Here is a 142,516-nt window from a genome sequence, read left to right on the forward strand (position 1 = left end):
AAAAGGTATATTTCATGGTTTTGGAGGTTCTGGTCCATGATCAAGTGGCCCCCCTGTTTGGGGTGGCACTGCATCATGGTGAGAGTACATGGGGGAAGAAAATCACCCAAGAAGCCAGGAAGGAAAGAAGGGAAGACTGGGGTCCCACGGTTCTCTCCAAGGACACGCCCCCAACAACCTAAGGACCTCTCATGAGGCCCCACCTCCTAAAGGTCCACATTGCCTTCCCATAGGGCCATTTGGGGACCCCAACCTTTAACACAGGAGCCTTTGGGGGACAATCAACATCCAAGCTGTAATAGGTATATTTGTAATTTCTCAAGAAATAAATATAAACACAAAGGGGGGACAATGAGAGAATGTTGGGGGACCATTGCCTGAGGAAATGAAAGGTTTTTATCTCACCTACCAAGGGCTCCTGAGCTGTGGCTCCAGAGTCCCTGGATGCTGCAGTCCCATGCTGCCTCCGGAGACCAGGTTCCAGCTGTCACATGGCTTTTCCTTTAGTCATCTCTCATGGTCACAGCATGGCCACCCTCTGTGGGGGGCAGAAACATGGCTGCTTAGGGGGAAGGAGAGCGGTCACTGCTCCCTGTGGGTCTTAACTCAGCGATGAGGAAACCTTTACCCAAATCAGGCTTCTGCCAGCAAGAGGAGTGGGTGGCTTGGGGTGATGGTCACCTACAATGGCCACCCAACCACAGTCCTTGCCTTAAAAGACACCTGAATTTGGGGTCAGCCAGACCCTGATCTGTCCCTGTTCCCAGCCTGGTGGTCTTGGCAAACTTCTCTGTCACTCAGTTTCTCAATCTGGGATGCGGTGACGTCACCGGCTTGTGTTGTAAACCGCGACTGTGAACCTTGTCGTCCCCAGGTGCAACCCGCGACCCCGGAACACCAGCAGGATGGCGATGGACCCCTCACCAAGCAGGAGTGAGCAGAGAGGGGAGTGGGAGGGGGCCGTTGAGGGGCTGAGGCTCAGAGATGTTTAGCAGGAAATCCACGGTCACACGGCAAGAGGTGGAGGCAGAGGGGCAGGGAGCTCACTCCGAGCCCTGAGTGCCCCCCAGGTCTCTACCAGGCCACGTCTCAAAGGCAGTGACCTGACCGCCCATCGCTCCCTGCAGATGACAGCTTCCCGTTGCCTGCCCGCATCAACGCCCCGGCCATCAGCCTGACTCAGTTCCTCCTGGGATATCTGTGTGCGTATGGTCTGCAGGGTCCCCTCGGCCACCCCCAGGGCCCGGGAGGGTCCGGCCCCGCTAAGCTGGGGAGGGGGAGGCCGTGAGGTTTACAGGGAACCTCGGGTTGAGCCCCGCCGGGGTGATCCCAGCCAGGACCCCTCTGGTGGATGGAAGTGGAGGTCGGCAGGACACTGGCCGGTGAAGGGCTGCCCGCCAGCTCTCCTCTGCTGGGGCCCAGCCTCCCCCCCCCCCCCCCCCCCCCCCCGCTCGCGCGGACTCACCCCTCCAGCCGGCAGCCTCTCTCACCTTCCAGTCCACTCATTTCCCAAGTCCAGCGGCCGTTCCCTCTTCCATTCTCCCATCCGCCTGTGTGTCCCCCACCCTTTTGCACCCCTGTTTCTGCCGGTCCCACACTGAGCTTCCCCGGAGGAACCCAGCAATGCCCCTCCAGTCCCAAGCTCCCATTTCTGGACCTGGCATCAGCCCATCCCAGCCCTTAGGGCCACAGCTGCGCTCACCTGCAGGACCCAGCGGGCGCCAGCCTGGCACGTCCCATCGGCCTGTCCTGGGCTTGACCAGGAGTCCAGGGGGCCTCCCAGGGCTGGGGCTGGGCTCAGCCGGGGCCTTGCCTCCCATGCATGAGGCCCTGAGCTCGAGCCTCAGCACCACAGAAAAAAATAAATAAATAAGAAGAAGGCCGCCCAGCTCCGAGGTGCCCCCACAGCCCCCGGACCCGCCGTAGGACAGGGATGAGGCCCCAGGACTCACACTCCATCCGTGTCCCCTGCAGCCTGGATCGCCTGCCTGGCCTACTTCCTGAGGACCCAGGCGCAGCAGGTCCTCTTCAACACCTGCCGGTGAGCGGCAGGGCAGCCGGGGCAGGCAGCCCGTCTTTGGCTTAGGCGTCCCCCTGGTAGCAGTGTAGACCAGGGACCCCAAGCTGGCCCCAGGGCCCCCAGGGCTCCTCAGCCTCCCTCCTCAGCGGCTGCCCCTGGACCCCTGCCCCTTCTTTTCTAAGCTCCCCTCATTGTCACCCAGCTTGGGGACAGCAGGGCTGGGTCCTGGGCTTGACGAGGCCTCCTCCATTCATTTGAAGTCTGATGCCTGCCCTGGTCCCAGCCTCGGCCCACCCCTCGTGAGCTCCAGGACAGACACAGCCAGCGCTCTGCGGGGAGTGTGGGGGACCCTGGAGGTCCCAGCAGAGGCCATGTTCATCAGGGAGGGGAGGGGGCAACCGTGCTGGTGGCCGGGGGGAGGGGAGGCCCCTTGACTCTGGCTCCCCTGGCCTCCAGGTGCAGGCTGTTGTTCCAGAAGCTCATGGAGAAGACGGGCGTGCTGGTCCTCTGCGTATTCGGTGGGTCTGCACACCCCGGGCAGGTGGTGTCCCCGGGTCTGGCCCCCACTGGGAGAGGAGAGCAGGGATCGTCTAGCACTGCTCTGTGACACCTGGCCACACGTGTCCCTTGCACGCGACTCGGTGTCCCTACCTAATGAGGGTTCAGTGAAATGATGTCCAAGAAAAAATTTTGAAAGCCAAGAAGAGCTCTGGAAACCACATTCATGCTTCTGAGTACGGATACGTGGTTGTTCCAGAACCATTTATTGAAAAGACTATTTTAGTCTTACTGAAAGTCTTGACGCCCTTGTGAAAATCAATTGACCGCCACTGTGAGGGCTTTATGTCTCGATTTCAGTGGGAAAGCTTCCATCCAGCGCCACTAGTAGGATGTTAGCTGTGGGTTTCTGATACACTGAGGAGGTTCTCTTCCGTTCCTAGTTTGTTAAGTGGTGTATCAAGCTGGGTGTGGTGGCCCACGCCTCGAATCCCTGCCTCTTGGGAGACAGAGTCAGGGAAATCACAAGTTTAAAACCAACCCCAGCAATTTAGCGAGGTCCTGTCTCAAATTTTTAAAAAATGTCAAAAGGACTGGGGATACGGCTCAGTGGTTAAGCACCCCTGCGTTTGATCCCTCACTCCAAAAAAAAAAACAACAAAAGTATTTTGTCAATAATAACAAATAGGTTTTAAAGGCTTTTAAACAACTGCTGAAATGGTGAGGTTTCAGCCAGTTGGAGATCATGAAATGCAGAAGAAACCACCTGCCTTCTTCTCTGTACTAATCCTCCCCAGCAAGGCTGGGACAGGAGTGTGGGAGGAGACAGGTACCAGGTAATTTATGTAACGTATATTGCATGTGATTTCATTTGCACATGAAGTGGATTTTATGCTATTGCCATTTGGCAGAGGAGGAAACTGAGGCATAGAGGGATTAAGTCATTTCTCCCAAAGTTGTGCAATGCTAGCAAGTGGCAGGGCTGGGCTCTGACTCCAGGCTCTTACTTGACCTTCTATGTTAAGCAGCTGATTCTTGTTCTCATGGCCCCACAGGATTCTGGATGTTTTCTATGCATCTACCATCAAAAATGGAAGTCTGGCAGGTGAGTGTGCCCTCGTCCAGCCCACAGCTGACTAGTCTCACTTCGGGCAGCTAATTGTCCCTCCGTAGCTCCTCTTGCTCTCACCAAATCTGGACCCTGTCAAGTTCCTGATTTATTCCAAACCAAATCTCTGCCTTGATCATGCCACCCATCTAGGACCCTTCTCTCCTGCTACCTGTGACTTTCAAAGACCACATGCAATAGTCCCTCCACCAGGATGGCTCTCCTGTCACCCCCGAGATGACTCATCTCTCCTTTCTCAAGGCTCCCAATAAAGCAAGGCAGTGGGAAGGGGGAAGACCCTCTTTCTACTCAACAGTTGGTTCTTTTCTGCTTAAATGAGACAACGATACCCCTTTGCTTTGTGGTTTCTGGGGAGGAAAGAAGAGGGGAAGGTGACTGGAGCTCCCTGTTCAAGGATGTCTCACAACACCTGCAGGGACCGGGTATCCCAGGGGCCTCTCTCTTCTCCTCTCCCTTATGAACCCTTCACATTCTTCAAGATTTCACAACATGTCGCTCCCTCCAGGAACAACCAGGCAGAGGTGGTCCCAGCCCCTTCCTTTCTCCCACAATGTCCTACACTCCTGACTGTCTCCCCAGCTCTACTATAGCAACTTGGAGGAAGGAGAGAGGGCGGATACCTCTGAGCAGTTCCAGCTCAGTGCAGGAAAAAGGGCTGCCACGCTCAATGCTGAATGACTGGACGGTCAGATGGGAGTCTGAATAGAGGGAGAACGGATAGGAAGGTGGATGGATGGATGGATGGATGGATGGACGGATGGACGGATGGACAGACGTTGGATGTAATGGAGGTAGGGATGGGAGAAACAGCAGAGGAACATATAAAGGGAGAATGGGCAGTCTGGAGGGCAGGTGGGATAGATAGGTAAGTGGGGAGATGGATGGATGAGAGGAGGATATATGGGGTAGGGTGGACGGATGGGAGGGGGATGGACAGGGAGCTTGGGGAGATGGAAGGGTTGATGGGTGAGGAAAGGTGATGGAGGAGAATGGATGGATAAAACTAAGAGTAAACTGGAGTTTCGAGTTTGGAGAGATGGTAGGTGGGTGAATGGATGGAAGCCTACGTGGGAAGGTGGATGAGTGGATGGACTTGTGGTTTTGGAGAATGGATGGAGGGACTCTCTCAGGCCAGCTGAAGGGGATTTCTGCTTTCTTCAACACTCCTCCAGGATGACAGCATAAATAGTCCGTTGCAGAGTTTGAGGTAAGAGGAATCTGCGGGTAAGTCCTATCATGTAAAAAAAAAATACAGGTATAGGAAGACTCTGGGGTATATTGGCTAGGAACATGAGCTCACAGACAAACCTGGACTTCAGTCCTAGCTCCCCTGAGTTTTACCTGTCTGGCCTGATGCCAAAGAAACTTCCTCTCGCTGAGCTTTTAACCAACGCCTCATATGTGTGATGAGGCAGAGTACTCCACCTTGCCCTGGGGAATTATGGGTATTAAAGAAACTCTGCACAGTTCCTGGTCCACAGTCAGTGATCAGTAAATGGTAGTTAAGAGATTTTAATGAACAAGTCACCACCTGGTAGCAGCATTCTTAATTGCAAACAAAATTCTCAGAAATATTTGGAAAGAATGAACTGGTCTTAAGCATATTCCAAGAAGAAAGAAGAGAATGGATAGTGTTTGAGAGACAATTACCTCTGGGTGAACCAGGAATGGGCCCAAGAGAGGAGAAGAAGATGAAGCTAGTTCTCTGAGATCTGACTAGCAAAGAGAGAACTTGAGGCCACAATAGCAGCATTACAGGACAGCCACTTCTTGCTTCACTCCTTCCTGTTAAGGATGTACCAGGAAAAGGTGCGACATCACACTGGGGAAATCCAGGACCTCCGAGGCAGCATGAACCAGCTCATTGCCAGACTCCAAGAGATGGAGGCCATGTCAGACGAGGTGAGATGCCACTCATTCTGCCCCCAGACACCTAACTTCTTTGATGCCCTCTTTCTATATCCTGAGTTTTCTCCTTTCTTGGTTTTATCCCTCATTTTAATGGAGCACATCCCCAAGTAACTACTGAGAAAAGAGCAAAAGAACTTAGAACTTACATGTTTAAAAACATCTTTATATTCTACCCTTGCACTTGATTGGTAGTTTGGCTGAGTATAGAATTCTAGAAAGGAAATTTTCTCCTGAGAACTCTGAAGGAGGTCTACCACTGTATTCTCATTTGTATTGTTGCTGTTGAGAATTATTATGCCACTCTGATTACTGACCCTTTGGGTTTAATCCATTTGTTACTCCTGGGAGTTTATAGGATATCCTTTTTGTGTCTAACATCCTTTTTTAAAAATGTTTTAGTTGTTGATGAACTCAATACCTTTATTTTATTTTTATGTGGTACTGAGGATCCAGTGCCTCCCATGTGCAAGACAAGTGCTTCACCACTGAGCCACAATCCCAGTCCCTCATAGTCTATATATAACCAGCTTGGGGGTTTCCTATTTTTTTAAAATCTATATATTGATATTTTTCAATAGTTTTAAAAAATGCTTAGCCTTTCTCTCTTAAAATATTGATCCTCCCCATCATCACTCCTCTCTTGAATTCTGATTACTATGCTAGACCTTTAGAGTGTGTTTCATGTAATTCCTATGCTATCACCTGATTCACTTTTTTAAAAAAATTCTTTTTCTCCATGTTTTGATATTTTTTTAAATTTCTTCAGGTTCACTAATAATTCTGTATTCTACCTGAGAAATCTACTATTATTTCATATATTGCATTATTTAGTTATAGCATGCACATTTAACTCTTTTTCATAGACTCTACGGTAAAATTCTCCATCATTTCATTTATGTTGCTCATCTTTTCCTTTATTTTATTTAACTCATCAGTCATGGTTATCTTTCAAATCTTGTCTGCTGACTCCAACATCTGGATTATCTTTGGCCTCCTTCTGTTTTCTGTTTTTTCTCTTGGGTATCAGCCATACAATCTTGACTCTTAGTGTCTATTTTTGTGTATGAAAATTTTTATACATTTTTATATTTTTAGTGTTTTCTGGACATGGGATATAAAAGAACTCTATTGCTTCAAGTACTTTATGACTTCTACCAGTACAGCTCCCTTTTCTTTGGAAGGAGGATCTGATCCCTTCTTTCTAGACACACATTGAGCTGGTTCAGACAGACCCAGATTGCAAATTTATGAGATTTATTCAGATATTTTCAGGTTAGCTCTTTGGAAAGCTGCCCAGGAAGTTTCAAATATTTGGCAAGTATTTTCATGGGGAAGACTGACCATGGATCTGAGGGCTCTCTATTCTCCTTTTTCCTTCTAGCCCTGAATCAGTATAAAATCTCTGGCCCCAATGGCACCTCCTCTTCCAGGGGCATACTTGAATTCCCACCTTCTAATGGTGCCCAGAATAGTTCAGCGCCGAGAAGGGCAGCTAGGGTACTCTGGGCTGACTCACCGCTCCTTCTAGGGCAGTGGGTCTCAGAGGAGGACACCCACGCCCGCCCGCAGCATCCCCTGGGGAAATGTCAGACATTCCAATGAATGGGCCCCACGCAGATGGGCTGGGGCTGCAGTCAGGATGGGAATCAAGCCAGGGGACTCTGATGCCAACCCCAGAGAACCACGGTCCTACGGCTTTAGTCTCTTGTTTCATTTTGTGCCTCCCCCCCCCCCATTTTATTTCCTAAGCTTTAGAAGTCAGGAAGTTTAATTCTGCCTTCCAGAGCCTTGGAAGCAGCTCCTGGTCTCCTGTAGTCTTGAGTCCAGGGAACACTTTGTGGAGGAGACTGGCCTGATTTGAATCCCCTTAGCCCCCGGGGGGCCACTATAACTTCACTACTCCTCCTTCTCCAGGAGCAGTTCAGAGTCTGGCCCAAGCCCTGATCCTTAGTCCATGATCCAAAACATCAAATGACCCCAGGGGTCAAAATAAAATTGTCAGCAGAACTGGGCCTGGTTCTCCCCCTCTCTGGAATTTTAGTCCCTAGCCCACATTGGCCTTAAAATACGATTTATTCAACTCTCTGACTTCTTCTAGTAGTTGCTGTGGTAGGCACTGGCCCTCCACGCCGGGCCAGGTCTTACCTTCCATCCAAAACTTCAAGAGAAAACGCCCATGGGCCGGACACCCTGAGGAAGCTTTCAGTCCACAAACTCACGTCCTTCCATCCTAAGAAATGTTCTTTAATCATGTGATCAAACTGGTGACCTCTTCCCTGGTCCTGTTTGCTCTATTCTTTTTTATTTTTAATTGGGTTTGAACCCAGGGGTCCCCAACCACTGAGCCACACCCCCAGCCCTTTTTTATATTTCATTCGGAGGCAGGGTCTCACTGAGTTGCTCAGGGCCTTGCTAAGTTGCTGAGGCTGGGTTTGAACTTGCTAAGTTGCTGAGGCTGGGTTTGAACTCACGATCCTCCTGCCTCAGCCTCCTGAGCGCTGAGATTACAGGTGTGCGCCACCGCGCCTGGCTCTATTCTCACTTTTAAGCTTTTGTTATTTGGATGTCAGCTCCTGAACAAGTCCTCTACTGTCTTTTCTATTCTCGCCTCCTGGGCCTCTTTGTTCTACAGTTAAGAAGATAGCTTCAGCCTTATCTACCAAAACATCTGGTGAGTTTTCACTATACCACCACCTTTGCCTAGAAGCCAAATTTCTAAGAATTTACAGATGGGGGTTTTGTCATGTGAGATCAAGCAAAGCTGCCTGAAGCTTGACTGTACTTTTTGTTGTTTCAAAGTCCCAGGTTTCTGGCCAGGGCTATAGCTCAGTTGGTAGAGTGCTTGCAGCTTGAAGGGTCTGGAGAGTGGTGCTGGCCATGCACAAGGCCCTGGGTTCAATCCCCAGTACCCCCTCCCCCCAAAAATTCCAGGTTTCCAGGGCTCCTTCCTCTCCCCCAAGCCTCTCAGGAATCAGAGGAGAGAGTGTGTGTCACTCTTCCTCACTCAGGAATGAGGCCCTCTGCAGGTGTTTCCTCTCTGCATTGGGGAGGGAGGCAGGGATGGGCCATGTGGGGGGTCATAGAAGACGGACCACTGACTCAGAGAGATAGTAAGCATGGTGGTTATGAGCACTGGCTCTCGAGTCAAGTACTTGGATTTGAATCCCAGGTTTACCATCTATAAGTTGTGTGACTGCTCTCCTCCCTTAGCTTCTCTGCTCCTCAGTTTCCTCATCTACAAAATGGGTTGTATATGGATTAAACATGGTAATTCATGTAATCCTTAGAATAATGTCTGTCATAGGGTAAGTGTTCCTCAAACGCTTGTTTCCTTGGAACAAAGGTAGAAGCCCAAGGCATACACTAATCAATACATAATCATTAAGCACCTACTGTATGCCTGGTCCCATTCTGGGGTTCAAGGATAGTGATAAACTAAATTCCATCCTTCCCTTTAAGGCAGTCCCAGGACCTGTGGACCCCTAACCAGACTTGGAGCCCCAAAAGGGCAGGGACCATCAGGGAAATTTCTTGGAGTTGGTGACCCAGTTTTGAGAAGAAATAAATGAGCATTTGCCCAGCAAACAAAGCAAGAGTTAGGGATACTTTATCTTTTGGAGCTGTGCAACCTAAGGCAGGCCATCAACCTATCTGAGCATCAGTTTCCAAATCAACAAGACAGAATTGTAACCACCACCCTATAACAGCCTGGCTCTTGTTTAGTCACTATGGCTGCATCCCAAGGCATCCCAAGAATTAGTGTAGAACAACCACTGTATCATGGTCAGAGAGTCTGCAGGTCAAGACAGGTCAAAGATGGTTGGTTTCTGCTCCACAACACCTGGGGCCTCAGCTGGGAAACCTCAACACAGGGGGCTTTGATGAAGGGTCTGGAGAGTGGTGCTGGCCATCAGCTAGGAACCGAGTTAGGCTGTTGACCAAAGCACCTCCTCATGTGGCCTGGGCTTCCTCACAACATGGAGGCAGCTTCCAAGAGTGGAGGTTTTAGAAAACCAGTCAGTGTTCTAGTGACTTTTAGGACTGAGCATCACTTCTGCCATAGTCACCAGCCCAGACTAATGGGGAGGGAGTTTATCTGCCTCTCAAGGGAAGAAGTCAGCATCACATTGAAAAAGAGTGTGGAATGGGAGACCTGGTTGCAGCCATGGTTGGAAAATAGAATGGGCCACATGTGAAAGTCCTTTTGCCTCTACGCTCTCACCTTTAAAATGGGAGGAAGACTGTCCACACTTCCTAGGAGTGCTGCAGGAGGCTGAGGCCAGTCCTGGCACACACCGGGGGCTTTCTAGACCTCTCTAATCCTCTCTGAGAGTGGCCATTACCGCCCCATCTTACGGGTGGAAAATCAAGTCTCAGAGCAAAATATTGCCCAAGGCCCCACAGCACTCAGGTCCTGCTGATTCCAGAGCCCCTGCCCTCGCCCTCAGTGAGCCCCTCGGCCCCTCCGTGACATAGTCATGGTGAACTCAGACACTCAAAGTGGACCTCGTGGGAGGGGGCAGGGCTCTGTGTCACTGGGCCGTCCTCACAGTACAGGGACTGGGCAGTCCTGTGCTGGGCCATCGGAGGTTACCCAAGAGGGTCTCCTGGTGCACCTGTCACCTGTGGAGGACACACCCCTGGGGCTTGTGATCTGTAAGGACACATCAAGGCACAGCCTGTGTTTTCTGCCTTCTCAGCAAAGAATGACCCAGAAAATAATGAAGATGATACAAGGCGATTACATTGAAAAGCCGGACTTTGCCCTTAAGTCTATAGGTAAGTGGCCTCCCCTGCCCGCTTCCACCCCCCTCAGCGTCTGCAGAAACCCTTCCATGCCTGGATTTTGGTTCTGGTGTGATACACCCTCTGCTTGAGGACAGTCCTCCTCAGAGCTAACCTCTGTTCTCAGCTGGTTTTCTTGCTAGAATTTATTTTGTCTAATGGAGCCAGAAGCAGGGATGGGGCTAGGAATCCAGATGCTCCCCACTGCCTGACCCCTCCACTGCCCCTCCCTCCCTCAGCCTGGGGCTGCCACACAGTGGTCAACAGGACAAAGAGATCCCTGGGGGGTGGGGACACACTGATATTAGAAATAAACCAATGTGGGCCAACAGCGAGTCAGGACTCAGGACTTCAGGGGCAATGAAGCAGGGAGTAGGGATACAGGGGACCCCCGCGGGCAGAGTGACACTGGGTCCAGACCTGTGAGGAGAGAAAAGCCTTCCAGATGCCCCAGGGGAGGAGGTTAGCATGAGTGAGCAAGGGTCTCCTGGTGAGGGGACAGAGGCCAAAGAGGGGCCCGGGAGGGCACCCTAACATCAGTGAAACATGGGGGTCACAGGGCGTCTGCCCCGACCCCTGAGCGACCCTGGGTCCCACGCACCCTCTCAGAGCCAGAACTTCCCCTCTCTACTCTGTACAATGGGTGTAAAACCAGCCACAATAGCACAACAGGGCTGCCAGACATAGTGCGCACGTCTCCCCCAGGCTGGTGGAGAAAGCCCTGGCTCAGTACCGCTGCCAGTGGACCTGGGGTGGGCGCTCTTTGGCGGCCTTTATGGTTACTGTCAGACCCACTGCCCAGAAGAGAGCACTGAGGTCCAGAGAGGGCGCGGTGAGGCCTCCCAGGGGCTCCAGCACCCGGCGAGTGCCCTCCCCAGGCCGAATCTGATCCGCGACGTCCGTCAGCACAGGGGCCAGCATAGACTTCGAGCACACCTCAGCCACCTACAACTACGAAAAGGCTCGCTCCTGCTGGAACTGGATCCGGCTGTGGAACTACGCGCAGCCCCCAGACGTGATTCTCGAGGCAGGCGACAAGGGGCGAGGGACGGGTTTTGTCAGAGGCAGGGTCCTGGGATAGAGGCTGGCAGCAGAGGCTGGGCGGTGGAAGGAAGGGCAGTGGGACCTGGGGCGGGGCTAGGGGTGGGCGGGGCTAGAGTTGGGGCGGGATAGAGTTGGGGGCGGGGTTAGGGGTGGGGCGGGGGAGGCAGGCAGCAAGAACAGAAAACAGGGCCCCAGGGGCTGCTGTAGGAGCAGGGCACGGGACAGCTTGCTATGGCACTGGAAAGTCCCCCACCCCGCCCTTGAGACTTCAGGGTCTGAGAACCCTCAAGGCCACCAAGGCTCAAAGAGCCAGCTCGTCGCTGCAGGCCCACAGCTGGCCTCTAGTGAAGGGCAGAGCCAGAGTCCACCCAGCTTCAGCCCCTTCGCGGCAGCCCCTGGATGAGGAGACTCCCCCGGAGAGGGCAGGGGCTTGCTGGCTCACAGAGCACGCACAGCTCCATTAGCAACCCCCGGCTGAGCATCCCGTCCCCGTGGCCAGCCTTGGGTGGTGCTAAGGCCACAGTGACTTTTCCATGGGTCCCTCAAGGAGCCCAGAGATGTCAGTGCTTGAGACCAGGCTGGGGCAATGGTCTTGCAGGGACAGCGGGCCTTCTGGAGGAGGTAGCCACAGGTGAGCAGGGTTCCTTAGGCAGAACAGGTGTAAGGACCCTCCAGAGAGGAAGCAAGGTGCCCCCCCCCCCAGGCTGGAGAGATCCTGCCCTCAGGCCTTCTGCCCTCTCCAGCTTAAGCTGCCGCTCCCTGCAGCTAGTTCCTGTGGCCCTCAGGGCTGTGGCTGTCCCTCAACTCACTTTCCCCGATTGCTCCTGACCCCCCTTGGTTCCAGCTCCTCAAGAGGAGCTGTCCCATCCCGGTCTCAGCATCTACTGTTCCACTTCAGAGCTGGCCACACTGAAAAGCTGCTGAATGAATGCCTTCCTGTATTTCAGCTGAAATGCTCTCCCTCTCTGAGCCTGTTTCCTCTTCATAGGGTAGGAGATGGTAGTGGTTAAAAGCAAGTGGTCCAGGGTCAAATTGCCCAGGCTGCACTCCCAGCTCTGCATGGTTCTGGCCAGTCATTTCCCTGCTCTGCTGCGCGGTTTCCTCATCTGTCAAACAGGGATAGTAACTGTGCCTAGTTGTAGAGTGAGGAAGCCCCTGCCGCCCACTCAGCGTAACCCCCGTTACCTGCCTCTTCTAGCCCAACATGACACCTGGCAACTGCTGGGCCTTCACAGGTGACCGTGGCCAGGTGACCATCCGGCTGGCCCAGAAGATCTACCTGTTCAACATCACCCTGCAGCACATCCCCAAATCCATCTCGCTGTCCGGCAGCGTGGACACGGCCCCCAAGGACTTCGTCATCTATGTGAGCAAGCCCCTTCGAGGGGCGAGGCCGAGCTGAAGGGACAGCCTGGCGAGGTGGGGGTGCCCCAGGCCTGCACATCTGGAGGCGCGGGGGGCTGGGGAGGCTCAGGGGGGCTGGGGAGGCTCAGGGGGCCTGGGGGTCAGAGCTCGCCTCCGAAGGCAGACGTCCCAGCGCCTCGATTTCCACTGGCTTTTCAGAGCCACCAGAGCCTTCAGAGACCACTGTGCCCCCATTTTGTTGAGAAGGTCCAGAGAATTATCAGGAACTGCTCATCCAAATGGGGTCCAGAGAAGGGTCGGGAAACGCCCCAGGCCTTGGGGTCAGTGGCACGGGCAGCAGCTGGCCCTCAGCCTCTGCCTCCCAGGCCCTGGCTCTCTCCTGCTGTCACCTGTGCTGCCCTGGAAAGCTCCGGTCCGGGAGGGGCGCATGCCCAGGCTGGAGGGGAGGCCCCCCAAGGCCCCCGTCTGACAGCTCTGGGTTCTGCCCCAGGGCATGGAGAGCTCCCCCAGGGAGGAGGTGTTCCTGGGAGCCTTCCAGTTCCAGCCAGAAAATACCATCCAGATGTTCGACCTCCAGGTACCTGAGCAAAGCCCTGCCATGGGGATCGCCCAGGGGCCACACGTCATTCCCCCCCCCCCCCGCGTCCCTGTGAGGTGCTCAGCCACTACTGACCCACTGGACAGGCTGGGCAGCTGAGGCTCAGGGAGCGGCAGCAGGACCTGGAGTGGAACAGGGCACCCACCCGGCCACTGGCCTGACCCCCCAGGGGTGGCTGGCTGCATCAACCCCAGGCTCCTCAGAACCCAGTAGGTGGGGTTTGCTGGCTGCAGAGTGGAGAGCCCTCGCACCAGGAGCCAGGCCCCCATCAGCACCTGTTCCCAGCCCAGGGAGGGAATGGAGGCTGGGGGGAGGGAATGGAGGCTGGGGGGAGGGAATGGAGGCTGGGGGGAAGGGCTGGGAACAGAAGCAGACAGGCGCCTCTGGAATCACCAGGGGGCAGGACAGGGCGAGTGTCCAGGCTTGGAAACCAGCCAACACCGGCCCAGATACAAATGCTGTGTGGTCCTGGGATTTCCCTGCTTTCCTGGGCCTCGGTGTCCCCGACCCCGGTAATTCCCTGAGAGACTGAAACCCAACAGCGAGAGCCTGAAGGCTGAGCCTCTCCAGCTTTGTGCCCTGGGCAGGAAGCAGGATAAACACAGGCCTCGCCCTCCGTGAAAGCAGCGTGTGGGGTGCTGCTCAGTGCCCTCGTCCCAAGAGCTCAGTTCCCCACAATCCTGGCTCCAATCCTGGGGCACAGCCACTACCACTCCCATCCTTCAGAAGGGGAAACGGGCTTGCCCAGTCCTACCGCAAACAAGCTGCCAGGGGCCCGCTGCTGGGGCATTTCCCAGCCACTCTAGGTTGGTTCTGCTGGTCTCAGCACCTTCTATCCTGGCCCCTAAGTACTGACTTGCTGTGTGGCCTTGGGATACACCATTTCCCTCTCTGAGTCTCAGTCTCTCACCTGAGATATGGGAGGCTCTCTTTCCATTCTGCCAGGGAGGCTGAGGGCCTGTGGTGAGCTGCCCATGTCTGATTCTGTTTTCCAGAACCATCCACCTCGAGCTTTTGGTGCTGTCAAGGTGAAGATCTCAAGCAACTGGGGGAACCCTCGCTTCACCTGCCTGTACCGAGTGCGCGTGCATGGCTCTGTGACCCTGCCCAAAGAGACTCCTAACTAGGACTCCTGCCCTGAGAGAGAGTAAAGTTTATTCTGTAGCCCGCGCCCCAGTCTGCATGTCTTTGGGCCCTGAAGAGGGAGAGGGGTCCAGCACTTGAGGTCTGAGGCCATGGTGTGCAATTCCTGATCCCGCGGGCTGGGCGCCCGCACATTACAACATCCCCAGCAGGACACAGAAGCCTCTGAGCAGCCAAGTGACTGGTGGAGGTCTCCGCCAGCAAGTGGTAGCACCTGGATCCAAACCCAGGCAGTCTGGTTTTCTCTCTCTGGTTTCAAATTGATCCCACCCCTGGTCTCCCCATCTCTGCAACAAAGACAGGATGACATCTGTTAAGTAAGGTGGCAGAGGAGAGTGTTTCAACATCCTCTGAACAATTTTCTGTGTGATATCAAAAGGACGTACACCCTCTCTGAGCCTTAGTTCTTCGTTCCTCCTATTCCCCAGACCTCAGCCACTCATATTTGTCTGTAATCTTCGCCGGAGCTGAGGCCACCTGTTCTAGTGGTTGTTTCCTCGAGAGCATGGGTGCTAGACACGGTGTCCACCGCCGTGAAATTCCCAGCACATAACATGATGCAGAGTAGGTGTTAGGTAAGTGATCACCGAGGGAACAACTGACCTCTGGCCCAGGCAGGCGACCGGAGGTCCAGTCCCAAGGAGGGAATGACACTTCCCTAAGCAGGGCCTGGGAGTAGAGCAAGCTAGCCAAAGTGGAACGGGATCAAGTAGTGGAGCCGGGAAGAGAGGGGATGGATTCCAGGCAGCAGGGGCCCAGCTGGGCGTTAAAGAGGCAGAGATATCAGAAAGACCCAGGGAGGGCACCCTGGACAGGCTCTGCCCTGCCGCAGAAGCCGGCCCTCTGGCCATCTGCCATGCCTCCACTCCCGCCCCTGGGGGCCCTCCTAGACCAGCTCTCCAAGTCTCCACGGTGCAAGGAGCTCAGAGGTCACCTCACATTCCTGCCCCCTCCAGCAGCCAGTGGACCTGGAAGCCACACATGTCCAGCCTGGCATCATGTTGATAGTGGTTAACGTGAACCATTCTTGTTATGAAAAAGCCAAATCATACTGAGATTCGATAAAAAAAGAAAAACAACTGTAGACACCCACTTCCTCCCCCAAATCTCTCCCAGCTTCCCTCGGCCAGCTGTTCTGTGTTTTAACTTTGTTTAGAATATCTTTTGTTCAACAGATGTTTTTTTCTTTGTAAAACATTATCCAGTCAATCAGGAAAGACATCAAGTTCAAGTTCATAAAAATATACCTCTGTTTTCTTCCACTAATTTTATTACACACAAACACACACACACACACACACACACACACAAGCACACATTTGTTCTTTCATGCATAAACCTACAAGGTACATGTGCATTGAAGCTCCTCAGTGCATCTGGAATATATCTTAGTGTATGGTGTGAGGTAGGGATTGATTAATTTTTGCTTGATTACTAAGTCACCACTATACCCCACCGCTTGGGGACAGTGTGAGGTCGCCTCCAGTTTCCCTACTTGGCTGAGTCCCGTTTCATCCTGTGTCAACACCATCCTTTTTCACACATTTTGGCCTGGGACGCTCTCTAGCAAGCACCCCATTTCCAACACTTGCTTGGTGATTCTCATACACTTTCTTTCCCAGGCAAGATGTAAAATCAACTGGTCAGGTTGTTGTTTTTATGGTACTAAGGATTTAACCCCAAGGGTGTGAGCTACATCCCCAGCCCTTCTTTTTTTTTATTTTGAGACAGGGTCTCGCTGAGTTGCTTAGGGCCTCCCTAAGGTTGCTGAGGCTGGCCTCAAACTTGCGATCCTGCCTCAGCCTCCAGAGTCACTGGGATTACAGGTGTGCATCACTGCGTCTGGCTCAGGTGGTATTTTTGAAACCCTGCTACTTAACGCTGGTTTTTTGGGCTCGGGTATGGAGGGTGAGTCTCTAAGCCCCCAGCACTCCTTTTCCTGAAACTAGAATCTTCTGTATCTTCCGGTTTCCGTGTTCTTCAGCAGAGTGGCGTTGCTTATTTCATATGAATTCCACACTTTTCTTACCAGACTGAAGCCTGGATGTTTTAGCAGTTTTAGGGAGATTGTAAATGGGGTCTTTACCCTTGGTGCCATTTTCTGTGAAGGGAATTCCAGGTGTTTGTCACACGGCTCACCCTTCCATGCCCCTGCCCTCCCGAGGACTCACACCGTTCCACGCTGCGTGCTCCAGCCCCGGCTGCCCTTCCTCTCCCTGTAGAGAGAGGGCTTCCCCACAGACGCGGGGCGTGGGGAGGCGCAGCAGGTTCCCAAGGTCCCAGTAGTGCAGCTGGGACCCAGCCTCGATCCTCCAGGCCTCCCACAGCCAGGACAGATTCCGGCAGGTCCCAGTGACCTGGAGTGGCTAGCGGAGGGCAGGACGGGGACTGACAGCTGCACCCTGGAGAACAGGTGCCACCCCTCCCCAGGAGGGCCGAGGCAGCTGCAGGGAGCCCGGTAGGTGCTCCGTGAACAGGAGTTCTGTTCTTCACCTGAGGGGAGCCGCTGGGTGCAGCCAGGTCCTGCCCAGACGTCAGGTCCCTCTCTTCACAATCGGTTCCCCTCTGCCTGCTCCCCTCAGGCCCTCCCATCCCCCAGGGCCATGGTCCCCGGGGAAGCAAGTGCCCTTGAAAAGCCCTCTGCACAGGCAAGGTGGCAAGGCTGAGGGACAGCCCTACCCGAGTCCCACAGAGAGCCCTGCCCAACCCTGCAGGGAGCCAGGGCCTGGGCCAGCCAAGAGGGGCTTTGATTCCAACACAGACAGACATGGACCTGGGCCCCCCTCTGCCACCCCATCCCAGGTCCACAGGGAACAGGCTGGCCACTTGTCTGCCACCCAGGACACCCCCGACCCGGCCCACAGCAGGAGTGGGCAGCCGGCCAGGGGGGAGCCGGCTCGCCCTGGCAGCCCAGACAGAACCGGAGGTGCAGAGCGCCAAGCCACCCGCAAGGCCCCGGAGTGGCGCCTCTGATAAACCCAGCTCCAGCCCAGGATGTGGCTAATCCCGTTAATCTCTGGAGCCAGGTCAGCTCAGCGGGAGCAGGTGGACAGGGCTCTGCTTCTGCAAGACCCAGAAACCCCTGGGCCAAGGGCAGGTGATGGCCCAGTGATGACCCCGTGTGTCCTTGCCTGTGCTGCTTCACGGTGTCACCTTGAGGGGTCACCCTCGGTGCCTCAGTTTCCCCAGCGGCATCAGGAGGTGCCAGCTATCACCTCTCCCTGCCCAATGCGGACCGAGGCCCAAGACCCCCAGCACGAAAGGCCTTGAGCCGTGGCCTTCAGTGTGACCAGCTTCATGCCCCAGGTGAGGAAGCACTGCGCGCTCATTTCTCCAAGTCTCAGCCTGAGCCCCTGAGCCCCTGAGTCAGTGGAAACCCCAGCCATGGTTTTCCAGGCCTCTGTCCCCCAAAGCGCTCAGGATGCCAACCCTGGTGGGGGGAGGTGGCTGAGGCTGCTGGTCACTGTTATGGACGCCACCAGGGAGTCTAGACCCAGGGACCCCCACCACCCCTCTTCTTGACCGTGGGATCCCAGGGCTGTGGGGAGCTCAGGTGGCCTAGACTCCGCGCCCCAGGTCCCATGGCTGTCCTGGTCTGCAGACACCTGGGTGCTGCTGCCCCCTACAGGCACAAGGCCCTCCCGCTGCCTTCACTGCCCAGCCCTAGCAGCTGCCAGGGGCTCCAGGGCCAGTGTGACCAGGGAAGCAGGGTGAGGCAGGCTCCAGTCTCCCGTGGGGGTGAGGTTCTGTCCCCGCAGGCCTTTGAGCTCCTCAGAGGGGTCTGAAGTCGGAAGGGAAGGCAGGGTGACCCGTCCACCCAAGCTGGGGACAGTAGAGCTCCCCAGGGACCTCCTCACCCCACCCGCCTTCCCACTGCCAATGACGCCAGCCAGCTATGTGGCCACAGTGTGCGCTGCCCCCCGAGGGCCATGCCGGACGGGGGGGGGGGGGAGTTCCTGACGGCCTCCACCAGGGACCGCCCCAGGGGCTCGGAGACCCCAAGCTTTGCAAGGGAGACGGACAATAAAAATCAGATGAGATGCAGCCCGTCTCTTCCCCACACAGGGCCTGGGCTCCTGCAGGAAGGACTGGGGTTAAGGTCTCCACTTCCACATGGCACCCGGGTGGCCCGCCGGGCACCGTGTGGGAATCCTAGCACTGGTGGAGCTACTGGCAAGGGTGGGTGGCAGGGCGCAGAGCGGCTGAGAGCCAGGCCTGAGCTCGTCAATGCTGGGGCCAGGAGGTGTCTCGGGGGCTTGGGAATCCACAGGCCTGTGGTGGCAGAGGGCACAGCAGGGGCGTCTGCTTCCCCCCAGAGAGAACGCACCGGATCCCAGCCAGGGCCTCGCACACCCATGGAAGGCGAGGATCAGGTAAGGGAGGTGCTGCTGAGAAGCCACCTCTGAGGCCACAGACCCTGTCGGGGTGCCCCCTAGAGGCGCTGGCACTGAGCAGCCTGAGGCATCATCCAACACCCAGCTCTGCTCAGGCGCAACTCTGTGACCAAGGGCAAGCCTCAACCTCGCTGAGCCTCGGTTCCCACCAACAGGAACAGACACTCTAGGAGCAAGGAGGGGTCAGGCCCTGCAAAGCTTGAAGCCTGTCCTCCAGGTCTCTGGGGAACAGGACAGAGAGACAGCAGTCCCCAGTAGCAAGAATGATCAGAGAGCACTACCAGGACGACGGGGTGTGCGAGCCCAGCCCTGCCTGATCTCCTCTCTCCCACGGCTCCCAAGGCCACGAGGCCTAGAGGACAGTCACTTGCCCATCACACAGCAACCCAGATTGGCCAGGCTTTCAAGCCACAGAATGACCCAGAGCTGCTCCAGCCCCGAGTGACATCAGGACATGACTCTCTTTCCTTGAGAAGTCTGTGCCCTGCAATGTGGAAGGCTCAGTGCTCAAGAGGGGTGGGGGGCATGTGGTGGCGAGAAGGCCGGTCACAGGTGGATCTAGAGACCGACAGGCCAGGGGCTGCCCCACTCACCTCCCCAAGGCCTCAGGGACTGTGAGTTTGCTCTGTAAGCCTCAAAAGTGGCTCTGAGGAGCAGGTCCTAGCAATGCCACTGCCTGCCAGCCCTGAGTGCCACTGTTCCAACCTTACCACCAAGTCCCCGAGGCCTAGAGCACTGCCCCTGGTCTTCACGTCTACACAAGCTGCTGGGCCCCTCTAGCAAGCCAAGGGGAGCCCCGGGGTCAGCATGAGGCACACCACAGGGGTCAAGTGCAGGCAAAGTCCCTGGGAGAAGCCAGAGGTCCCATGAAGGAATTCAACCACCGCTACTTCTCCCCATTCTATGGATGAGGAAACTGAAGGTCTGAGAGATTTAAGCCCCCGCCCAGGGTCACATCGGGCGTGAGCAGAGAAGCCAACTCCAGAGAGCACGCTCTGAGCATCAATTCAACTTGAGACATTACCAATTCCAGAGTCCTGCCTGGGCTCCCCCAACCTGATACCTCCAACACCCAAGAGAGCCAGACAAAACCTGTAACTCCCCTGAATTCCTTCACCTGAAAAACGGGGAGCCACAAGTCCCACATAATGTGCTCGATGAAGATAATAGCCGGGCTTTCCTCCCCAACAATGTCCCTGCCTAAGAACCCCCTCCCGGCTTAGCACAGCCTCTCTCCCCTCCAGAACCTGGAGACCCTTCACCCCTCACCCACCTCTGCAGAGCCCCAGGTCAGGAAGCACCAGGCCAAGAAGGTAGGGCGCCTCGCTGCGGTGGGGCCAACTGAGAGCGCACAGGTCCCTGAGGCAGTCGCGGCAGTGGTCAGTGGTCAGAGAAGATGAGAACCAGCAGCAGAACCGGTCCAGGAGCAGCGCCGTGGGAGTGCAGATGTGTGGCGCGAGTGACCAAATCACAAGTCAGTCTAGAAGCAGGGCGTGGAACCAAGTCGACTCTGCACCCTTGGATCCTTTGCAGAAGTTAGAGTGCATCTTTTATAGCCAAAACCCACCAGCTACCAGTAAATCAAAACCATAGCAACATGGAAGTGAGTCAGAATGATCCAGTTCAGGGTGCAGTCAGGGTACATTGCCCAAGAAAAATAGGAACTGAAAAGAGAACATCTTACAAAAGCATTTCTTAATAATATATTGTATAAGAATAAAAGAAACGTTTTTCAGCAGCTTGGCCTTGGCCAAATAGGACATGGATAGCCGGAGGTGGGCTACAGAGGTGGAGTTTTCACAAGGGAGAAATTTCTTATATGAAATGGAGTCTGGGGTAAATGGAGTCCGTCTGGTCAAGGCACATACACTCAGGCCCACAACACAGGAACTTACTCTAGGTCACGGTCCAGAAGGAGTGCGTGTGGTTCAGAGAGTGCTTGGAGTAAGCTCATGGTTGTGACCGGCAGGAGAAACCCAGCTACCCTGAAGCCTGAAGATACAGATTCTTTTTTTTTTAATACTTTTTAGTTATACATGGACACAATATCTTTGTTTATGTATTTTTATGTGGGCTGAGGCTCAAACCCAGGGCCTTACATGTGTGAGGCGAGCGCTCTGCCACTGAGCCGCAACCCCAGCGATTCCTTTTATGGCCTGATTAGGGGAGTCGCCCCATGACATGGCCTGGTGAGTCTGATGAGCTCGTGGGCCTGGTTTTTCCGATATGAGTTTGGCACACCTGTGCATCCGTGTGCTTCTGATTAATTCGGTAAGTCCACAGGTGTCACTTTTGTTAGCATGACTACCTTATTAGTCTGTGCCTTATGGCTGTGCTAGACAGGTGGTGGCTGTTTACTTGTAGAGACATTTCATCTCGGAACTTAAACTCAAAATGTAGTAGTAGTTTACGGCAAGCCGCGGTCTCACAGAAGGGTCACTCAGGCTTAGGTGTCCCCCAACAACTGCTGTTCTCAGCATCGTGGGGTAACTCAGAACAGAGCATAGCTTGTTTTCCAGTTACACATGGAGAACATGGCCACAGGACAATGGAGGCAGAGTTTGAGGTGACGTCTCTATAGGTGGAGGGTTGCTGGTCAACAGCAGAAAAAATCCTCCAAGATGAAGAAAATTCCCCAGTGCCTCATAATGACATGGTTCTAGAAAGTTCAGAAGAGGCGAGGAAGAACCCTCCCCTCAGGATAACAGGCCCCCAACCTCCACCACGAGAAGACAATACATTTCCACCTTTGAGGCCAGAGAGCGACAGGCTCTGGGTGCCAGCAGGACACCTTTTCAGATCCACCATGGGGAAGAGTTTTCTAGATTGGAAGGTGCTTAATGGATGTTTGTTGCACAAGTGAAAAACAAGGGCTGAGAGGGTGGCCTTACCAAGAAACCAGTGGAGCTTAAGACAGCGCCCTGGTGAGCCATCTCCCCGGCCCACAGCCTGATTCGTGTCTGTCTCTGAGGACTCGCCTCCTAAGGAGAAGTCGGCTGTGTGAGCTTCAAGCCCATGGAAACCCAGATGTGCCTCTAAGGGCTCTGCACCCTGGGACAGCTGCCAGATGGTGTTCAAAATAAAGCCGGAAACCCTTGTTTTTGTTTTTAATATTTATTTTTTAGTTGTAGTTGACCCAATACCTTTATTTTATTTATTTATTTTTATGTGGTGCTGAGGATCGAACCCAGGGCCTTGCATGTGCTAGGCAAGTGCTCTACTGCTGAGCCACAACCCTAGCCCCCCACCCGACCCCTTTTTTCTTCGGTGGGAGGGGTAGATTGAACCAGGGGCGCTCTACCCCTGAGTTACACCCCCAGCCTTGCTTTTTTTTTAATTTTAATATTTATTTATTTTTTTAGTTTTCAGCGGACACAACATCTTTGTTGGTATGTGTTGCTGAGGATCGAACCCGGGCCGCACGCATGCCAGGCGAGCGCGCTACCGCTTGAGCCACATCCCCAGCCCTGCTTTCTTTTTTTTTTTTTTTTAATCTTCCAACAGGATCTTGATAAATTGCCCAGGATGGCCTCTAACTTTCAATCCTCCTGCCTCAGTCTCCAGAGATGCTGGGATTACAGAGATGCTTCCAGGGGTGGGTTCCATTCGTCTCAGTGAGGCGGGATAAAGGAATAAAGGTAGGTAGAAAGAAGATGAGAGGAAGGACAAGGAGATTATAGCTTTAATCTAAAAGCTAAAGTTCCTCCCACCTGTCCTTCCCAGGCCAGTTCTTCCCCAGGCCTGTCACTCCCAAGTTTCTGGGCAATCTACAAATCTTCGCTCACGATCTTAAAGTTACTGGAATTTGCCCACTTATGAAATCCTGTGCACAGTTAATCAGCCCATGAATACCTGTATTTTTTAGAGTACACTAAGCAAAGAGAGATACAAAATCTATAATCCAGTATATTTTCCCAAAGTTATATAATGTCTAGATAACAGATAACATCGATCTAAGGACTCTGGGAACAACCAGACAACCATAAGCCATCTGTGACCACCAGACTAATGTCATCCCCCCATACCTTCCCATGCCCACCTCTCAGTTTCCTTTAAAAAGAAGTGCCTGAGTCCTCCAAAGTATGTCTCACCCTTAAGATGGCCCGTGTCCTCCACTAAATGTGCACTGCTTGCTTTCCTGAACAAATCTGATGGTGCCTCTCTCTGACATGTCTTGAAATTCCTTTCTGTGATGTTTTTCAGGGACCCTGTCATCTTGAGTTAAGGTCCCTCTCTAGAGGACCTCCTCAGATGCCCTCCAGTGATATGAGAACCCTCCCTCAAAGCACATCTGACACAGGACTCAATACACCCCGCATGTAAGAGATACACCTGTAGGGACTGCTCTGCGGGAGACAGGGGCCTCGAACCTGCTGCCCTGGAGACTCAGACAGGTTCCCCTGGCCTCTCCACCCCCTGAGCAGCCGATTCAGGAGTGCATTGCCCTCGAGCTCAGCTCTGCTAGCCTGAGGACAGCTGTCTTGGGGTACCTGGGAGGAGTAGCATGGTGCCACACCCATGGCAAGGGTGGGCCTAGGAGCTCTGTCTGTGCAGTGGTCACCAAAGCTAAAAAGGGCATGAGTTGATTTGGGGTGAGAGCCTGGCCGATAGGCCTGTGCCTCATGACCTCTAAGTGCTATCTTCTGCGTCCAAAACCCCCCACATGCCTCAAGATGGCTGGTGGCCCAGCAGAGGCCTAGATGGTACTTCTGGGTCAGAGGGAGGCTCCAGAGCCAGGTGGGTACCATCTGTCTCCCCATACAGGGGTGTAGCTGGAGTACCTGTGGGTGAGGGGGGCTGGACAGACAGCAGAGGAGGGGAAAAACAGCCACTGGCACCACCCGATGGGCTCTGGGCCTCATGTTCCATGAGACAGAACCAAAACTCTGGGCCATGCAGCTCCCTAGGGTGTGACCCACCCGCCACAGCACCAGGGGCCCACCAACGGCCCCACCCTCAGGTGTCACCTGTCGCCTGCCAGTCAACTGTGTCCAGGTTCCTAGGGCCGGGACTCTCTGTCTTCCCTGGGGCCTCGCCAGGGTGTGGCTGACCGAAGCAGGGACTAAGGGTGTGAGCCCAGCCCAGCCTCATCACCTGCAGGACTCTGACAAATGAGAACATTTATTTTCTTCTCCAAGACTTTGTGCAGATCCAGAGAGAAGACAACTGGACTTCTCCAGAGAGGCAGAATGGGAGCCACCGGGGAAAGCCCACAGTCCCCAGGACTGGCAAGGTGTGAGCCAGGGACAGCGGGACCCCACAAGCCGGTGCCTTGCTGGAGGGCTGGAGACAGGGGTGGACACTTCAGAACCTGACATGGAAGCTCCTCCTTGGGGAGGACACGACGGGGGCTTCCAGAGGCTTTGAGGGGCGCAGAAGGGAAGAGGCGACAGCCATGGTGATCTCTGGCCTCTGCAGGATGGACTGGGACCCCTCGGGCAGGGCTGAGGGGGAGGTCATGGAGGCTGACCTGGGCCACGAGGTGGAGGACTGAGGCCGCAGGGAGGAGCTGGAGTCCAGCAGCCTGAAGGTCGAGGCTGCTGGGGACAGGGAGGAGGAGTGGGAGGAGGTGGCAATGGGCGTGATGTCCACAAACACCTGGTCCCTGGGAGGCTCGAGATCATGCGCCACCCAGCGGATGTGCCGGCCCTGCTGGTCAAGGACCCTGTGTATCAGGGAGTCGGGCGGCTGGACAGGAGTCAGCTCGTCGAAGAACAGGTTCTGGTAGATCTGTGGAGAGATCTGCAGGGGATAGAGCAGTGAGGTGGGGCACTGTGGGGGCTGAGGGCACCCAGGACCAAGAGCAGGACCTCTCACGGAAAAGAAGTCTCCAAGTACCAAGGCTATCACCAATGCCCACAGCCCGAGGGCCATGCACCCTCTGCAGAAGGCCCGGTCCCGGCCCCCAGCTCCTCACACTTGTTAGGTGTTCACCACAAGCTGTGAGGTGGGCACCAGCACCCGAGCTGTACCCTTCTGACAATGAGGCCACTAACCAGGCCCACAGTGGGCCCAGGGGCAGAGAGCTCCTCAGGTGTACCCCACCTCTCCGATTTGCTCTCACAATGCCATGAGGACCCGCCCAGGATGGGGCAGGGGTGCAAAGTGAGCCCTCTGGTGCCAACCTGCCCCACGCCCAAGAGAGGCCCTACAGAGAGAGGCCAGTTGTGTTCTCATTCATTCCTCCCCACAGAGAAGGAGGGGCTCTCAGAATGCCCCGAGGCAGACAAGGAGGGGGTCTGCCCTGGGCTGCCCTGGCCAGGGACCTGTGCGTGCTGCCACTGAGCCACCTCTCCCCCCCGGGGCTCTTTTCTCTCCCACTCCCTTCCATGGACCCCATCTTCCTGTGTCCCTGAGACCATGACACCCTGTGCCCGTTCTCGAGTGCCCACATCCCGAGGACATGGGCAATGGACACGTGCAAAAGCAAATGAGCAACCACAGACTGTGGGAGCACTTGGGAGGCTCCAGATGTGCCAGACCCCAGAGACCCCCCTAACACAGACCTAATGACATTTGTCCTCAAGGATGAAACCTGTGCCAACAGCCTCAACCAGGGCCAGACCAGGGCCGTGACAGCAGTCTGCGGCTTAGAATCCTGATAAAGGACAAATGTGCCCATCACTCCCACTGGAAGCCACACGGGCACCACGGCGGCCACCACAGGAGATGGGATCCCCTGACCTCCATCAGCCCACATCTCAGGGGCAGGCCCCACACACTCGTACCTGCTGCCTCATCCAGGTGTACTGCACGCCACTGAACAGGACTTTAGGGTTCTGCAACCGTTCCTTGGGCTTAAACGCTGCCCCCACCACTTTGCTCACCTGCAAGAGTCTCAGGTGAGAGTGAAGGCCAAGTGCTGGGCTGCACCTGCCCGACCTCCCCCAGCCTACCCTGCAGGAGTCTCAGGAGAGAGTGAAGGCTGAATGCTGGGCCTGCACCTGCCCCACCTCCCCAGCCTCACCTGCTTGCCCTTGGACTCCCACTCACTCCAGCTGGCTTCGATGTCTTGCAGGGGGTGCTCGCCAGCCCACGGGGACATTGGGGCCATCCTGTGCAGCTTGGCCCAAGCCTCCGCCTCTGTATCCGCTCTGCCACTCAACAGTGACATCAGCGCCTCCTGCTCCCGCCGTTGGTACACCAGCGCCTCAGCCAGATCCCTGCTGTTAGGGGCTCACCTTCACAAGATGCCCCTCCTGCTTCCAGGAGCTAAGAGAGGAGCTCCCGGTCCTGGGCCTGTCCTCCCCAGCCTTTCCCCCTCCCCCGTCCCCAGGCCATGCTCCCAGGGCCCACCACTGAGAAAGCCTTCAATGGCACTGCAAAGCCCAGAGGCAGTGGCCTCTGCAAGTCCTGCCATTCCCTCCACCACCCTGTGCTGTCCTCCATGGAGGCTGTACCCCATTCTAGCCTCACCTGGACCTCCCCTGTGGAATATTCAAACACCCTCCCACCCCAGGGAAACCCTGCCTTCGCCTTGTTTCATATGTCCCCACAGGACTGCCTTGATGGGAGCACAGGATCACACAGATTCCATGGATTTTGGCAAACTCCTACTTAAATGTCAAAACCCAACTCTACAATCTCCCTTCCTAAGAAGCCTTCCTTATCTGTTCCACCCAATCAGGTAGTTTGACCTCTAAACCCTCCCTGTTCCTAAATCATCACATGGCGTTGCAGACATGGGCTTGTACGTCCGCCTCCCTAAGTGGACTGTGAGTCCTCTTGAAGGGACCTGTTGCCTGGATGTCTTGGATTTCTGGAAACTTAGATTAAGGTCTGGAAGTCAGACCTCCATGAATTTTTTAAGCAACCAAGATTATATGAGACTTGGTCAGGAATAAGGGTCGAGCAGATGGAGTGAGTGGGAAAAAGAACAGAGCCCCTCTTGCCTACAAAGCAGGGAAATAACACAAATGTCTGCTCGGGACCAGGGACTTGGATGTGGGCCTCGGCACCCTCCTGCCAGGGACCTCTGACCATGTGGAAATGACCTCTGCTAGCCTGGCAAATCCAAGTCTGGCTCAGGGGGGCCCCATCTAGGCGCTTGGGGCTCTGATTTTCTCCCTTTACTGTTCAATCTTCCTGCCAAGCTGCACTAGAACGAGGCTTGGGCTCCCAGCCACAGCTGCCACCTATAGAGTAAAGTTGCCTGCAGGCCCCAAGCCCCTGGCCTTCCAAGGGCCCTCCCCAACCATGCCCAGCACTGCCCAACTCAGGGAGAGGTTCCTGGGACCTGGGGAGGCCTGCGGCACCCCTGCTCTAGCCAGGAAGACTCGGGGGCTGGCCAACTCACTGCAGCTCCTGGTGGGAGGCCTTGAGGAGGGTGCCTATGGAGTCGGACTTTTCCTCCACGCTTTCTCTCTGTTCATGAATACCATCCATTTTGGCATCCTGTAGTCTTTTCCAAACACTCAGGCCAAATGTCCCTGTGATTTGATCCAGACCAAAGGCTGAAACACCCTCCCTGAAACCTTTGCCCCTAACGTCTACCCTCAAGTCAGCCAGTGATCCCTTAACCCTGCCCCATGCAAATACTGGTGCCCCTCATGTGCCGGGTATTGTGCTGGGTACCCAATAAGCATCTCGATGACCAGACACCAGTGTCTGGATAGGCTCAGTGCTCAGGCCTTGATCATCTTTCCACATGTGCAGATTGAGATGGAGGGGGACCAGGGCAATGGCACATGGCCCTCAGCTGGGCTCCAAGTGGGCATCTATCCTGCAAGACTCGGGGTGGACTAAAAAGAAGGCAGTGAAAATACAGCAATAGGGCAACAGTGCTGGCTCGGATTCCCCCTGGCCCCCGGGGCTTGGGCCCAGCCCTGGTTTCTTGTGTGCACGCCAAAGAGGCCAGCTCACAAGGCCTTGAAAGATTTGTGGTTTCTGTTTTCATATTCAGCCTATAACGGTCATGTGGGAACGTCCTGACCTGCTTGGGTCTGATAAGGTTCCTGGTTGAAGGCTTAGTATGAGTCGACAAGAACCACTTGTCCCCCTCCGTCCTTGCTCCCGCCTACCAGTAACTTTCCATTCTGTCTGCAAGAAATATATAAGTATGAGCTGAGATAATAAAGTCAGTCTCCCCCTGGATGAAGAACCTTGGTGTCCTGTGAACTCTTTTAACCCCGACGTCTCCCGCCGGACTCGGTCCATTTTGCCGGACGCGGCACAACAGGAGTCCTATTTCTGGGCAGGGTGCAGTTAGTAGTGGCCATTCTCCTGCTGCCGATTTTTTTTTGGGGGGTGGGGGGTACTAAAGCTTGAACCCAGGGCCTTGAGCATGCTTGGTAAGCATTCTACCACAGAGCTGCACCCCCAGACCCAGAACTTTTTAAATTAATAAAAATACAGCAGACGGCTGGGGCTGGGCTCAGCGGCAGAGCACTTGCCTAGCATGCATGAGACACTGGGTTAGAGCCTCAGCACCACGTAAAGGTGGACAAATAAGATAAAGGCATGTTGTCCATCTACAGCTACAAGAAAATAATTAAAAAACAATGCAGCAGATGTGTTACAAAGTCATACTTTAAAAAAAAATCAGAGAGCTATAGAAGCAAGGAAAACTAAATGCACAAAAATTACTGAACGGAGCCTTTCCATGTCAAATGGGGATGGGAGCTGCTTCCTTGAGGCTTTTCTAGATCTGGGAATAGGCTGAGAGAGAGAGCTGGACTGGGTTTAGCAGAAGTAAACTACTGGAGGGGAGAGTCCAGCAGGGCTTCCACCAGCCATTGAGGTTAGCATGATGGAGTGAGTCCAGTGGACTGTAAAGGTGCCTCTCATCCCATAGGATATCTGCTAAACAGTAGAGTGGCTGGGATGCGGGAAGGAATGAGGTCAGCAAGAGACAGAAGGCGACGGGTAGGGAAGAATGAAGGAACTTTGGATTGTGCAGCGGGGAGTCGGGGAGAGGGGGAAGGACGGTGGAATGAGATGGACATTACTACCCTATACACACGGATGATAACACTACCTGCGTGACTCTGCACCATGTTCAGGGAAAGGAAGGAGAAGCTGTGCTCCATTTTGTACAATGTGTCAAAGTGCATTCTACTGGGGCTGGGGTTGCGGCTCAGTGGTACAGCGCTTGCCTGAGCATGTGTGAGGCACTGAGTTCGATTCTCAGCACCACATGTAAATAAATAAAAAATAAAGGTCCAACAACAACTAAAAAAAATTTTTTTTAATTAAAAAAACAAAATGCATTCTACTATCATGTGTAACAAATTCAAACAAATTAAAAAATTAAAAAGAAGGATCTAAAGAAAAAAGAAGAGAGACAGAGTCCCACAGAAGAAAGAATCCTGCCACAAATAGAACTGACTTCATTCTGAGGCCACAGAAGGCAAAGTAAACCAAGTCTACCTAAAGCCACAGTGCAGCCCCAACCCAGCTCAATCCCCGCCTGATGAAGGTGTTCCACCCCACACAGAAGAAAGAACAAATGCCCTGGGGGAAAGTAATGTCATCTCCAGTCTCCATAGTTCATTTGTACAAAGTCCACAAAAGTTTTATTTGTTTTATTGACATGAAGAGGCAGAAAAATATAATCAGTCATCAAAAGAAAAAAAATAGACATTAGAAGCAGACCCTTCAGATGATTCAGACATCGGGGTTTGCAAATAAAGCCTTTAAAATGACTATTGCAAGCAGTGTTCAATAAAATAAAAGCAAGTGTAAGGAAAATACTTGTTGGAAAGAAGGAGAATTTCAACAGAAAGTTGTGACCTATAGAAAAGAATCAAGGGAAGTGCTCTAGAGCCCGATCTGCCTACAGGGGTCCTGTGTGCCCAGGTCTCAGGACTGAGTGGAAGAAGATTGACCAACAGCATAATGAAGAAAAGTTGGCCAGACTTGAGGCTTAGGTCTGGGGCAAGGGCACAGCCTAAAAAACTGGCTATGAATAACATAGCTGGTATGGAAGAGGTGAACATGGTTAAAGATGATGGGACAGTTATTCATTTCAACAATCCCAAATCCCAAGCTTCCTTGTCTGCTAATACCTCCACAATTACTAGTCATGCAGAAGCCAAACCAATCACAGAAATGCTTCCTGGAATCTTAAGTCACCTTGGTGCTGACAGCTCAGCAAGCCTGGGAACAGTTCCCATGGTAAATACTGGACAGTAAAGCACCAAACCCAGAAGAACACATTGATGAATGTGTGAAGAGGATAAAGATTTCCTAGATCTTGTAGAAAATTTTAATGAAGCATCAAAGAATAAAGCTAATTAAAATTTTTTTTTGGTATTTTGAAGCTGGACTAGATTAACAAATAAGCTTGTGGTTCCAAAGTTTTACAGACCCAGAGAATATTACCTGCTACTAGTTCGATGATAAAAATATTTTGAATATTAATAATGCTATTTGTTCAGCATTTTTTGGTCATTTGAATTTGCATTTTGTACTTTTTCCCAGGACCTATTCTTTTGGTCAAAATATGAAGTATTGGTGCAGTTTGGAAAAAAAGAACAAATAGGTCTGTGGATGTTGCACAGTGGTAGAGCACTTGCCTAGCACATGTGAGGCCCTAAGTTCAATCCCCAGCACCACAAATAAATTAATTAAATTAAATTAAAATAATAAAATGATATCTCCAATAACTCACTCGGGCTGTTCACCATGGCCCATGCCTATAATCCTTACTTCTTGGGAGGCTGAGGTGAGAGGATCACAAGTTCAAGGGCAGTCTAGGCAATTTAATTTAGCAAGATTCTGTCTCAAAATTGAAAAAAAAAATTAAGACTGGGGATGAAGCTCAGAGGTAGAATAAAAAAGAAAGAAAGAAGAGAAAATAGCTAGTTGGCTGGATTTAATAGCAGAACTGCAACCAGAAAAAATTATTCATAAACTGGAAAGTAGTTCAGTAAAAAATATCCAGTCTGGAATATAGAAATTAGAAAAAAAAAAAGATAAAAAGAACAGAACAGAGCATGAAAACATAGAAGACAAGATAAATGGTCCAGCATATACACAGCTAGGAACCTACAAAGAGGGATAGGAGGGAAGAGGGCAGAAGCGACTAAAGGCATATAATATCTAAGAATTTTTCAAAACTGACGATGTCAGCCCATATATTTAAAAAACAATCAGTGTACTCCAAACAGGATAAATACAAATAAAACACACTTAGGCCTGTAATGGTGAAATTGCTAAAAAAAAATAAAAAATAAAAAATAAAAAGAACCTTCAAAGAAACAACATACAATTAAGTTTTCAAAAAAACACATGGAAACCAGAAGACAAGTGAAAAGAACTTTTTTTAAGTGTTAACAGAAAAGAAACTGCCAGATGAGGACTTAACACGTAGTAAAATAGTCTTCAATGTTTAGGACAGAATAAAGATGTTTTGCCAAGTATGATGGCACATGCCTGTAATCACAGTGACTCTGGAGGCTGAGGTAGGAAGGTCACAAGTTCAAGGCCAGCCTGGGTAACTTAGACTCTATCTTGAGATAAAAAATTAAAATGGCTGGTACGTATCTCAGTGGTAGAGCATCCCAAGTATGTAAAGTTAGTTAGTTAGTTAAAAAATAAAAATGAAATAAAGATGCTTTAAGATAAATAAATATTTAGAGAATTTATTAGTGGCGCATAACACAATAAGAAATAAAGAGGTCTAGGGATGAAGCTCAGTAGTACAGCACTTACCCAACATGGGCAAAGCCATGGTTGGGTTCGATCGCCATTATTGGCGTGAAAGAAAAAGAAGAAAGTTCTTCACGCTGAAGGTAAATGATTACGAACATCCTAGAACCAGAACTTCAAGAATGAAAAGTACCAAATATGGCAAATATCTGGGTAAATGTGAAAGAAAACTGCCAAACCCAACATCAGGACAAATGTCTTAAAGGAAGACAGAACATAGGTACAAGTACAATATATGATCATAGCCTAACAGCTGGAGAGGGGAAGGTAATATCTTCCATAGACATAGTACTAAGAGTGTATATAATAATCTCTAGCCATAGATTATTAATAAAAAAGATAAAACAATATTTTTCTTAATAGATAATATAAAATAAAATTTAAATAATAGAGGAAATTATAGAAAAGATCAACAAAATAATTTTAAAATATTTGATTAATCTAAAAGAAGAAAAGAGGATCAAAAACCAGATGTGATAAACAGGAAATAAATTAAACTGATTGTGGAGAACGAAAGAGCCCCTAATCCTGCGGTAAAGGTGTTGGTGCTGCATGGGTCTCGGCCAATGATAGACCCAGCTACAGAAGTAATTAATATTTTAATGGACTAAATATCAAGAAGCATAGATTGCCAAACAAGATGAAAAAAAAAATAAGACTCAACTATACAGTGTTTAAAAGAGGCACAATTAGGGGGTTGTAGATGTAGCTCAGTGGTAGAGTGAACCCTTAGCCTGCATGGGGTCCTGGGTTCAAACCCCAGCACTCCCCAAAAAATAAGTAAATAAATACAACAAAATAGGCACACTTAAATACAAAGATAGACTGAAAGTTTCTTTTTAAATGATAAAATAGGGCTGGGGTTCTGGCTCAGTGGTAGAGCACCTGCCTAGCACGTGTGAGGCCCTGGGTTCCATCCTCAGCACCACATAAAAATAAACAAAGTTATGTCCATCTACAACTAATAAAATATTAAAAAATAAATAGATAAATGATAAAATATGTAGTGACATTAAAGGTGGTGGGACCTTTAACAGATGAGATCTCATGAAAGGTGGTTATGTTACTGGGAGCATTACCCTCAGAAGGGATTCATGCTGGTCTCCTGGGTCAATTAGTTCTCTGAAAGTGGTCTTATAAAAAATGAGAGCTGGCCTCTCCCTGGTCTCTGGCTTCCTGCCTCACGATGCAATCTCTCTCTCATCTGCACTCCCACCATGATGACATCCACCATGTTGTGAAATAGCCAAGGAGCGCTCACCAGAGTGAAGAGATGAATTTTCAACTTCTAACATGGTGAGCTAAGTAAATCTTCTTTCCTTATAAAATCTCTACTTTTGGATATTTTGTTATAGCCATTGAAAATGTGCCCCTTTGAGGGCACACTCCCCAGTGACTAGAAGACCTCCCACTAAGCTCCACCTCTTAAAATTTCCATCACCTCCCAATAGCACCTTTAACCCAAGGGCTTTTCAGGGACATTCCAGATCCAAATTATAGCAAAGACTCAAATACATACAATGAGAAATGAGAGTGAAGACATTAACTAATGCCAGAGAAATATAAAGGATCACAAGAGATTACTATGGGACTGGGAGTACAGCTTAGTGGTCAAGTGTTGGCCTAGCATGCATGAGGTTCTGGATTCAATCCTCAGCACGAGAGAGAGAGAGAGAGAGAGAGAGAGAGAGAGAGAGAGAGAGAGAGAGAGAGATTACTATGCATAATTATATACCAACAAATTAAGTAACCTAGGAAAAAATGGATAAATTCCTAGAAGCAAACAATCTATCAGACTGAATGATAAAAAATAAAAATAAAAAAAACCCCAGAAAATCAGAACAGACCTAGAACTAGTTTGAATCAATAATCAAAAACCTCCCAACAATGGGGCTGGGGATGTGGCTCAAGCCGTAATGCGCTCGCCTGGCATGCGTGCGGCCCGGGTTCGATCCTCAGCACCACATACCAACAAAGATGTTGTGTCCGCCGAGAACTAATAAATATTAAAAAATTCTCTCTCTCTCTCTCTCTCTCTCTCTCTCTCTCTCTCTCTCTCTCTCTCTCTCTCCTCTTTCACTCTCTCTTTAAGGAAAAAAAAAAAAAAAAAACCTCCCAACAAGCCAGGTGTGGTGGCACACACCTATAATCCCAGCAACAAGAGAGACTAAGGCAAGAGGATTGCAAGTTCAAGGCCAGCCTCAAAATAAAAATGGCTGAAGATATAGCTCAGTGGCAAAGGGCCCCTGGGTTCAATCCCCAATGCCAAAAAATAAAGAAAAAATTTAATTAAAAACTCCCAACCAAAAAAAAAAAAAAAAAAAAAAAAGCCTAGAGCCAGATGAAGTCATTGAAGAATTCTACCATTCAAAGAAGAAATATTATCACTCCTTCTCAAACTCTTCTAAAAAATTGAAGAGGAGGAAATACTTCTAAACTCAACTTCTGAGGCCATAATAATCTGGCCAATAACTGTAGCCAAAGGCATTGTGAGAAAAGAAAACTATAGGCCAATAGTCCTGATAAATAGAGATGCAAAAATCCTCAACAAAATACTAGCAAACGGAATTCAACAGCACATGAAAAGGATCACACAACATGACCAAATAGGATTCACCCATGGATGCAAATATGATTCAACATACAAAAAAAAAAAAAAATCAATCAACACAACATACCACATTAATAGAACAAAAGATGGAGACCAAATGATCATTTCAGTTGGGGCAGAAAGCACATTTGAAAAAACTCAACATTCTTTCGTGATAAAAACTTTGAGCAAACTGGAAACAGAAGGAAATTGCCTCAAATAATAAAGGAAGGCACACAGATAACATCATATTCCATTGTGAAAAACTGAAAGCTTTTCCTCTAAGGTCAGGAATAGGCAAGGATACTTATTTCCATCACTTCTATTCAGTGTAGGACTAGAAATCCTAGCTAGAGTAATTAGGCAAGAAAAAGAAATAATGACATCCAAATAAGAAAGAAAGTATTTTTGTTTACAGGTAACATGACGTTGTATGTAGAAAACCATCAAAAAAATTTTAAACTGTGATAACTAATAAATGAATTCAGAAAATTTATAAGATATGAAAATCAATGTACACAAATCAGTTGGGTTTCTACCCAAGAACAATGAGCAAGCTACTCAGGATGATGAGATAGAAGGATTGCAAGTTTTAGTCCAGCCTAGCAACTTAGTGAGATCCTGTCTCAAAATAAAAAGGAAAAAAATAAGAAATTTAAAAATAAAAATTAAAGAAATAAAAACTAAAAGGAAAAAAATAAAAATAAATAAAAAGGACTGGAAATGTGACTCAGTGGTGGAATGCCTGTGGGTTCAATCCCCAGTACCAAAAATTAAATATAACAATGAGCAATACAAATAGGAAATTAAGAAAATAATCCCATTTAAAAATGCATCAAGCCAGACACAGTAGTAGCACGGCTTTAATCCCAGCAACTCAGGAAACTAAGACAGGAGAATCACAAGTTGAAGAAAAGCCTTACCAACTTAGAGAGACCCAATCTCAAAATAAAATTTTTAAAAAAGGGCTGGGACTTTGGTTCAGTTGTAGAACACTCCTGAGTTTAATCCCTAGCACTGCAAAAATAAATAAATTAATTAAAAATGTATCAAAGAGTAGAATATTTAGGAGTAAACTTAAACAAGGAGGCAAAAGACATTATATCCTGCAATCTATAAAACATTACTGAAAGAAATTAAAGACAACATAAATAAATGGGAAAACATTGGGTGTTCATCATTTGGTAGACTTAAAATTGTTAAAATGTCCCTACTACCCAAAGTAACCTACAGATTCAGTGCATTCCCTATCAAAATCTCAATGCCATTTTTTTTTTCAGAAATAGGGAAAACATTCCTAAATTCATATAAAAGTACAGAGGAACCCTCAATAGCCAAAATATTTGGAGTAAAAGAGAAAACCTGGCTGGGAGGAGAAAGTGGAGCAGTAAGCCTAAAACCTCACATTTCCTATTTTCAAAACATATTACAAAGCTTCAGTAATCAAATAGTATGATACTGGCACAAAGACAAGCACATAAACCAAACAGCATAAATAAACCCACCCATATGCCAAAAGCACAGACAGCAAAAGCAAAAAACAGACAAGTGGGAAATAAAAAGTTTCTGTATAGCAAAAGAAATAATCAAATGATCTTTGACAAGAATGACAAGACTATTAAAAAGGGGAGAGACAGTTTCTTAAACAAATGATGTGCGAAACTGAGTATCTACACGCAAAAGAAGGAAATTGGACCTTCATCTCAAAATATACTGAAGACTTAAAAATAAAACCTGGAACTATAAAACTCCTAGAAGAAAACATAGGGAAAAGCTTCCTAAAAGTAGTTTTGGCAATGGTTTCCTGGAGATGACACCAAAAAAGCAAAAATAGACAAATGAGACTACATCAAACCAAAAAGCTTCAAAGAGCAAAGGAAATAAATATGAGGGTGAAAAGGCAAACTGTGGAATGGGAGGAAATGTTTTGTGAATATAAACCATGTATCTAACCAGGGGTTAGTATCCAATATATATATATCCTACAAGCTAAAAGCAAAACAATAAAAATAGATGATTTTTAAATGGGCAAAGGACTTGAGCACACATTTTCCCAAAGGGAAGACATTAAAAGGGGCTAAAAGGTTCATTAAAAGATGCTCAATATTCCTAATCATCAGGGAAGTATAAACCCACACCATAAAGAGGTATCACCTTGTACCTGTTAAAATGGCTGTTATCAGAAAAACAGATAATAAAAAGTGTTGGAGAAGATTCAGAGAAATCAAAACCTTTATGGGAATGTAAAATTGTATAGTTACTATGCAAACAGTAGGACAGTTCCTCAAAATATTAAAAATACAACTACCATCATTATCTAGCAATCCCCTTCTTGTTATTTATCCAAAATAAATACTAAGGACTTAAAATTAAAACAGGATTACAAAGATTGTGCACTCCCAGGTTTCAATGCAGCATTATTCACCACAGCCAAGAGATGGAGGCAACCTAGGTGTCTGCTGGTGAGTGAATGAACACAGAGAGCAGGATATAGACACACAATGGACTATTTTCCACCCTACAATGGGAGGAAATCTGTGATACCTACAACACTGATGAACCTTGAGAATACTGTGCTAAGTGAAATAAGCCGTGTACAGAATGACAAATACTGCACAATTCCACTCACATGAGACATCAAAGTAATGAAATCACACAAAACGCAAGTAGAATTGCAAATGCCAGGGGCTGAGGAGAGCAGTGGGGAGTGGCCATGTATGGGTATAGTTTCAATCATATAAGATGAAAAGGTTCTAGAGATAACAGAGTATGTATGTTAACAATACTGTATACTTAGAATTTTGTTAAGAGAGTGTATTTTATGTCCTTTGGGTTATGCTACAATACAAAAAAGATGCAAAACATCAGCCAGAAGTGATGAGACAGATAAAATGATCTACCTTTGAAATGAATAACTTCTGATCATCAAAACTTATGACCAAGAATGAGAAGTAGGCCACAAAATGAAAGGAGAATCTATGAAATATGTAATTGTCAAATGACTCATATCCAGAAAACACAAGTAAATCCCATACATTCAAAAGAAGACAATTCTACAAAAAAAAATGGGCAAAAATTCTGAACAAGCATTTAACAAATGAATACAGCCACCAAGTGACCAATATATAGACACTTAACCTCAGTAGTCACCAGGGAAAGTCAAATAAAACCACAATGAGATGCCATTACATAACTCTTCAAAGTGGCTAAAATGCAAAGCACTGACAATACCAAGTGTTGTCAAAATTATGGGGCAATGAAAATTCTTAAACGCAGCAGGTGAAAGAAGGCAAACTGATAACTACTTTGAAAAATCATTTGGCTACATCAACTGGGACTGAATACTATGCTTTCTGTAATTTGGGAATCACATTTCTGGATGCATAGCCAAACAAAATGCCTACATTTGTTTACCTAAGAATACATATAAGAATGTTCATAGCTGCATTATTTTTAGTTACTCAAAATAGCTAGAAACAACCCCAATGCCCAACAACAACAAAGACAAGTAAATTATGGTATCCAGTTCAATAAGAATGAATGAACTACCACACTACACAAATGGATGACTCTCACAAACGAAATGTTGAGAGAAAGGAGAACATATTACATGATTCTGTTTCTACCAAATTCAAAACCAGACACACTTTATATATGGATTTAGACATCAGGGTGATGCTAATTCTGAAGAGGAGTTGTTAGTGATGGTCCCAGAGGGAAATGTGAGGGGAGACCTTGGAGTGCTAGTTTCTGGAAATTCACCAAGATGAATCCTTTAGGTTTGTGGTTCTTCTTTAAGTATAACATAACAATTAAGTGCACTTTAAAAAAAAAGAACATACTTTATCATATATATGATTTTCAAAAATATACAAAGGAAAATAAGGTGGGTGGGTGAGTGAATGACTGGATGGATGGCTGACAGCTGAATGGACAGAGTCTGAATGGGCGACCAGACAGATGCGCATCCTGTACTCCTATTTGAGCAAAGGCAGTGGCTGTGGTCTGAGACCTCCCTACCCACAGGGTACACGTTCATGCCAGCTTATGTTCTATCAGGGACAGGGACAAGAATGAACATGGGTATGGGTATGCTTTGGTAGGCCCCATACCAATGGCATCACCAGAGAGTTTCCAAGCCTTGACGTCCCGGTCCTGGCCAGCGCTGATGACAAGTTGGAAGGTGTCTATGTACAGGATGTCCACAATGCTTTCCAAATGGCCTCTCCAGGTATTCAGGAGCTTGGGGGGAACCAGGGAAATGATCTGGCCAGCCACAACCTATAGGGAACAGGAAATGACTTACTCCAAGGCTGTCACACAAACTCATCTGCAGGCATTCAGGACTGCAGACAGCAGAGCCCAGTGGAAGGGCCCTGGATCTTGAGCATTCTTGTTCTGGACACATTCCACATACCTCACTGGTGACCTTTGGTATTTCTCAGAACTTCTCTGGCCCTGTCTCCGTTGCTAAAATCATAAAAAGCATTTTCAAATGTCTACATTATTTATCACCTATACAGATTACCCCTTTTGAACCTCACCACCTTACAGGACATATAAGATTCTCTGTGTCTGGGGCTGGGGATGTGGCTCAAGCGGTAGCGTGCTCGCCTGGCATGCGTGCGGCCCGGGTTCGATTCTCAGCACCACATACAAACAAAGATGTTGTGTCCGCCGATAACTAAAAAATAAATATTAAAAAAAATTCTCTCTCTCTCTTTCCCTCTCTCACTCTCTCTTAAAAAAAAAAAAAAAAAAAAAAAAAGATTCTCTGTGTCTTACAGAGGAGATAAGGAAGAGTTAGAGATGTTGCCAGGACAAGAGTCCAGGTATTCTAAAGTTCTTCAGTTGAACATTGGGAGAAGATATATATCCAAAATATCTAGGGGTGAGTAAGTAATATATAACATTATACCACAGATAATACAACTCTACTTAACTGGAAAATGGATGAAAATTAACAGGCCCATTTTTAAATTAACAAGATTAAAAAGGGGCATTTATTCTGCTACAGTCAAGTATGGTTAGGTCAGAATAATGTAAACTATAAACAGAACAATGAAAGAAAACTGAGAACTCAAAAACCAACCTGAATATACATAAAACTTTGGTATGAGTGGCAATAGAAGCCAGGCATGGTGACGCACACCTGTAATCTCAGTGGCTCAGGAGGCTGAGACAGGAGGATCACAAGTTCAAAACCAGCCTCAGCAACTTATTGAGGCTATAAGCAACTTAGTGAGAACCTGTCTCAAAAATAAAAAAAAAAAATAAAAAGAGATAGGGATGTGAATCAGTGGTTAAGCATCCTTGGTTCAATCCCTGGTACAAAAAAAAATAGTAGTAATAAAAAGCATTATTTAATAAATATTACCGGGATACCTGATGAAATATTAAGAGAAAACCAAATCATTATCTTTTTTTTTTTTTTTTTGTGGTGTTGGGGATTGAACCCAGGGCTTTGTGCATGTAAGGCAAGCACTCCACCAACTGAGTTATATCCCCCAGCCCCCAAATCATTAATATTATATCTTAAAATAAATACTTAAATGATTGAAGATTATTCTTTTTTTTAAAAAACATCTTTATTTTATTTTTATGTGGTGCTGAGGATCGAACCCAGCATCTCACACATGGTAGACAAGCTCTCTACCTCTGAGCCATGACCCCAGCCCCTTGAAGATTATTTTTAATGAATCAACAAACTTTTAAAAGAAATAATAAGTGAAGGTTCAGTAGTAGAGTGCTTGCCTAACACATATGAGGCCCTGTGTTAATTCCCAGTAAGCTACTCAGTATGAAGTAGGACCTCATTATTGTTTTGCATGCATTTCCTTGATAGCTCACAATATTCAGTCTTATTTCATACACTCACAGGCCATTTGCATATCTTCTCTGAAGAAATGTCTGTTTAGCTCTTTTGCCCATATTTTGATTGGGTTATTTATATTTAATTAAATTCTTCATATATTCTAGTACTAGTCCCTTCTCAAATATATAATTTCCACTGACCTATGTTTTTACTTATGCCAGCACTACACTGTCATGATTACTGTAGCTTTGGATTAAGTTTTGACCATTTAAGTATTTATTTTAAGATATAAGATAATGATTTGGTTTTCTCTTAATATTTCATCAGGTATCCCAGTACTTTTTAATGAATCATGCTGTTTTTTTCTTTTCCTTTCTTTCTTTTTTTAAGACTTTAAGATTTATTGTTGTTATCATGCTATGTGTTTTGGTTTTGGTTCTGGGGAGTTTTGGGGAGGGGGTGTTTTTGTTTTTGACTATTATAGATCCTTCGCATTTCCACATGAATTTTTGGGTCTAAAAAAAAAAAAAACCAGCTGAGATTTTATTTAAACTATAATGAATCTTTTTGGAAAGCATGCTATACTAATGGTGTTAAATCTTCTACTACATGAACATGGGATGTGTTTCCATTTATTTAGGCTTTCTTTAATTTCTTTTAATAATGTTTTGCAGTTTTCAGAGCACAGATTTGCACTTCTTTTGCTAATTAGTTCCTATTTTAATTTTTTTAATGCCATTTGCAAGGGAAATATTTTTCCTTCATTTTAATTTTTAAATACTCATTGTTAGTTTATCAAAATATCTTGATGTTGTATATTGATCTTAAATTAATATATTCCATTCCATTGAATTAATTTATTAGCTGTAATAGAATTTTAGTAGATTTTTTAGGATTTTCTATTTACAAAATCATGTCATCTACATATATAGATAGTTTTAGTACTTCCATTACAATATAGAAGCCTTTTATTCTACTTTCTTTCCCAAATGACCTTCCAGTAAAATGTTAAATAGAAGTGGCAAGACTGGACTTTCTTATCTTATTCCTGATATTAGGGGAAGGTATTTGGTATTTCAACATTAAGTTAGCTGTGAATTTTCATAGATGGTCTTTACAAGGTTGAGGAAGTTCCTTTCTTAGTTTATGGAGTGTTTAAATCAGAAAAGTTGGTCCAAAAAAAAACAAGAAAAGTTGGTCAATTTGGTCAAATGCTCTTTCATCATCTATTGAGATGAGCTTTTGTATTCTCTCAGTCAATATATTGTATCACATTGATTTTAGATACTGAACCAACTTTGCCTCCCTGGGATAACTCTCATTTGGTCATGGTATATGAATCTTTCATATGTTGCTGGCTTCGATTTGCTAGAATTTTGTTTAAGATTTTTGCATGTATATTCATAAGAAATACTGGTTGGTAGTTTTGTTTTCTTGTGATACCTTTTATGGCTTTGGTATCATATAAAACTCTTTTGGAAGAATTTGTGGAGAACTGGCATTAATTCTTTCAATAGTTGGTAGGATTCATTGAAAACATTTGAACCTTGACTTTTCTTGGTAGGAAGTTTTATTCTTATTATATTCAGATTGACTCTTTAGATTTTCTATTTCTTCTTTAGTCAGTTTTAGTTAAAGTTTTTCTAAGTTTTGTCCATTTTTTTATAATAAAATTTTTAAACTGCCCTGAAGTCCAATAATAGGTAACAAGTTAAATGATATGATTCTTTTATAAAATTAATATTTATAATTCTATAAAGTAAAATATCACTTGATCATTATATCTGACTTTCAAGAATATTTGCCATCCCTGAGATGCAAGGATGGCTAACATATGCAGATTTATAACTGTGACACCACATTAACAAAATGATCATCTGATAGATGCAGAAAAAACATTTGACAAAGCTCAACACCTTATCATAATAAAAACTCTCAAGAAATTAGGAACAGGGGTTGAGATTGTGGTTCAATGGCAGAGTGCTTACCCAGCATGTGTGAAACACTGGGTTCAATTCTCAGCACTACATATAAATAAATAAAATAAATGTCCATTGACAACTAAAATATTTTTTTAAAAAATTAGGTATAGAGGGGATGTACCTCAACACAATAGAAACCACCTCTGACAAACCCATAGCTAACCTCATACTCAACATAAAAATTTGAAAGCTTTTCCTCTAAGATCAGAGATAAAACAAGAATGCCCACTCTCACCACTTGTTTTTTTTTTTAATATTTATTTTTTAGTAATAGGTGGACACAATATCTTTATTTTATATTTATGAGGTACTGAGGATCAAACCCAGCACCTCAAACATGCTAGGCAAGTAGTCTACCACAGAACAACAAAAATAAACTCTTAGTGCTAATAAATGAATTCAGTAAAGTTGCAAGATACAAAATCAACAGACAAAATCAGTAGTGTTTCTAAACACTAATAATGAAATATCTGAAAAGGAAAGCAATAAAACAACCCTCTTTACAATTGCAACAACAATAACAAAAATACTTAGAGGTAAATTTATCCATAGAAAACTTATACACTAAAAATTATATAACACAGATTAAAGAAATTGAAGGGGAAAAAACATAAATGAAAAGATAGCCTGGTTTCATAGGTTGGAATAATGAATTAAGAACAATATGCACAAGTGGACAGGTCACAATGAAATCCACTATTCTGTATAATTAATAGATACCAATACAAACTAAATTTAAAAAGAATGATTGTTAAAATGTCCATACTACCCAAGGCAACCTACAGATCCAGGGAAATTCTTATCAAAATTTCAATGTCATTGAACAGAAAAAACAATCCTTACATTTCATAGAACCACAAGAGACCCTGAATAGCCAATGTCGTCTTGAGCAAAAAGAACAAAGCTTGGGGCTGGGGCTGTAGCTCAGTAGCAGAGCACTTGCTGAGCATATTTGAGGCACTGGGTTCGATCCTCAGCACCACATAAAAATAAACAAATAAAATAAAGGCATCCTGTCCATCCACAATTACAAAAAAGTTTAAAAAAGAACAAAGCTGGAGGCATCACACTTCCTGGCTTCAAAATATATTGTACGGGCTGGGGATGTGGCTCAAGCAGTAGCGCGCTCGCCTGGCATGCGTGCGGCCCGGGTTCGATCCTCAGCACCACATACAAAGATGTTGTGTCCGCCGAAAACTAAAAAATAAATATTAAAAAATTCTCTCTCTGTCTCTCTCTTTTATATATATAGTAAAGCTCCCATCATCAAAATAGCATGGCACTGGAACAGAACAGACAGACTACAGGTACATTTCCAGTTATGAACAAATGATTTTTGACCAAGATGGCAAGAACACACAATGGGGGAGGACAGTCTCATGAATAAATAGTGCTGGGAAAACTGGATATCTACATATAGAAAAATGAAACTGGATCCTTATCTCACACTGTATACAAATATCGACTCAAAATGGGTTAAAGACTTAAACATAAAATCTGAAACTGTAAAGTTACTAGAAGAAAACCTAGGGCGAACACTGGTCTGGGCAATGACTTGTTAGATATGGCCCCAAACATAGGGAACCAAAGCAAAATAAACAAGTGGAACTACAGCACACTGACAACCTGCACGACAAAGGAAACGATCAACAAGGGGAGAAGAAACCCAGAAGAGTGTGTGTGTGTGTGTGAGGGGGGATAATTATAAACCACACATCTCATAAAGGGTTAATATTCAAAATATATAAGGAACCCAAGCAACTCAACAGCAACAACCCAATTTAAAAATAAACAAAGGACTTAAGGAAGGATGAAATCATAGCATTTACATTTAAATGGAGGGACATGGAGACTGTCAAGCTAAGTGAAATAAGCCAATTCCAAAAAACCAAAGTCCAATCTTCTCTCTGTGGATGCTGAGGTTGGAGGGCAGGGGTTGCAGGTTCACCTGATTGGAAGAGGGAGGAGCAAGGGGAGTAGAGCAGGATGGGAACAGGAAAGACTGTAGAATGAACCAGACATAACATTCCTATGGTCATATAGGAACACGACCAGTGCAACTGCATACCATGTACGACCACAGTAGCTACAGGAATGGGAAGTTACACTCCATGGATGTAGAATATGTCAAAATACACTCTACTGTACTGTATAACTAAAAAGAACAAATAAAAAATTTTAAGAAAAGAATTAACATCCAAAAAATAATAATTTTCCACATAAGTAGAGTCATAATCTCAGTAAGTGAACCAGTTCCTTATGGGGACATTCTTCTGACTGACCCTCCAGTAACCTTCCTACCTCCGTCTCCTTCAAGGGAATGTAGTGTGGGATGTTCATTTGGAACCGTTTAGGAATTAAGATCCGGAACTTGTTCTCTGTTTCAATGGGGATCTTGCTCTCAATGGTATGCAGTGGCTGCTGGTGGATAAGTATGCAGTAATCCTTAATGTCCCAGATCTAGGCACAAAGTGTGGGTTATTGACTTAGCAGCCCTTGACCCAATCCTGCTCTGTGGGCTCTTCCCAAACTACTCTTTAGGAGCAGTTCTTCTAGCTTTCAGACTATAACCATGGCCTTAGGGTCTTCTCAGCCACACCCCTTGATTAGCCAGCAGAGGCGTGTGACTGGCTCAAGGATGAGACACGCCTGCCCCATAAAGCACAAAATCAGCTCCTGAGACAGCTGATCACTTGAGACACCTGGCTGGGGATGGAGATGTAGGATAACAGTGGAGCAGAAGAATCACAGAGAAAGGCTTCTTGAAAGGGCCTTTTGGTGGCCATTTTGGTCGCCAGGCCAGAGCAGGAAGGGACTCCTAAGTAATCCACCCCCAGTGTTTTACAAATGAATCCAGTACCCAGAGGAAGCAGGGGGTAGGTAAGGACCTTGGAGCAAAGGGATGGGCAGCATTTGACTGATGCCAGTCCCCAATCTCAACACAGTCTTTCCTCACCTTGATGTGTCCTTTACAATCCCCTGTGATGAGGATCCAGTCATTTTCATCAGTGGCCATGGCACCCACAACCACATCCCCATTATCCTTAAGGTCCACAGGGAACTTGCCCAGCAGGCCTCCATTCCCATGGATGGACCAAGCGTAGATGTGGCCGTCGATGCAGCTGCTCAGCATGGCAGCTGTGTGTGGCTGGCGAGGCCTGGTCTGCAGGAAGATGATCTGCGGAAGAAGTAGGCCTGGCTCGGCACAGCCTCAAGCCAGCATTTACTCTGGCTGCTGTCACACATTCCTCTGGGACCTGGGCAAGTCACCATACCAACCTGGTCCCCAATTTCCTAGATGTCCCTTTCTACTCAGCTGGTGATTCGAAACATCACACTGGATTATGAGCTACTTGAGGGCAGGGATTTGAGTCTGGTTTTTGTTATGGCTTTGTCCTCAGTAGCTACAGTGACAATAGCACAATAACTACAATGACACACAGTACAAGATCAATAAATGTTTGTTGAAAACAAGATACTCAATTTCATTCCCTAGTGCTTCCCTGTTCCTTCCCCTTGGTTTGATTTGTTATAAGGCTCCAACAGAAATTTTCAAGACCTATTAACTCAAAGTGAGGAAGGAGCTCATTCCCACTCACATAAACCTGCAGCAAAATACCCATGTTTTCCAGCCAACTGCTGAGAGAGTATTTTAACCAAATTCTTGCTCAAGTCTTGCTTTGCTCATCCCTTTGATAATTCCCCTTCTGCTCACTTGAGCCTTACATGTTACTCCTGAGGCCCACACGGGGCCATGTAAGAAGCCGCTCCACACAGTGAGCATGAAGAGAGCTTCCTGGCTGTCTCCTGCTGGAGGCTGAGAGCACCATCAGATGGCAGAACCAATCAGGAGGGGAACTGGAGGCCTTACCACTTCTGCTAAGTCATAACTTTACAGTGTGATGGCGTTTGTGTCCCCAAAACATATTGTCAAACAACAACAACAACAAAATCTTGATTATCCCTATTGCCATTGAGTCCAAAACAAGATACTTAGCCCACTTCCTATTGGGCGTTTTAGCTTGCTCAGTCCAGTGGCCCCAGACACAGGGGACCAAAGGTCCTTGACCACTACTGAGAAGGCCAAGGCATATGCATTATCAACAGGCTCTAAGGGGCACAGTTTCGCCCCCTGCACTGGCTGCCTTCCCAGTACCCTGTCACACTTGCTTCCAAGATGGTCAGATAGAAGCGGTGGACAGGAAGACCACAGGCAAGACCCTTCTGCTAAGGCATCATTGCCCCACCCAACCTGAGCTCTTCTTCCACTAGAACCAAAACTGAAGCCAGAATTAGACAGGCAGACAAGCAAGAGTCAGATCCAGAGAATAGAGGGACTGGAAAAGTTAATTCCTTCAGAGGATAACCTGCCCCTGCTCCAACCTGCTGCTAAGGTAATCTGTCTCAGGGATTGTCCCTCCCTAGGGAGTTATTAATTAGCCCCCTTCCTGCCCAGAGCACTCCAACTTGGCCCCTATAGCCCATCTGCTTCTTACCTTTTGGCCATCCCCCCACCAAGGTGTGAGCTAGCAGGAAGGACAGAGAGAAAGGAGAACAAAGGAAGCCTAGGACACATAAGAGGGCAGAACACCCTTGCTTCTTGGGATACCAGGCCACCAGCTCCGGCCCCCTTCTCCCTCCCAGGAGAAGTCTATGTTACCCCCTTTTAAATAACCCCTGCTTCGTACGCTTGCCTCGGCGGGCTTCTCCAATGTTATGCTTCAACACATGAGGGAGCAGGACACTGGTCACCAGTGGTGTCAAAACCAGAGGTGACCCAAAAGCACTGGACCCTCTCAACCAACCACCCAACTCCCAGAGAGAAGGGACGTGGCTGCTCTTGGAGCAGGAGGAAGGGCACTTAGAAGCCAGGGGTGGAGGTCAGCCTCAGAAGAGGGCAGCCTCACACAGAAACCACCAGGGTCAGTCACACAAATCCAATCAAGATTCATGACACAAATCTTTATTATATTTAGACCACCAGGCCAAGCAAAAAGCCCAAGGACTTCCCAACAGTAGCCATCCAAAGAGTTAAAAGAACTCAGGCTTTGAAGACTGTCAGGTCTCCCTCTTATCCTCCCTCGCCCCAATACACACTTGTTTTCTTCTTATTAACTTGCATTATTACTTTTTAAAAGGTTTTAAAAGGTATTTTTGGAAGAAAATTCATAACCTGAAGGGGGGAATGAGCTCCTCCCAGCTCCCCACCCCACCACCACAAGGCCAGCTCTGAAGGTATCACCTGCCCCTTGTTTCTGAGTCCTTGGTCCCTGCAGCTGGATGAAGGGACAGGCCTGCAGCACCCCAACATGAACACGCAGCGCATTTTCAGGAGGGGCATGCAGGGTCAGACAGAGAAAAGTAGAAGAGGAAGAGAACGAAGAGCCAGCCCCACCTGCATGGGGTACCCAACACCCTCCCCTCCCCAGCCCAAGCCCCCAACTAGGAGGGACACCACCCACATCCCTGGCTCTCCCTGACCCACCCTGAGGAGCTGTTCCCAGACAGCAACCCTGACTCCAGAATGCTCCCTGGGCACTGGGGCCTTTCCTAGCCACACCCTGCGCCCCCTCCCCCTGCCCCCGGCCCCTGGCTGAGCACAGCGACCTTTTCCACGGAGGCTCTGGACTGTTGCAGCAGCAGCTTCTTCTGAAGTTCCCCCTTTTTCCTTTGGGCCTCTTTGTACATTGACTGTTTGGTAAAGGTGTCTCTTGCCGGCCCAGATGGATCAAGGCTGAGAAGCATCTAGAGAGAAAAATAGGTCTCCCGGGTCACCATGAGGGCATTGATCAGGTGGATGATTAAAGAGCAGCCACCTGTGGCCTCCCACAGTAGAGAAAAGTCCAGTGGAGTATCTGTTGGGTCCTGAGCCTTAGGACATGCGGATGGCTAGGGAATCAACATTTTAAGTGACTAGCAATCTTGCTCTCTGGGGCAGAGACTTGAGTTTGTCTTTGGAGAAGACCCTTCCTTTGTCCTAGAAGTGATCACCCTGGTTAAAAGTGAGGCTCAAGGAACCCGAGGCCCCACTGCTCTAGAAGATTTGACTGCAGGGTAACCCTGAGCCTTCAAAGATGGCCTGGGTGTCTCACAGTATATAAAGTGCATGCATTTTAGCAAAAGTATGTCCCAGCCGATCACGCTTGGGCTGGGTCTACACTGCCCCATGCCTGGCAATGATCATGTACTTGGAGAAGGTGGTGTTTCTCACCCAAGCCTCATTGCCCAGGAGCTGGAATTAGGCCCTGATTATGGAAATGAACACAGTGGCTCCTTGGGCACCACATGAGAGATCCCTGTGCTCATCATGGGGATACTGTGGTCACTGCTACAAGCACAAGGCCAGCAACTCCTGATGTCAAGAGAAGTAGCTCCTCCTGCTTTCTCCCTGTCCCCCCAAACAGAACAGTCATTCATTCTTGGAAGGGTCCATCCTGGGGCCAAGACAGCTCAGAGGAGGAAGGAAGTACTTGGCCGGCAACTCTGCTTCACCCCTTTGCAGACTGGTCTGCAAGGAGGCAAGGCTTGCTGGAGCAGCCCGGGGGTCCGTGCTCACTCCTGGGTCGGGACTGGGGGCTCAAGCTTGAGAACTGGCCCAGGATCTAATACCCAACTTCAGGTTTCCACGGTTTTTTCCTGCAGGTCCTGACTCAGCCTTCAGATTCTTGAGCCTGGCCTGGCATTGCCCTGGGGAGGCAGCAGAGTCTGTCCTGCCGCAGCATGGGGGATCAGATGCAGTAGGTCTGGGATAGGGAAGGACTCTGCTCTCTGGCCATCTCAAAACAAGTGGGCTAATGGTGACAGTCACCCTGAAAAGGTGCATTCAAATAAGAACACAAACACAATAAGAAAGACGCAGATGGAGGGCGCTCCTCCCACCTTGTAGGGCACAGGAATGTAGGATCTCTGGTGTCTTGGGAGCGAGGGGGAGAATGAGTGGCTCATCACAGGGGGTGCCGACACCAGATTCCGCCTCAGGCTGGCATTGGTTGTCACCCTGGAGGACTTTTGGGGCACCTTGTGTACCCACTTCTTTTGCTTCCTGCAGGGTTTCTTGGAGTGCCTCTCATCCAGGCACCCCTCAGTTAGCACCTGTGCCAGGGAGAAAACAGCCCTGAGGCTCTGCATCATCTAGAGAGAAATCCAGGCCGACACCACAGGGCCCTCTGGCACCCATGGTTTGCTCTTAGAAACCTTGTCCCCTTAAAGACATCAGACCAAACCTCTAACCCCATCCCTGGGCCCACCACTGACACCATGAGTGCCCACAGGCAGGACACTGCTCCTGTGAGGAACTCAGTCTTCCCATCTATCAAATGGACTGTGAGTTCCAAATATTGTCACGATTGTGCGTAATGTTAGGGACGTCCAGAGGATAAAACAGATTCAAAACTGAAGCAAAACCAAAAATATCCCGAGCTGCTCTTGGGGAAGCACCACCCAACTTGGCAGAGCTTTCAAGCACCCCTCCCCAACACACTTGGGAAACCCAAGGAGGAAGTAACCCTTAAAGTCCCTTCCAGCGTTAGTCTGCCAAGACATGGTAATTCTGACCACACAGGTTCCCCAATTCCCTCCCCGAGCCTGCTGAGCAGTCTATGCAATACCTAATAAGGACAGGAGCAGCACCAGCTCAGGGGCGGACTGCCCAAGTTTAGATCTACCCCTTGTGTGTTGTGTGGCCTCCAGAAAGGTGTGGACCCTCTCTGAGACTCAGTTTTCTCATCGGTCACATGAAGATAAACAGAAACTGCCATCTACCTGCGGCTCTCTGCCTCTCCAGAACAAGTTCCACCTCCCCTCTGCTTCCCAGGTGCCCCCTACCCTCCCTGTCCCCCCTGCTGCTGGCTGCCCTCAGCAGAGACAAGGGTGAGAGGCGAGCGTTCCCCCTGCCGCCACCATACCTTCTTGGGCTTCAAGGGCAAGGGGCTGAAGGATGCATTGAATCTCAGGATGGGCTTCAATGTGTTGACGTTCCAGAAGAGGATGTCCCCATTGTAGGAGGAGGTGCCGAGGAACTGGTGCTGGTACTTGGCCATGCTCAGGACATCCTCCGTGTGGAATGTCTGCCAGTGGTAGCACAAGAGCACCGGCTTGGTCTTGTGAAACCTGTGCACGTGGCCAGAGGCAGGAGGGCCGAGAGCTCAGCCTTTAATGCTCTTTGGGGGAAACCTTGGCCTTTAGAATTTGGGGAGCCAACTCAGAGGAAGACATTCTCTGGTGTAGGAGCTGGCTGGAAGCCCAGCCCACCAACCTCATTTCCTAAGCATCTACTACATGCTTACTGTAACAGCTGTCTTTGGGGCTTACAGATAGTCTTAGTCCACCCCTGTTCAGATACCTGGGCAAAGATTAAGGCTTAAAGGGGGAAATCATGACCCTACAAAGGCCCTCTGAAAAGGAAGGGCCCTTGTTCCTGGTGCTCCCACCCCTGGAATGTGTGTTCTGCCCCAAGTACCTCAGATCACACCCACCCAGACACCTCAGCTCAGCTAGCCTGACACCCCAAGTCAAAGCATGTTTCCACCTCCCCCATAGAAACCTCGGCTTTCTTCTTTCACAGCACTCAGTACACTTCATAAATGAAATTCTTTGATTTATAATGTTCATATTCCCCCAAATCCATAAGTTAACCCATAATCCTCAATGTGAGGGAATTTGGAGGCAATTTGGTCACAAGGGCAGAGCCCTTGTGAATGGGCTTGGTGTCCTTGTGAAATGAAGTCCCATGTAAGGTGACCATGAGAAGATGGCCACCTGTGAATGAGAAGTGGGCCCTCCTCAGACTCCAAGAGCCAGTGCTTTGATCTAGGACTTCCCAACCTCCCAAACTATAAGAGATACATTGCCATTCCTTGTAGCCACCCACGGTACAGTATCCAGTTACAGCTGTCTGAGACGCCAAGACAAACTGGCACCAGAAGAAGCTGCTGCTGTGACAAACACCTGAGAACGCACGCACACATGGCTTGGGAACTGAAGAATTAGGCAGGGGTGGGAAGCGTCAAGGTGTATGCTAGAAAAAGCCCTCATGACCACACCTGGTCCATTAAGAGTGACTCTGATGAGGACATAGAAAAGAGCACCATTATAAGGGGAAAAATAAACACACACACACACACACACACACACATATATATATATATATATTTTTTTTAACTGCAGTGCTGGGAATCAAATCCAGGGCCTCACACATGCTAAGCATGTGCTCTATCCTGAGCTATACCCACAGCTCTCAATCTTTTTGAATATCTTAAGTGGGGATTGCAGATGTGGCTCAGTGACAGAGCACCAGCCTAGCATGTGTGAGGCCCCAGTACTAAAAAATACAAAAACCTCCAAGTGATCTTGAGCAGATCGTTGGTAGAAATATGGATGATAAAGACCACTTTGATGAGGCCTCAGGAGGAAATGGGGACATGTGCCTGGAAACTGGAGGGAAAACCCTCCTTTTTATAAAGCAGCAGAGCCTGGCTGAACTGTGCTTGCATTCTGGGGTTTGTGGCAGGTAGATCTTCTAAGAAATGCTAGAGCAGGCAGGGCCGGAGGTTTGATACCCCGCAATCTCCCCCACCAAGGACATGAGGGAAGCCGAAATTCACAGCCTTTCCCTATTGACAGAAATAAGCAAGCTTGCTGGGATGTGTCAGAAGAGGAGATGGGAAAGGACCAGCCAGCTCAACAGAAGACAGGCATTATTTTCCAAGACAATGGAAAAACGACCCCAAAGGTTGTTTTTCAAAGATTAGAACTGTCCCCCCACCACAGGTTCAGCAGAAGAAGGGTGGCCTCATCACATCACCCTCCACAGTCACCTCACCTCACAGGTTCCATCCTCCACTCTGGCACCATGCTCCTTGGCCACCCCATTTACAGTGTGGCCCATACACAACAGAGCCAAGAGGGCCTGAATGTTCCCACCACCTGGATTTCAAAGGGCAAAGCCTTCCAGCAGAGTCACGGGCTCAGACTCCAGCCCTAGAGCCCAGCCATGCAGAGAACCACTGCAGGAGCAGGGCCCAGAACAGAGCCACCAAGGCAGCAGGGCTACACAGTCATGAAGGCAGGCTGCCTGGAGACCAGGGGCCCAACCTCTACCTGGATGGCTGCCCAGTGAGTCTTGAAAGCAGGACCTCCACCCCAGTGGGCCTGAAGATGAGAATATTAAGCCAAAGAGGATTACTTAAAAGTCTTAAGGTCTGAAGGAGTTTGTCCTGATGAGTATTAGACTTGTTCATAATCTGCCACTCCTTTCTTCTCTCCTACTTCTCCGTTTCATCTACCCCATGCCAGTCCCATGGTTGTATTTCAGAAGTACACTACATGTAGGTATCACCGGTCACAGCTGAGGAAGTCTGGCCTCACCTTGAGTCTCATGCTGATTTAGATAATATTTAGATGGGGACTGAGCTTAGACTTTAAAGTTGATGCTGGAAAAAGTGCCACCTCATGGAACATGCCCCGTATGCCCTCCCCACACACTAGTTCCATCCTTTGGGAAAGATATCAACACTGCGGGTAATAATCTAGCTCAGCCAACCAAGGAACCAATGTTGGGGGAACCCTGGGGCCAAAGAATTTACGCATGTGAGAGGACACAAATTTGGGGGAGCCAGAGGTGGGGTGCTGTAGTCTGAACTTTGTCTTCTCCCCACTTCATATATTAAAATCTAATCCTTTATGTGAGGTATTAGGAGGCAGGGCCTGGGAAAGAGATGGGGTCGTGAGGGTGGAGCCCTAGGAATGGGATTAGGGCCCTTATAAGCCCCAGGGAGACCCCTCACCCTTCAACCTGGTATGGTTATAATAAGAAGAGAGCTTTATGGGGCTGGGGATGTGGCTCAAGTGGTAGCGCGCTCGCCTGGCATGCGTGCGGCCCGGGTTCCATCCTCAGCACCACATACCAACAAAGATGTTGTGTCCGCCGAGAACTAAAAAATAAATATTAAAAATTCTCTCTCTCTCTCCTCTCTCTCTCTCTCTTTAAAAAAAAAAATAAGAAGAGAGCTTTCTATGAACAAGGAGTGGGCCCCCACCAGACAGCAACCTGCTGACACCTTGAGAAAATAAGTGTGTCATGTATAAGCCACCCCGGTGTACACTATTCTATTATAAAAACCCAGACAGACCGAGACATCCCCCCACTGAGTGAAGTGTTCCAGAAGGGATCACCCAGCACCTGGCAGGAGGCCTACACATATTAGCCTCAATGAGTATCGAATGAAAAGGACAGTCGGGCAGATGGAGCATAGCCAATACCTACCATGGAGCTAGGACTGGAGGAACCCAGAGAGCAAGAACACCCAGCTGCCCTCCCCTCACCACGCGTGCTGGCTACTCACGTGAAATTGGTGATTCTCTTACTCCACCCCGTCATGTAGTATGCTTTGTTCATATGGACAAGTCCACTAATCTGTTGAAGATGAAAGAAAATAAAGCTCTAAAGCTCTTCAGAGAGCATGGCTCTGGACCCCAAATGTCTTCCTAAATGTGCCAGCAAGAAGTCAAAACTCTCAGTCATAAGGATTCCCTAGAGTTTTGCCAGCATGCATTTTTCAGAGTATTTTCACGTCCCATTATCTAATTTAATGGACCTAGACCATCGAACTTGACAGATTTAAAGGAAGCAGAGAGGGCAGGTACCCATGATCATTGTCTAGAGGAAGGGATGGAAACACACAGTGACCTGGCTAAGGTCACTTACTACTAAGTGACAGCATCTGGACCAGCATCCATTCTTCTTGGCCAAGTATTCTTGCTGCGTTGGTTAAAAGACTGTGTTATAGGGCTCAAGTCCCATAGGGCTGGCTTTGCTCTATGTCACACCCACAGACTGTCCCTAAGACCTTGTCAAGTATTTCAAATTAAGGGTGAGTACAGTAACTCTGAATCCCATCCCCCTTTCCCAGCTAGAAATGCAATCCAAAGCTCCGATATGTGAAATAAGAAGTGCTAACAAATATATAGAGTAAGGAGCACTTGTGGAAACTTAATAAAGACAGCCACTATTGTCTGTCTTTATTTGACGTATGATGCCACAAGGCTCAGGCAGGTTGAGGACAGGAGTCTGCCCAGATGGTACGGCCTTTCAGGAACACATAATACTCATGTTCCAGCACCCGGGAGCTGTGGTTAGCTGCTTGAGGGCCCTGCCCTGGCTCTGCAACACACCAGACTGACCTCCACCTTGTCTGGGTTGGGAAAGGTCAGGAGGCATTCCCCGCTGTTGTAGTTCCACATCTTCATGGTGCCATCTCGCAAACCTGTGAGCAGACACCGCTCGGACTCGTCCAGGGCCATGGAGGTCAGCTCCACAAAATGCGTGCCAGACACGGAGAAATCCACCATCTTCGTGCCGGTGAACAGCTCCCACACGCACACGGTGCCATGCAGGCAGCCACTCACCACCTGTGGGGGGGAACACAGCACCAGGACAGCAGCGCCTCCATGCCAGGGCCTCCAGCCTGTGCTGCCCCAGCACTCCGCGCACCCAGAGATCAGGCTCCAGGGCCCTCCTGCTGAAGGGCAAGCCATGCCTCCAGTCAGTGCCAGCTCCCACGCTACAGCCTTCCTCAGCTCTTACTTTAGAAGGTAAAGTCTCCCTTAACTCAGAATTTATCCAGAAAAAAGTAATCTTTGATTCAGAAAAAAAAAAAAATGTTGGCTGAAGCATCATTATCCTGACGAAAAGAAAGAGGAAGGTAAAGAAAGGAAGAATATCCTAACTTATACTAACTGGACCCTCTGCGGAGAGTAGAGGACGGTCATGCCGCTCCAGGGCTTGCTGCTGCAACGACTGTCACCACGCAGCAGAAGCAGGTGAAGCTATTTCAGACCTGCCTCCCACCAAACATCTAGAGAAGCCTGGAGTTACTTAAAGACAAAGCAGGAACTATTCGACAGCACTGAAGAGCCTGAGGCACGAGAGGTGAAGGAAGCCTGGAGAAGCTACTGTGGGTCTTGTGCAGAAAAACACCCCCATAGCAGATGCAGCTGCCCTGGCCCGAGGGCCCAGGCTGGCAAGAGCAGGGTGGGCGAGGCCCTGGCATCCTTTTCTGTTCCCGTTTCTCATTAAGGATTCCTTGTGCCCAGCCTCTCTGGGCCCAGAGATCTCTACTCAGGCCCAGGGTGCTGCCTACTACCTGGGTCTTCCCCCACCCACTTCCTACAATAAAGAGAGCCAAACAACAGTTTCCCTGAAAACTAGCACCCTGGAACAAGAGCCATGCTGGGAGCCCCAAAGAGCACCCCACAGCCAGCGTTCCAGCTGACTCACGTAGAGAGGCCTCAGGCAGCCAGCCCATGGCCCAGGAGCTGAGGGCAGCCGTGTGGTACCAGTTGGTGCTGTTCAAACCTCATCTCATGGCCACCCTTCTGCAGGGCAGCTGCCTGCTCCTCAAATGCACCCCCGGGCACATGGCAAGGTCTGGGTCCTGCCCCATGTCACCTGGCCCTCCCACCAGCCTTGGAGGTAAGTCCTGGTCACTTACCTGCTTAAAGATCTTGCTGTAAAGGACATTGCACACAGCTGCACTGTGAGTTGACAGCTTTCCTGTTTTCATAGGCTGCTGGCACTCCAAATAGCCATTTAAGATCCCAATCTGCAGGTGAGGAGAGTCAGAGGGACTCTGCCTTCAGTGAGATGGGCCCTCAGTGACTGGCCCCGGGGAGATGGCTCCCATAAATCACTCCACCAAGATGTCTAGATGGCACCCAGCAAGGCCCACCAAGATGTCTAGATGGCACCCAGCAAGGCTCCTGGGCCACTCTCCCTACTCCAGGGCCTCCATTCCCAGAGCTAGGCCTCTCAAACCCTAGTGTCCCTAGAACCCCAAGGCAGAAGTCCAAGGTCCCTCTCTCCTTATCATTTCTGAGAGGCTAAATCCTCTATCAGGGTTCCCTTCTCAAGGGAGTGTCTTATTCATATATTCTCAGCTCTTGACAAAGAACTGGAGGTTAATCATGTTTTTTTTTTTTAAAGAGAGAGTGAGGGGGGGGAGAGTGAGAGAGGGGGAGGAGAGAGAGAGAGAGAGAGAGAGAGAGAGAGAGAGAGAGAGAGAGAGAGAGAGAGAGAATTTTTTAATATTTTTTTTTTTTAGTTCTCGGAGGACACAACATCTTTGTTGGTATGTGGTGCTGAGGATCGAACCCGGGCCGCACGCATGCCAGGCGAGTGCGCTACCGCCTGAGCCACATCCCCAGCCCCGGTTAATCATGTTTGATGACTAAAAGGAACCTGGAAGATCTAACTTGACAGAGGTCAACAACTGGTCCAGCACTCAGCAAGATATGGAGGAACCCACAACCCTCCTTCAAAATCTGCTATGTGGGGAGAGGCAACAAAGGCACAAGAGGACATGTACATCTCCTGCTAGAGTGGCCCAGCCAACAGAGGGCGCGAGGACTCGGTGAAGCTCCACCGGGAATGGTGTCCTCTTCTCCTTCCTAGTCAGGACGGCCCTGCCTACTGGCTGCTGGTTATTCCCACAGCCCCAACTGGTCCCAGGCCCCACCACCACTCTGGCCAGTCCACCTTCATGCTTGTCCCTCAGGAGCAGGACATGTTGCAGGTACCAATGTGGTCACAACTCACAGGTGTCTTCCTGTCATCCCGAGGACCTCTCCTTCAGAGTCTTGTTTGGGCCCAGCCCCACCTTCCTAATGTTCATGATTTAGTAGGAAAAACATCCTGCAACCGTGATGGGCCAAGGGGACTCAGGAAGGACTCCTGACCCCACCTGGGGCTAGCGGTTCCAGAAGGAGAGCCCGAGGGATGCGCGGGTCGGGATGAGCGGAGGTAGCAGTGGCAGAGAGGAAGGCAGGCCAGGGCCCAGACGCTGCCTTCCAGGGAGGCCTGAGAGCAGGAGCCTCATAGGCCAGGCTGGAGGCCAGCTGCTTCAGCAGTCTCAAGATTGCTGTGAAGGATGTGACAGACTCTTGGGTGTCCCTAGCTGATGTGCCCCCTCTGCCCGTGGCCATGAGTCCCTCCCTCCCTCCCTCCCGGGACAACACTCACGGAATAGGTGCTGCAGATGAGGGTGTTGTCGGTCTCGTGGAAGCAGGCGCTGGTGATGGGGCAGTTCCCCAGGGCAAACAGCTTCCCGCAGAAGGACTGCAGGCAGATGTAGTCCTGCATGTCCCACACGCGGATGTTCTGGGTGGGAAACAGGCAAGAGGTGGGGGATCCTCAGGGACACGTTACCCAGGCACCCCTAATACACATGCACTGCGTTAAGTGTCTGTGCTGGTAACAACCCTGCACTGTCTACACTTATGCTCCAGTAGCCCAGCCACAGGTGAGTGACGGCAGAACACAGCTCCATCCCAGGGCTTTCCCTTAGGCCTCTACCCTGCAGAACACCCCCACCCAGACCCCCACCAGCTCCCACTTCAGCCTCACTCATGAAAAGCCAGCCTAGAACACAGTCAGAGTAGGTACAAACTTAATTGCCAAAATGGCCTGTGTGTCCCCAGAGTAGCCCCAGTGCAGTCATCCTGGGTTGAGGAAAGTTCCTTAGAGAGGCCCCATGGAAGTCCCCCCAGGACCCATTGCTCAGAGCCACCTCAGAGAGCTACACAAGGCATGGACTTAGAATCAACCAGACCAGTGCATGCCCCAGGTCTTCCCATGGCTGTCACGAGGACGTCAGCTGGCCCATCTCCATCACCCACCCTGCACCTCAGATCCTTCACCAGAGGTGAGGATACCAGTTTGCAGGTGTTAGGAGAGTCCCCTAGAAGCCTGAGTGAGGACATGTTGGGAAGGGTGGCCCAGTGACACCAAGGCTCTGAAAATTCTCCATCTGCTGAGCCAGAAAACTCAAATTGTTCCCTGAAGGAGACCCTGGGAGCCGTGGGCCTCCGCATGTTGGCCAGGATGCCCCAGCAGCAAGAAGGAGGCGCAGCATCCTGAACTAACAGCTGCCCCTGAGCAAAGTGATGCCCCTCGCCCCAGGCACTGAGGAAGGTCCAGTCAGGCTGACAGCCAGGGCGACCAAGGAGGGGGTCACTGGGAGAGCTGAGGCGTGCAGATGTGGGTGGGGCAGGGACCAGCAGGGACAGGACTCACATGTCTCATGCACCTACTGTGTGCCAGATGCTGCCTGCTCTCTTACCACCTGTTCTCCTCTAAACCATTCAAGAGCCAGCCTATTGATGAGGAAACTGAGAACCAAACAGGAGGAAGATCTGCTCAGGTAAAGAAGCCACACTGGGCTACATGGGAACCCTGCTCTGGTGGACTGATGTGAGCTGGGATCAGGACTCTACTGGAGACTGTCGAGATCTTCATGGTGATGCCAGGTGCCTCTCTGTAGGCCTTTGGCTGAGGAGGGACGTTACCCTGTTCCTCTAGGCCTCAGATGCCTCCCAGCATGGGTCCCCTGGGCTGGCTGAGCCAGATTACTACCCTAGCATCAGTGTCTTTCCCCAAGGAATGGAACTGAGAGCAGCACCTTGTCCCTGGAGATGCTGATGAGGATGCTATTATTCTTGCTGTTTACGAGGAGGTGCATCACGGAGGTCTGATGTCCCTTCATCACCCACACAGGCTTTTTGGAGAATAAGGGGTTCCACAGGTAGATGTGGGAGTCATAGCCACCAGTCACTGGGGTAGAGAAATGAGTACCAGGCCCCTGGGCCTGCGCTGGATGTACAAGGCCCAGCGCCAGCCCTCGGATGCCTGCCAGGCTTGCCAGATGCAGAGAGGATCCCTGCAACCCACCACCGCCCCTCCTGCCCCATCCTCCCACACCTGCCCACCAGAGACTGCCTCATTACACCACCCTCTGGTGCCCATGAGTGCTGACAAGAGCAGCAGGAGAGAAGCCCCGTGGGAGGCCGGATGCTGGACCAACAGCTTATGGGGGACAGGAAGATGACTCACCCAGGAAGTTCCTGTCTGAGCAGTAATCAAAGCAAAGAACTCCTTTTCTTAAACTCAGCACTGTGAACCTACAACATGGAAGGGGTAAAGGCTGCAGGGCAGGAGCAGCAGCCTCAGGAGCCTCTGAGGGAGCTGAGGCAAGGGCTCCTGGGAGGCCTGGGAAAGGCACCACCTCTCCAACCAGAGAGAAGAGTCCTAGAAGCTGCCCAGAGCTGAGCATTGAGGGCAAAACAACTGCCAGACCAACAGGTCATGGAGGAAGCACTCACCTTCTGGGTGAAAGTGGCCCCAAAGGAGGAGGAGCGCCTGACATTTGTAAAGTGTTTTGCCTCGTGTCAAGGGCAAACTTTTAATGATTTTCACATCAACCAACCTGGGACAGGTATCTTCCTAGCCAGGACACAAATCAAAAAAGTGAGGGCTCCCAGGTCCAGAGAGTGTCCTGACCTGGCTGCCCTCCAATATGCTGGTCCTTCTGCTGGGTACCATCTTATGGGTCACCTGGACCCCACACACAACCCTGAAGAGTGTCACTGGCCCTGAGCCAGAGACAAAGACCCTAAAAGGAGACGCTGAGGAACCTTCCCAAGGTCACACAGGTAACAAATTGGCGTGGGGTAGAGGACTTAGCCCCAGGCTGAGTGGGTACAGCAAGAAGTGGCCGCGATCAGCACGAAAGAAAGAGGCTTGGAGAGACAGAGAACCCAGACAGGAGTCCCAGGACAGTTAGGCCCTCACAGGTTGCTCTGTGCCTCTGCCCACGCGGCTTCCTCTTGCCCACACCCATCCTGCCTGCCAGATCCTTCTACCGGATGTTCCCTTCAAAACCCAGTTTGAAGAACCCTGTCATAAAGCGCCCTAGCCTTCTCCATTGAACTGGCCCACCTGGGTGTCACCTCAGATAACACAATGGCTTCCGTCATCCCATCAGGCCAAATCTTCCCTGCTCACTGCCCACGGTGACACGCCTCTGCCCAGCTCAGGTGCCTTCACCTTTGTGTCGGTCCCAGCTGGTTTCTTAACCTTTGGTCTTGCTCCCCCTCAAACCCTCCCTTCGCGTCAACAGCCACGGGATTCCTCCAAAAATCAAAGCTTCAAGAAGAACATATGGAAGTGCGTGTATTTCATTTATGGTCGAGTCATATTCACTGACCTCTTCCATGTATTTTTTTTTTACTTTTTTATTTCATTTTCCATTCTAATTTGGGGTGTTTTTAATTTATTTATTTATTCATTCTAATTACGTATATATGACAGCAGAATGCATTTGATCCATGCATTTTTCTTTGTACTGGGGATCGAGCCACTGAGCCACATCCCCAGCATGTTTATATTTTATTTAGAGACAGGGTCTCTCTGAGTTGCCTAAGCAACTTCGAACTCATGATCCTCCTGCCTCAGCCTCCCTAGCCACAGGATTACAGGCACGTGCCACCACACCTGGCCCTCCATGCATTTATATGCAGAGAAAATATTCTGGAAGAACAGTCACCAATGGGTTAGCAGGAACAATCCAGGCTGATCCGCTCACACATTCAACAAAGGCTTGCCAGCTCCAGCTCCTTGCCAGGGTTCCAGAAGCATTGCTATGATGCCCCTGCCACATGGAGCTTCCCTTCTGGGGGAAATAGCAGCAAGGACATAGAGACAGGGAGAGGAACAGTGACAAATTGTGGCAAGTCCTGCAAGGGAAACAAGGAGCTGGCTTTGACAAAGGGAAACTGAGGCAGGCTTACTTTTGACAACCTCTTGAGGAGGGTACAGAGAAGCTGAGATGGAGGAGAAGGAACTGGCCACAGGAGCACTGGGGGGAAGACGAGGCATTGCAAGTGCAAGGCCACAGGGCTGGCATGAGGGGCCCAGGAGGAGAGGGCACGAGAGGACAGCTAGAGGAGGCAGGTCTACACCACTGAAGGCTCCAGGAGGACCCCTGCTGAGACCTGCAGATGACCGCAAGCAGGGACAGTGGCCAGAGGGCATGCAGTGGGGCTGCTAAGAAGGCAAGCAGCTTGGGTGCAAGATGACAGTGGCCTCAACGAAAGGGAGGTATTGTGGGTCCATCCACCCTCTAGACACGGGCTCCCAACCCACCCCTCAACCTCTGCTGCTCCTCCCCCAGCTTCACTTCTGGCCCTAACCACCCAAAGAGCGCAGAGAGACCAGCTATGGGAAGTCAGACCCGCAGGCCCACTCCTTGGAAGTCGAGGCCAACTCTAGAAGAGGAGTCTGGGGCCACAGACAATGGCACATACCTATTATCCCAGCAACTGGGGAGGCTAAGGCAGGAGAATCACAATTTTGAGGCCAGCCTTAGCAACCTGGCAAGACCCCATCTCAAAATAAAAATAAAAATAAAAATGGCTAGGGACATTAGCTCAGTGGTAGAGTAGCTCAGTGGTACAGGGCCCCCTAAGTTCAATTACAAGGAGAAGGAAGGGGAGGAGGAGGCAGAGGAAAAGGAGGAAGAGTTTAGGTTGGCAATGCCTGACCCAACCTTCAGAGGCCATACACCAAGACAGCGTCTTCAAAAATGGGAGACCAGAAAGTGGTCAATGGTGCCCCCTGCTGCCCAAGGCACTGTACTGCTTCCAGACAAGAAGGTGTCTTGGGAGTGTGTATGTCTAAATATACTCTCCAGTCTAACCAGGCCCCTGCCAAATTTATACACTCCAATCCCTCCATCTCTACCCATGACCAACTCCAGGGTCATCCCGTGGCCTGAACCACTGCAACAGCCTCCTCACTTATGTTCCCACCTGCATTCCTGCCCCAGCACGTCCAACACATGCCTCAGACCACACAGTTCCTCTGCTCAAAACCACCGGAGAACTCTGCTTACATCTGATTTCAAATAATCATAAGGAGATCTTCTGAGACACCTGGACTAAGTACCAGGTGATGATAAAGAGGAGTGCTACATGTTTCTATTCTGTGTATGTTTGAACATTTTCATAACAAAAACAACCAGAAAGCAGGAGCGCGCCAGGCAGAGAACAAGGCAAAGGCCTGGGGCAGGGGCGCTCCTGAACCTCAAGGGGCCAGTGGAGCTTGAGCTGAGGGGAAGAGGGGCGCTCAGAAAGGCAGCAGGGCCATCCACGGAGGCCCGCATGCCATGGTAGGGGGACCCGCTGATATCATCCAGGCCTTAAAGAGTTCCCCAAAAACAAGAAGTCAAGCAAAACAGGTATCAGGGACATGGTAGAGCAGCAGAACAGAGGCAGAGACCATTCAGCCACCAGGGCCAAGCAACGCCCCACCACCCCGCCCTGCTCAAAGCACGGAGCCAAGATGGAGCCCCCCCAACACACACACACACACACACACACACACACCAGACATTTGCAGGGCCCCTCCCACCTGGGGTGAGCCCACGACTTGGTTAAGAGTGAGCACAGTTTGGGGGACTAAAAGGTACTGAACAGCAGCCTGAGATCAAGCTCTGGCTCAAACGAGCAAAGACAGTCACTTGTCTTCAGCACCTCCCTGAACCTCAGGCTCCTGTCTGGAAAGTGAAGAGGCCACCCAAGGAGCCCTATGACCTAAGAACTGGATTTTTCTTGAGAAACAACCAGCAGAAAGTAACAGTGAGGGCCTGCATGGCCCTTAGCACCGTGTCACACCTTGCGACTCCCCAACAGGGACCTCCAATCTCTTGTTGTTCCCCCAAAAGACATGCCTGGGGCACAGACCATCATGCAGGCTGCTCAGGAGCCCAGCGTCACAGAGCCCAGGACTCAAGGGGAAGGCTGTGGGGGCAGGAGAAACCAGCCAAGGAACGTCGCAGGAGGGAACCCTCGAGATGTGCCACACAGCAGAAGGAAGGTGTGAGCCAAAATGACAATGGCAGGCTTCTGCCAACAATGAGACCATGGGGACAAGGGGAATCCCACAGGACTCCAACCATATTTATAACACTTTGATGCTGACATAGATATGCATTTAATACCCACTTGTGCAACTAATAACTGATTTTTAGTTTTGGTTTGGGTTCAGGAGATTTAACCCATGGGCAATTTACCATTAAGCCATATCTCTAGCCCTTTTTATTTTTATTTATTTATTTATTTGTTTATTTATTTATTTATAGAGGGAGAGGGAGAGGGAGAGGGAGAGGGAGAGAGAGAGAGAGAGAGAGAGATAGAGAGAGAATTTTTTTTTTTAATATTTATTTCTTAGTTCTCGGCGGACACAACATCTTTGTTTGTATGTGGTGCTGAGGATCGAACCCGGGCCGCACGCATGCCAGGCGAGCGCGGCGCTACCGCTTGAGCCACATCCCCAGCCCCTTTATTTTTTATTTTGAGACAGGATCTCACTAAATTGCTGAGATTGGCCTTGAACTTGCTATCCTCCTGTCTCAACCTCTGGAGCCAAGCCCTGGGATTACAGACATGAGCCACTGTGCCTGGCTAGATTTTTTTTTTTTTTTTTAAAGGAAAGGTGGGACTGGGGGTTTCGCTCAGTGGTAGAGCACTTGTTTAGCATGCGCAAGGCCCTGAGTTTGATTCCCAGTACCATAAAAAAACAAATTTCCTCAGGGTTAGAGGAATCTAGAATGAAGAAAATAGATTGGAATCATCTCTGAACAGTAAATGCTACCAGTTGTTGAACACTTTCCACGTACAGCATTATTCCCTCAAGGAATCCTTGAGATATTTATTAAGGTAAGTGCTTTCCTTGGGGCTGGGGATGTGGCTCAAGCGGTAGCGCGCTCGCCTGGCATGCGTGCGGCCCGGGTTCGATCCTCAGCAACACATACCAACAAAGATGTTGTATCCGCCGAGAACTAAAAAATAAATATTAAAAATTCTCTCTCTCTCTCTCTCTCTCTCTCTCTCTCTCTCTCTGTCCCCCTCTCTCTCACTCTCTCTTTAGAAAAAAAAAAAAGCGCTTTCCTTAACTCATTTTACAGATAAGCAAACTGAGGATCACAGAGTTGAACCAATTCATATTCATATTCACTCCTTTCTTCAGGAATGGTCTTGATGGGCACAGTGGCATACACCAGTAACCCCAGCAACTTGGGAGGCTGAGATAGGAGGATTGCAAATTTGAGCCAGCCTTAGCAACATAGTGAGGCCCTCAGCAACTTAGTGAGACCGTTTTAAATTAAAAAAAAAAAAAAAAAAGGTAGTGGGGATGCTGCTCAGTGGCTAAGTGCCCCTGGGTTAAATCCCCAGTACAGGAAGGAAGGAGGGGAGAAAGGGAGGGAAAGGAGGGGTTGTTGGCTTCAATGCTGAGCTGTGGCTAGAAGAACCCTATCACATTCTTAGCACTGGTGTCGAGGCTGGAGCAATAACTGAAACCAGACTCCAGAGTGTGCACTCTAATTCCTGACCTATGTTAGCCCATAGGACACACACTGCCTGCGCCTAGGCATGGTGTGATCCTCAGGACACTGCCCTGCTCATGGAGATGCCACTAGCACAGAGGTGGGTCCTCTCTGGCAGAGACATCACATGGCTGACGTGAACCCACCCACCAAGGCCCACTCACCGCCCACCTCCCTCTCAGCCATGCTGCCTCAGCCTGGAAAGGTGCTCTTTACCTGGGTTTCTCAAGGTCTTTGGCTGGCAACACTGTCAGCACCAGAGAGGACTTCTCAACGGCCGAACAGGAGACCACGAGGTTCAGATCGGAAATGAACTTGACCTTCTGACACCAGTTGGGATGGAGAGCCTGGGGAAGAGAGCCGCCCTCGTGGGAGACCCTCCAGAGGACAGCTGCATTCCAGCCCCAGCCCCTGGAACATGGCCAGAGTGAGGGGCTGGAGGGGCCTGGAGATGATGGAGCCTAATGAAGTGACCACGGCTTGGACAAACTGAAGTGGCCCAAAGTCCTAGCCCAGGTCCAGTGATCAGGAAAGTGTAGCCATCCCTTGTGTCAGAAAATGCTTAAAGGCATTTTATTTGTACGATTGCTTTGTCCGTGAAAGGACCCATGGGGTTGGGACTGTGCAAGTGTCATTCTCCCAAGGGGAGAATGGATGGAGTCATCCTCTACAGGAAGCGCCCACTGCGTGGACCTGTCCCTCTGGCCCACTGCCACCCTCTAAGTTTGTCAGACAAGAAAAGGAACACAAGTGGGCTGGCTGGCCTCTGACTTCCCCAGCTTGGGATCTGTGACCTGGACCAGAGCTTGGCCTCCCCAGCTGGAGATTTTCCTGTCTATGACAAGAATGGAGGAGAGGAAAGAATGGAGGTGGGTGGAAGAGATGGGACCATCCAACACTCATTCAGTGCCTTCTGTGTGCAAGGCACCAAGCCAGGTTTTCCAGTCTCACCAAGTGTCCGTCACAAGGAGGCACTAATCCAAGGCACTGAATGAGACCTGGGACATTAAGCAACTTGGAGGAAAAACCAAGCCCCAAAAGAGATTTCCACTGGAAGATGAAAAAGGAGATGACACAAAAATAAAATATTAAAAATAAATAAATAAATAAAAAGGAGATGAGGTCGTAGGTGCCTCCTCCTACGAAAGTCACAGAGCCCACGCAGAAACAACATTCGGGAGCCTTCGACCACCCAACTCAGGCTTACCTTGAGGCTCTCATTCACTCATTTGTTCAACAGATGTGCTGGGAGCCCACTGTTGGAGGCACTAGAGATGGACCAGAGAGCACAACACACAAAGTCCCTGTCCTCAAGGAGCTGTCAATCTTGTGAGGATCACAGGGCAACAATAATGGGTGGACAATACAAAGTTGGGAGTGGAAAGTACAGGGTGAAGGGAGAAAAGACAGAGGAGGCAGCAGGTTATCCTGGGAAACAAGTAGAGGGTGGTAAATAGGAACCTAGGGGAACAGCACTGCAGCTGGAAGGGATGTCATGTGCCAAGGCCCTGTGGTAGGAAAGGGCTTGGGGGTATTTTGGGAGGGGAGAGCAAGGAAGCCTGTGTCTCTGCAGCACAGTAAATGAGAAAAAAAGGTAGAAAACAAGACCTAAAGCAAGTCAGGGGCCTCATGTCCTGATGCTTGTGGTAAGGACTTGAGAAGTTGTTTCAAATGTGATAGAAGCTACTGGAGTGACACGACAGTCATTCTAATGAATAATTCCTGTGACTGCCAAAAGGAGAAAAAGCTGCATAGAGAAAGGAGTGGGGAAGCCAGCTAGACACGCTGTAGGACTCCAGAAGACAGGGATGTCTGCAGGGCCAGGCCACAGCAGCAGCGGGAACGCCCGGCCACGCTGGGGCCCACGCATATCATGCAGATGGAACCCACGGCCTCCAACAACTGCCTTGGCTCTGGTTCTAGGGCCCGATTCCTAGAGCTAAGACTGGAACCGGGAGGTGAATCTACTTTCTGCATTTACTTTTGGGTGGTGTGTGTATTGGACGTTCACCATGGTCACAGGCCAAGAAGGTACAACTTACCCTCAGCTGGTAACTTCTGTATACAGCAGACTTCTCAGTTAAGAGTTTTGGCATGGAAACATTGATCCAGTGATCTGATGGGGGGAAAACTGAGGTCCACACTAGCTTCCCTCTTTGCCAGCCACGCAGACTCTCAGATGATGTCTGGGGTTGACTGTCAACTCCTTGCTTCTCAAAGGTCTTTTCAGCCAAATGCGCATGGAGCCTCACTGTGACTTGAGAGGTTAGGGGGTGCCACCACTCAGGCGGCTCACAGCTGAGAGGCCAGGGCCCACATTCTCCCTCAGTGTTGTGTCCTAAACAAGCCACCTCACTACAGAGCTCCAATTTTTCTCCCCAGTGGAAAACAAATGGAGATCCTAGACTCCCCTCGTCCTGAAACATCATTCTTGGGGGATTTGCCACCAAACCCCTTGTTCAGAAAGCTCAAGTTCCAAGAAGTAGAGGTTGCACCCATGCATCATAAAATGAGCAACTCTGACAAGCAGGTACTGCTGCAGCACAGTCCTGCCCTTGTGAACCTCCCGGCCACCAAACACCCAGGGGCAGCAGCTAATGAACCTCCAGGAAAGCGAGCTGGACACAGACGGGTGGGCCAGGGGACACACACAGGCCACCCTCAGGGGCAATTTAAGGAAGCAGGTTGGAAACGCCTGACACTCTGGCCTTGGGTCTGATGGCAACTGCCAGGGAATGCGGAGGAAAGAGGCTGGGGTGGGGGGGTGCGGGTTAGGCCATGCATCTCACTGCTGCTCACCAGCTCCACCTTGAAGGCGGAAACAAGTGTGCTAGGAAGTCCCAAAGTCGGGTCGGATGCTGCTCAAGGGGCAGGGCTGGTGTCCTGGATGGAGGGGGGTCAGGGTCCCTGTGGGTGGGACCCCTGGTGGCCTAGGCTCTTCTAAATGGATATGAAGTGGCCCAGAAGCCCCAGCTCAGCCCCAGGTCCCATGGCTGCTGGGGATCTGGAACTCCTTGGCAGAGAAGTCCCAAATGGCTTCCTTAAGCAGTTTAGGACATTGCCCAGCAAATGGTTAAAAGTATAGTCTCTGGCAAGTGCCCTGGCTTCAGACCTCAGACACCACTCAACAGCTGTGCACCGAGTGGCTCTAGCCCACCAACACTCCTTCATTAACTCCCTCGGGGCAGTAGGTGAAGACTGAGGGAGGTGACACATAGGCGCCCTGCATGCAGCTGCTCAAAAGTGGCAACCACACTCACTCACATTCCTGCTCAGCCAGGAGTCCTCCAGGCCTGCCAGAGGCCACGTCTAGGGCCCCTCCACCACACCCCGCCCACCCAAAGCCACCTCACAATCATCCAAGGAAGTTCCACTACCCTGGCCTCAGAAGGCAGGAAGGACTTCCTCAGGTCATACCCAGCACGTTCCCTTCTTCCTGGGTAAGGAGTGTCCTGCAGCCCCTGGTCCTCACCTGCACAAGATCTGCCTGCAGGAGGATGGACCTCTTCTCAGCCCCTGGTCTTCTGCTGTTGCCCCATCACTCCCTCTCCCATAGGCCACTCAGCCCAGTACCCACTGGTGCCTTGGCCACCTCCCCAGAGGTCCACAGCATGGAATGGGGAGAGCACCCCAGGGCCAGGGCCAGCTCAGGACCCACTTCAACCTACTCCCAACCTCTGCCCCATTCCTGTGCATCTGAGCTACCCCATTTGGAGAGTCTGGGGAGGATGTGGGGGTTGAACAGTCCGGTGGTCACACTGTCAGAGATGAAGACAATTACATTGCCCTTGGTGTCCCCACAGCAGAACACGCCTCTGTGATAGTCAGACCTAAGGAAAGATGGGGACAGAACAGGCTATGGATCCTCCTGTTCTTCACCTACCCGCCTCCCACAGCTCCCTCCACCTTGGGATCCGGGATCCGGGGCAGTTCCAACCAACTTCCCCAACCTTGCCCAGTGGCCCAGATCCAGACTGATACTCAACGAGAATTTGGTATTTTGTTTCAACTAAAACAAATTAATCCCTAGTCTTCCAACTCTCGTTATCAAGCCACCCCTCCCTATAGACTGTGATGTTCCCAGAGTCCTCAGCTACAGTGGGACCAGCCTCTGCCAGGGTTTGACAGCTGACTGGACAGGAGAGGGACAGGGAGAGAAGCAACTCCAAGGTCAGAGTGACCATAAAGGCCACCCCAGGGGAAAAGCAGCTTGAGGGAAAGAGGATACAGGGCCACAAACCAGTGGAGTGAGGATCTTTCCAGGCTGTTTACAGGGAGGTGTTCCGAGACCCCAGCCCCAGCCCCTCCTGTGATATGGCACCTGCCCAGACCCTTCTCCCATCTTCTGTGGGACTCACCAGTAGTTCATGGCCAAGACACAGCAGTCCAGATCAATAAAGGTGAAGGTCCGGACACATTTATGGTCACTAATATCAAAGAACTCTGGGGAAGAGACAGAAGAGCAGGAAAAGGCACATATGGAACGGAAACCCCTTCAGTATCCCTGTGACAACCAGAGGCAGCCAATCACAGTAAAGCCACTAAGCCAGTGCTTCCCACTGCAGCTAGATTGAATCTCCAGAGCCCACTATAGTGGCAAGGGCTTGTAGGGCAGCCTGTGGGCCTCTACACTCCATCCACATCCTGCCTGGCCACCACTCCTGCCTCTGTCCTGACCCCCGCCTGCCACCCCATCCCTGGCCTACAGGCTCCAGCCACATGCTCACCCCACCCCAGGCCCTCCCCACTGTTCCCTCCACCTGGAACGCTCCCGGGACTCCTTCAAGACCTTCTCAAATGCCCTCTCAGAAAGGCCGTTCCCTGGACCCAGGCCTCGTCGACTCCCTCATGGCACCATCTCAACATCTAATTTGTTTGGGTCTTAGGGTCTGTCTCTCCTCTGCAGTGTGGGCGCTGTGGCGCCCTGTGGCACCCACAGTGCCCAGCACAGCACCTAGGCTCTGAGGAATCTGCGATGACAGCTGTGACAAGCAAATGCAGGGAAATGCTGAGCCCTGGGCTCTGCCGGCAGCGGGGTGCCTCTGCCCCTCGGCTCAGCTGGTCACTTGCTCTGTCCATCCCTGCACTGCAGGGGCAGGGAGACCCACTTTCTCACCACCCTGCCACTCCCTCCTCAGGACCAGGGCCCAGCCCCACGTGTCCCACCACTGAAACCCTGGACGGGTCCGAGGCCTGGTAAGCAGACTCCGCACAGGCACACTAGGACAGAGAAGAGGCGGCTTCTTGCCATCTCGCCCCTTCTTTTACCCACCTGAACCAGCCCTTCCAGACTAATTTTTTGAAAACACTACTTTCATTCTTTCAAAACCCTTCAAAGGGGTCCTCACACCCAGCTGCTTCAAACCTCAAAACCCTTCTCAAAAAAGTCGGCTGCTTCCGACAGATGGGGCTCCAGTTCAACCCCCATCTAATGAGCAGCAGCCTCACTAACAGAGCTGTCTTCACCCGGATGCAGCTCTCCCCTCCACCTCTCTAGGAGCCAGCCACTAAGGAGGCTGTAGATCCCAGGGGAGGGCAGGCCTCTGGGCCACAGAGGCTGAGGCTCATGCTGGTGAGCCTCTGGCCTTGACCGGGTGTTCCCAGGAGATGACAGCTGCTCGGTGAAGAGGGCTGTGATGACACGATCCTCTCTTGAGATTCTCATGCCAGTCTCTCGGGAATGAAGGACAAGAGAGAAGACAGGGACAGCACCTGGTCCTCAGAAAACATGTATTTGCAACTGAGGCCCTCCCTGGATCTCAGATACCTCCCCCAGACTGCCTGCGCTCACCGATGACCACTTTCTCTTATCACACAATCTAACCTCATAGTCAGGCTGATATTGGTTGAACACCTACTAGATGCCAGGAGCCAGGCCGTGAGCTTCACCCCTAACGACTAAGCCACTAAACATAGGCTCCATCTTACTTCTGGGTAATCTGAAACCCTGGGAGGTAAAGTACTTGCCCAAAGTGTCACACCAACAGTGGGCAGGAGCAGGGTCTGAACCCAGGCCCAGATTCTTCCAGAGCAGCCGGGGCTCGTCCTCCACCTCAGCTCTGCCCCGTGAGCTCCAGCCTCACACCTGCCTCTCCTCCCCCGATCACTTTCCAGTCTGCTGGTGCCACTTCCACCTCTACCTCTGGGACAGCTGGACACTTCAGTCACTCACTCCTCCACCCACTTAATAGCCACCAGGCATCTCACAGGTGCCAGCCACGGAGACAGGGGAGTCAAAGAGCTGCAGCCCTTGACTGCAGGAAGTCAGGGAGCCTTCAGGCTGGAGGAGGAAACAGGCTCTACAGAACCACACTAGGACATGTGACTGCACCTCAAAGGGACCCTGACTGGGAGAGGGACAATCTCACACAGGCCTTTTCAACAGAGGAAACTGACTTGGAGGAGGTAGTCACAAAGGACCCCTGGAGGAAGTGAAATCTGAGATGAAACCTAAAGAGAAGGTAGACGCTGTGGGGGTGGGGAGAGGTGCCAGAGGATCGCCGGAGCACAGGGACGGAGGCCGCAGCACCCATCAGAAGAGCGGAGAGAAGGTCACAGTAGCCTCAGGCTCCAGGGACAGCAACAGGTAGAGAAGACTATGGGGCCATAGGGGCCAGGAATTCCAGAGCCTGGGGCCAAGTTAAGGATCCCATCACCAGGCTAAGAGCAGGGGAGCGAGTTGAAAGCTTTCTGCAGAAAGGCATTTTGAAAGCTGCTCCGTGGGCCTTGAGAGGAAGAGCGCAAGCAAGGCTTCAGTGCCACTCATGTGAGAGCCCAGGGTGGCCCAGGCTGCAGGTGGCTGGAGAGGGGAGAATCAGGGCTAGAGGTGGACTGGTTATGGCCTCCAGTCGATAAATTTGGATCGATTCAATATTCAGGTATTCATTAAGCATTCCCTGCCTACTGAGAGGAGTTGGGCAGTCAACAAGTGACTGGTCCCTCTCGGTCCCTCCTATGGCACCCAGCACTCAGCAGCCACTCGGCACCTGATGACCAGGCCTCTCCTCCCACCAGTGCTCCCAGAGGGCTCGAATCCATGCTACAGGTGCTCAGCTGACACAGCTGCCCCAAGTGCAAATGCAGAAAGCAGGCCTGGGGAGCCCAGGACTCACCTATCTTCAGTTCGGTAGATGAAACTGCAATGAGGTTCAGGTTGGGTAGGCACACCATGTCTGTGACCCACATCTGCTGGCTGTGGAGCTGCAGGGGAGACAAGGGGAGGCTTGAGCTGGGGAACTCCCCAGCAGAGCACACCATGAGCACGGGCTGCAAACCCTCTCCTGCCACACAGGACCCTGGAGCAGGCACAGACACAGAGCCCGGTGCTACGACCAACTCCTCATGACAGGACTTTGAATAAGCTCCCTAACCTCTCTGGTCTCAGTGTCCTCATCTATAGATTCAATAGTTTGTTCCAAAGTCGTGAATGTACAGAGCTTGGGATCCAGGGATTTGTTTTCAAGTCAAACCCACAGTGTATGCAAAGGCAGGGGATGCAGCGTGCCATGAAAGCAATGAGACACTACTATGGGCCACCACCAGACACGAAGAGTGAAGGGCTGTACACCTGCCAATAAAGAAGAGTTGCCACATATATTTACCAAGTGAGAAAGCAAGATGGAGAGCAGCATTACACTGTGACACCATCTGTACATTTACAAACAAGAGGGGCCAGGTGTGGTGTCACACCCCTGTAATCCAAGCAACTCAGGAGGCTGAGGCAGAAGGATCTTTCAAAGCCAGCCTCAGCAACTTGGTGAGACCCTAAGACACTTAGCAGAAGTGTTATATAAAGTCTGGGGATGTAGCTCAGTGGTAAAGTGCCCCTGTATTCAATCCCTAGTTATTAAAAAAATAAATTTTTTAAAAAAAAGGGAGACACATATGTAAGTGACCCATGGAAGAGTGACCCAAAACTGGACACAGCAGATGTCTCCAGGAAGAGGAATTAGGGTCAGAGACAGGAACCTGACTTCCCTGTGTCGGCCCCTCCCGATGTCTGAGTCTTGTTTACCATCTCAGGTGCCACCCAGTCACAGGGCTTGCTTGTTACCAAGGATGTATTCTGCCAGGTTGGGAGTAATGGATGGAATGAAGGGAGCGAAGGCATCCAGTGAGGGGCCGGGGCCTTCAGTCTGAGCAGCTGTCTACTCAGACGAACTTGAGCTGGTCTTCCAAGGGGAAAGCCTTGAGCAAAGTCATGTCCCCTGCTATTTCCATGGGAAGAGAAAGCAGCCTGACAGGTGGGAGTAGAGAAGGATGAGATGAGTCAGGTAAGCCACCCCAGGAGTCTTTTTGGGGGGAGGGTACCAGAAATAGAACCAGGGGTGCTTAACCACTGAGCCACCTCCCCACCCCTAAATATTTTATTTAGAGACACGGTCTCACTAAGTTGCTGAGGCTGGCTTGGAACACTTGATCCTCCTGCCTCAGCCTCCTGAGCCACTGAGATTACAGGTGTGCGCCACTGTGCCCAGCCCAAGGAGTCTTATTTTTAAGACTCCTTTGTTCCATGGTTAATACAGTGGCTCTCGGCTAAAGAAAGCAGAAAGGAGTCTGAAAAAGAAGGAAGGCCGGAGCTGGGATATAGCTCAATTGGAAGAGTGCTTGCCTCCTATGCACAAGGCCCTGGGTTCAATCCCCCCCCCAAAAAAAAGAAAGAAGCTATGTTTCAAAGAAGTTCCTCTAGATGGATGCCCAGAACTAGTGAGGCATTCCCACAGAGAGGACAAAGAACAGGCTGTTCCATCAGAATGGACAGAACACCCAGAACCACAGCCCTACACTCTCAGACTCCCCCACATGCCTCAGACAGTAAGGACGATGACTGGAAACCCCCAAGGTCCTCTCCCATCTTGGGTGGGGTCTGACCCACACACCCCCATAAACTGGAAACCTCCAGCTTCCACACTATTCAGATGGGAAACCAGGAGCCCTGGAAGTTCCAGTGACCTGCCCAAGGTCACAGTACTAGTGATGGGAGTCCAGGCCCCACCTCAGACTCCAGAGTAGGTGTTCACAGATGGCTCACCCTTGCCAAAATCTACCTGTCAAAGCAGGAAGAACCTCCAGGTCCTCCAAGCCTTACCAGGACCCCTCTTGGGGAGCCTTCCTCTGTCCTCTTCAGCCCTCCCAGGATTTGGCCCCTAAGGGGCACTGAGGTGACCGTGTAGCAGACACCACCAGGAGCTCTGGCAGCAATGCACCCTCCCTCAACACACAGAAAAGGCAGGAGTTTGCCAGAAGCCATAGCATCAGGGAACCTCAGGAACCTCAGCTCCATCCAGCCCTCGCACCCCCAGGGATGGCTGCTGCTGCTGCTGCGAGCCCTGAGCAGTCCCACAGGCGGGGAGCCCTTCAGGCGGCTGGCAGCATTCTCCACAAGCCCTCCTGCAGAGCCCTGGAGAGCAGTGCTTGCCTCCTGTTCTGGAGCTTTCTGAAGTAGCCTGGCAGTATCAAGCGCACAGCAGCTTTTCTTGAGTGTCCTATCACTACTACTTTGGGCCAGGACCTGGCGGCAGAAAGACCGCGACAATGTTGGGTTCTATTTATTGGGTACTTGCTGTGTGCCTTGTCCTAATCAAGCACAACCCACGTACAAGGTCATTAAATCCTCTCAACAAGTCCCCTTTCAAGATGAGGACTCAGAGGCCTGGAGAGCTGTATCATACCCTGCCCGGGTTCAGAGCCGGTAGGTGGTCCATTTGGGATTCTGAGCCTGCAATTGAGCTCCAGGGTCCACACTCACAACCAGGTGATTTCCTGCCTGGTCCAAGTAATGGGTTAAAACCAGCGGGACATGGAGACAGTATGAGTGCGACAAGGAAAGGAAAGAAGGCTGAACCCTAGTGCAGGAGCCTTGCTGGACGATGATGCCATTTGCTGAGATGACTCAAAAAAAATAGCCCTATGGGCAGGGGGAGCTGGAGTGACATGCTATTTGGACAAATTAGGTTGGAGATGTCTATTGGGCATCATGTCACGGTGGAGTCCTCCTTAGCAGAAAAGAAGTGTGAGGCTCCCACAGGAAAGCCAGACCATGGACCCACATCCTGTGACGACAAGTCCAGGCTGCTTAGACGACAAATGCTAAGAACAAGCCCACACTGGGTCCAGGTCACCTTCAATGTCAGGGTGCTAAGGCAATGCTCTCCGGTAACCCCACGTGTGCTCCACATGCACCACCCCACTTACCATAAAGGAGTTAATCAGTGAGAAAGACTCAGACCAGAACTGCAGGATCCCATCTTTGGTGATAGTCAGGAAACACCCAATCTTCTTGAATCGTTGGATGAAAAACTCCACTTTCACAATCTCACACCCATGATTCCTTTGAATGGTGAGAAGCAAACAGAAACAGCTCAGAAAGGAGGATTATCACTACTCAACTGTACCATAAATAAGCAGCCTTAAATATGTACATGAACGGACAAGGCCATGTTTCAATAAAACTTTATTTAGGAAGAGGGGTGGTGGGCCACCAAGCAGTCTAGAGCAGAACCCAGGGGAGGAAGGACAAAAGCAAGCAGGAGCAGCTTCATTCACACATGCACCAAGGGACAGTGGCTGGCCCCCTGAGACATGGGCCTGCCTGCTCCTCCAAGCAGATTTCTATTAGACTGACAATGGCCACAAGAGTGAGCCCCAGTGGAGGCTGGGATGTAGCCCAGCAGTACAGGGATTGCCTAGCAAGTGCAAGGCCCTGGGTTCCATCTGCAGCACCACAAAAAGGAAAAGAAAAAAAGAATAAGAGCTATGTATGACAATGGCATGAGATGGGCTCTAAAAGTTTATCTTGAGCAATAACCAGCCAACTTCCTCACCAGTGCGTGTTGGGACAAACAAGGCAGAGAGCTGAGGTCTTCTTTTCTAGCAGAAGCAGCCCACCAAGGGTAAGCAGAGTAGGGCGTGTGACTGAAACCTGAGAAATAACACTTTCTAGCCACAGCTCCAGTGCTCTGGGGTGGAGTGGAGAACAGAACCCAAGCATGAGGTGGGTACACCAGAGGATGGTGAGGAATTAGGGCCCTGGGCAGTCAACTCTTCATCTCCTGGCCATGCACTGAACACAGAGAGAAGTTCCAGGAATAGACCTGGCCTCACCGGATGAGACCAGCAGCCTTCCGAGCATGCTTCAGTGCTACCTTCCAGTGGCTTCTTTCCTGCCCCAAAGCTGGCTAAGCCATCTGGCTAGAAAGGATGACCACCATTTTGACTTCCCGACATAGCATCATCAAGCACTCTGACACTTCATCTGTCCAATCTTTAGGCCCTGGCAAGGCAGTGATGTCACTTCATCTTACAAAGAACCAATACCTGAAGTTCTGTACTGGTTTCTAACTGAGCTAAAACTAGAACCCAAGCAACTTCCCCCTCCCCCAGAGCTCTCTCCAAGCCTTGCTGTGGACATGACCTGACTTCTGGCTTAAGTATGACCCACATCCCTATGAAATTCTGCTGCTGTTGCCATCTCAGCGGAAGAGTAGGAAAAACATGTAGCTGGACACTGTTTTCCTGCTACTCCGTCCTCAGCCCACTGCTCTGTATGAACAATGGTGAACTCTCAGCTGCCTCTCTAATCATCATCTCCAATTCTGCCACTTCTGTCAAGACCAAAAACTGTGAGAAACAGACACAAGTAAGAGCTCTGAAAAGTTAGGATGGTCCCAGGGCAATGTCATGGTTTCCTTATAGGCTGACAGCAGCACCCTTCCCAGGACAGCAGTTGAGATCAAATAGGACAGTGCATTGGGTGCACTCAGCCTGGGTGGGCTCATTCAGATGACTCAGTGTTGAGGATCAAACCCAAGGCTTCCTGCATGCCAGACAAGTGCTCTACCACTGAGCCACATCCCCCTAGCCCAAAGTGAGTCCATTAAAAATTACCCTTTCAGCTGGGCGCAGTGGCACAAGCCTGTAATTCCAGCCAAGGCAGGAGGATTCAGAGTTCAAATCCAGCCTCTGCAAAAGTGAGAGGCTAAGCAACTCAGTGAGACCCTGTCTCTAAATAAAATACAAAATAGGGCTGGGGATGTGGCTCAGTGGTCAAATGCCCCTGAGTTCAATTCCTAGTACGGCTCCCTGCAAAAAAATAAAAATAAAAATTTACCCTCTTAAAAAGGAAATTAAATAATATTTGGGTATTTCCTCCAAAAAACTGGGAATGTTTTCTAGGTTTGCAGGTTAAGCAAATGAATTGGAGAAACTAAGACACAAGGACAAACAGCAGTCCAGCACAGGTATGACTACAGTGAGTAGTGTCTATGACAAAATTATGGTCATAAAACCTTTTAGTGTTCATATTTATTGGCTATTCCTCAATTAAATCCCAGCCAAATTCCACCTACAAAGTCCACCTAACAATTCTCATTTAAAGTATCTTATTAAACTCTGAGCTACTGTGGGCAAGGATGACTTTTAGTTCTTGGTCTTCCTGTGGCCTGACCTGGGTGTACTCCTGAGGAAATACCTACCCACAGCCCCCTCCTGACCAGGACACAAGTGCAGGCCACCACAGCTTATACCACAGGAGTTGGCTCCCCGGTCTCAGCCACCTGCCTAAGACAGTTGACATTGACCCAAGGTGAGTGGAGAGGGCCAAACAGTGCAACTCTACCACTTTCTGTCTTTTGGCCTGCATCAAGACATTTGGCTTCTCTGAGCCCCAGTTTTCTCATCTGTAAAATGGGAACAAATCACCTGTCTTCATCCTAATGAACACCTACATGATTGTGAGGCAGAAAAGAACTAAAAAGCATTCAGCATCAAGTCCAGTGTCAGATCCCTGGTTGGCACCAGCAAAAAATGGCTTATGACCTTAGGAAGGGGGCTCCTTGCAGGACTGGCACCAGCGCTTATTCAGTCAAACTCCCAGGTCCAGGGAAGAGGCTCCTTACAGGGGGATGATCCTCATAGGGAGCTGGAACAGCAGGCGGTACTGGCTCTTCCTCATCAACTCCAGCCCCTGGAACTCATGCATCATGTAATCCATATATTTCTCCTGCCTCAGAAAAATCAGGAAAGGGAGGATAGATATTAGCAGTTCAGCAGTCACCTTCGGAAACCCAAGTGGTTTCTAGTGTCTTCCTCATCCCTCCCCAGCTCCTTCCAAGGGTTTCTGGGCCGTTTCCTGAGCACTCAAGGGAAGTGGCTAGACAACAGACCTGGGTTTGAATCCTGAACATGGAAAAGCCTAATCGAAAACATCTGTTAATTCAGCAAAGCAGCCCCTCTCCTGAACTCCCGCAATGCTGAGGATACCTCTCTATTTACCTCTACTATAGAGATAAGGAGGAGTCCCTTATGTAAGCATGTGTGAATTGCCAAATTCATGTACCAAGTTAACAACTGGGGAGAACCCAAAACTAGGACCATTTGGGCAACTCTAGGTTCCAAATAACTTCATAAAAATATCGCCAGAGCCAAAACAAGAAACAGGAGTCAGGTGTGGTGGTACACACCAGCTACGCAGGAGGCAAAGACGGAAAAATTGCTCGAGCCTGGGCAACAACAGCAAGACCAAGACCTCATATCAACAAAAAATAGAAAGAGATAGAGGTATTAAGGAAGATTGTTGTGTAGCTGAGCACAGTGGCCCATGCCTATAATCCTAGCAGCTTGGGAGGCTCATGCAGGAAGATTGCAAGTTCAAAGCCAGACTCAGCAAAAACAAGGCGCTAAGCAACTCAGTGAGACCCTGTCTCTAAAAAAAATACAAAATAGAGCTGAGGGTGTGGCTCAGTGATCAAGTGCCCCTGAGTTCAATCCCTGGTACCCCTCCGCCAAAAAAAAAAAAAAAGAAAGAAAGAAAAAGAAGGATCATTGTGTAGATGGTGGAGAATGCTAGAAACATTTACTAAAGAATGTTTAGAGAAATAAAAGCAAAAAACTTAAAAAAATAAAACCTGCAATATATACTTAAACTAAGGGGGTAGGAGGGATGCCATGGTAGTTCACAAATGGACCTTAAAGAAGATCCCTGGTGGGGCTGGGGATGTGGCTCAAGCGGTAGCGCGCTTGCCTGGCATGCGTGCGGCCCGGGTTCGATCCTCAGCACCACATACAAAACAAAGATGTGTCCTCCGAAAACTTAAAATATTAAAAAAAAAAAAAAAAAAAGAAGATCCCCGGGTTTGAATATTGCCTCAAATATTAGATAGTTCTGCAACCCTGGGCAAGTTCCTAACCTCTATGCTTCAGTTTCCCACTTCTACCCCATAGAATTCTTGTGAGGTTTAAGTAAACCTTAAATAAAGTGTGAGGTCTCACACTTTTAAGTGCTTTGCACGGTGCCCTATGTCATCTTTACTGCATCAACATGTCATACTATGTTTCTACTTTGCTATATGTTTACATGCCATATGTGCTCATTATAGAACATTCAGAAACAGAAAAAACAAAACCACTATTACTGCTATCCTATAAAACTCCGATATTTTTGGATTTAATAGACATAGGTTCGTCTTCTGAGTGACTATAAAGAGCCAAGAGATGGTCATAATACTGGCTTGGATTCCCTAAGCTGCATAAGAGGCTGGTGTGCAGGATAGCTACATGTCAGAGATACCCCACAAGAAGGTCTCACACAAGGACCATGGACACTTGTCACACACTCTCCCATACCCCACTGCAGAATGAATTGCAATGAGCCCCGCTGACAGAGTCTCGGGAAGGACTCCTAAGAGATATCAAGTTTCCTCCCTGGGCATGGTGGCACACACCTGTAATCCCAGCAACTAGGGAGGTTAAGGCAGGAAGATCACAAGTTCAAAGCTGGCCTCAGCAACTTAGCAAGTCCCTGTCTCAAAAAATAAACAGAGCTGAGGATGTGGCTCAGTGGTTAAGCACTCCAGGTACCAGGAGAGAGAGAGAGAGATACCAAGGTTCCTCTACCTGGCAAGCACACCAACTAGTGCCAGAATCCAAAGGGAGATTTTCTGATGCTGTGACTGCCTCCCATCTTCATACCTCCATTTGCTCCACCTGTTTAGGACAATATCCTCCAGCCTCCCCGAGATACTTGAAGCAGCAAGAATACCCTCCTCACCCAGGTGATGAAGCCATTACAATTTGAGTCCACCTTCAAAAACAGGGTCTCCAGCATCTCATCTGACACATTCTGCAGAACCTTCTTCATGGTCTTAGTGAAAGCTCCCAGATCCAGGACTTAAAGAGAGAAAACATTATTCACTCAATCACAAGTCACAGAGGGCCACGGTGGCCATAGGTGCTGAGGGGGCACAAGGAGAGGATATCTACTGGGTGCCTACAGTTCAAGGCACTCTCTGCTCCCTCCCCCACGACAATCAGCTGGATCACTGGAGGGGAAACGGAAAGAAGCCTTAGGCAGCTGCCTTCTCCTCAGCCCCTTGAGGAGTCGCCCCGTCTACCCTTCCTTTACCTCCCCAGAAGAGGCCCAATTGATTTCTGAAGTTTCCATCATCACTTGGTTATCTTTTACATATTTTTTTAATCTTAGGTACAGGAGATTGAATGCAGGGCACTCTACCACCGAACTACATCCCTTGCTGTTTTTAGGTTTTATTTGGAAACAGAGTCTCACTCAATTGTCTAGGCAGTCCTTGAATTTGGAATCCTCCTGACTTAGCCTCCAGAGTCAGTGGAATTACAAGCATGCACCATGGCACCAGCTCTTTGGAAGCTTTTTAAAAGAGAAAAATGATCCTATTTTCCCTTACTTTAAAACATCAATGAAAGGAGAATTTTCCTTTCCCTCAATTAATACCACAGCCAGCCTTTAAAAACAAGGAAGTTCTTTTTAGACTGATATGAAAATATCTCAGGCTGGGGATGTGGCTCAAGCAGTAGCGTGCTCACCTGGCATGCACAGGCCGCTGGGTTCGATCCTCAGCACCACATAAAAATAAAATAAAGATGTTATGTCCACCGAAAAAACTAAAAAATAAATATTTAAAAAAATTTTTTTAAATCTCTAAGACATATTAAGTAAAATAAAAACTTAAAAAACAAGGTGGAAAACTTGTGAAAAATTCATTTTAAAAAATATCAAGGAGGGGCTGGGGATACAGCTTGGTGGCAGAGAACTTGCCTCGCAAGGCGCAGCCAGGCATGGAGGTGCACACTTGTAATCCCAACCACGTAGGAGGCTGAGGCAGGAAGATCTCAAATTCAAGACCAGTCTCAGCAACTTAGCAAGGTCCTAAGCAACTTAGTGAGGCTCTGTCTCAAAAAATAAAAAGAGTTGGGGTGTGGCTCAACAGGAGGGCATTCCTGGGTTCAACCCCCAGTATCAAAGCAGGGAAAAAAAGTAAATAGAACAGTGTGGGTCACAAGCTGTCACTGCATAGAACTCGCCATCTTGCTTCTAAAGGTCACAGGAAATTGAAAGCAGTAACCGCCTGCAGCAACACACCTGGGCAGCATGGATGGGGGAGAAAGACTTTCTCCACATACTAAAAGGTATCCTGGAAAAAGTACTTTCTGCATTTGAACTGTGTGAACACACTGTGTATTCAAAAGTAACCCGTACATGACAGGAACCATGGCTAAAGTAAAAAATGTTAGGTCCTCCATGATCCAGTGGTGGTAAAACCAAGGGAAAGTCTGAATAGACCTTCGCACTTCACTTGACTCCAGTTTCTTGCTTTTAGTGGACGTCATACAGCTAAGAAATGTAATTAGTCTGTCATTAGCTCTGTTTAGGTAGCACCTCTGACATGTGGGTTATGATAACCATGGTTGCCTGAGTTGTTTTTCAGGAACCTGAAGGCCACTTTTGTTGAAACCACCAGCTCCTCCCATGGGTGACCTTTTGACATGAGGCCCAAAACCCCACCCTCAGACTGTGCTGACACAACCACTTTCTGAACATGTGGCCCACAGAAAGCCACACAATTTGACTACACATGCTCAGGCCACTACTTCACCTCCAGTCACCTTTCTCCATGTCTTAAATCTCCCTGTTTCTTTATCCCATCAATGTCCCCAAATCCTCTCCTGGGGGAGGTAGATTTGAGACTTGGGGTCTCCCACCTCCACACTTGGCTGCCTCTTAAATACTTTCTCTTTTACAAAACTTGTTGTTTCAGTGATTGACATACTAAGTGGCAGGAAAAAATGGGCCTAGCTAGGTAACACTGGCACCTCCTGGCTGCAAACATCAACACTGGAAAACCCCAGCTGGAACCATCTCATCTTTAGGTCAGACATGAAGTGCCTCTCGGAGGCATCACTTCGTCATATTTCCTGCCCACATCAGAGAATAGTTGTAAAGCTCAAAAGAAATGAACTGGGCCAGGAGCAGTGCAAATGCCTATAATTGATTTTATGGGTATTTATTTATTTGTGCTATTATAAAGTCAAAAAATTCTTGCCTCACATACGTGAGGCACCTGTGCTGTATTCTCTAGCCACGAGAATATGGTACGGGTGACAGGATATGCAAGACTATATGCATATGGCCACATAACAGTGCACATGCCTCCTGTTGCTCAGGAGACTGAGGCAGGAGGACTACTGGTCAAAGCCAGCCTCAGCAACTTAGCAATGCCCTAAGCAACTTAGTGAGAACCTGTCTCAAAATAAAATATAAAAAAAGGCTAGGGTTGTGGCTTAGTGGTTAAGTGCCCCTGGATTCAATCCCTGGTAACCAAAAAAAAAAAAAAAGAAAGAAATGGGAGGGGCTGGGGTTGTGGCTCAGTGGTAATGTGCTTGTCTAGCAGGCATGACACACTGGGTTCGATTCTCAGCACCACAACTAAAAAAAATATTAAAGAAAGAAAACAAATGAAGTGGGAAAGTAGATGGGGCCCTGTCTCTAGTGGCTATAAAGAAAGATGCCTTAATGGATTTCTGTTATTAGACTTTTAGGAGTACTGTCCCAAGGGGGAGAATTCAAGTTCTAAAGAAAGAAAAAGTCTGATGTGCAAAGGGTATCCTCAAAACATTATTTACACTTGATAAAAATCTAAATATGCAAAAATACGGGAATGGCTTAGTCAACCAGGGAACACTTAGATCTATTAATAATGATAGTTTAGAAGACTACACAGGAATAAGGAAAAATCCTTAAGATATTAAGTGAAAAAGAGTCTGAAATTACATATACACAGTATCTGATTTACAATTTTTTTACTTTTTTTTTCTTTTTTAAAATATCTTTATTATATTTACTTATTTTTTTATGTGGTGCTGAGGATTGAGCCCAGTGCCTCACGTATGTGAGGCAAGAATTTTTTGGCTTTATAATAGCACAAATAACTAAACACCCATAAAATCATTGTTGTTTTTAATGGTTTTTATTTTTATTTTTTTCAGGGGGAGGGGATGATAGGGATTAAACCCAGGGGTGCTATATCACTGATTTATATCCCTAGTGTTTTTTTATTTTTTGCTTTTTTGAGACAGAATCTCAAATTGCCCAGGCTGGCCTTGAACTTTCGATCCTCCTTCCTCAGCTTACTGAGTCCCCAGGATTACAGGAGTGCACTATTTTTATAGTATTAAGTAGATTTTTAACACCTTATTATAAAACAGGTTTTGTGTTGGATGATTTTGCCCAACTAGGAGCTGAGCACATTTAAGCTAGGTTAGATTAAGCTGTGGTGTTTAGTAGGTTAGGGGTACTAAATGCATTTCAGCTTGTGATATTTTCAGTTTGCCAGACATACCCCATTTTAAGTCGAGGAGGATCTACCTGTATGGAAGGATTACAGATACATGAAAACAAAATGCCATCTGTGCTAGGGAGGAAGCCCCCAATATATCTGCTTCCTAGCTCAGGCCCTCCTGTGGTTCCCTCCTGCTAAGTAGGGTAGGACTTGTTACCTGCTTCTAGCCAAGAGAATATGGCACAGGTGACAGGATATGCAAGACCATATTCATATGGCCACATAACTGTTCTATGAGATTGCAACACAGTTCTGCTGGAGCGGCTCTCTCCCTGGTTGACTTGAGCCTTTTGAGAAGCCATGTTGGTGACTCCTACATGGCCAGGAACTGAGGGCAGTGTTGGGAGCTGAGGGCAGTCTCCCATCAACAGCCAGCAAGAAATGGACACCCTCAGTACTAATGCTACAAGGAATTAAATTCTGGAAGTGAGCTTAGAAATGGGTCCTTTACCAGTCAAGCCTCAGATGCCACTGCAGCCCCAGCTGACAACAGATTTATGGCAGAAGAGCTGTGACCATGGTCATGCTAACGACCCACCAGAACTGTGAGATAATAAATGTACAATAAGCAATTAAAATTGTGGGACTACTGTTTCACAGCAATAGATAGTACAACATACATGAAACTGGAAAAAAATACAACAAAATATGCTAATAGCAGTTTGCTTCTGCGTGTTTGGACTAGAGATATATTTTAATAGATCCCAGGTAAACTTCAATATGCTTTCACTACTTAAACAATGTTTAAAAGGTTTTTTTTTTTGTTGTTGTTGTTGTTGTTGTTTTAGTATCAGAATTAAACCCAGGAGTGCTTAACCACTGAACCACATCCCCAGAACTTTTCTTTATTTTGAGACAGGCCCTCACTAAGTAGCTTAGGACCTTGCTAAGTTGCTGAAGCTGGCTTGGAACTTGCCATCCTCCTGCCTCAGCTTCCCGATTTGCTAGGATTACAGGCATGTGCCACCATGCCTAGCTGATAAAAAGTTTTAAATGAGATGCTGTACCCAAAAGTGTTTGTCACGTCTGAGCCCTCAACACATCCCAGACATGGGGTCCTATTCAGAAGTCAAAAAGACTGAAACTGCAGTATGCTTTACCTCCATTTGAATCAATGTTCTCCGCAAACATTCTCTCTAACTTGGCCAGGTGTAGCTCAGAAAACAGCGGAGTCCTGTGTTCAGGCATCTGGCCACATGTGATGGATGATATCTTGGGTGTGGGAGCCTTCTTGTCCTGGAATTCACCTGGGCTAGATGGCTGGAACAAATTTGACTACAAAAATGAGGGTCTGAGAGGGTTAATCTTTGAGACAAGCATTTTTCAGTACATTTCTCTTACTTAAAGAGAAAATCTTTGGGGAAGAACAAGTAGTGTAAGACTACTACAACTAATGGAAACAAATAAGTCGTGCCCACTTTGAGGCCTAGAAAGATCAGGAAAAAATCTAGACTGCAAGGTCAGGGATATGGCTCAGTAGAAGAACTATCCAGCGTGTGTGAGGCCCTGAGTTTGGTCCTCAGCACAAAGAAAGAAGGAAGGAAAGAAAGAAAAAAAATGAAAGAAAAAGAAAAATATGGACTGTGGTTCTTGGAGGAATTAACCTTGTTCCCCCCTTCTCCAGATGCCACAGCTGAGGTTCAGGGCAGACACAAGGGCTTCGGCTCCAGTGACAAAGCAAGCGTGCTTACCCTCCTGTGGATGCTCACTCCCATGATCCACGCACTCACTTCGTGCCTGACACTGTGGGTACAACGAGCGAGGAGGCCCTGCCAGGAGGCCCTGCCTCCACGCAACCCAAGAGATGGAGTCAGTGTTCTCACCACCTACCCAGGCCCCTAGTAGAAATTCAGCACTATGCCATCTTAAGCGCTTCCTTCTTCTCCCTTATTATTGTGTTTTTTTGGGGGGAGGGGGTGTCACTGGAGATTGAACCCAGAGGTGCCTTACTACTGAGCTATACCCCCAGTGCTTTTTTTTTTTTTTTTTTTTTAAAGACAGGGTCTTGCTAAGTTGCTGAGGCTGGCCTCAAACTTGCAATCCTCCTGCATCAGCCTCCCAGGTGGCTAGGATTATAGGCATACAGTAGTGCACCCAGCTTCTAATCTACCTTTCTAATTTCCAAGAACAAACCATGTTCCAGGCACACCAACTGCTCTCCCACCCCTGTATGACAAGTGTTCCTCTTGTATACACTGTCCCCATGCACGGTTTAACCCCACCTCTCCCTGGGTGAACTTCTACCCATCTGCAGAGGCTGGCTCAAATGGCACCTTCTTCAAAGAGCTTTTCCTTAACTTTCAGATGAAAAGTACCACTGCCACCTCCACATTTCCAAGTGCTCTGCCTATTCCTGCCATGCTTGGCAGGCATCTAGCTACACAAGTAGACAGCAAGATGTCAGGAAAACATCATGGCTGTGGCTCAGAGCTGCGGGTTAGAATTCTGCCTGGCTCCCCCATTTACAAGTTATTTTATCTTGGGATTCTCGAATCCCTTCCCCAAGCCACAGATTTTGAAAGCAAGGGCACATTAACTTTCCTTAATTTATACTAATTATCTTATTACCCAGCCCCAACCACTTACTACTTCATACTTATCTGTCTCGAGAATAATCAGTGTAGCCCATCTCACCCTTATCACCACTTAGTTGGACAAAATCAAGTATGGGCCATGGATGATCTGTGAATTCGGGTGCTGTTTACAGTGCACTACCTACCTGGCCTGTGAACACCTGAGTCTGCAATACCTAGTGCAGAAGCAATGGATTCCTGTGCTCATGGTGAGTTGAGGGTGGCTCCAGAACACCCCCGCACTGTACGTTCACTCTGGTGGTCTGCTTACCTTTTGAGGTTGAGGGCTTTCTTCGAAGTTCTCAGAAGATTGTGATGTTAACCTAAGACAGGGAATCACAGTCACTTTAACTCCAGTTTTGAAGGACCATGTGAGGCCGACAGAGCAGGCCGCAGGAGAGAGGAAAAGACACGATCAAGGGGGGCAGGTAGCTGCCTATTGCCCATGGATACTCCTAGCAAGCATTTGAAGAACATCCTTTTTTCCAGAGTCTTCTCTAGCAGAGAACTGCCCCCAAGTTGACAACTAAGCTTTCCTTTCCCTAATGGAATGGAGTGGTCCTACTTCTGAATTTACGGGGCTTCTCAAGTTACTTTACTTCTGACTTAAAGCCAGAGGCTTCCTAAAGGTTGGGGGGCAGGTATCAATCTTCCTACAGAAGAAATTTAGGGAACCATATGGTAGTTCAAAAATAATTCACAGGAAAACAGGTCCAGAGGTAGGTCCACTTCTAAAGGTCAAAGACATGCACCAGAGGTGGAGCAAAATGAGCCCTGAACTTCCAGAACCCTCCCAGCCTGCCTTCCATGCCCTTGCAGGCAGGATTTCTCAGGGATGGGGCAGAGCTTACGGAACTCTGTTTTTTGGTAATCAGGGTTTGAACTCAGGAGTATTCAACCACTGAGCCACATACCCAGCCCTTTTTGTATTTTATTTAGAGACAGGGTTTGAGTTGCGTAGCGCCTCCCTTTTGCTGAGGCTGACTGAATTCGTGATCCTCCTGCCTCAGCCTCCTGAGCTGCTGGGATTATAGGTTGAAACTCTTTTTTTTCTTTTTTTTTTTTTTTAAGTTTTTGATGAACCTTTATTTATTTATATGAGGTGCTGAGAATCAAACTTAGTGCCTCACACATACTAGGCAAACATTCTACCACTGAGCCACAACCCCAGCCCATGGGAACTCGCTTTTTGGCAGCATGAGGATCAGGCAAGAGCTGCATTCCCCGTAGCTCTGCTCTCAGAATGTAAAGGGCATATTCCTATTGGGCCCATACTTTGTTAGGATCCTTAGAAACCAATCTAGTTAATCAGCAAGTCTCCTCAAGCAAGAGTGGAAGTGCCGCTCTAGGGTGGCAGGGAAAGGCAAGCCAGGAAAGGCAAACATGGCATGCACAGGGGATTGGCCACCTGAGATACCTGGCTTGAACAAGGACCGGGAGGAGGTGCGAAGGAGGGAGCAACAGTGGGAAAGGAGAGTGGAAAAAAGAAATTATAAGCAAAATGAAAAATCTTAAATATATTCCCAGGAAGACTGAATGAAATAAAGGGAAATTATGAAAATTCTCAGCACAGGATAGAGAGCAAGAGGAGGAGGAGGAAGATGACAGAGGATCCATCATGAGCATCCTTTCCTAATGGTGTCTTGAATATAGTTCAGATGTAAAGACCAAAGGAGAGAAAGCAGCTACAGGGAAAAGAGGTTTCCAAGTCAAGAACCAGAATAACTGAGGGAAGTGAATCCTTTCCAGAAAAAGGAGCAGAGAGTGAAAGTGGTCTTGTGTACATGACAAGAGGCTGTTCAGATAGACATGAAACACGAACACCTGGGAATCTGGGATCTAACATTTAAGGGGAAGCTACCTTGAGGGGAAAGGAGAGAAAAAACACAGAAGGGTGGGTCGCTTCAGTAAGCCAAATCTGGGTGAAGGGGGATTCTTTACACAATTCTACAACTATTTTAAATATAATTATTTCAAAACTGTAAGAGAAATATATCTTCAACCAAGAGAGAACAGCTTTGTGTATGTTCACAGACCAAGGCAAAGAACCTTTAAAAAAAGCCATTAAAGAAAAGGACAAGGGGCGGAGGTGTCAACAGTCCAGTAGTGCTTGCCTGGCATGCATGAGCCCTGGGCTCAATCCCCAGCACCACCAAAAAAAAAAAAAAAAAAAAAAAGAGGCTGGTGTTGTGGCTCAGTGGTAGAGTGCTTGCCTAGCACATGTGAGGCACAGGTTCAATTCTCAGCATCACGTAAAAATGAATAAAAAATAATTAAAGTTTAAAAAAAAAGTATAAAAGAGGGAAATAGAAATACTACTTCCAATACTAGAGAAAACAGAAATGAAGAGTTCAATTTATATCCAGAATTAGAGCCAGACACAGTGGCACACTCCTGCAATCCCAGCTACTTGGGAGGTTGAGACAGGAGTGAAAGTTCAAAACCAGCCTTAGCAACTTAGCAAAACCCTTTCTCAAAATAAAAGAGGGCTGGGGTTGTAGCTCAGTGGTGGAGCACTTGCCTCACATGTATGAAGCACTGGGTTTGATCCTCAGCACCACATAAAAGTAAATAATTGTATTTTTTTTTTAAATCATTCATTTAAAAAAAAAAAAGGATGGGGATGCACCTAATTGGTAAAGTACCCAAGTTCAATTCCTACAGCAGAAAAATAAAATACGACTAGCGAACAGATAAGATTAGAAGTCACTGACTGGCATCAGGTTGAGAGTTTGGAACAGCTACGAGGGCAGCATGCCAGGCATGGATGGAGAATAACTGGTTGGCACTTAATAGGGGCAGATGACTGAAGGCTAACAGCATTTGCAGCTGTCCCAGAAATGGAAGAGATGCTCTCCTCTGGGCACATGGGTGCACACCTGTAATCCCAGCAACTCAGGAGACTGGGGCAGAGGATCGTAAATGTTAGGTGCCAGCCTGAGCAATTTAGCAAAACCATACCTCAAAATTAAAAATCAGAAACAGCTGGGGATATAGCTCAGCAGTAGAGTTCCCCTTGGTTAAATTCCCAGTACCACCAGAGAGAGAGAGAGAGAGAGAGAGAGAGAAAGCAGCAAGAGAGATGCACTCCTCATTCCCATCCAGCCTTTCATGTCAAGCAAGTGAATCTTAAGGCCAAGATGTCCAATTTTGGAAGACCAACAATAACCCAAATGCTCACTCACCCTGACCCAATTTGATTTCTCCAGTTAACTACACTGGCTGACAGGGAGCTATCAGCTTTCAACTCCCATTTAATGTAAGACATCTTGGCAGCTGTCTCTGAGTTCAACATAGCTCCTCTATGAAACTGCTGTGGAACTCTTGAGGGCTTCCACCTAAATGGTCACATTTAGAACAGGGAAATAAGAGGATTCCACATGAAGAACATAAATGGAATATCAGAATCCAGCCCACAAACCACAACCACACAGCCATTTTTCATCCAACATGAGATATTCTTTTTATTAATGAAGTTGAACTTACAGCAAAGAGTGACAGGAGACAGTACAAATAGCCAGGACAAAATACAAAACAATCCATAGGACAAGTACAGGTACCACCCAATAAGAACCATGGAAAATGCCAGGGAGCCCTATGATATAAAGCAGGATTCACCCAAACCTAAAGGCCCCCAGGTGGGACAGCAAAAGGCACATTGGCTTTCTAACACCCTCTGCATGAGCTCCACTTATATGAAAAGAGGAAGGCAACAAGAACATTATGTTTGAGAAGGGAGACTCACAAATCCAGGCTTCAGAGCAAGCCTGAACCTGATGTAACCTCTGCACAACCTTGGTCCATGGCACAACAGCAGGGCATGCTGGTGAAAGTCAAATCTCTTAATAGGAGATTTCAAACAGGGACATGGATCCAGATCTTAAAAGATCACACATTTAAACCAGGAAAATCATACTTAATGAGAAACTGAATGTTACCAAAATGCCAATCAATCACCAGACAAAACATTCTCCCTGGACCTAAACAGAGAACACCAACATACCAAAATAATTTCTGCTCCCATTCATCAATAATGGAGACAAAGAAAGTCGGTGGCATAAGCCTGTGATCCCAGTGACTTGGAGGGCCGAAGCAGAAGGGTTGCAAACCTAAGGCCAGCCTTGACAACTTCATGAGATCCTGACTGAAAATAAAAATAAAAAAGGGCTGGGGCTGTAACTGAGGAATAGAGAGCCCTGGGTTAAATCTCAGAACCACATTTGGAAAAAGAGAGAGGGGGAAGGAGAAGAGAAACAAAAGGATTCTGCCATATTGTAAAACATTAAAGGTAAAGTGGTCAAATGTCAAAAGTGCAGGTCCTTTTACTAGGTGTTAATGAACTTAGGGATTTAAAAAAAAAAAAAAAGGTGGTTGATTGGTTAACTTTTTTCCAGTTTTTTGGCTCAGTGAATTCATTTCTTACATGTTGGCTCACTCTCATCAATTCTACAGCAGTTTCTACATTATTCCAAGGACACACAATTACTAATCAAATGGTACCTATTTTTTCACTATAAACTATCTTTGCCAATATTTTTAATGGCAAAAATATGCTAGGTTCTGTCACAATTAATGTACTTTCCCCTCCCTGAGAGGAAACATGGAAAAAAAAGATAGAAAACTCCACCTAAAGAGCAAAAATATAATCATCAATAACTCAACAGAAAAATAAGCAGAAGGGAGGGCATTTAGAAGAAAAAGCTCCTGGGCTGGGGATGTGGCTCAAGTGGTAGCGCGCTCGCCTGGCATGCGTGCGGCCCAGGTTCGATCCTCAGCACCACATACCAACAAAGATGTTGTGTCCGCCGAGAACTAAAAAAAAATAAATATTTAAAAAAAAAATTCTCTCTCTCTCTCTCTCCCTCCTCTCTCACTCTCTTAAAAAAAAAAAAAAAAAAGAAGAAGAAGAAGAAGAAAAAGCTCCTAGATAAACCTCTGCACAAAAATAATTGTAGAATAAAGTTTAAAAGTCCTACTTGAGATTAATTCAGGCATCACTTGCTAATGCTAAGGAAATACTGAGGGGTGTTAATGGAAGGAAGCCACTATTAACACAGCTAACTCCCCTCCAGCAAGCGCCACCTTGGACTACCACTTGGAATACCACCATGCTGTCCTCTCAGGCTTTGCGAATTTTAAGGTGCCCAACTTGAGTCCTTCAGTTCTATGTAATCTGTCAAAAATTTTAAGATGTAATCTGACAGCCAGAAAGGCTTCTTTTTTTTTTTTTTAAAGGTAGTCTTTGACTGCTAGAACTACAGGGGACCCTGAAGATTACTATCAAGATCACACCTTTAGCTGGCAGTAAAAATGAGGTCAACTCTGCTCATGTGACCTTTAAAACAATGCTCTTAACTGGATATGGTGACTCCTGCTTGTAATCCCAGTGACTTGGGAGGCTGAGGCAGGAGAATCTCAAATTCAAGGCAAGCCTCAGCAACTATGCATGGCCCCAAGCAACTTAGTTAGACACCCTAACTCAAAATTAAAAATAAAAAGGGCTGGGGATGTAGCTCAGTGGTAAAGTGCCTCTGGGTTCAATCCCCAGTATCAAAAAAATTAAAACAAAACAATGCTCTTCCTACCACACTACCAAAGAGAACTCTGAGCTGGTGGCAGTGGCTGGCCTGTAGTCCCAGCTACTCTAGAGGCTGAGATGGGAGGGAGGACTGCTAAAACCAGGGAGTACAAAGACAGCTTCTTGGGCCGTGTCTCAATTAAAAAAAAAAAAAAAAAAAAAAGACTGTGTCTCAATTAAAAAAAAGAAAAGAAAAGGAAAGGAAAGGAAAGGAAAGGAAAGGAAAGGAAAGGAAAGGAAGAAAGAAAGAAAGAAAGAAAAGAAAGAAAGAAAGAAAGAAAGAAAGAAAGAAAGAAAGAAAGAAAGAAAGAAAGAAAGAAAGAAAGAAGAAAGAAAGAAAACTTTTGGGTGTCCCAAATATTCGAGAAAAAAAGCAATGAGGCCCAGTAGTTGCTTTAATTTAAAAAAAAAAAAAAAAGTGCTTCTTAAAGCTTGGGAATATTAAGTCAGCCACAAATCCTTAGGACTTTTAGTCCTAATGTTTATTTCATCCCACATTAAATTTCAAATCAGGTTTTAGGACTGATAAAGGGGGAGGGGCAAATTGAGTGAGCCTGTAACTACCTGCAAAAACACAAGGCTTGCCAGCTGGCATGGAGGCACATGCCTGTAGGCTGAGGCAGGACGATCACAATCTCAAGGCCAGCCTGAGCAATCAGAAAGACCTTTTTCAAAAAAGAAAATTATTAAAAAAATTTTTTATAAAGCACATAAGCTTATTCCATTCTCCTAGGCAAGATTTAAAACTTCAAAGTAAAAACAGCAATCATGTATAATTTTATATGTCTAACTCTACATTATTTTGTAGAAAAACATAAAATACAAAAAAAGAGACTACCAGGTTAGAAAATTCTAAAATGCTAGACAGCCTTGAGGTTATGTTGGATCTTAAAAACACCAGACCTACTTCCGAATGTGTAAACGGGTCCCATATGAGAAACAAACAATCGAGAAGCAAGCACAAATAGAAAGAAATCTGAAAATCATTCAAGTTTAGATGGGATAAATCATGACAGGCCTTTGGTAAAACTCATTTAGATTCTTGCACTAAATGATGATTTGGGGACAGATCTTACTAGAGGGCTCTCCCTGAAGCTTGTAACCTATGGGAAATGGCCAAAGGCATGTTATTTCTATTTGCTATTTCTCCTGTCAAAGCTTCTTCCTACAGAGTTAAAACCTAAGTACTTTAATTAAAATACAAAAATTATACACTTATGGTTTCATCATTAAAACTTTTCCAAAAATTCCACATGTAAGACATGCAACAGATGCTAAGAAACATTGTGCTTTTCTTTGAATCAAAAATGTCCTCTAGGTTTGGTGGCACACATCTGTAATCCCAGCTACTCGGGAGGTTGAGGCATGAGTATCCCAAGTTCAAGGCCAACCTTGATAACTTAGAAAGACCCTGCCTTAAAATTAAAAAAATAATAATAAAATAAAAAGGGTTGGGGGTATATCTCAGTGATAAAGCACCCCTGGGTTCAATCCCCAGTATGGGAGTGTGGGGGAGGATGTCCTTCATCTGATAAAAATCAGCCTCTAACGATAATATCTGCTGAAAAGTGTTCATTCTCCCACTCTTTCTTGTTTCAGCCTCCTCTTGGCTTTTATACATTTAAACTTTATGAACCAAACAAAATTTCACCTCCGTGAGCCAATGAAGTCATCATCTGCAGATCCAGGAGGCAGAGTCTAAGGAAGACACTGGCCTCAATTTCTGGCCTTCCCACAACACTGTTATCTTCATATATTTTGATAAAGGTCGAAGGGGGGCTCGAGCCATAGACCCTATTTATATGTAGTCTGCCTACTTGTATGTGTGACCTTAAACTTAATTTCAATACTCTATATTTCAATTTGTGAATCATCCATAGGGTTAAGTTTTAAAATAGCGTATCTACCTACTAGAACTAGTAAGAGTCATAAAGCCAGCTTTTAAGAGTTACCCTGAAGGACTGAATCTCACCTATCAAAAATTTCCCACATCATTCTTATACCAGAACTGAAAGCTGATTTAAAGACATCAGTAGTCGATGGGACAAATTACTCTTCCTCCTCTGCTCATACCTGTGCCCAGCCAACCAACCTTGTCAACAGTTCCTGCAAACTGCACAAAAACATTTAAACTAAGCCAGAAAAAGTAAAGGGAGAATATTTCCCCCCCACTTTCAGTGCTGGAAATCAAACCCAGGATTGGGCATGCTAGGCAAGCTCTCTAACAGTGAGCTACATCCCCCACCCATTCAGAGAAATTTTTTAAAAGTCAGTCAAGGTATAGATTTCCAAACTGCTAAAATAGATATTTTACAATTCTAAATCTATTTCTTGAGGCCATTTACAAAATTTTAGGCTTTGGTGGTCAGCCTGATTTGCTTTTGATTGGTCACTGCACTAAGAACTGCCTCTTCCAACCTCAGAAACATGCCCAGGAAGGCATCTCCACTACACATTCGGCACCAAGGAGCCTCCAATGCAAAAGACATGAGGCCTATTTAAATTTTATGTAAATAAAACAAAGATTTAAAGTTCTAGATTAAGAAACCTAGAAATTTGACTCTAAAGCTAGACCTGCTCACTTAGATAACCAAATTCATGAAGCTTCTTGACTACAGCCCAACTCCAAGGAGTAAGGTAACAATACTTTGCAAATCAGAGTAAGCCAAAGAGGAAGCAGAGGAATCCTCATAAGTTAAAGCTACATAACAATTCAGCTGAAGTCATCTAGGTTAATGGTTACAAGTACCGAATTCGCCCTTGGGCTTGCACACTCAAGTTACACTTTCATACTTTCAAAAACTGAGTAAAAAGCAGCAAATGTCATAAAGATACAGAAAGTGAACATGAACTCATCCAATTTTGAAATTTTATTAATTAAATGAGTGAATTCAAAGTATAACATAACATATTACTGACAGCAAGAGTGCTAAGTCAGAAAAATGGTGATTCATGGACACTGACCACAGGCTAAAGTTCATCATGGTTCAAAGCAATTACTTCTACTCTCTGCTGGTGACAGTCAGATTTGGGTCAACCACATGACAAGCAAGCTAATCTGACCAGGCTGATCAGGTTTATGGCCTGGGTTTCATTTGAAAAGGAGCTCCTCATACATCTTATAGAACAATCCTTAAAGAAAAATTTTAGTAGAAAATTGCCTTGGTTAAAGCAAAAGAAAACTTCCTTTTTACAACTATATTACATCCTAGAAAGTAATCCTTGAGGAAAATATGATTGTTTTTTGAAACCAATAAACCTGAGTCACTAAATCTTCATTTAAAAGAAAATGGTAAAATGTGTGTTTAGACCTCAATTCTACTTAGGGAAAAAAAGGATGAAAAATCATAGTTTGAAGACAGAAAAGAGCTGGACTTGTCAATACCACTAAGCTGAAAAAGAAACATTAAAAGAACTTGTTACTCATTTTAGAAAATACCCAAAGCTTATCTTAAGGAACCCCCTTCTTGAATTTACAAAATACAAAAACCCTTTTCTAAACTTTTTCTAATCTACAATTTCAGTCTGAATCTCAAGTATCCAGACCATAAATAAATACCTCTTGTCCGTACAGAACTTTCTAATACTGCTGCTGCTTTTCTTGTCCATCAGCTCAGATCCCAACAAGCACCCTCTGAAGAATGTACTTCAGCCAACATCATCATCCTTATTTTGCAGATAAGAACAAGAGAGTTCAATTCAATTAACTTAAAACTCAAAAGGGTAAAAGACTCAAATCTGATGTTTCCTCTGCCAGAATTAAAACTTGAAGTTGCACACATTTACGTAAGGCCCAAGAACGAGCCAGACTACTAGTTCAAACATAGGTCACGGAGATACATAGTAGAATGTAGATTTCCAATCTTCAAACTCCCCAGAAGACTCTGAAATCCATCAGACAGAGACCATCAGCCTAAGGAATGGATCTTGAATCCAAATCTAAGCAGAGAACCTATTTGTTGCTCTGTCCTCCATGCAACACAGAACTTGCCAAGCAACCAAGCAGCTCACTTGAGTTTACCACACGAGTATTTTAACCTATTATTAGTCACACCAAGACTTCATGTGCCTTAACCTAAAGAGCCAAATCAATGGGCTTAGGTCACAGGTACAAGCAACATTGGCTTCACTCCTTACCAAGTAACTTAGTTGACAACACCCAAGAGTATCTTCACAAACTCCATGCATTCCTGGCGGTATCTTCTCGTAGATTATGAACACCAAGGGTTTCATATTCCTTCTGAAGGTGTGTAGCATTTCAAGGAAGGTATCATATCATTAACTTCCACAGAAAGTAAGGTGGTACAACCCTAATCAAGATGGATTTTTCAGAGCACCCAGAATTATGGGAGGTAAAGATTACATAAGTAACTACCTTCCAACCATTTAATTTTATTTAGCACTGAAAATGGCAATAAGTTGCCTTTTGAACTCATTTCTAAGGGTATAGAATTTTTTGAGGGAAAAAAAATGGTGACAACTTGATTATTTTATAGACTGAGATTGTGTTAAATTGTCTTTAAAACATAATTTCAGGGAAAAAAATATATATATACATATCTATATCTCATCCCTGTGGTCATCCACCAAGTTTTATCCTGATAAATTTCTCAGGAGGAAATGGCCTAAAGAAGGCTTCAAAGCAGTTAGGCTAAGCTTGGGCTTCTGGGAGGAAAAATCTCTCACAATAATGGGAATTTAAGAAAGTAGGACACTAAGAAATATACTGTGAATGAAGAAAAAGGAAGTAGGCTTAGAAATTAGCACATTTAGTGTGTGTGTGGGGGGGGAGGGGAGTGGGGAATTTGAAAATACCAGTCCTAATTTAAGAAAGAAGTACAGGTACCTTATCTTATCTATAGAACCTAAAAGCTTATACCCAGGGCAAGACAAATTTCAGAAGACATGACACTCTTGAAATACAGAATTTTATTTAGAAACTGTTTAAAAGTAGAAAAAAACCCTGTCAAGAAAGACCAGGTGGAAAATGGGTTCCCGACAAAATGGAATTTTAGGGCAACAAAAGTCTAAAAGGCCACAAAAGAGAAATAGCACCACTGTCATTTGAACAATGGCTAGTTACTTGCATTTTTTGGCATTGTTAATCAATGAGTCTGGGTTTTCCTCTGAATTCCACACAGAGCATGCACTACACAGCAATTTTATCATAAAATACCTGTTTTCTACACACATTTTAGGACAAGCTACTACCATAAACAAACCAATACAAACACATCAGGGGCTGAACAATCTCAGTAGTGGGTAACATACAATTTTGCAGAATTCTGCCAAACAAGGGATTGAATAGGCCATGGGCAAAGCAAATAAAGAAGAGTTAAGGAATGAAATATTTTAAATATTAATAATTAATTCAGACATGGTACTGTATTTTCTGCAAAAGAAATTAACATTTAGTAACATACTAGTGAATTTTATCTCCAAAGAGATTAGTGCACTGGCAAAGTATTCGGGTAACAGTGGAGAGCCATGGACAGCAGATACCGAAAACACCCCAGCCTTGTAGATCCCAAGTTAACGATGGCCTTCACTGATCACTCCCTTTGCTAGAGATCCAGCAAGAGCTTGCAGCATGATCATCTGCCTGCTGTACTTCCAATGCTAAGCAGCAAACTTAAGGAGCCAAAGAGGAGTCCCCAGGGGGCAAGGGGACAGAGAAGAGAAACATGTTAAATGTAAACTTAAGTAAAACAGGACACAACCCCCATCCAAATCCCAAGGATGTGGGTAATTCTCCAATAGTAGTTATTAGATTAAAAACTGGACACACCTCATTTTCCTCAACACATAGAAATTTCAGGAATAAATGGAAAAATCATCAGAGAAACACTCAATGAAACACTCTTCACCTCAAACATTTCAGGGCTGAATTACCTTCTATTCATCCAGGCAACCAAGCTGTTTGCTTTTAGCAGGGATGCAACTGGTCAATGACACAAAATGGTTTTACAGAGCAATTGCTTAAACTTTCCTTTTTTTGGGACAAAGCCTAGGCCTGCAGGGATTCAAGCAACCCCACAATGCCTGTGACAGCAGGTTCCAAATGTTCTGAGGTCTGGACCTTCCTTCCCAGATACAATGTCAGACACATAAAATCTCTTGTCATGTTACATTTTATGTTTTGAAATATGGAAGCATATTTTAAATACTCTTAAGGCATTTATTTATTAAAACGTTCTCTGCCAAGACTTCACATTAGGTTAAAACTCAATTCAGTCTTTACTGAAGTCACCACCTCAGTGTATTACATAAAAACACATTCTCCAGCAATCAGTGTGACCAGCATTCCACATCGTGAGCCCCATAGTCAGCCTCTTTGATCCCCAGGTGAACGAACTAGATGTTAATACTGCTCTGCTACAGGTAAAAGCTCCTAACTCAAACTTATTGGAAAAGGAGTGAAACTTCTGCAAAGTGCACTTTTAAAAAGAGGTACTTTTTGCTTATGAAAAGAAACCAGTGAATCCTCTAAGAATAATAAAAGGGAGTATTTTACAGTTAAGCACATGATTTGGAGTGAAGAATTCGAATGTTGCTTTGCTGGTCCAGGTTGTTAATACTCTTCTTGTTCCTCCTGTGGGCCCCCTTCATCAGGTATCACAAAGCCTTCCTGAAATGGGAAAATGAGAGGGGAAAGCTATTACTCAACAATGAATGATCACTTTCTACTGTGGGTCACTTTCTTCATATTTAAAGCCTTTCCAAGTAAGATGTTCTTCCTATTTCTACCACACACTTGACAATCACACAGGCCAAGTCATCTCTATTTTATTTCTTGAACAGTAGAACTGTATTTTACAAAAAGTCAAAACTAAGTACAATTAAATTAATGACGTAGGAAAATCAAGTGTGGAAAAAAAAAAAAAAAAACAAGACTCATGGCTTCCATTTCATACCCACTGCAGAGCATTCCCCATATACTTATAACAGAGAATGGATACACTACTGCACCATGATAATTAACTTCTCAGTTGGCATGAAGGTGCACACCTGTAATCCTAGCTTCTTGGGAGCCTAAAGCAAGAGGACCTTAAAATCAAGGCCAGCCTGGGCAACTCAGCTAAGACCTCATCTCCAAAAAAAATTTTCAAGAAGGGCTGGGGATGTAGCTCAATGTTAGAGCACCAACTGAGCATGTTTGAGGTCCTGAGTTCAATCCCCAGTATCTTCAACCATCTTTTTTTTTTCTTACACTAAATCTCTAGAGCTGAATTAAGATGCACGTCCACTAAAATTATAAGCTAGACCAAAGGACCTATACCTTCATCATCTTTATTTTCATTACTCAGTACACAACAAGTCCTAAAGATTTACTGAACAAATTATCAACTTTTTTATCATCTGGCTTAATCCCTCACAATTCACAAGACAAGTTTAGAAGACAGTCATAATAATAGCATTATTATTAACTTATATTTGTATAATGTTATACATACTACAGATAGTTAAGTAGTGTGGTCCTACAGACCTTGCTAGGCATGCAGAAATATAAATACACCTATTAAACATATTTAAAGCCTTTCCAAGTAAGATGTTCTTCCTATCTTACTTGGAATATCCTAGATATCAATAGATAGATAGTTATCAAATCCTAAATCTACAGAAAATCAGACTTCTCCAATCAGCTAACGTGTCAGCTAACGTGTCATAACTAAAACAGCAGGTTTGGCTGAGTAATAAACAAGGATGCAAAAAAACTTGATCATAAAGTACTTTCAGGGAATGGGTACCAGGGCAAGCTCCTTGGAGGGAAGGAAAAAAAGCACATTTTAGACTACTGGGGGTGCAGACAGTGAAAAAGGACCAATGGCATGCCTGGGGTCCTAAGGGGTCTACCTGAGGGGTCCAAGCTACAGAGAGTGGGACGGAGGTGAAGGGTGCTTCTGGATGATGTATTTTGTGGCTTATCAGTGACTATAATCTATAGGAGGCAGGTAAAACAGCCACCTCCTTGTCCTATTGCTTCCTCTAAGGCTCACTGACCTCAAGGCAGAGGTGCCCTGTACTTTAAGGAATCAAAGATGAAGTCTTTTTATGAAAGCTACACTGGAACACAATAGGAATTAGCACAAAGTCTGCTGAACCCAACTAATCTTATTTCCCCTTAGGAGGCAAAATGGAAAGAAAATGTGTCAACACATACGTCTGTGGCATAGAGAATGTCTACAATCCTCTGTAATACAGGGTCGTTCTCCCCCTCGTTCTCCTGGCAAATCAATTCAATGTTCCTTAGCTTTCCAAAGTAGAAATCTCTCTCCTTCTCCAAGTCTTCAACAGTAAGTTTCAACACGTTGACCTATGCAAGGTATTGAAAAGGGAGAGAAATCTAGCATTAGTGCAACAATAAAATATCACTCAAACTTTTAACCCCAAAGATGTTATGGTATTCAATCAAAGTCAAACAGACAGAAAGCCAGTTCATTTTAATATCAATTTTATTCAGTTCCACATAAGTATTACGTACTTGTTCAAGGAAACCTTGAACATAAAAGCAGGGCAGACTATAAGATTATACTTTGAAACTTACAGGAACTTCTCAAGGAGAAGTATCAAGAAGAAAAAACTAAGGAAGTGAAGTGTGAGGCAACCCAGGCTGGCAAGGTGGCTAATAATCACAAACTGAGTCCTTACCAGAGAAATGGTCAATCATGTCCAAGTCTGGCTACATGTGGAGGTCAATGGCAAGGGATGACTGATCCCCCTCCAGCCTCACTGAGGGGCTGATTCCCACAGAGGTTATTAAAAAATAAATCTCAACATTTAGGTCAGGACTCTACCTAGCCAAGAGCAATAAAAGACACAATAACTCCCACAGTCCTTTGTGGACTTTAGACATGGTGCATCTTCATTTCAGTGTATTCAAATCTATGATGAGTGAATTTTTTTTGGTGGGGACCCAGGGGTACTTAACCATAGAGCTACATCCCCAACCCATTTTTATATTTTAATTAGAGACAGGGTCTCAATGAATTGCTTAGGGCCACATTGCTTTGAACTTGCAATCCTCCTGCCTCATCCTCTCAAACAGCTAGGTATACAAGCATGCGCCACAGCAACCAGCTGATAAATTAATTTAATTCTCACTGAATGAAAACTGCATGGCATACCATGCAGCATAAAGCCTTCATAAAACCCTCAATCTAAAGGTTAGGGCCACAAAGCAACATGGAAAGCCAAACCAGGAAATTAAAGGTGCAGGATTGAGAACAATCTGAGCGGCAGCAAATTCTGAAAGTACCAGAAGGCACCAGAAATGATTGAGTCCGACCTTCTCAATATATAGATACAAAAGCAGAAGCACACTGCTGATCTAGCATCCCCATAGTTAGACACAACTGAGGGGATCAGTCCCCATCCGAGTGGAAGGAAGCTCCCCTTCATAACCTGCAGTAAAGTAGCATTCAAAGAGTTGGGGGTGTGGCTCAGTAGGACAGTGTTGCAGACCAACCATGGGCTGTGTGAGCTGTGAGCATTCTGAACGCACAAGCGGAATGTTGCTGCTCTGTCTGGGCTATTATGCACGTATGGGTCCTTTTTGCTTGCTCTGCCTTTAATTCCACACAGCACCTAAGATGGGTGTGACCTGCCAAGATGTCAACCTACTGACCACCAGACATCACAAAGCTAGACTTTACCCCCTGAAATTTGATCCCTTGCCTCATTTGGGTAGAACTTTCTCAAGTGCCTTCCCCTCGATAAATAAGATGATTTCAGGCATGCGCCCTCTTTTTTGTCTGCCTCTCTTGGTTCCTTTGTGGGAGCTGGGGCTGAGGAGCTGTCACTGGACCCTAAGAAAAAGGTACTTTCTGTGTGTGATTATTTAGTGCCAACCCAAATTCACCTGGAGTGACCCTGAATGATTTAGTCTCATGTCACACGCAGCAGGACAGCAGCACCTGTCTAGCACATGCAAGGCCCTGAGTTTGATACCCAGAACCATAGAAAAAGAATAAAAAGAAAAGGTGTGGGGGGAGCATTCAGAGACGAGGAGCAGGCTACTAGGAACACAAAGCCCTAACTTCAAAATTCACCATCAAAGTCTTGAACAGACAAAACCAAAATCAAGATTCTAAAGAACCTAACACCATTCCTCTATCAATCACAGAAATCACTTTCAAAAATAATTTAAGCCAAGTGCAATGGCACATGTCTGTAATCTCAGTGACTCAGGAGGCTAAGGCAAAACGATCTCAAGTTTGAGGCCAACTTGGGCAACTTAGCAAGAACCTGTCTTTAAAAAAAAGAAAAAGAAAAAAAGATAGCTCAGGGGAAGAGGACTCCTAAATTCAATCCCAGTACCACTACACAAAAATAATAAAAATTTAAATGCCAATAAAATACTACCATTGCCTGGTGGCAAGCAAAGCTAAATCACCCACTTCCATCTAATCTATCCCACTTCTACCTTTGCAGCAGCTTGCAAAAACCAACAGCCATCCCAAGGTTTGGGGTTGTGGCTCAGTGGTAGCATGCTCACCTAGTATGCATGAGGCACTGGGTTCGATCCTCAACACCATATAAATATAAAGATTTTTTTTAAAGAATTTAAAAAAAAATAAAATAAATAAAGATATTTTGTCAACCTAAAAATACTAAAAAATAAATTAAAAAAACAACAACTAACAGCCCCAAAGTGGGACACAAGAAAGAGATGAGGACAAAAGTAGAGTAACCCCAGCAACAGAAAGTTGCCTGAGCTTCAGTTCCACAATCTAAGAGAAGATAACCTTAGTGTCCTAGAAGAAAAGTCAAAATAGTCTAAAAAGGCAATATTAGCATCAAATCCCCACCTACACACTCATGTTTCACTAGTGCCAACCATACAAACGCATTTAAATCTTCCTCTGTCCTACAAATCATCAAGGCCACCAAAGTAGAATCCAGCTTCTGGGTGCCCCCTATAAGGCCAAATGCAGCATTTATCCACAACATCACTCAATAACTATGTATAAACAAGAAATAATATGTATGACTAAGTCACTAGCTTTCATGTGGTACTCCTCTAATGCTTATTTATGAGGTTATTAAAAATCTTGGCAGGCTAAGGGTGTTGCTCAGTTGTAGAGTAGTTGCATAGCCCACATGAGGCCCTGGTTTTATCCCCAGCACCAACAAAAATAAAATCCAGTAATCACTGTCACTTTTAAAACCTTTCCTTATAGTAAAGCAATAGCCACAACCTAGGAAGCCTAAGGAGAATGTTTTGGGCCTACGATGGCCAAAACAGTAGCCATCAGGCACATGGGGTTATTTGACATTTGGCCAGCAGCAATGAGATGGGCTGCAAGTACTACGTACACTTTTAGAGAGAGAGAATTTTTTTAATATTTATTTATTTTTTTTAGTTATCGGCGGACACTACATCTTTGTTGGTATGTGGTGCTGAGGATCGAATCCGGGCCGCACGCATGCCAGGCGAGCGCGCAACCGCTTGAGCCACATCCCCAGCCCCTAAGTACACTTTTAAAAGATCAAGTACAGATGAGACAATGTAAAAGATCTCAAAGTAACTTCTCCACAATGAGTTAAGACTGTGAAATCCCTAGCCAGGCAAATGGTGCATGCCTTTCCAGCAGCTTCAGAGGTTGAGGCAGGAGGATCACGAGTTCAAAGCCAACCTCAGCAACTAAGGCACTAAGCAACAGTGAGATCCTGTCTCTAAATAAAATACAAAGTAGGGCTGGAGATGTGGATGTGGTCTAATGCCCCTGTGGTCTAGTGTGGTCTAGTGTGGTCTAGTGCCCCTGAGTTCAATCCTCAGTACCAAAAAAAGGAGGAGGAGGAAGGCCACAAATTCAAATACTTTCAGGAAGGCCAGACAGATCATGTAAATGAGCCAAAAGTCAGTAACAGACTGGGAGAAGGACTCTGGCAAACTGGAAAAGCCTAAAATTCTTCCTATAAATTAAACTCAATCAAACAAACAAAAAACTCATAAGATGTGCAGGCCAAACAAAATACTTCTGTGGTAGAGATCAACCAACCAGCTGGGTATGAGCATTTGATCCCAGTCTTCCAGGATCAACTTTCAGCCACTGCATCCTAAGTCTCCCAAACCTTCTACAGCACTAAAGAAAGCACAGTCACACAGTTTCAAACCTTCCCCTAATACACCACAACCCCTCCCAACCTCAACTGCTGAAGTTCTCCTGCACTGGCCATCCCACCGATTTTCACTATCCCCTCAGGGAAGCAAGCCTTCCAGTCTCCAATTACTCCCTCCTCTGCAAGACTTATGGCTCCTGCCTTCCAAAATCTTCATTTTGTTTTGTTTTATTTTTTGGTATCAGGGATTGAACTCAGGGATAGTACTTGACCACTGAGCTACATCCCTAGCCCTGTTCTGTATTTTATTCAAGACAGGGTCTCACTGAGTTGCTTAGTGCCTCACTAAATTGCTGAGGCTGGCTTTGAACTCGTGTTCCTCCTGTCTCAGCCTCCCAAGCTGCTGGGATTACAGAAGTGCACCGCCACACCGGTCTTCAGCTGAGATTTTACTTCAGGATGGCACCACATATATCTTCTCCAACTATATCAAAAACCGCTTCTAGGGCTGGGATTGTGGCTCAGTGGTAGTGTGCTCACCTAGCATTCATGAGGCACTGGGTTCAATCCTCAGCCCGACATAAATGTAAAATCAAGATATTATGTCCACCTAAAACTAAAATATATATGTTTTTTAAAAAAAACTTTCTGTAAAAAGAAAAAACCACTTCTAGGCTGGGAATGTAACTCAGTGGTAGAACGCTGGCCTAGCATGTGCAAGGTCTTGGGTTCAATTCCCAGCACCAAGGGGGGAAAAAAAAAAAAAACTTTTAGTCAGTTGAGAGTGGTACATGCCTATAATCCAGCTACTCAGGAGGCTAAACAAAAGGACCCAAGTTCAAGGCCAACTGGGCAACTGAGACCCTGTCTCAAATTTAAATTTTAAAAAGAGCATTTGCCTAGCATTCACAAGGCCCTACATTCATCCCCAAGTTTTGTCAAAAAAAAAAAAAAAAAAAAAGTCCACTTCTAGGCCTAGGCCAGATATTCCATACCTTGTTATATTCTCTCTAATGCTTAGCAGCAATGTGTTCAGAGTAACTACAGTGAATAGTTACAATTTCCAATGGTAAGCACAAGAAAAAAACCTTCTGTATACCACAGGTAAGTCACACAACCTCCTCCTTCATTTCCCATTTAGCAGTGACTGACTGACCCAGGCTCTAAAGCCAGACATACCTGGGTTCAAATCTTCACTCAAATTATTTAACTTCTTGAAGCCATTGTCAGCTGTAAAACCGTACAGATTTGTTGCAAAAAGGAAATGAAAGTACTTAATACATGGCATAACGACTCCAAAAACATTTTATTTATTTTTGTTCTGAACATTCTTAAGGTACTATTTCATACACAAGCCAAAAAACCCTGGTTCCTGTGAACTTTTAAAGAACACTGTAGCCAGGCATGGTGGTACACACCTATAGTCCCAGTGACTGAGGAAGCTGAGGCAGGAGGACTGCCAAGTTCAAAGCCAGCTTCAGTAATTTAGTGAGACCATGTTTCAAAATTAAAAAAAAAAAAAAAAAAAAAAAAAATAGGGCTGAGGATGTGACTCAGTGGTTAGCATCTCTGGGTTCAATCCCAAGTACAAAAAACAAAACAAAAATAACAGTCGAACTTACTCCATTCTATCTAAAATAAATATGGTTCAGACAAGAACCATAATAATCACTATTGCCTTTTATCCACTGTCATCACCCCAATGGAGTTGATACCAAACACAATTCCAGATACCCGACTTAACATCAGCTCATGTAATCTATTCAGCTGCAGTAAACATACAAACGCATTTAAATCTTGACTCTCATCTTTTTCTCTCCAACTGCTTTCTGCACATCCGTGCTGCTAAAGAGAAAAGTCTCCTTTCTCTCCAGGACTTCTGTACTTTACAGCAACAGTGCCCAGAGGGTGACTAAGTCAAAACAATCATCCAAAAGCAAAACAAAACATCTAGAAGGATTCATAAGAGAATGTTTAAAAGGCTAAAATTTGTTCTGATCCACAGAAACCTCTGACAAGTACCTTAACAACATTTAACCTGAAGATATTTCCAAATCACGGTACCGTTACAAACAGAATCTGAAGAGCAGTAGCCCTGTCATACCAATTTTACGCTTAATTCCAATCTCCAGAAAGTAACTCCCCTTTATCTTTCACTCTCTGAATCCCAGAGAATCCTAAGAGACCCCAGAAATATCCAACAGGATTCTTCTTTAAGAGTTCGTTTCCAACACAGGTTTCTATCATACCAAGAGAGCACAAAAATGCCTGACTCTTTCTCCACCCTCACCCAATCTTGCTCCCCACATTGCAGTCAAAGTGCTCCCTCACCTCAGGAAGACCGCCCTTGCAAGCAGGACAAGCTTCCCCTCACTGCAGCAAGGAAGCCCCAGAGTGACTCATACTGTGGACACAGGAAGCACCCACCTGCTGCATCAATTCGGCTGCTTCATCATCGCCATTGCCTACACCAGGATTCTTTCGCACCACCCCTGGGCCAGCCTTAGGAGCCGCAGTAGTTCTCTGTGTTGAAATGGGTCTCTGTGGGGCTGAGAGAGGATTAGACATTTTTAATAGGAAAAAATTTTTTTAATTGTAGAGGGACACATATAATTTATTTTTTTATGTGGCATTGCGGCTTGAACCAGTGCCTCACACTTGCTAGGCAAGCGCTCTGCCACTGAGCTACAGCTTCAGCCCCTAAGAGGAAAATTTTAAAAAACAAGTTCACAGGACAACAAAAGACATTCAGTGAAGGGGACCAATGTTAAGCAGCCCCACATGCAGGACCACACCCTACATTTGCCTAAAGTTATTTTTATTCTGACAGAATAATTAAGTATCAATTTTAGCCACACTCTGTCATGCTTAGAACAAATCCAGTGAGGTCTTTTCTCTGCTATGTGAACAAGAGAGTCATCTGAAAGAAGCACAGTACTTCTGGTGCATACAGACAATCTACCTTACCCCAGCTCCAACCAAATCTACAAACAGGACAGTTTCGTGGACCAAAGGCAAACTTCACACCAATACATCACAACCCCACCTACAGCTGTATATCCTCTGCTCCCCATCTGCAAAACTAGATCCTCAAACTTCTTGGATTAAGAGAAAGAAGTCTGTAAGAATGACAGAGCCTATTCTTACCACTATGACTTCAAACCTCTATCTCTGCCCACCTCCTAGAAGATTCTCAGAAGGGTCAGAAGAGAAATGTTTCTCACTGATGAGAATTTACAGACTTCTCTGAGTATTTATAGCCAAACACAGACAATGTAATAATACATTAACCTGTCTACAAGCTAAAATAATCAAGAATGAGTTACCTCAATATCTCATTCGTGATTTTACTTATTCATTTAGCAATTATTCTATAACATTACACCAGGCCTAGAAATATCTAATCTTCCTGGTACCCCACAGGCTTTTGCCCATAGTAACGGGCATTTCCTCTGGATGGCTCTCTCTACAATGTTTATCCTGAAAACTAAATGTTTACTGCAAGTCTCCTCTCAATTGTCAGCAACACCTGAAATATGAAATACACAAGGTAACCTAAGCAGGTGCCCATTCTGTACAGCTGTAGAATAAAAGCATGCAGTATCTGAGGAAATTGGAAACCTCATATACTGCTGATGGTACTGTACATAGTTCAGCCATTTTAGAAAGCAGGCAGCTCTACAAAAGGTTAAGCATAATTACCATATGGCCCAGGAATTCTGCTCCAAGATATATACTCTTGGATATAAACCCAAGAGAAATGAGAACATGTCCACACAAAGAACTATACATGAATCTTGACAGCAGCATTACTCACAATAGCCAAAAAGTAGAAACAACTCAAATGACCATCAGCTGACAAATAAATGAGGTACAATCATATAACAGAATATTATTCTACAATAAAAAAGAATGAAGTACTGATAAATGCTATAGCATGGATGAACCCTGAAAACATGCTAAGTGAAAAAGCCAGACATGGGCTGGGGGTATAGCTCAGTTGGCTGAGTGCTTGCCACGCATGCACAAGGCCCTGGGTTCAATCCCCAGCACCACTGGGGTTGGGGGGTGGGGGAGGCCAGACACAAAGACCACATATTCTATAGTTTCCTTTACACAAAATGTCCAGAACAGGCAAAACAATAAACAGAAAGTAGATCAGGGGCTGCCTAGGGCTTGGGGGAAGGCAGAAGAGCTGGGAAATGAAAAGTGACTACTATTAGGAACACAGAATGTTTCTGTTTGGGGTGATAAATATCATCTACAATTGTCTGCTATAATGGTTACATGACTTTTTTTTTTTTTTGGTAGTACTGGAGATTGAACCCAGGGGAACTCTACGACTGTGATATAACCCCAACCCTTTTTATTTTATTGTCAGACAGGGTTTCACTAAATAACCCAGGCTGATGTTGGAATTTACAATCCTCCTGGCTCAGCCTCCCAAGTAGCTGGATTACTGGCATTGTGTCACTGTACCTAGTCACAACTCTTCAAATGTACTTTAAAAAAAAAAAAAAATTTAAACATTTTAAACAAGTGAAATATATAGCATGTGAACTATATGTCAACTAAAGCTATTTTAAAAGTACTTAATCTATTGGGCTGGGGATGTGGCTCAAGCGGTAGCACGCTCGCCTGGCATGCGTGCGGCCCAGGTTCCATCCTCAGCACCACATACCAACAAAGATGTTGTGTCCGCCGAGAACTAAAAAATAAATATTAAAAATTCTCTCTCTCTCTCTCCTCTCTCACTCTCTCTTTAAAAATAAATAAATAAATAAATAAAATAAAAGTACTTAATCTATCCTCTCTACCGGATGATCAGACTCTCTCAAGATACTGTGGGATCTTAACTAATATTCTTGTCATCTTCTGAAAAAGGAGGAATGAAGCACCTGTAAAACATATACCATGCCCCAACAAATACATATAATCTGTGTATATACTACTGCAAAACATCTTGGGAAACCTATCAGCAAATACCGTCTTCAGAAATCTCTTAAAAAGCCCCTCCCCCTGCCTCCCAGACTATGTATCAGAGCAAGCTACAGCCGCTCAGAGTTCAAGCCCTCAGGAGGCAGGGAAGTCAGGAGTAAGCACAAAACTATAGACTAGCCAGAAGGATGATGAAAACAGCCTACCACAACCCTCGACCTAGAAGTCCCCTTTGGGTGCTAGAAATTCAGGAATTCAGATTGTAACATGCCTGGGAGGCTCTGTGAAATGCCTCTGTCTTCACCACATAGATAAAACTCTCTTATGTGAGCTGAGGGTTTCTATTCCACACAACTGAAGAGCTTTCACATAATAACAAAGTAATTTGTTCAGGTCTCAAAAACAGCCTCTGGCCAAGGACTAAACTTCCCATTTTATAGAGGAAGAAACTATGGGGAAGAGGTGAAAGGGCTCACACAGGGTTGCACAGAACAAACACAATTTGCCTCAAGGCAGAATCAATGCTCTTGTCACATGCCAGGGATTATGCTTTAGAAGATTCCCAAGCCTATGTTTACTTAAAAACTTTAATTGAGATCCAGGTGTGCACACCTATAATCTCCAGATAATCTTGGGAGACCAAGGTAAAGGGACTACAAATTTAAGACAAGTCTTGGTGACTTAGCAAGACCTTGTCTCAAAAGTTAAAAAAAAAAAAAAAGGGGGGTGCGGTGGGGGTCTGGGGATACAGCTCAGTGATAGAGCATCCCTGGGTTCAATGCCCAGTACTGCCAAAAAATAAAAACAAATAAATTTTACCTGGTTCGATATCAAATGAATGAATATCTGGGATACTATTATTATTTGGAAATGATGACTGGAGGTGTTTGCTTACCTGCACTGCTCGAGCTGAGAGGTTTCTTCGGTTTATTAAGAGCTGGAGCAACAAGAGAGGGAGCAACCGCGGTTTCTTGACCTTGTCTGGCAGCTACAGGGTCATAGTCTTTTCCATCATAGTTTGCATCAAAAAACTTCTTGAACCACTGCACGAACTCAAAATTATCCTGAAATTTTCCTTTTACTAATTTATCCACAGGAATTATCTGCAAAGAAAAACCAAGACTGTTTAGCCCAAAGTGAAGCTTTTGGCACTCAATCTGTCCATGCCTCGAATCAGTACAAAGTTCTGTCAAAGTGAAGAAAAATAATATTTTAGAGTGGGGCTTGGTGATACACACCTGTAATCCCAGCAACTCGGAGGGCTAAGGCAGGAGGATTCCAAGTTCAAGGCTACCCTCTGCACTTAGTGAAGCCCTAAAGCAACTTAGCAAGACCCTGTCTCAAAATAAGATACAAGATACAAAATACGCTGAGGATGTGACTCATTGGTTAAGCACCCTTGGGTTCAATCCTCAGTACCAAAACATAAATTTTGTTAGAGAACTTGATGCTAAGCCCCTGTAAGTTTACCAGCTAAGTTTTGTTCAGTTTGTTTTCAAAAGGGCTAGGGATGTGGGAACGTAGGATCAATCCCCAGCACCACCAAAAAAAACCCAACACAAACTCACACACACACACACACACACACACACACACACACACACTCTCTCTCTCTCTCACATACACACACATGTGAGTACATATATAATTCCATAAAAAATAGAAAAATTATTGTGTATAAGCTACAACTATTTAAATCATGCCTAGGAACTACATGATGCTCTTATAAATGCTTATTTTACATAATATACACAAATGAAATAAATAATTATTAAGACTGATTTCAAAATAAATAAAAACCAGATATAGGGCTGGGGATGTAGCTCAAGCGGTAGCACGCTCGCCTGGCATGCTTGCGGCCCGGGTTCGACCCTCAGCACCACATACAAACAAAGATGTTGTGTCCACCGAAACTAAAAAATAAATACTAAAAAATTCTCTCTCAAAAAAAAAAAAAAAAATATATATATATATATATACCAGCAAGATACTTAAGGGGTATTATAAGTTTTACCAAACAAAAGTTATACTCTTAAAAATGGCTTTAAAAGATAAATCTGGTAACTCCTTAATTTTGCAATCTATTATATGCTTGAGCTAATGAAATCTGGTGGACCGTTTCTGGTACCATCAATAATCTTGAGACAGCAGGGACTTCCCAGCACCCCCCAGGGATCCTCCTCAGCCTCTGCATAAAAAGGAAATATTTCTAGAATCTTCTCTATTGAAACTACTTATTCATATACAATGCTTTACTGAAATAAATCCAGAGATTACATTAAACTACTAGAGAATTTTTAAAAAGGTTTTTTTTTTTTAAATCATTATTAACAAATATATAGGTTGGCCAGGCCCAGTGGTGCATGCCTGGAATCCCAGATGCTGAAGAGGCTGAGGCAGGAGGATTGCACTAAGTAATTCAGTGAGACTCTGTTTCTAAATAAAATACAAAATAGGGCTGGGGATGTGGCTCAGTCGTCAAGTGCCCCTGAGTTCAATCCCCAGTACCCACCCCACCCCACCCCCAAAAAATATATATTTGCTTCCAAATAGTTACTACATTCACAGATAATGAAGACAGAAGACGGCAATGTAGAGGTAGGACAGTACAGGGAAACTTCGCTCTCTATAAATTATGTTAAGTAGAGAAAAGATAGCTATATAAATTGGGAAAAGAAAAAGGAAACACCAAAAGTCATGGGCTACCGTAAGTATCTTTAGTAACAATCATTAGTTAAAAAAATAATCTAAAAAAAGGAATAAAATTTACTTACTTTGTCAACTCCCATCCTCTTAAAACTTGCTTGTAGTATTTTGAAGTTCTGGATATACTCATGTTCTAGCTTAGCTTGGAATTTCACTTTCTTCAAGGCAACAGAGCCGGGGAATAGCATGTCCATAAACTGACAATAGGCAGCTCCTGAATGAACAACAATACAAAAAGGCCATAAACACCAGACACCAAACACTACTATTAAAGAAACGTGAACTTTTTCCCAAATACAACTTAACAAAAAGTTGTAAAGGGAACCTATAAATCCCAAAACTTCGCCAGAGTGGCAAACACCTATATAATCAAACAACTTGGGAGGCTGAAGCAAGTGGCTGAAGTAGGAGGACTGTGTTCAAGGCCAGCCTCAGCAATTTAATGAGGCCCTAAACAACTAAGCAAGATCCTGTCTCAAAATAAAAAAATCAAAAAGGGCTGGGGTGGCTCAATGGTTAAATGTCTCTGGATTCAATCCCAGGTACTCCCCCCAAAAAAAACCTAAAAGCTTCATTACTTCTTGAGTTCAAAGTCAATTTTTAAAAATCTATTAACAACACTGGTTTTACCTGATAAATTCCACAACACAGTTGCAATTTGGAAGCCTATTAACAAGAAAAAGAATATCTATGAAATTTTAAAACTCCTATTTCTTATTAGAAATCATGATGACAGCTAGGCACAGTGGTACACACCTATAACTTCAGCAATTAAAGAGGCTGAGGCAGGAGAAGCCCAAGTCTGAAGCCAGCCTCAGCAACTTATGGAGACTCTGTCTCAAAATTAAAAATGAAAAGGGCTGGGGATGTACCTCAGTCGTTAAGCAATCCTCAGCACCGAAGAAAAAGAAAGGTTGGAAAAAAAATTTAAACTGATATCCAAAAACTGTGACTCAAAACTACAGAAGCCAGAGACCAACCCACATCCAAGTAACCTCAATTCTCATCCAACTGTTCTTTTCCATATCACCAGAGGCCTTCACAGGATACAGTAGAGCTGAGTAAAGAAACAATTCCTAGCAGGGAACAGTGGTGCACGGTGTAATCCTAGCTCCAACAGAAGCTGAAGTAGGAGGATTGCAAGTTCAAAGCCAGCCTCAGCAACTTAGCTGGCCCTCAGTAAGGCCTTATCTCAAAATAAAACATAAAAATGGGCTGGTACACGCCTGTAATTCAGAAGGCTAATGCAGGAGGATTGCAAGTTCAAAGGCCAGCCTCAGTAATCTAAGAGACCCTGTCTCAAAATAAAAAGAGCTGGGGATGGGTCAGGGTTGTGGCTCAGTGGCAGGGCGCTTACCTAGCATGCCACATAAAAAAATACACAATAAAGATTAAAAACAAAACAAAACAAAAGAGCTAGGAATATATCTCTGTGGCAAAGCACCTCTGGGTTCAATCCCCAATACCAAAAACAAGCAAAGAAAATAAAAAGGGTTGGGGATGGGGCTCAGTGATTAAGCACCCCTGGGCTCAATTCCCAGTACCAAAAAAGAAAAAAAAAAATTAAAGGACAAAGATTTATATATAAAACTGATTATAACTGTATTCACCAGAGTAAAAAATGTTAAGTACCATACTTCTCACAGTAAGATCAACTACATAACTTTTAGCATAAGATCCTAACAAAAATTTGTTCCCCATTATTGAGTACTGAATCCAGCTCTACCACGAAGTTACATCCCCAGCCCTTTTTATTTTGAGACCGTATCTCACTGATTTGCCCAGGTTGGTCTGGAACTTCCAATTCTCTTACCTCAGCATCCCCAGTAGCTGGGCCACAATTAACAAAAAGTTATAAAGGGAACCTATAAATCCCAAAACTTTTCTCTTACCTCAGCATCCCCAGGCATGAGCCACAATATGTGGTACTCGCAGAATTTCATGCAAACATTCAAACTATGTTTGTTCACTTTGGAGGGGCGGGGACTCAAGATATAACATTTAATGAATACGCAAGACAAAAAACATAACCATAAGGTATCTTTACATGTGTAAAAATATCTTAATACATATGCACACAAAAACCAAGAAAACATAAAGTATTAAATGAAGCCATAGGAATTTGTTTTGTAGACTAAAAATGATCAATAATGACCATGAGGGATGATGTAGAATGCATTATAGTTTTTCAATATTTAGCTATGTACTACAGTGAATATCATATTATATAATAAGAATACAAAAAAGGTTAAATTTCTGCCAGGCGCAGTGGTGCACGGCTGTAATCCCAGCTTCTGGGGAGGCTGAGGCAGGAGGATCAGGAATTCAAAGCCAGCCTCTGCAATGGCCAGGCACTAAGCAATTCAGTGAAACCCTGTCTCTAAATAAAATACAAAAGAGGGCTGGGGATGTGGCTCAGTGGTTGAGTGCCCCTGAGTTCAATCCCAGGTACCAAAAAAAAGGTTAAATTTGTTAAAGAAAAAAGCTCATCAATGCTTTTTACAGGAAGAGTTGAAAACTCCTGGTCTATATGTCTCAACTGGGAAAAGAACAGGTGTGTAAAAGGGGCCTTCCTTCCAGTCTCTGACTTAATGACAATGTGACCAAGACAAGGGCAAATGCTGACAACACAAGCAGGACTAGAAGATTTCACTTTGGTGCCTCTGGCCCATCAATCTGCAGAATAAGTACAGGCCCACATAATCGATGGCTCAAGGACTCAGAGTGCAGGATATATCATGGCACTGACTGCCACAACGCCATTTTAACAGGCTCTGTGCTACAAGCAGAAACCACAACCCAAGAGCAGGATGTGCACCAGTGTCAAACGCTTGCTTATCTCAAGTGCACTGGCTCAACCTTTTCAGGTCAGGGGAGTTAAATGAAAGCTGCAGCCAATAGTCTGCACAAAAGAGATGCTCACCTATCAGAAGACCAAAGTTTAAGAACTCTCAACGCTTTAATATTAACATACAGGAAACACACATGACTATTAAATTGAAAGTGTTCAAGGCTTCATGGAGTAGGTGAAACTTGAGTCATCTTAAATGATGAATAAAATCTGGAAAGAGAGGGCTGTGAGGAGTCATTAATAAAAACATTAAAATTCAAGCTCAGGATATTTCAACATGGGAAAAATACAATTTTGGTTTTAAAATAGGCAATAAAGTTGTACAACACATGTGTGCTTATAACGTTAATTACAGCAATGATTTTCCAAGGGCAATAGACTAGAAATAAACTAAATATCCATTCCATCAATAGAAGACTGACACAAAGAAATCACAATAACACATAGCCATAAAAGAAAATACAGTGGCTTCTGAAATAGATAATAGCACAGTGGTTTTGGATTTTTTTTTTTTTTTGCAGGGGATGTGGGTGGGAGGGTACCAGGGATTGAACCCAGAGGCATTTAACCACTGAACTACATCCCCAGCCCTTTCTATTTTTTTTATATTGAGATAGGGTCTCACTAAGTTGCTTAGGGGTTTGCTAAATTGCTGAGGCTAGCTTTGAACTTGCAATCCTCCTGCCTCAGCCTCCTGAGCAGCTACGATTAGAGGCATGTCCCACTGTGCCCAGCTTAGGACAGTGTAATTAAACACGCTATCAAAGGAGAGAACCCATACACTAAGCATACAGGTAAACAGCCATTTTTGCTTATACAAACACATACAGTACATACATACATACATACATACATAAAATTTAAAAATAAAAAGGGCTGGAAATGTAGCTCAGTAGTCAAGCACCCCTGGGTTCATTCCTGGTACCCACCCACCCCCCCAACCCCTCAAAAAAGAAAGGCTGCAGACTGATGCAGTGTAAGAGGAGGAGGCGGATAGGGAAGTTAGAAGGAACCCAGTATCCTTTTAGGAAGCCACTGTAGCAGCAGTGAGCTACTGGGAAAGGGGGTAGATCTCAAAGATCCTTCAGAAGACAAAGAGAATTTGTAATTAGCTTCAAAAGATGTTACTTAAACACTAGGAGTAAAGTAGAATCATGTCCTTAAATGAATAGTACTTGGAAAAGGAAGCCACCTTGAGGAGAATACAAAGCTAGGATTTAGGTAATGAGAGAGGTAGGAAAAAATATACCAGACAGCAATACCAGACCAGAAGGCAGCAGGGGAGGCCTGGTTAATGGCATGGTCAGAGTAGAAGGCCAAGGCCATTAATAGGCAGCACTAATAAGACTGACAGCTGCCTTATATGAACTCAACGGCCATCAGGGCCACACAATAAACTGGAAGAAAAGGAAGCTTATATACCCCTCCTATTTTTTGCAGAACAAGAACTATGAAGGAGGCCAGGTAGAGAGGGAGAATACAGAGAGGAGAATGGAGAACATTTAGTAAGGTCCCTCTGTGTACAAAGCAACATGCAGGATCTTTGAGAAAAATGCATTACAGTCTGACATGGAATGGAACTGGGAGGACAGAGTTACGGCGGGCAAAATGCAAACAGCAATCTTTTTCTGACAAAAGCAATTCCCCATCAAAATCATTCTCTGTGGTCAGATTTTTTCCTTGATCACTCTTTCCATAATACTTGACAACTGGGTCTCCAAAGTAGGAAGTTGATAGAACAGTAAATCTGTTTTTTTCTTACATTCAAGGGAAAACTTCCTACTTTTTAAACTTGGAGAATTCTGGTCTACTTGATCATGTGTTTGTTAGTTATAAGACCAGGAAGGATGAGGCACCAGTAAGAACAGCTGAGGATCTCCCTTGGGTCTCAGAAAGCACGAAGAGTTGAGGAGTCTCCCCTTCCCTGATTCCAATCCCTGGTAGCAGGCCATCTTCAGGGCAGTGTTTACAGCTCATCCTGTTTCTCACACTAGAAGCAAGATCCAGTTTTCAAAACATCAACATGAAACAAAATGCATCATACTCTAAGAGATCCTACATGGCTTTCAAGAGGAAGGCTATTTATGAATGAGTACCATTTTCTAACAGGGAAAAGTACTTTATCTCAGATAAGAAAAGTGCAGGCATCATGTAAAATTGAAACACCTCACATATTCTACAGTGAAACAATGTCATTGTAATTAATTACATGAAATTTAAATCTGTCTAATTCTCTTCCAAATGCTTCTTTAAGACATAACATGTAGCTGGGCGCTGGGGCTAATGCCTACATCCCAGCAGCTCAGAAGACTGAGGCAGGAGGATCACAAATTCAAGCCAGCCTTGGCAACTCAGCAAGACCCCATCTCAAAAAAGGCAGAGAATGTGGCTCAGTGGTTAAGCACTCATAGGTTCAATCCATAATACCAAAAAAAAAAAAAAGACATAATATGTAAGGCAGTAGAAAGCATGTGGGTTGGATAGTCAGAAACATATAGATTGAAAACAAGGATCTGGAATGCACAAGTTATGCCTCATGGGCAATCTTCCCACCTATAAATGAAGATGTGCCCTCTCAGAGATCTGCACTCATCTCCAGGGTGTGACACAGAATCAATACCTAAGAGCTATTATTACAGGGGACTCTCAATAACAACCAAACAGGGGGGCTAGGCCAGGTACTACTATCCAAGTTTGCAAATAAGGAACTAGAACATAACAGAACTTGTCCAAAGTCACATGGCTCAAGGTAGACTGGAGCCTCTTTACATGCCCAGGCCTCTAAATGACATCTCCCTGGCTGAAGGACCTGTGGCTAGACTGGCACATTTCAATTTATCTACACATGAAAAGAGAATGCATTTTCCAATTAACTAAGTGAGATATACTTTGCAGGGTATTTATAGAAAGAGGTCAATTTTAGGGAGAAACTGCTAGTAAAAAAAAGCTGTCTCTAATGAGAACAAGGATGACCTCATCTCCACATCAGTCACAGATCATGAGGCAAACAAGCGTTTTAAAAGTCTCAAACAAATGGGGGCATGATACTCTGGAAACTTAACAAAAAACAGGAGAAAAGCAACACAAATCTAAGGCTAAAAACTGTTGTCTACAACTAGCAAAGTAATTAATGTTTAACAAACATAATTCTTAGGAACCACTTCAGTGGTAACCTCCCTCTGACCGTAAGATAGAGATTAGGGGCTGGGGTTGTGGTTCAGTGGTAGAGCGCTCGCCCAGCACATGCGAGGCCCTGGGTTCGATCCTCAGCACCACATAAAAATAAATAAACAAAGATATGGGGTCCAACTAAAAAATAAATATTAAAAAAAAGAGAGAGAGATTAAACCTCACAGGGGAAATTAGCAAATGAAACTAAGACCAAGAGTAGGTCCTGGGAGTGGAACGATGCAGAGGAAATACAGAAAATGAACTTGGGAGGAAAACAAAAATCAGAAACAGCAGTAACTTTAAACAATCCAAATGGCACCTGTTAATAAAGAGAAAGTTCAAAGAGCAACTAGGGAGTAGGGGTTGAAAAATATAGGTTCTTGATTTAGACAAAGGTTCAGATCCCAATTCTGTTCTTAGCTGTACAAAGCTGGTCTTGTTACTTCTCTAAACCATCTTTTTCATCTGAAAACAGAGAGCAACCATACCTACCTCATCAAAGTACAGTGAGAAATAAATGGAAAGGTTTCAAAAGCATTTAAATGATCCTGGCATACAAGTAAATGATTACTGTTCTTATTACTAAGAGAGACAGAGGGTTTCTGATTCCCTATCCCATAATTTTTTTTTGGGGGGGGGAGTGGTGCTAGGGATAAACCCAGGACTTTATTTATGCTAGGCAAGTGCTCTACCACTAAGCTACATGCCCACCCACAAGGCACGAATTTAAGTACTAGTAGGACACACATCCCATCCTTTTTCTGGCATATTTCTGATATCATCTCCTATTGGTGGAAAATCCAATTTTAATAAGCCTGACATGTTCTTTACTATGTTAGAACTCAGAAATAGTCAGCAGAACTCTCAAGAAATGAGAGAGAAGTCCATAAAGGAGCTGGACATGGTGATGCATGCCTATAATCCCAGTGGCTTGGTCAGCTGAGGCAGGAGGATCACAAGTTCAAGACTAGCCTGGGCAACTTAGCAAACTCTTGTCTCAAAACAAAAAGGACTGGAGATATAGCTCAATGGTAGGAGTGCTTGCCTAGCATGCACAAAGCTCTGGGTTCCATCTCCAGTACCAACAAAAAAAAGTATACAGCTGTTCAAAGTAGTATTTCTAAATTAATGAAACTGGAGAATATGCACAATATAATATTAAATTTGCAAAAACTTGGGATACACACATACACAAATTATACACAGAAATGTGACAGGAAGGATCCAACTAGTGGCTTTCCTGGAAAATGGAATTTTAGGTTTTTTATTTGTTTACTAGTTTTCTAAATGTTATACAGTCAGTACATACAGAAACAAACCACATTTTTATTCTTGCTTTAAAATCATTACCTCCCTACCAAATTGCAGTTCTATTAAAACTGGCTAAAGGAACTGGTGGTGCAGCTCAGTGGTAGAGCAGTTGCCTAACACATATGAAGAACTGGGTTCAATAAAATCAAGTTTTGTGGGCTGGGGATGTGGCTCAAGCGGTAGCGCACTCGCCTGGCATGCGTGCGGCCAAGGTTCGATCTTTAGCACCACATACAAACAAAGATGTTGTGTCTGCCGAAAACTAAGAAATAAATATTTAAAAAATTTAAAAAAAAAAAAATCAAGTTTTGTGTCCATCTACAACTTTAAAAAAATGGCTCAAATGGCATTTGCCTGACTTTGGTCATGTGTTTTCCATAAGTAATAAATGCCAGTAATAAACTAATAAAACTAGAAGACTGGGGGATGTAGTTCAGTGGTAGAACACTTACTCGGTATGTGTGAGTAAGGCCCAGGATTCAATCTCCAGCACCACAAAAAAAAAAAAAAAAAAAACTACAACAGTACTACAATTAATGTCCTCAAACAAAACATTTGAAATCTGGATGTTCAAGAATAAGAAGTTGAGGCAGAGCTCCAGGTCACAGAATGCAGTCTCTGCAGCAGAAGAGGGTAGACATGCAGACTAGAAGCATAGCCTATTCAAGCATAGCTCCTTTTAGAAGAGGAAGCAGGGTAGGCCTGACAGGAAGGAATGGCAGCTTCTTTGTGTGGCTCTGTAGGCAGATACAGGCATGAGTGCACCCAAAGAACCTAAAGGCTTTCCTAGAAAAATAATCTAATGATCTAGTGAATTTCTCTTACCTGAGCACAATTGTTCAATCTTTGTCAGATTCAACTGCAGAGACTCATTGATCCAGGCCAGCATGTCATGTCGACTTAGGTTATCACTGGTGACTGATGTCGAGTATACGTTCACTGCCATCTTCTACAACATGCATAGAAAAGAGAAGGGCTCACATTATGGTAGGCATGCAAGTGAAGGAAAGCCTTTCCTAGTCACCCAGCGTCAACCTGAGAAAACACCCAATTTGTAAGCCTCAACTTCTTCCCCAAGGTGCCAAACCACAGACACTAGTGTTCCAGTCATAAGCCTGGGCTTCCATGTATACAGATGACTTTAGAAGCCAGGCAAGGTAGCACATAACCTGTAATCTCAACTCAGGAGGCTGAGGCAGGAGGATCACAAGTTCAAGGTCAGCCTCAGCAATTTAATGAGATTCTCAGCAACTAAGCAAGATGATATCTTAAAATAAAAATAAAAAGGACTGAGGGCTGGGCTGGGGATGTGGCTCAAGCGGTAGCGCGCTCGCCTGGCATGCGTGCGTCCCGGGTTCGATCCTCAGCACCACATACCAACAAAGATGTTGTGTCCGCCGAGAACTAAAAAATAAAAATATTAAAAATTCTCCCTCTCTCTCTCTCTCCTCTCTCACTCTCTCTTTAAAAAAAAAAAAAAAAAAAAAAAGGCCTGTAATTTAAAAAAAAAAAAAAAAAAAGGACTGAGGGCTGGGCACACACCTGTATTCCCAGTAGATTGGGAGGCTAACGCAGGAGGATCAGAGCCAACCACAGCCAAAGTGAGGCATTAAGCAACTTAGTAAGACCCCGTCTCTAAATACAATACAAAATAGGGCTGGGGATGTGGCTCAGTGGTCAAGTGCCCCTGAATTCAATCCTGTTAATGCCCCCTCCCAAAAACAAGACAGGGGATGTTGCTCTGAAGCACCTGGGTTTAATCCCTGGTAAACAAACAAAAATGGCCTGAAATAAACTTTCCAACACCAGTCAGCCTAAAATTTAGATACCATCTTAAGGAGACTGAAAAAAAATTTTAACTATAAAAGGCACTAAATAAAGGGAAAGGGCTTTATGGAGGGAGGCTGGTGCACAAACAAGAACTCTTACGTTGGGCTTGGATTGTGGCTCAGTGATAGAGCGCTCTCGCCTAGCATGTGAGAAGCCCTGGGTTCGAACCTGAGCACCATGTAAAAATAAAATAAAGATATTGTGTCCAACTACAACTATAAAATAAATATTTACCAAAAAAAGAGAACTCTATATTTAAAAGACATCAGTTCCAGTGTAGTTCAGAGAGGGCATCCTAACCTTAGCATGCATGAGGTCCTGGGATTAATCCCTAGTACCATGAACACACACACTCATCAGTCCAAGTTTTTTATTAAGACATCATCAAAATGCTTACAGTTTTCTTTCATTACTTCTTTTTTTTTTTTAAAGAGAGAGTGAGAGAGAGGGGGACAGAAAGAGAGAGAGAATTTTTTTAATATTTATTTATTTTTTCTTAGTTCTCGGCGGACACAACATCTTTGTATGTGGTGTTGAGGATCAAACCCGGGCCGCACGCACGCCAGGCTAGCGCGCTACCGCTTGAGCCACATCCCCAGCCCTCATTACTTCTTTTTACCATTTCCAATACTTACCAAATTGTCTTTAAAGACTATATCTACTTTCATAATTTTCAATAACCTAGATACTATAAAGGTATGCCAAATGACAATCTTACAAGGTATGCCAAATGACAATCTTACAAGTAAAGAGTCCTTGAAACTAATTCTCTGCTGACAACCCTCTGCAAGGTCCACTTCATTCTCATTTTATTTATTTATTTATTTATTTTTATTGACTTTATTTTTTTAAATACACGACTGCAGAAATGCATTACAATTATTATATATACAGAGCACAATTTTTAATATCTTTGTATGTAAAGTATGTTCACGCCAATTCATGTCTTTATATGAGTATTTTGTTTTTGTTTTTTTGTTTTGTTTTTTGTTTTTTGTTTTTTTTTTTTTTTACTTTCCTCATTTTATAAGTGAAGAAAGGGAGGTCCTGAGGATTGGCAGCCAAGCATGCCCAGACCCATCAGCCACACTCTCAGAAAACATTGCCCTCACCTTTCTGCCAGGTTTTCAAATTCAAAAAATAAACATAAAGCAACAAATCTCATTGAATTTAATTATATTTTATTATATTTTTTTAGACAGAGTCTTGCTACATTGTTCAGGCTGGCCCTGAATTCCTGGGCTCAAGTGATCCTCCCGCCTCAGCCTCCCAAGTAGCAGGGACTTAAAGGCACATACCACCACACTGAGGTAATAAATCTCACTTGAAACACAAATGGCTGGGGATCTAGCTTAGTGGTAGAGAACTTTCCTAGCATGTATGAGACCCTGGGTCCAATCCCCCAGCACTGCAAAATCAAAAAACAAAACAAATAAAACACTAATAAATGTGGATACCATCGTCGAGGAGTCCCATTTGAATCATCCATCACCCACTCAACAAATTATTTTCTTGAAGCCAGGCATAGTGGTGCACACCTGTAATCCCAGTGACTGGGAAAGCCGAGGCAGGAGAATCTTAAGATTCCAGGCCAACCTAAGCAACTTAGTCAGACCCTAAGCAACTGTCTCAAAATAAAAAATAAAAAAGGGCTGGGGATATGGTTCAATGATTAAACAACCCTGTATTCAATCCCCAGTACCAAAAATAAATAAATATTTTGCTGATCTCTACCACAGGCTGGGCACTATTCTAGGAACCTGAAAACAGACATGCAAGAGGGACAATGTGCCTGTCTGTAGGAGGTGACATTCGAGTAGTGGGAAGTCTAACAATAACCCAACACAAAAAATCTCATTTTACACCAAACACTTGGCCAAGGGGGGTTGTGGAATATGGCAGGGGAAGCCTCTCTGAAGTGACAGCAGAGCTTAAGAATCAGAAGGAAGCAACCACATCTGGAACAATGATGCTACAGCCTAATGAACAAGAGGGAAAACAGGAACACAAATGGGAAAAGAAGTCAAGAGGCCAGATCATGTTAGGGCTCTTCAACCCCAGTAAGGAATACAGACTTTATTCTGTTACATGAATCCACTGTTGAGTTTTAAGTAGGGCAAAGTCTCATCTCATTAAAGTCTGAAAAAGATCACCTTAACTGCTGCTAGAGGAGCAGGCAGGGAGGTGTGACTCAAGCAATATGAGATAAGGGAAGCAGAGAGGGAAGACTCATGCAGTAAGAGGATAAGGACAGGCTACTCAGATCTAAATGAAACCCCTGGGCAGTCACCATGAGAATACCGTAACACAGATTTTATAGTGACCTTGTCACTAATAGTTTTCCTCATTTCGTTAGACATCAACATTGCCAATGGTGCAAGAGGGGTAGGATTCACAGCAATCTGGAACTCTCATCAAATCCAGCCTTTTGTTCTCTTGCGGCACCTCGTTCCCTCACCTAGAGTACGAGTTGGACTTCCCACATCCACCTTCTTCAGTAATCTACATTGTAAGCCACATTCTCACACAGAATGTGAGAGCAAGAATAGTCAGGGATCCACCCATCCAATCTCCTTATGCAGGGGTGAATGGGGTCTAGAGAGTTAAACGACTTACCAGCTCTGTGCCCTCAGAGATCCCCAACTGCACTTGACACAATGCCTTGCACACAGTGAGGGCTACTAAAAGCTACCTGCTGTCAGGATGTATAGGGCAATGACAAAGAGAAAAAAGTATCTACATAAACTTTTTTTTAGAAAGCAATCCATCAACACTCTCACATTCCCGAAATCAGCTGATAAAAACATGTTATGCAAGAGAGCCAAACAATTTAGTTCCTGACTCCATTGGAAATTAATCCCTGTTTTTCCAGAACACTTCATTCAAACCTCTATGACTGCTGTAATCATCACATTAGATTGGCAGTATTTCTTCATTTCTGAACCATTCCTAGGTCAGGCAAGGATCAGAAAGCAATCCACTCCATGCACAGAGCCAATGATTTCAAACCAGGAGAACCTGGGTTTTAATGTGAAGCCGTCTCTCATTAGTTGTGTGATCTTGTTCAAGTTACTGAAACTCAAGGTACATCAATTATCTTGTAAGTTAATACAAAATTTAAATGAGATAAGAAATAAAATACTCTCCACTGTATTAAACATAAGAGGAATTCAACAAACAAGACCCAAGGCTGCCACCCTGTTTCACACATGTTATCTTCAGTACTAAAAACAGTACCTGAGACCCCTTACCACCATCCCTCATGGAGATCCACTGTCAAGTCTTCAAATTACTCTGTCTCAATCTGTTCTTACACAGCAGCCAGAAAGAATTTCCTGAATCACAAATCAGATAGTGTCTCCTGTTTTAAATCCCTGAGCAAATCAACGGAATGTATATTATGTGCAAAATGCTAATATCAAATACCAAAGAGAAACATCCAAACAAAAAAACATGGTCCCAGGCTGAGCACTTGCAGTCTATCTTGATGACATTCATGTGTACACTGGGTGTTGTGCATTGCTACCATAAAATTTAAGCTGCTGATAAAGCCACGTGTCTCCTGACCACACCTCAGCTGAGAAAAGGTTAGTGGCCTTTCATCATCATATAATTTTAAACTCTTTCATTAGCAGTAAGTACATTAATAGCTAGTCCCATGTGCTCCACAAACTCTTCAGTCACTAAATACACAGGATTAGGCACCCTGTGGATGTGCAATAAACATTCACTGACTTGAGCAATTAAGCGGCTCTTCCAGGCAGTCAAAATAGCCTAGTTCTCAGACTGATAGCTCCCTCTAGCTCTTCCTCATTAAAAATTCCATTGCCTGGCCCTGGGGTTGTACTCAGAGGTAAGAATGCTTGCCTAGCACATGTGAGGCACTGGGTGCACCACATAAAAAAATAATTAAAGGCATTGTGTCCATCTATAACTAAGAAAATAAAATTAAGTTAAAATTAAAAAAAAAAAAGAATCCCATTGTCTGGCCTCAATGGAAGACCCAAGACTACCCACAAACCTTACCTTTCCAGAACTCTTCAATCCAAGTTTTGATCACCATGAAAAAGCCCCCCTGTCTAACCAGCTAGCACAGCACGCTCTCTCTCTCTCTCTCTCTCTCTCTCTCTCTCTCTCCCTCTCTCGCTCTCTCCACCTCTCTTTCATCCTTCAGCAGCTCTCTTAGCAGGTTCTATCACTTGTTCTAATTCAATGCTAGCTGAAGAGCACCAAGTTGCTCTCAAGGCACAACCCTGTGTCCTACAGAAATAGCGGCAGGGAGGTGCCAGAAAAGAGTTATTTATGTGACCCTGGATAAAACACTTTCCCCACCAGTGGTGACTCAGAGGCTGAAGTAGAAGGATCATAAGCTAGAGGCCAGCCTCAACAACTTAGCAAGACTCCATTTCTAGATCAAAAATAAAAAGGACTAGCTAATAAAAAAATTAAAAATAAAAATAAATAAATAAATAAAAAGGATTGGTGATATAGCTCAGTGATACAACCTGAGGTTCAATCCCTAGCACCAAACTAAATAAATCCAAGGGAAAAAAACACTTTACAAATGGTTCATCTGTAAAATGGGTAAAACACTCTTTTACACAGAGTGGTGGTGAGAATTAAATGAGAATCTAGCTGAAAACACTGAACTGAAAAGTGCGCCGGTGCCAAGTTTCCCTTGTGTCAGAAACTGCTATGCACACTCTGACACACCACAACCAAAGGCCCATCTAAACGAAATGGGCTTTCTAGTTCAGAAACTCAAGAAAAGTGTGAAATAAAGGTTAAGAGCCTGGATTCTGGAGCCACAGGTGCGGGTTTAGTCATTTGCCAAGCAGCATAGGCAAGTCACTTCACTACTCAGAGTCTCAGACTCATTTGTAAAATGAAGTTGGCTGGGGACATAGTTCAGTGATAAAGCTCTTGCCTAGCATGCATGAAGCCCTGGATTCACCCAGCATCAAAATCAATAAATAAGCTCTCTAAAAGACAGTGTGAATATAAATGAAATAATGCCACATCAAACATTGAACACAATGCCTGGCACACAACAAGTACCAATTAATAAAGATCCATCTTTATTACTATTCTCCTGTCGTCCCATCAAAGAGGTGGATGCCAGGTCTGGCAATAACTTCCCTCAATGGGCCTCAGGACCCTCCTCCCCAAAATGGAGCAGAGGTCAGTTTCTGCCCTGTAGCACCCCAGGGCAGCTAAGAAATGGCCACCTGGAAATACACTGTGATATCACCCTACATTGTCCTCCTAGTAATTACAGAAATTATCTTGTCTGTGTATTCATTTTCCTTTCCTAGCTCTCTCCTCACGAGGCAGACTCCTGGAGAGCATGTCTTTGCCTGCCTATTCCCGGGTGTGTAGCACGATGCCCAGCACATAGTGGAAGGAGTACAAGGAGCTGGTTTACTTTTTGCCAAGCACCCTGCAAAGCCCTTTCTGTACGTTGTATTACTGTGCACGTTTTACAGATGAGGAAGCTGAAACCCTGACATTACAGCACCTGCCCAGGGTTGCCGTGCAAGGAATCGAGCCCACGTCTAAACCCCCACAACGAGCCCACCCAAGAGGCAATACCGCATAGCACTCTGCGGGTTCCAAGAGCGCCCGGCAGGCCCACCTCCCTCACACACCCACTCCGGGCCCACCGCCCAGGGACCTCCGATCGCCACCACGCGAGTTCCACACCTCGGCGGCGGCCCAGAAACCCCCACGCCGCGGAGGAGCAGCCCCCACTTCCGGCCCGAGGCCCCGCCCCCAGAAGAGCATAGCGCGCGCCCCTCAACCCAGGCCGCGCGCTCCGGGTCAAGGCCCCGCCCTTCCCCCACCCGGCCTGAACCGCACTGCCGTGTGGAGCGGCCTCCCGCAAGGCCTGCCGGTGCCTGCCTGCTGTGGCTCACCCGGCCACCCCCATGGCCGCCGCCCTATTCCCGCTAGCCGCCTCACCGGCTCTCGGCGGAACCGCGTCCACTGCCCGCGCCCGGCTCCGGTTCCGTCTTCGTCTCGTTCAAACCGCCCGACCCCGCCCGCCCGCGCGATGACCTCACACGCACCCCCCGCCCGTGACGCGCCGACGTAAGGGCTCGTCACGCCAGCCGGCTCCTTTTATAGAGAGGGACTCGGCCGCGCGCCGGGGGCGGAGCTCAGCCCTTGATCGACAACTGTTAAGGTCCAGGAGGCGGGGCGCCGATTGCAGTTACCGAGCACGTGGTCGGCTGCAGCCAATGAAGTCCCGCCTCAGGCAAGGTGTGACTCTGCCTAGAAGGCGGGGTCCAGTTACATGTTCTTCGTTATCCAAAAGAAAATGGGTTTTATAATGAAGTTTTACAAAAATGGATTATTAAGAAGATACTTGGTACGTGCCTTAGAGAAAATTCACCTCAGAGACGTGTATGGCCGCCCTGTCTGTGATGTCTCTGAAATATCTGGTTTATTTTCTTCCTAATAGTACTTGAAGTTATTCTTATTACTTGTCTTTTCCTTTATTATGTGTCTTTCAATAAAATCCACAGACGCAAACTTCCTATTTTTGTTCCAGCCGTGTCCAGTGTCTGTACCTGGATTCTCATTAAAACTTTACTGAAAGAATCACACCACTTTACCAGAGAGGAAACTGAGGGTCAGAGAGGCCAATTGACTTCCCAGAATCACAGAGCTTGATCCAGACTTCGGGCTGGTTTCTTTGTCTGGATATAATTTTATTCGTTAATTCAACAAGTATTTACTTTTTCCTAAGAAGGCCTTAGGGATTTGATGGTGAGCTCCGAAAACATCAAAAGTAGTCTCTAACCTCTTAAAGTTTCTAGTGTGGAATAGGAGGCAAAGAGGACACAATGACAGAAATCCCTATTTAATTTCAAATCAGACAGCAGGAGGAGTATACGGCAGGGGTGATGGCACTTGTGGAGTAGAGTCCTAGAGGTGCCTTCTAGGACAAGTCTCACCCCTTAATTGCTGAAGCCTAGCAAGTGTTAAGAATGGGGAGCTGGGGTGGGAGCTGTTTATCAACCCGCCTGGGAACATTTTTGATATTCCAACCTCCAGTACATACTGGTAGTTTCTATGGCATGTGCTACTCCAAGAGCATATCACAAAACTTGACATCACTCCCACAGTGTGGGATGACTTCCCTGAGAGGACACTCATCTTGAAAGATGAGGAGTTAGTCCAGCAAAAGAGTTGGGAAAGGAGAGGGCAAGCAAGAGGCAATAGCAGTTGACACCTGTAATCCCAGCTACTTAGGAAGCTGAGGCAGAAAGATTCCAAATTCAAGGTCAGCTTTGGCAATTTGGTGATACACTGTCTTAAAATAAAAAAGGGTTGTGGAGGTAACTCAATGGTAGGGCACTTGCCTAGCATGTGCAAAGCCCTGAATTCAATCCCTAGCACTGCAAAAAAAGACAAGAAAAAGTGTATAAAGTTCTTGGACCACTTTCAGCACACAGTATGTGCTTACTAAATGTCAGTGATGCTGGGCATGGTGACACTCACCTATAATCCCAACAATATAGGAGACTGAGGCAGGATGATTGCAAATTCAAGGCCAATTTCTGCAACTTAGCCAGACTCTCAGCAACATAGTGAGACTGAAACATCAAAAGCAATCTCTAACCTCTTAAAGTTTCTAGTATGGAATAGGAGGCAAAGAAGCACAATGACAGAAATCCCTATTTAATTTCAAATCAGACAGTGCTAGGCAGGAGGAGTATATGGATCAAAATAAAGTAAAAAGGACTGAGGATGTAGCTCAATGGTAAAGCATCCCTGGGTTCAATCCCCAGCACCAAAAAAATAATAAAAAATAAATGTTACAATGTCTGATCCTTTAACTTAATGATAATTATCAAGTTATATCAATTGGGTTGGGGGCATGCTCAGTGGTAGAACGCATGCCTAACACTCATATGAGGCCTGGATTCAATCACCATTATCTCACACACACACACACACACACACACACACACACAAAATGATGTCAATTAATTGGTGTCAGCATTACTTACAGGCCATTTTGTTTAGGGGATGAGGACTTTAGTATGGAAGATGAGGTCATTAGATAAAGTCAAGAAGCACATCTAGGGCCAGATCTGCTTCTAAACACATAGTGAATCACAGGAGGTTTCTTAACAAGATCCTCTAAAATAAAACTCACCCACCCTCCCTCGACAGTTCCCAAAGAGATGACAGAGAAGCCCATGGCCTACTCAGAGTCCACATCTCCAGCCTTCTTTATTTTTATTTTGAGGCAGGCTTAGGCTAAATTGTCCAGGCTGACCTCACACTTGCAAACTTCCTGCCTCAGTTTCCAAAATCCCTGGGATTACAGGCATGTATTACCACATCAGATGATAATATACACCTTTAAGCAACTGTTTTAATTATTTTTATGTGATGCTGAGGATTGAACCTAGTGCCTCACATGTGCTAGGCAAGTAAGTATACTACCACTGAGTTACAACTGAAGCTCTTCTGTTAAAGTGTGAAATAACCTCATGAACACCAATAGAAATTTTGAGTCTCCTCAGCAAAAACAAAACACCTTGTCTTCAAGGCCTGTGTTTTAGAAGTGTATGACAATTTCATTGAACTAAAAAATGAAGGTAGGGGAATCTCTTCTTTCTTTATATAATTAAAAAACTGTGTTGAGGAACTGGGCACAAGAGGGCATGCCTGTATCTCAGCGACTCAGGAGATTGAGGCACGAGGATTATAAACTTGAGACCAGCCACAGCAACTTATCATGACCCATCTCAAAGTAAAAATTAAAAAATGGGATGTAGCTGGGCACAACGGCATGTCTATAATCCCAGCACTTCAGGAGGTTGAGACAGGAGGAACGCGAATTCAAAGCCAGCCTCGGCAACAGCAAGAGGCTAAGCAACTCAGTGAGACCCTGTCTCTAAATAAAATACAAAATAGGGCTGGGGATGTAGCTCAGTGGTAAAGTATCCCTGGGTTTAATCTCCAGTACCACACAAAGGAAAGAAAAGAACTTGTATTAAGGATTTCATAAACTAGTGGAACAGATGACTACAAAAGTAGGAAATTATAATAATAATTATAATAATAATCCATGTGCTGACATGGATTCTTCCATCCAATTTCAGGGAAAGAGACTCCAATTAGGGAAGAGCTCTTCTCCTGCCTAGAACAGGAGTAAGGAAGGTTTCTCAGAAGAGAAGGCTGTTCCAAGCAGAGAAGAACTCAAAATGAACAGTTGTCAACACCAGTAAAGCCAACCTGTTTTCTTTCTGCAATGCTGTCAGTTCAGGATAAGCCAAAGCTCAGAGAATAGAGACAGGCTCCAAGACCTGAAGCCCCAGGCTTAATGCACTGTGACTTATATATGTCACAACTAAAAATCTAAAAGAAGGTGACCATTCTGAGATCGCCCTCCCTCCTATTCTCAAATGTATTCTACTTGCCCTTTATAACAAAATCTCTTGTCCTTCGACTCAAAAAACAAAAACTAAAAACTAAATGCAAGCATGTGATTCTAGAATGGGTACTAGACCTAATAAAAATATATGTAGAGGTAGGCCCAGTGACAAATGCTAGCAATTCAGGAAGCTAAAGCAGGAGGATCATGTGTTCCAGGCCAGTCTTGGCAATTTATTGAGACCCTAAGCATATAGTGAGGCCTTGTCTCAAAGTCTCAAAATTAAAAATAAAAAGGGCCAGGAGGTGGCTCAGTGGTAAAGCACTCCTGGGTTCAATCCCCAGTATAAAAAAGAATGTATGTATGTTTTTCTTTCTCTATGAAGATATTTTTGGAAAAAAAAATAACAACAAAAGGTATAATTGGAACCATTGGCAAAATCTATAAAGCTTGTAATCTATATAAATAAATGGATGATTATTCATTCCCCCACCCACCCCACTGCAGTGCTGGATATTGAACCCAGATATGCTCTCTGGTGGAGCTACATCCCCCAACCCTTTTTCATTTAAGACAAGGGCTCACTGAGTTGCCCAGACTGGCCTTGAACTTGGGATCCTCCTGCCTTGGTCCCACCACACCCCGCTGAATGTTCATTTTCTGTTTGTGATAAATGTACTATAGTTACATAAGAGAATGTTCTAGTTTTAGAAGATACACACTAACAGATTTAAAGGGAGAGAGAGACCATGTCTGCTACTTTCACTTTGGCTCAGGGAAAAAAAAATGAATATAAAGGATGACAAAGAAAATGGGGCCAAATGTTCGTATCTGGATGACTGTCTCGGAATTCTTTGTACTAGTTCTGCACCTTTTCTCTAAGTCTAGTCTAAAATTATTTTATAAGTTTTTAAAAACCAATAACTTTTAAGCAGGAAGAAGGAAGGAAAGGTAAGAAAGAAGCTAAGGAGCAAGAAAGAAGGAAAGGAAGCAGGGAAGGGGGCAGTTTCTCCCCCAGGCTGCAAAACAAATGCAAAGTAGGCTTTACCTGGGTGGAGGTGCACACCTGTAATCCCAGTGGCTCAGGAGGCAGAGGAAGATTCAAAGCCAGCCTCAGCAGTTTAGCTAAAATTATTCAATGAGACCCTGTCTGTAAATAAAATATTTTTAAAAGGGCTGGGGATGTGGCTCCCAGGTTAAGTGCCCCTGGGTTCAGTCTCCTCCCCCCCACACACACAAAAAAGGTAGGCTTTGGCTTCACAGACCAGTTAAACTCACAATGCCTGAGGCTAATAATGGCTTTATGACCTTGGGGGTGTGAGAGGACCTTTCTCAGTCCTCTGACCTATAATCATGGTAATCAGGCCTCACATCAGGCTGCTAATAATAAATTCCCTAATAATAAAAAGCAGTTCTCATTTGTGCTTCCCACCTATCAGCCCTGGGAAGGGCTGCTTTACAACTGGGTAAACCAGGGCACAGAGGAGTACAGCCCAGGTCTAGAGCCAGTTGCTGGGTGAAGGCAGAACAGGAACTCGGTCTGGCTCCATGGAGGAAATCAAGGACCAAGTACAGGTCTGGAGCAGAGACTTGTCTATCCAGTACTGAACCAACGCCACACCTCGGCCATGGAACTGCCCAGAGGACAGCCACTGCACCCCCTGACAAGATCCCTTCCAAGAGGCCTCCAGGGTTCTGGAGGCCAAAGCCACCCTCACCTCTTCACCCTAACAAGGAGCACTGGACTTGTTAGTGGGGCCCTAGGAGGGACATGAGACCAGACAGAAGCTGCTGTGACTGCAGTGAACATCAGCAGCTCCATCCAAGCATTGAATACTGTCATTACCTGAGCCACTCAATTCATTGACTCTGATGGCTCTTTTCAATACACTGGGCCTGCCAGACACCAGGCAAAGCACTTCAGAGGTCTGGTTACTTCAGTAACCAGAATGATTGATCAAACAACCATGACTGATCCTTTCCACCTCTCAGATGAGGATGAAGAACTCCAAAACATCTCATGTGTCATGAGATGGCCGTGTCACAGACCCTGGACACAAACTCACAAAACAGCTTCAAAAATTTCCCACATGGAATGCAAACTGAGCTCTTTACATTATGTTCTCCCATTGCCACAGGCCAGAATCACTCGGATCCAAGCATGGCCCCATCTTGAAGTTTCTGATGCCTCCCCCAGCCTGCTGCACAAGCAGACCAACATACCCCAGGACCCCTCACCTGGAGGGCTAGTCCACCTCCTCTCTTGGGGTTCCAAGGCCGGGGCTGTTTGTTTTGCTTCATCCTGTCCTGGCATTTAGAGCAGCACTGTACACAAGATGGCTTAATTGGGCAGCCAGGGCCCCTGGATTCTGGCCAGGCCCAGCCTCTTGCTAATTACCAGTTGTCTCACCATGGCAACTCATACCTGAGATGTTGTAGCTGGTGGCAACTTTCTAATAACACATTTGGTTCTCCATCCTTCCACTCCCCAAGCTTAGTCACTCAAACAATTGTGGGCAAGACCCTCTGGGAGCATGGTGGACCAAGGCGTGTAACCATAGAGAATGGCATGATTGTAACCCAGGTAGAAAAAGTATCAGTCTGTTAGGTGCACAACAGATTAACTGGTGGCCAAGAGGGTCCATTCACATCTCATCCTTCCCTTTCTGCATTCACTTGTTGCCAAGGAGACGTTTAACCTCAGAGTTGTTTGTCTGGGGTCCTTTTTCTTGTGTCATGAGAGGCTCTGGCTTAATGGCAGACACACATACAGTAAATCCTCAAGGAATAGTCTGGGGTGTCAGTTCACAGAGAACCAACCAGATTCTACCTAAGCACCATTCCCAACCAGGACAGGTGGAGGACAACTTGGCAGTTTGGAAGAAGTGCCAAGGAAAGCACAAGGAGAATCAACCCTGGGGTTTCTTGGTGGATATCAACAGATATTTCAGCTTTCTTTAAACGAATTAGCCATGTTTGGGTACCAAGGTTCAGACTAGCTCTGTGTGGTCAAGGAAGAGCACCTTCAAAGTCCTAGAGCATACATTATAAACTGAAGGGGGGGACCAGCAATCAATTGTCATAGTCCTCCAGGGGATACAGTTTTCAGGACACTGCCCTAGACACCAAGGGCCCACGTCTTCCTGGGCTACTGTCCTATTCCACACTGTTGAATGAAGTGACCTATTTCCAACACCAACCTTACCACGTTGGCCAGGCCCTCCCATGGCCCACCCCGACCACCTGACCTCCAGAAGAACAAAAGGAAAAACAAAACGCCAGACTGCCAGGCTGTTATAGAGAAATACTGATTTTAATTAAACAGCCTAAAAATTAGCGAAAACAGTTGAAAACAAGGCACGGTTTTTCCCCATACTTGTTATGTGGCTCCAGTTACCAAAAAAAATTTTTTAATGCAAATGTTAAACATAAAAATAGAAGTCTTGAGAGTATTTTTAAAAAGTGTATAAAAAGCCAACATTGTCAAGGTTGTTCCTGATTCTAAAAATAGCACCAGATAAGAGGAGTAAAAGGTGTTAAAAACCACTACAACAGCATTTCTGAAATGCAGCTTGTCCGACCTCTCTTTCCCCTTAAAAATATGACGTTATCATGGAATAAAAAAGGATTTTAAAATCTCTGGAGGAAGGATGCAGCTTTTATTGCAGCTTTCCCCTGCCATCTCTTAGATGAGGGGCAAGTGTGAGGAATGTGCTTCTTTCCCTGAATGTCCAGAAAGGATGAGGAATGTGAGCATCCAGGTTTTCATCTGGGGACCTGTGCCTGTAGGTGCATGGATGGGGGGGGGGTGTCTTACCTAGCTCAGCCCCCTCCTTCATGCCCCACACACAGGAAAGAGGGAGATGACTATAATATATGGCAGCTTATATATAATTCCAGCCCACCCCTTCCTGAGTGCTCCAGAGGCTTCTATTGCAGATTCCAAGAGGGATTTAGCTAAGGGAGGGCTCTTGCCCTTGGGTTATTTAGGGGGGGTTTGCCCTGAATGAGATGATGATGATGATGTCATCCCTGCTGAATCACCATCATGGTGAGAAATACTCTAATGGCTAATGGCCTTGGACTGAGACAAAGGGAATGTGGTATCACAAAGAGGTATCACTTCCTCTTCCGGTAGCCCTAGGGAAAAAACATTCATGCTGGGCCTTTAAAATGTCCCTCACCATCTACAACTACACACAGAGCTGTAGACACTTTTAAAAAGTCTTGCAATAACAGTCTTGGGTGATTTGGCATTCTAACCTGAGTATATGAGGGCTGTGGGTCTGTGGTTTTGGTATCTTAGCCATTGTTTCTCTGAGTGGTAAACCCAAGAGGGAGGGAAAAAGCCATTTTACTATCTACTTCAAGTTTTAAAGTTTTAGAAGAAAAAATGAGCACCGTGTTTGGCTGCTCAGAGCAGCCAGGTCGGAATTGTGCACAAGGGGGTGGCACCTTGGCCGCCCCCTGCAGGAGAGGATCAGGTGGCTCTGCTCCAAGTGAGCAGGAGGATTAAGGTATGAGGGGAGACCCAACAGCTCAGCTGGGGGCAGACTTGGGATGCCTTTAGGGATCAGGGTGCCTTCTGGTTCCTGGCTCTGTCCCAGGAACCCTAGTGCCCCAGCAGGCCTGGGTAGAACTATTCACATGCAAAGTAGTCCTTCAGGGGGGCGAAGAGGTGTCGAATGACAGGCACACTCCAAGACCGCCCAAGCAGCTTCTGGCGGGCACCGCGGCCCATGTTGGACACATCCGTGTAGTGCACAGGAAAACCGAAGATCCTGGGGGGCACCAGAGGGAAAAGACAAGGAGTGAGAAGGGCCCATCCCTCTAGCATGCCCACAGCCTCTGGGGAGGAAATCCTCACCTCAACCAATCCCTTCCCTTCACTCAAGCCCCCTGGGCCTGCAAATAACCCTTTGTTGAACACCAGGAGGTCCAGATGGGCTGGTTCCTCAGAGCTCTTGCTCATGTGCACGCAGTGCACATGCCTATAATTCCAGCAACCTGGGAGGCTGAGGCAGGAGGGTCATGAGTTCAAGTCCAGCCTCAGCAACTTAGTGAGGCCCTATCTCAAAATAAAAATAATGGCAGAAGATGGCAGAAGATGTGCTTCAGTGGTTAAGCATCCCTGCGTTCAATCCCAGTACGTACACGTACGTACGTACGTACGTACGCGCGCACACACACACACACACACACACACACACACACACACACACACGGGAGGTCAGGAAAACTTGATTAAATGACCATCATGAGGCATGGCTCCTCCAAAAGCAACCTGGGAGGCTGAGGCAGGAGGGTCATGAGTTCAAGCCCAGCCTCAGCAACTTAGCAACACCCTGTCTCAAAAAAATAAAAAAGGATTAGGATGTGGCTCAGTGGTGAAGCATCCTTAGGATCAATTCCAGAAACAAAAAAATTTTTAAAAAAAAAATTAAAAAAAAAAAAACACAATGATTTTCAATCACAGACTTGGGTACGTTATAGTGAATATATCTAAGCATTCCAGTTTTGTCCGAAGGGATTGAAATGGCCTGTTAAAAAGCTACAGATGTGCTGAATTGTCCAGGTTTAGAACCAGTACTAAAAATAAAATCTATGGACCAATAACCAAAAGGGTGCAACACCCCAGGCCTGTGTCTTGCTTTGCCATAGCATGTACCCTGGGACAAATACCTATAGCAACCCTTCCATCATATCTTCACCCAAGTGTGGATACATTCATGAGTAACATTGTTATCCATCAGTTTTCTCTCTCTGCCAGTCAGAAGTTACTTCAATCCCAAGATAGCTATAGTTAAGTGAATTAAAAAAAAAAAAAAAATCAAACCAGAGTTAAAATATCTAGAATGACAATATTGTTATGAAAGTCTTCTGAATATAACCAAAACGTAAGGAGGAAAATTCATAGCCTTTAACATGACTTGCAAATAATAATGTTGAAAAAGACAAGTTAGACCAAAATGGTCAAAACAAAAATATTTACATCCAAAAGCTGGTTCTTGGTAACAAAACAGACAAAGTTGGCTCAATTATTGGAAGAAGGTAGAGACAGACTGTGGCTGAGGAGGAATCAGCTAGAGAATGAGCAACTTTGCACAAGAAAGAGCAGGTCTTTACCTGGTCCCTCACACACCCTAGGCTCTCAGGGCAGCACAGGCGGTGCCTGGGTGTGACCTGTGGTGCCCAGTCTGTTAATCTCAGGTTCCTCACCACTGCCCGCCACTTCTGTCCAGAAATAAGGGCTGGCTCTATAAGGGCATTTCCACCAACCCCACACACGAGCCTGGGAGACTGTGGAGATATGGCGAGCACCGGCCCCTTGGTGAGGCTGGCCTGGACTGCTTGCTCCTCCCCTTTCTGCCTCTGTGCAGCCTTGCTCACCTTTCGAGCTCAGTGCACCACAAAACATCTTCTTTGCCATTCATGACAACAGGGAAAAGTTGGTTTTTCCCCTGTTTGATGGAGTTGGACTTGGTGGTTATTGTCTGCACTTTCTTTAACTGGAGAACAAAACGATATATCACGGAGTAAGCACAGCAGGAAAGGTTCCAGGTGGGATCAAGGCTCAAAAGCCCTGAGAAAAGATGGATGGAGCACAGAGGGCAGGTGTGTGGGAGACGGGGCAGGGCAGGGCTGGCAGCCAGAGTGAGAAAAGGAGCTCATGAAGGACAAGAACATTGTGTGCTTCCCATAAATGCCAAGAAGGTAATGCACAGCATAGACCAGCCTTGAGAGAATGAAATGAGCACCAGGTACCTATGCATGAGGATCACCGGGAGGGGGGCCGGGGCCAAGAAGACAGAGTTATTTATCAAGTAAGATTAAGAAAAGGCAGCCAGAGTTTGGAGAAATGGTTCTTTGCTTGATGCAGACATGGAGAATTAGGTTCACAAACGTCTTAATGTATTTATCTGTGATGTGACAGTAGATAATTTTTTCCAAGAGCATCATTTACGTTTATTACTGGAAGGGCCAGCTGAAATTGCCTCTTATGTATCCAGCATTAACAATTGGAAAGGCAAGTTGTCTGTTTCCCACAGTGATTACTTGCTTATCAAGAATGTCTCCTACACTTAAGGACAGAACAGTTGTGTGGGGGAAAGTGGCCCAGCACCAGAGTCACATGGAGAGAGGGGAGTAGACACCAATAGGACACACCACCAAGGTCACCTTCCAAGTGGAGTCACCCAGTGCGCATTCAGGAGGGCGGTGGGGAGGCCATCTGGGAGCACACCTTACCTTTGCAGTCCTACTGAATTCCAAGCAGTCCTGCAGCTCGAGCTTATCATTCTTTGATGCTATCACAGGCCTGGGGACAGCCAAAACCCATTACTTTCTACCCTCTGCAAAGGCCTTGCTCAGGCCCCTCCCAGGGTGGGAGGAGGGAAGAGTCTTTGCTGCAAAAATGGGCCCAAGCAGTCAACATGCTTCTGTCATGTGACGGGCAACACACCAGGCCTAAGGACTAGTCTGGGTGCCAAGGGTGGACCTGCCCCTGCAGCTCCTGCCTTACCTCCTGAGTTTTGGCATCAGTCAAAGCCACGCTACCTCTGAGGAAAGGAGGGAACAGTGGGCAGGGAGACAGAGACACCCTTGGTTTGCTCATTGATCAAGTCAAGCCAGCTCCTTGGAAGGAAGTGCTGGCGTGGAAACCAGGGCCGCATGCATGCTAGGTGCTCCAGCACTGAGCCTCGGTTTCACAGGAAGAGCTGGGGCTGGATTTTGGTGGGACTACTTGATATACCAGGACAGCAAACAGAATTGGTGGCTCTTTACCGGGGATGCAGGCTGAGGACGCTGGAAGGTGGGGTGAGGTGTCACACAAGGATCAATTGGGCTCTTAACAGTTAACTCTGGAAACCTATTTTGCAAATAAAGCGAAGCAAACAGGCCCAAGAAGGGCAAGGGACAGACCCAAAGCATTTGAGCAGTTCCAGGGCGGAAAGGCACAAGACATCTGCAACAGAGTGGCTGAACACGGGCCAGAAGGAACTCGCACATGAAGGTGGAAGGCCTAGGAACCACACAAAACCTCTCCCCTAGACTGCAGACCTCCTCCTCCTCACTTTCTAGGTTTCCAATGTCACCCTATTCCTGTCACTCTATTGCAACAGGGCAGGGCAAAACCACAGACTAGTAAAGACTAGCCTGGTGTGACGTACACAAACTAGATGATTTCAGGTCTCAGCCCCTGGTCTCGGTGAGAGAGCTCGGTGGCAGGACCCAGACTCACCCATACTCCACCAAGAAACAGGGATCTCTATGAACCTTCCCAAAGCCCACCCCCAAAGTGAACCTGTGATCATCCTTTAGCATATTAATGTGTCCAATCCTGGATTGGCAGCAGCACAATGGTGTCTGGTTCTAAACATGAACATGGTACCATTTGTTAGGCTGACGAACCATCGGGTTCATCATGATAGCCAATAGAAATTCCATGATATCCAATAGAAATTCTCAAAACCACTCTCACCTCTATACTCACATTTTGGTAAATGCCAGAAAATTATCATGCTTCCAACATTCCCTTGTAAAAGGTGTTTCAAGCTAACATGTTCCCAGAACTGGGATGTCAGTTGCCACATTTAGAGTGTTGTTCTTAAACCACGAATAGACACAATATTCAGTCCTTGGCAAAACCCCTTGTTGTGGGTCGACATGTCTATCTAAAGAGATCTGAGCTAGCTAGCTCTGGTAAAAAATATGCAAAGGTGGAAATGTTAGGAAACCTCAGGGAGATATGCTTGGGGCCTACCATTTATCATCTCAGCTCTGCCACACACCTGGTCCAGGTCCTTTATTTCAAGGGGAATGGGAATCACAACAATTTCCATGTCCTGACGGGTACTGCTATGGCAGCTAGGAGGAAAGGCAGAGCCCAGAAGGAACAACAAGAGGCATCCCTGGCATCAACATTGCTCCAGCACCTGGCACCAGAACCAGGCCTGTCTGCTCACCATCCAGAACAAATAAGTAGGCCTCAAGTCCTGGCCCAAGATTCCTAGAAATACCTAACAGGAATCAGCCCGGAAATACTGCAGATTGTTCTGAAGCCCAGACTGAGGTTGTTTCTCAGCACAGACAGCACTTTCTAGAAGACTGGAATGTGAGAGTTAACATCTGAATCTCTCGTGGCTGTTACCTGGGGTCCCACTAAGAGTCCCCTGTTACCTGTTCATCCCAGGTAGGTTTCCCCAGAAATATCGAGCCCTGTGAGCAGCAGAAACTTTGATAGCATCAATCATCACTGGGTTGCACTGCAGAGAGAGAGAGAAGGGGAGCTGCTTGGAGACCACATCAGATGTCAGTGGTCACTCAGAGCAGGGCTTGAGGATGCAGGTGACTGAACTGCCCCTGGCTATGGAAGAAGGATGGATCTTCCAACCAGGATATAGGCCAAGATCTACCTGGTGGATAAGGCCATGGTCAACCTATTTCCGATGGACAAAAAGAACAGATCAGACCTTCAGATTCTGAGAAAAGGTACCCCCAAACAGCAACTCATATTATAGATCTGGCAAGTAGAGATCTGGGGTGAAAGAGGGCATCTGGGCCATATACAGCTCTGTACCTCTAGCTGCCAAGTTCACAGAGCATCAGGTACCTCCATGAGACTCAAGCTATTAACATTTTGGCAAACAAAAAAAGGATTTAACAGGGCTTGTTGTCTATTAAATAGAATATAATTTAATTTCCCTGAAACCTCAAAGCATCCATTTTCACAACAAGAACATTGAGTTAAATTTCATGAAGAAGGTGGCTGCATTGTTGCCGATTTCTGTGGGTTATGGGATCTGGTCTCACCCAAGCCAAGACCCTGGGAAGCACCAGCAGTGTATACTGCCAGCGGGGCCTTCCCTGCCCAGGTTGCCTTTGACCAGAGCCCTCTGGGCATCCTCACCTCCAGGAACCGTGAGATGTCCCTCTTGTCGTCCACCTTCATGGCTACAACATTCTCAAACATCCAGAAGAACGGCCGGTCATCCCCTTCTTTGGGGCGTGAGTAATTGAGCAGGTGGTAGAACTCGAAGAAGAGTCGGCCAGTGCCCTCTGTGCCCAGACAGGAGAGAAGGGGACCAATCAAAGCCTTCAGCAAAATCCCCAGAGTTCTTTAAAACCACAGTAAGGACAGCACCGTGAGGTTCCATCTCCCTAAGGTCCTGTGGAATGACTAACTAAGAGCTCAGGGTGGAAAATCTGCTTCCATAAACATGTAAGGAAGGGCTGGGGATGTGGCTCGCCTGGCATGTGTGTGGCCCAGGTTCAATCCTCAGCACCACATACAAACCAATGTTGTGTCCGCAAAATAGTAAAAAATATTTTTAAAAAAATTCTCTCTCTCCCTCTCTCAAAAAAAATGTAAGGAAGATCAATGGAGAAAAAGAACAAGAGGGGGGAAGGGAGGGACGGAGAGGGGGAAAGAGGAGGAAATATGGAATGAATTTAACAAAATCATGTTATAAGTATATATAAAGATACCAAAGGGAACAATCAGAAATAAACACGGGAGAGAAAAATCAAAAGAAAAGAAGAAGATGTGGGAGGAAGACAGAGAAATGGATATTGAAATCAAATTCCTCGTAGGCATGATTTTGTCAAAATGTACCAAACTGCTGCTTCTAACCATAAAAACAGGCAGGACAGTGTCCTTTCTTTGTGAGTCAAGGATGTACAACATGGTTTGGACAGGAGGTTCCACTGGACCAGACTCAGGCGTTGCCTGTGGGAGACAAAGTTGTTATGGGACAAAGAAGAGCTGCTCACCATACAGGCCTTTCCGGGCAGGATTCACATTTGATAGGTCATTGCATGGGCTTCCACCGATCACCAAATCAAATGGACCCCACTCTTCAATCTGAGGGACCAAAAGAGACAGGCTCAGGGCAAGAGTATTTCCCAGGTAACTACCAAGAAAACCTCCTTCTAGAATCTTTCCTGGTCAGCAATTCCAAGGAAATGCACTCCTCACTACTGCCCAAGATGGAAACCAGTCTGTGGTTCGCTTTTGTGGTTAAGTAAAAGACACAGGGTCTCTTCTACCCAAAACCACAAGGCTCACGTGGGAGTAGGGGACATTCAGGGTATAGGGGGCAAACATGAGGAGACACAAGCCCTCACATTTTTCTTTGTGATGTTCCTAACGTCATTCACATATTTGATGTTGCCCTCGTGCTTCACGGTTCCAACGGCGATGGATTCTTCGCACACTTCGGAGGCAACGTACTTTTCCACTTTAATGCCCAAGTCTTTGAGGACCAAGTAACCTGCAGGGGGAGAGGTGGACACTTGAACACAATGAGAGCAAGGGCAGAGCAGCTGGCTGGCCACAGCTTTCTGCCCTGGCAGAACAAGGACACTCCTCGCTACAGTAACTGGCAGTGTAGGAGTCAGCGCAGGCGAAGGCCACGGGGCACCAGGGAGAGGCTGTGTCTACTCTGTCTGTTGGAACTGAAAAGTGGAAAGAGCCAAGACGGTGGTAACTGCCACCTGACTGATGGACAGTATATTTGTGCATGTCGAGTGAAAAATTAGATGCCTGCATAGAATTGAAAACCACTAAAACAGGACTTAGAATAAGGGAGAAGGCAGAATAGGAAGAGAAGCCACGGGCAGGGTCCCCAAGGGCATCTGAGGCCTTGAGACTCCCTGGCTGCTCACCCTTGTGGAAGCAGAGCCTCCCTAGTGAACTTACCTGTGGCAATTCCATCGAATAGTGACAGGACTCTAATGGGCCGCCTTTTGGCTGCGGGAATCGCAGGGTACAACTTGGGGGCCTCCTGCCAGATAAGGAAGGAGGGTCACAGAGGTGAAGGAACAGGGGGAAGACTCAACCTCTGAGGAAGGGAGGGGAAGACTTTCAGAGGGGTCCAAAGTCGGCTGTGGCTGCCACAAAAGCTTTGATGGGAACTGGCAAGGAAAGGCACCCTGTGCCACTATGCCCGGGGCAGGGAGTGGCCGCCCTATTCCCAGGCAGGAGGCACGTCCAAGCACTACAGGACAGACTCTCAACAGCAATTATCTAGGTGCTCTGGCTAAGAACAGGAAAAAACTATAAAGAAAAAATATTGAGATGCCCCAGGTTTCCCGGTCCCTGTCCCTTGTAGCTCAACAACTCCGCAGGCTTTTTTCCACAACCATCTCTTCATCATGCCCACACTGAGAAGGCAGGGACAAAGAGGCCTCATTCAGAGCGGAGTGGGGGCGGGGTGGGGGGTGTCTGTCTGATCTGATTCCCTAACACCGCACTCTTTTGAAGGCTATCTTCAGACCAGTGGCCCTGGGGCCTGTGGCTTACATATTCGAGCCCCGGGTCGCTGGTGAAGAAGGTCTGCAGGCGGACATTCCAGTCCTTCCGGCGCCGCAGGACTCCATGGCAGCGCTGGGGGAGACACATGTAGCAGCTCCAGGGCTCCTGCAACTTGGCGTCCTCCGCTGTGCCCTTGCCCACCAGCACCTCCAGACACTCCACACAGAAGCACCTGTACCCAGTGGCCAGGGAGAAGTTCTGTCACCAGGATGCCTTCCCTAGGTAGATGGCAACTCACAACCTCAGCATGAACTGCAAGGTCCTGCATGACGTGGGCTGTGACAAGCCCTTTACTCAAAAAACCATTGAGTACACTCAGCACTTCTTATAATTCCTACCAATTGGCAAAGCTTCAGAGAGGGACTCTTCCCTGAAGCCCCCTGTCCCACTCTTCCCCATGGGGCAGAGCATATCCCTATTTATCCATTTCTAGTCCTAGGACAACTACAATCAGTATGGCACACGTTGACTGTGGTCACAACTTCCACTTCACCTTAGCTCTCGGGGTGCAGGCCTGAGATTTCAAAAACAGGCAGCTGTCCCAAGACTGCAGGAACTGCAGGGTACAACTCGGGAACCCTGGGGCCCTGAGGATGTGCCCAGAGGGCCCAGTGCTCACCGGCAACAGCTTGTATTGCTGCAGAGAAGCAGCTCACGGCCCTCACAGCACACGGTGCAGTAGGACTGGTAACCGTCATCGTCGTACATGTAGAAGAGCTCAAGGAAGCGATCCTGCAGTCATGGAGAAAAGTCAGTGAAATCAAAGAATAGGGACAGCCAGGCCCAGCTTGCCTGGTGGCCCAGGCCCTAGAACACAGCCACAGAACAAGTCAGAGGTGGCCTGGTATCCTTTAGGGGACAACTGGCTCTGGTTTGGAAGCCATTATAGATGAAGCTCTCTACTGGGCCACGCTCCCCTCCAAAAGGAAGACTGCAGGGAGCTGGAGACCTGGGACACTTTCACTAATTCCTGTGCAAGTACCATCTGTGGGG

At 46.5% G+C, this 142,516-nt stretch overlaps 4 protein-coding genes and 1 pseudogene across 10 annotated transcripts in view; 2 read left to right on the top strand and 3 right to left on the bottom strand.

Annotated features, from left to right (window-relative positions):
* Positions 1-14,477, top strand: part of SUN5 (Sad1 and UNC84 domain containing 5) — a gene marked incomplete at both ends in the record, with an annotated part of 15,342 nt that extends 865 nt beyond the window's left edge. Inside the window, 12 exons of the mRNA XM_081291463.1 lie at positions 875-933; positions 1,128-1,202; positions 1,975-2,041; positions 2,477-2,538; positions 3,574-3,623; positions 4,820-4,854; positions 5,441-5,549; positions 10,259-10,337; positions 11,255-11,370; positions 12,586-12,753; positions 13,243-13,329; positions 14,346-14,477. Coding sequence (XP_081147589.1) covers positions 875-933; positions 1,128-1,202; positions 1,975-2,041; positions 2,477-2,538; positions 3,574-3,623; positions 4,820-4,854; positions 5,441-5,549; positions 10,259-10,337; positions 11,255-11,370; positions 12,586-12,753; positions 13,243-13,329; positions 14,346-14,477 — 1,039 coding nt within the window. The remainder of the gene's footprint in view (positions 1-874; positions 934-1,127; positions 1,203-1,974; positions 2,042-2,476; positions 2,539-3,573; positions 3,624-4,819; positions 4,855-5,440; positions 5,550-10,258; positions 10,338-11,254; positions 11,371-12,585; positions 12,754-13,242; positions 13,330-14,345) is intronic.
* Positions 14,478-22,389: 7,912 nt separating this feature from the next.
* EFCAB8 (EF-hand calcium binding domain 8) lies at positions 22,390-85,684 on the bottom strand. The gene is made up of 26 exons (XM_081291464.1): positions 83,893-85,684; positions 79,189-79,307; positions 77,039-77,142; positions 74,337-74,472; positions 71,255-71,342; positions 68,501-68,585; positions 67,848-67,972; positions 66,185-66,258; positions 64,359-64,489; positions 58,811-58,878; positions 58,380-58,531; positions 56,942-57,079; positions 55,416-55,553; positions 54,106-54,333; positions 53,268-53,338; positions 49,830-50,034; positions 48,805-49,017; positions 47,533-47,670; positions 44,882-45,103; positions 44,227-44,385; positions 38,458-38,598; positions 38,241-38,409; positions 27,184-27,316; positions 25,855-26,053; positions 25,616-25,714; positions 22,390-24,629 (listed from the first exon to the last, which is right to left on the bottom strand). Exons 1-26 carry the CDS (start codon positions 83,978-83,980, stop codon positions 24,192-24,194), a joined length of 3,861 nt encoding a protein of 1,286 aa, XP_081147590.1. The 5' UTR covers positions 83,981-85,684; the 3' UTR covers positions 22,390-24,191.
* LOC308646380 (transcription factor BTF3 homolog 4-like) lies at positions 28,793-30,125 on the top strand (annotated as a pseudogene). Its single transcript has one exon. The product of its transcript is annotated as a transcription factor BTF3 homolog 4-like (transcript).
* A 10,170-nt stretch (positions 85,685-95,854) lies between the features above and the next one.
* Positions 95,855-125,913, bottom strand: MAPRE1 (microtubule associated protein RP/EB family member 1). Of its 3 annotated transcripts, none has more exons than XM_081289186.1 (7): positions 125,775-125,913; positions 118,809-118,932; positions 110,719-110,864; positions 108,840-109,047; positions 105,434-105,555; positions 99,105-99,257; positions 95,855-97,571 (listed from the first exon to the last, which is right to left on the bottom strand). In XM_081289186.1, the coding sequence occupies exons 2-7, from the start codon at positions 118,927-118,929 to the stop codon at positions 97,515-97,517; spliced, it is 807 nt and encodes a 268-aa protein (XP_081145312.1). In that variant the 5' UTR covers positions 118,930-118,932; positions 125,775-125,913; the 3' UTR covers positions 95,855-97,514. The 3 variants fall into 3 exon arrangements, with proteins under 3 accessions (XP_081145312.1, XP_081145314.1, XP_081145313.1); XM_081289188.1 differs by lacking the exon at positions 125,775-125,913 and adding an exon at positions 113,574-113,711; XM_081289187.1 differs by lacking the exon at positions 125,775-125,913 and adding an exon at positions 113,574-113,725.
* A 6,641-nt stretch (positions 125,914-132,554) lies between these two features.
* DNMT3B (DNA methyltransferase 3 beta) overlaps positions 132,555-142,516 on the bottom strand; it is a 54,770-nt gene continuing 44,808 nt past the window's right edge. For 2 of the 4 annotated variants that reach the window (XM_081289164.1, XM_081289163.1), the window contains 8 exons: positions 142,143-142,255; positions 141,512-141,695; positions 140,909-140,993; positions 140,335-140,480; positions 139,981-140,071; positions 139,118-139,266; positions 138,388-138,473; positions 132,555-133,988 (listed from right to left, as the gene is read on the bottom strand). In XM_081289164.1, the coding sequence (XP_081145290.1) occupies positions 133,847-133,988; positions 138,388-138,473; positions 139,118-139,266; positions 139,981-140,071; positions 140,335-140,480; positions 140,909-140,993; positions 141,512-141,695; positions 142,143-142,255 (996 nt within the window). In that variant the 3' untranslated portion in view covers positions 132,555-133,846. Of the gene's footprint in view, positions 133,989-135,597; positions 135,717-136,400; positions 138,474-139,117; positions 139,267-139,980; positions 140,072-140,334; positions 140,481-140,908; positions 140,994-141,511; positions 141,696-142,142; positions 142,256-142,516 lie in introns of those variants that run through there. The other 2 variants (XM_081289162.1, XM_081289165.1) reach the window with 2 other exon arrangements.

Source organism: Spermophilus citellus (genome assembly GCF_964194105.1).
Source record: "Spermophilus citellus genome assembly, chromosome: 4".
Taxonomy (NCBI): domain Eukaryota; kingdom Metazoa; phylum Chordata; class Mammalia; order Rodentia; family Sciuridae; genus Spermophilus; species Spermophilus citellus.

Excerpts from the sequence above, each read along its gene's own strand:
- EFCAB8 (XM_081291464.1), bottom strand. The coding sequence starts at position 83,980 with ATGCCTGAACACAGGACTCCGCTGTTTTCTGAGCTACACCTGGCCAAG. Across the intron at positions 67,973-68,500 it reads GTCTTGGCCATGAACTACTG|GTCTGACTATCACAGAGGCG; the intron begins GTGAGTCCCACA and ends ATCTTTCCTTAG. Across the intron at positions 26,054-27,183 it reads GCCTCCCACCAGGAGCTGCA|CAGGGATCTGGCTGAGGCGC; the intron begins GTGAGTTGGCCA and ends AGCCCCTAACAG.
- MAPRE1 (XM_081289186.1), bottom strand. The coding sequence starts at position 118,929 with ATGGCAGTGAACGTATACTCGACATCAGTCACCAGTGATAACCTAAGT. Across the intron at positions 105,556-108,839 it reads TCTCAGCTCGAGCAGTGCAG|CCCCACAGAGACCCATTTCA; the intron begins GTAAGCAAACAC and ends ATCCTCTCTCAG. Across the intron at positions 97,572-99,104 it reads ACATTCTCTATGCCACAGAC|GAAGGCTTTGTGATACCTGA; the intron begins GTATGTGTTGAC and ends TTCCCATTTCAG.